This window comes from Gossypium arboreum, chromosome 1 (genome assembly GCF_025698485.1).
Source record: "Gossypium arboreum isolate Shixiya-1 chromosome 1, ASM2569848v2, whole genome shotgun sequence".
Lineage (NCBI taxonomy): Eukaryota > Viridiplantae > Streptophyta > Magnoliopsida > Malvales > Malvaceae > Gossypium > Gossypium arboreum.
The window spans coordinates 115,491,467-115,635,645 of NC_069070.1; the positions used below are offsets into that span (position 1 = coordinate 115,491,467).

At 32.5% G+C, this 144,179-nt stretch overlaps 5 protein-coding genes, 5 long non-coding RNA genes, 1 other non-coding gene and 1 pseudogene across 12 annotated transcripts; 10 read left to right on the forward strand and 2 right to left on the reverse strand.

Moving 5' to 3' along the window:
* Positions 1 to 17,247: 17,247 nt before the first annotated feature.
* LOC128288638 (uncharacterized) lies at positions 17,248 to 18,715 on the forward strand. The gene is made up of 3 exons (XR_008278782.1): positions 17,248 to 17,330; positions 17,800 to 17,886; positions 18,509 to 18,715. It is a non-coding gene; the product is annotated as an uncharacterized LOC128288638 (long non-coding RNA).
* A 5,798-nt stretch (positions 18,716 to 24,513) lies between these two features.
* Positions 24,514 to 25,982, forward strand: LOC128288567 (uncharacterized). Its single transcript, XR_008278776.1, has 3 exons — positions 24,514 to 24,596; positions 25,063 to 25,149; positions 25,776 to 25,982. It is a non-coding gene; the product is annotated as an uncharacterized LOC128288567 (long non-coding RNA).
* Positions 25,983 to 51,902: 25,920 nt separating this feature from the next.
* Positions 51,903 to 54,956, forward strand: LOC128280789 (protein STRICTOSIDINE SYNTHASE-LIKE 10-like). Its single transcript, XM_053019253.1, has 4 exons — positions 51,903 to 52,075; positions 54,118 to 54,387; positions 54,488 to 54,520; positions 54,596 to 54,956. The coding sequence occupies exons 1-4, from the start codon at positions 51,903 to 51,905 to the stop codon at positions 54,954 to 54,956; spliced, it is 837 nt and encodes a 278-aa protein (XP_052875213.1).
* LOC128282453 (small nucleolar RNA R71) lies at positions 53,234 to 53,339 on the reverse strand. The gene has a single exon (XR_008272727.1). It is a non-coding gene; the product is annotated as a small nucleolar RNA R71 (small nucleolar RNA).
* A 3,140-nt stretch (positions 54,957 to 58,096) lies between the features above and the next one.
* LOC128280791 (protein STRICTOSIDINE SYNTHASE-LIKE 10-like) lies at positions 58,097 to 58,971 on the forward strand (annotated as a pseudogene).
* A 5,379-nt stretch (positions 58,972 to 64,350) lies between these two features.
* Positions 64,351 to 64,813, forward strand: LOC128290178 (uncharacterized). Its single transcript, XM_053025350.1, has one exon. It carries the CDS (start codon positions 64,378 to 64,380, stop codon positions 64,762 to 64,764), a length of 387 nt encoding a protein of 128 aa, XP_052881310.1. The 5' UTR covers positions 64,351 to 64,377; the 3' UTR covers positions 64,765 to 64,813.
* A 22,232-nt stretch (positions 64,814 to 87,045) lies between these two features.
* On the forward strand, positions 87,046 to 87,950 carry LOC128288705 (uncharacterized). Its single transcript, XR_008278789.1, has 2 exons — positions 87,046 to 87,121; positions 87,325 to 87,950. It is a non-coding gene; the product is annotated as an uncharacterized LOC128288705 (long non-coding RNA).
* Positions 87,951 to 93,368: 5,418 nt separating this feature from the next.
* On the reverse strand, positions 93,369 to 94,559 carry LOC128288777 (uncharacterized). Its single transcript, XR_008278798.1, has 2 exons — positions 94,400 to 94,559; positions 93,369 to 93,597 (listed from the first exon to the last, which is right to left on the reverse strand). It is a non-coding gene; the product is annotated as an uncharacterized LOC128288777 (long non-coding RNA).
* Positions 94,560 to 108,475: 13,916 nt separating this feature from the next.
* LOC108480137 (transcription factor GTE4-like) lies at positions 108,476 to 112,260 on the forward strand. 2 transcript variants are annotated; one of them, XM_017783019.2, is made up of 5 exons: positions 108,476 to 110,740; positions 110,836 to 110,881; positions 111,000 to 111,113; positions 111,194 to 111,261; positions 111,995 to 112,260. In XM_017783019.2, exons 1-4 carry the CDS (start codon positions 109,085 to 109,087, stop codon positions 111,217 to 111,219), a joined length of 1,842 nt encoding a protein of 613 aa, XP_017638508.1. In that variant the 5' UTR covers positions 108,476 to 109,084; the 3' UTR covers positions 111,220 to 111,261; positions 111,995 to 112,260. The 2 variants fall into 2 exon arrangements, with proteins under 2 accessions (XP_017638508.1, XP_017638509.1); XM_017783020.2 differs by having other exon boundaries at positions 111,194 to 111,223.
* Positions 112,261 to 112,987: 727 nt separating this feature from the next.
* Positions 112,988 to 118,321, forward strand: LOC108483028 (UBP1-associated protein 2C-like). Its single transcript, XM_017786204.2, has 2 exons — positions 112,988 to 114,425; positions 116,102 to 118,321. The coding sequence occupies exon 1, from the start codon at positions 113,108 to 113,110 to the stop codon at positions 114,422 to 114,424; it is 1,317 nt and encodes a 438-aa protein (XP_017641693.1). The 5' UTR covers positions 112,988 to 113,107; the 3' UTR covers position 114,425; positions 116,102 to 118,321.
* A 1,694-nt stretch (positions 118,322 to 120,015) lies between these two features.
* On the forward strand, positions 120,016 to 123,210 carry LOC108480222 (malate dehydrogenase, mitochondrial-like). Its single transcript, XM_017783134.2, has 7 exons — positions 120,016 to 120,407; positions 120,845 to 121,018; positions 121,362 to 121,530; positions 121,796 to 121,857; positions 121,997 to 122,118; positions 122,235 to 122,352; positions 122,764 to 123,210. The coding sequence occupies exons 1-7, from the start codon at positions 120,174 to 120,176 to the stop codon at positions 122,902 to 122,904; spliced, it is 1,020 nt and encodes a 339-aa protein (XP_017638623.1). The 5' UTR covers positions 120,016 to 120,173; the 3' UTR covers positions 122,905 to 123,210.
* Positions 123,211 to 126,675: 3,465 nt separating this feature from the next.
* Positions 126,676 to 127,494, forward strand: LOC128288848 (uncharacterized). Its single transcript, XR_008278808.1, has 2 exons — positions 126,676 to 126,726; positions 127,246 to 127,494. It is a non-coding gene; the product is annotated as an uncharacterized LOC128288848 (long non-coding RNA).
* The last annotated feature ends 16,685 nt before the right edge of the window (positions 127,495 to 144,179 follow it).

A 144,179-nucleotide genomic window follows, 5' to 3' on the forward strand; every position in this document is an offset into this window, starting at 1 on the left:
ATAAATAAATAATAATATTTTAAAACATAAAATAAAATATAAAAAAATTTACCTCTCCGCCATCAGACGCGGTGGCCATTGGCCACCGCCGGCCGGACCTCGTGGCGATCCGTTGATGCAAGCCCTACACGAGCTCCTCCTCTCCCTCTCTCTTTCTCTCTTCTCCCTTTCTCCCCTTTTTTTTCTCTCCCCCTGATACAAATGAATTTTAAAAAAAAGTTGGCTTTTATAGGGGACCAAAACGCACCGTTTTGGTCCCCCCAAACCAATAAAACGACGTCGTTTCAAGGGTGGGTTGGGTCGACCCGACCCGCCCCAGCAGGATCCGCGTGTTTTTAAACGCGGAAGGGCTATTTGCGCAATCAGCCCTTCCGCTTTCTCAGGTGTTTGCAATCAGATTTTTCTTGCTTTTAATTTGGCCCCGTTATTTAGCGTTCTTTGCAATCTGGTCCTCCACACTGCTATGCGTTTTGAGGAAATGGAATTATTACGGTCCTGACCCCCCACATTTTTCTCGCGCGTTCAAATCGATCCTTTCCTTTCATTTTCTTTTTTAAATTAGCCCCATAACTTTGTTTTTGATTTAATTTTAGTCCCTTTTCGTTTTTTATTTTCAAATATCCATGTTTTTATTATTCTTCTTCTTATTATTATTATTATTAGGTATTAATAAATACCTTTTTTTAAGTCGTATAAATATATATATATTTATATTTTACTCGCTTTATTTTAATAGTTTATTAATAATATGCTTGTTTCTTTTGTATTCTAATAAAATCATCATTGTTATTATTATTAGTTTATGTTTGTATATATTTGCATTTATAGTACGTATACATATTTAATATATTTGTATATATCTAAATGATATTATTACTAGTTCTCTTTTATGAGTATATATGACTCAAATGTTTTAGCATTACATATATTTTTGTGTTCTTAATACTATACTTTATATGTATCATATATTTTAATATTTTAATATTGTATTACACATGTATATTTCATATCACTTTATGTATAAGATATATTCTCGTATACCCTTATATATTATACATATGTTTTAGCATTTTTTATGTTTTGTTATATATTAGTATACATATTTTATTATACATACCTATGTGTGCTTTTTGTTTTCGTATATCATGCCATTCATTATTATACTTTATTATATAATTAACATCCGTGTTTTATCGTACATATGTATATGCATGTGCTCTTTATTTGTATTATTTTCGTATGTCATATTATTTATTCTTATATTCATTATTTTCATTATTGTCACATATATGTTATTTGGTGTACATACATTATTATTGTTGTTAATATAAATACACTTTTATGTTCATAGTATTCCTAATATATATTATGTATGTACATTTATACTATGTGTATATATATCTAGTATGCATATATTTAGTATCATTACGTGTATGTCTACGAGGCCTTATATTTTCATCATCTCGTGTATGTTTCAAACAATATATATAATATATTTCTAATATTATCACTACCTATACGTATATATTTTATGTGTATATTCTTAATGTCATTCTACATATGTATATTCATTACGTGTTCGTATTCAATATTGTGATCATATCTAATTTTATACGTGTTGTTAGTATCTTTAAAAATTTTTACCATATTACGATGTTCGTTTCAAAAATGTTTAAATTCTTCCATTTATTTATTCTAATTTACTTCATGTTATTTCAAAATCCCGTTCATGTTTTGCTAATTGATTTCAATAATCAAGGCAATATACCGATTTAACATTAAGTCATCGAGTTCATCGCTATGTTGGGTGAATGTCGATTGACTCGTGTTAAAGCGATATACCCTTCTCAAAAACCGGAATAAACAAAAAATTTCTCGTCTTTTTAATCGGATTACAATTAAATTTTACACTAAACTCGTATTTTGAAAATTAAGACAACACGTGTTTATGAGATACCAATTTTGGGCGTCGCGAGGTGCTAATACCTTCCTCGCGTAACGACTCGAACCTAAATTTTCCTCCGATTTTAACATAGACCAAAACTCAGCCTTTTATTTATTTTAAGAGATCTATGGTGTCCGATCACACCTATAAAAAGGATCGGTGGCGACTCCCTTTTTAATAAAATTGAAAGTTGATTTTCAAACGTTTAATAAATCGCCACAATTAGTGACCCCAAAACTAAATTTTAACGTCGTTACAGTTGGCGACTCCACTGGGGACCATACTTGCGTGTCGAGTCGAATTAAACACGTTTTGTCAAAATTTTCAAATATCTTTGTTTAAAGTAAATATTTGGTCGTGATCCGAAAATCTTATTTTCAAAATTCATGCATTTGTATCGTGTTGTAAATATTTCTTCTAACTTGTTATTTGGTTGTTTTTCAGTTTTCAATTTTTATGGTTTTAATTTTAGTTTAGTTTCTTTAAGTAAAACGCAAAGGTTTATGAGTTTTTCCCCCACACACCGTGCACTTGCATTTTCGCATAACATGAGCTCTCTACCCGGGCTCCGTCCGTTTAAGTGAAAGTAAACGCTACGCCTTCGTGAGTTAACTCGTCCCTCCGCACAAGCTAGTGAATACTTTCGGGTTACGTATGACTTATGCTTTCGTGAGTTAACTTGTCCCTCCGCATAGGCATAAGTAAATGTAATCCCTCGAATTGAACTCGTGAGCCTGTGATGGGCTATGACCGAGGCTTCGTGCTAATCTTAGCAGATGATAGTACGAGCAATTCGAGTACCTGTCTAGAACCGAGACTGCATATAATGAACCATACGAGCTATCCAATTAAAGAGCCATGCCGAACCTCTGTCCGCTTATAGTCACCAAAATAAGTACACGGGGAAAATGCCTTTTGCCTTTCATTTACACTGTTTATGCAAAATAATTGGATTGGGTAGTTTAATTTGTTTTTCAAATTATATTTGTTGTGTTTACTAACCAAGTTTGTTTGTTTTTGTTTTTATTTTCATCATGCATCATAGGCATCATATTAGGAAGGTGTTGATTAAAGGTTGGTTGCCAAAAAACGGGTTTCTGATGGAGGAGTCAATTACACAAATAACCGAGAAAAATGCCGTGGTTCGGGACTGGTCTCTAAAAACTCAGAGAGACAAGGGGGATAGTCTTGTGGAAAGGTGTGCTGCCAATTTGCCCGAACAAATAACTGTGAATGTTCGCCAAAATAACCTCGAAGATTTGGTTCGAATTTAGAATTAGTGGGATTCAGACACTAGAGACATTTTCACTGAGAGGTATGGAGATATAGCTCACCTGATCACCATCTGTGTAGACGAACAGTTGATTCAAGCCATGGTTGGTTACGGGACCCACTTATCGATGTTTCACCTTCAATCAAGAAGACATGACTCCAACCATAGAGGAGTATCTTGCTTTACTCCGCATCGACAATGTACAATTCGACAAAATATATGTGAAGGAGCCTAAGCCGATGACCTTCAAGAAAAGTTAGTAAGACCGACAGACATGACCGATGCATGGGCTAAAAATAGATGAAGAAGAAGAACGAAACCATTTGCATTCCATGGTCCTCCCTACGAGATTTGACTCTGAACCATCCCGACATGCTGAAAAGGGTAAATCTATTCGCTTTGGCCATTTATGGTTTGGTCATTTTCCCAAAAGTTCTCGGACATCTCGAAGTTGCGATGAGTTGATTTCTTGAAAGGTTAAAACAAGGAATCAACCTGTCCCGACCATCCTAGCCGAGACCTTCAGGTCCCTGAGTAGTTGTCAAAGAAAAGGGGAGGGACGATTTATCGGATGCGTGCAGTTGCTCAATGTTTGGATTTTGAATCACTTCTGGAAGGTAGAGCGCACTCCGTTCCATATGTTTTCTAGAACATTCTCCCCGCTAGAAGCTTACCTTAAGAAAGAATGGCCGAAGGAAGTCACCGAGCAACATTGGGTATCAGTCTTTCAGAATCTTCGCACCGAGGATATAACATGGAGAGCACCCTGGATCCGACCTTCAGTTCTGCTATACAAATGTGGAAGCCAAGATTGGGTACCTTTACTTGGGTTATGGGGAGGAGTTGGATATGCTCCGCTATTGGTACAAAGGCAATTTTCTTGCGACAATTCCTCCCATAGCTCGGAGGATTAGCACGATTCGAGTTCACTTTCGGGGGTGAAGGATATATGAAGAGAGTCCGAGACACTGCAAAGTCTTGGAAGGAAATTCATTTCATGGAATTAGCTTTGTATGCTGATACCCTTACCCAAGATTACGACATATGGAGGAAGCAACGGGTAAATAGTCAGCAAATCTCTTCAACAAACTACACCATCCAGAATCCTTTCTCGGAGGAAACGCCGTCTGAGCTAGAAATGGCAAGACAAGAATTCGAACGAGAAAAGGCCAAGATGTCTCGGGACCTTAGTGCCCTTCAAGAAGAAAACTATCAACTGAAGATCGAAGTTCAGGTTGAAAGATCCAGGACTGAAAAAGTACAAAGAGAAGCCGAGATTGTGAGAAACGACTTAAGGGACCTTCATTTGGAAAACAAGAAATTAAGAAACACTATAAAGAATAGCGGGTTGGGCAAGTCGACAGCAGAATGGAAGGAAGAAATTAGCAATATCAAGGGAGGAATGGAGTTTTGGAAGGGAAAAGCAAAGAAAGAGGAGGAAAAGGCTACTCGCGCTGTGATAGAGTTAAGAAGGAAAAACGCCGAGTATGAAATGGTGACTGCAGAATTGGCGAATAGTCAGTCTGAACATCAAGAATTAAAAAGGAAAACACGAGATCTAGAAAATATGCTGCAATCTTGTCAACAACAATTAGATAACCTCCTGAAGGCTCTAGAAGAAAAGAGTGAAAGCGATCGATAGGGACATTCACACGTATGAAGGAACTCTCAAAGAAAAGAAATGCAACTCGGCTTCTTGATCAATGAAATTGCAGCGGCTATGCAAGTTGTTCAATTATCAGATGAAGCCGAAGTTCTCAGTTGCCAATTCCCTCCGAGCCAAAGATCGAACATATCAGAGTTTTTAGAGCAAGTAAAGAAACAAGGCAATGTGGCTAGGAAATTTGTGTAACTATTGGAAAAATGGAAACTTTGTGTAATAGACTATGTTGATAAATGAAATGCCTAAATATGGGGCTACCTTGAAATTAACACCAATTTTTTGCATTCCTTGCATAACTAACATTTTGACATTCGTGCATTCATTCATGCATTCATCCATACCATTTCATATTCCATACTCGGTCGCTGAAGATAAAATATATAATTCGCAGTTGTAATACCACGAGACTGGAACCACGTCATCAGTATAAAACGCGCCGACAAGCTAGAGTGATGGAGGCTATATTCCATGAGAAAATTAAAAGGTTGGAAAGGGCTCAAAAGGAATTACAAGAGCAACTGGCCAAATCGCAACAAGAAACGAGAGACTTAATGGTGAGATCTCGAGAGGAATCACTCGAGCAAAGAGATCAAATGGCCAAGATGATGGAGATGATGTTAGCTTTAGTTAAAGGAAAGGGACCCATGCGGAGTCCTGACATTGAGGAATCTCGATCAAGAATTCACCACGATCAGGATCCACTCTATCCCCCAGGATTCACTCCACCGCTCGCATATACAACACAAAGAGGGTATACTCAAGGGGAACCCACTGGCTTGGAATATCGACCTATGCCACCTGCTCCACCCACTAATTTGGGGCAAGGAATATTCGCGTCAAACCCAGGGGCTAGTCCTGCTGATCCACTAGTTCCGGATCTGGATGACCCAGCAGAGGTAGCCAAGTTGAAATTGGATAACCATGACGCAAAATATAGGAGTCTAGAGGAAAGACTCAAAGCGATAGAAGGCACTGAAGTCTTCTCCGCACTAGGTGCCAAAGAACTCAGTTTGGTACCCGATCTGATTTTGCCCCCGAAGTTTAAAGTGCCTGATTTTGAGAAGTATGATGGGACAAGATGTCCAAAGGCGCATCTGATCATGTTTTGCCGAAAAATGACTGGTTATGTGAACGAGGATAAACTACTCATAACTGCTTTCAAGATAGTCTAACGAATTGACTCTCGGTGGTATAATCAACTTAGTAGAGAAAAGATTCGATCCTGGAAGGACTTGGCGTCGACATTTTACGATCGATACAAGCATGTATCGGAGATGGTGCGACCGTATGTACTTGCAAATGATGGAGAAGAAGCCAGCAGAATCCTTTAGACAATATGCAAAAGATGGAGAGATATCTCACCCAAGTGGAGCCTCCATGACTAAGATTGAGATAACATCCTTTTCATCAATACTCGAAAGCACCATTCTATGACAAGTGGTGGGAAGTGCTACGAAGGATTTTTCGGATATCGTAATATCCGGTGAACTCATAGAGAATGCCGTCAAGAGCGGTAGAATGGAAGGATCGAAGGCTCAAGAAAAGCGACACCGTAAGGAAGAAAGAGCGAAGCCCACATGGTGGGAACGGGAGTCGTTACATTCCCAATTCAGTATCCTAACCAACCCCGACCTCGAAATTATCCACCCCAATTTCTATTATCCTCCTCAAACCCCTTACTACCAAGCATCACCTCCTTCCTACCTGTGTACGCCATATGAATAACCAAAGGCCCGTCACCACATTCCCACAAAACACTCTACCCACTCAAAGCCAACCCGAAATGAACCAAGACCAACAAGGCCCAATCCAGAGAGATGACAATTCACCCCTATTCTCAGATCATATGGGGAATTGTACCCAAAACTTCTGGAGAAGCAATTAATATCTCCCCATTACATGGCACCCTTTAAACCTCCATACCCGAAATGGTACGATCCAAACGCTAGTTGTGCATATCACGCAGGAAACCAGGGGCACTCTACTGAGAACTGTCTCGCTTTCAAAAGGAGAGTTCAAGGACTCATTGACGTGGGTATTCTACGATTTGATAATGTCAGTAACGCCACGTGGAACCCGTTCCCTAACCATACCGAAGGGAACGTGAGCACAGTGGGGAAAGAGGATGAATGGAAGGTCAAAAGATGTGTTTCAGAAATAAGGACGCCTCTGCAGAAAATCTGGGAGGTATTGGTTAAGAAAGGATTGCTCTGTCACTCTGATAGAATTTTTAGAGAAGAAGGTCAAAGTTTCTGCAATTTTCATGGGATTGTTGGACATGACATTCAGTCATGTGAGGACTTTAAAAGGTTACTTCAAGACCGGATGGATAATAAGGAGATCAAGGTCCTTAACAAGAGGGAAGATGCCAACGAAAGAGAAGTATGCGTCTCTGATAGCCAATCATCAGGGCCCCCTTATAGTGCTGATCAACCGTTGGTAATTTATTATGACGCGAAGGAGGAGCGGTGAAACCAAAAATGATAATTGAAGTACCATCTCCTTTCCCGTATAATGACAACAAAACAGTACCGTGGAGATATGACGTTAATATCGTTACACCGGAAGTTGAAAAGTCCAAAGCCATAATTGAAGATGTTGGGGAGGTAGGTCATTTTACTCGAAGTGGACGATGCTGTTCTAAAGAAGTTGAACCGGTAAAGAAAAGTAGCGACTCGAAGCAAAAAGGGAAAGCAGTGATGCACGAAGTCGAAGTCGAGCAAGAAATTCCACCCGAGCAAGAAACTAAAAAGCCTGTGAATGAGGAAGAAGCTCAAGAATTCTTGAAATTTATTAAGCACAGCGAGTATAGTGTGGTGGAACAATTGAGTAAGCAGCCAGCACGAATCTCGGTTCTATCTCTCTTGTTAAATTGAGCCACACCTAATGCTTTATTGAAGGTGTTAAATCAAGCTTACGTGGCCAACAACATATCTGTCGAAAAGCTTGATAGGTGGGTAAACAATCTGAATGCAGACAACTTCATCTCTTTTAGTGATGATGAGATACCGCTAAATGGCAGAGGCTCGGTGAAAGCGCTGCATATCACGACCTGCTGCAAGGGCTACATAATACCGAACGTACTCATCGATAATGGGTCAGCGTTAAATGTTATGCCATTGGCTACACTTTCCAGAATACCGATGGATTTGTCATACTTAAGGCCCTGTCATTCCATAGTAAGGGTATTCGACGGGACGAGGCGCGAAGTCATGGGAAAGATCGAAATCCCTTTAGAAGTGGGCCCTTACATTTATGATGTCGAGTTCCAAGTCATGGACATTACACCCTCTTATAACTGCCTTTTGGGAAGACCTTGGATCCATTCTGCTGGAGCAGTCCCATCATCACTCCATCAAAAGGTGAAATTTGTCATGGATGGCTGTTTGGTCACAGTCGAGGGTGAAGAAGACATTGTCGCATCTATTTCTGCTGATGCGCCATACCTGGAAGTAAGCAAGAACGCAGTGGAATGTTCCTTTCGATCCCTTGAATTCGTCAATGCCACTTTCATTACTGAAGGAAACAGAATTCCGATGCCAAAACTATCGAGAAATACCAGAATGGGTGTCAAGTTGACCGTAGGAAGGGGAGCTCGTGCGAGAAGAGGTTTAGGGAGACATTTGCAAGGAATAGTTAGGGCTTTAAAGCCAGTGCACCATAAGGCCCGATACGGTTTGGGGTTCCAGCCTGACATGCGTCAAAGAAGAAGACAGTGGAAGAAGGATCAAGAGAGAAGAATTGCAAGAACTTTGGGCCGAGAACCAGAATGGGAACCAATAGAGTACCCTCCTTTGTCAAAAACATTTACATCTGCGGGAATGATATACCCTGGACAAGATGATCCACGAAACATGCTGGGGTTGATTGAAAGGGGTTTTCAGAATGTCAGTATAAATGGCATTGACAAAGAAGCTGGTGCAAGTAAAGATGTCTCGAGGATACGCCCTTGCCCTCCTGGTTTCATGTTGAACAATTGGACTGCTAAGGAGCTTCTTGTAGTTTATAAGTCTTCAGAGTAATGCTAAACATTAACCTTCTATTGTGTCCTTAGATATAATAGAATTCTTTTGTAAGAGCTTGCATTCGCTCTTTATCATTTAAATAAATATCAATGAAGATGCATTTTGTCACGATTTTTCGCATTATCACTAATTTCATAATCATTTTCTCATTTCATAGCCTATCCTTACATTTGCCTCATTGCCATGACATAACATTTTGTTTGTTGTTTCCAATACTTGGATGTCCCCCTATAGCTTCCTTTTTCCATTCAACTTTCGGTGCTCGAGATATTGACGACATGAATAAGCCCATTCTGAATCTTGAAATTGATTTTGAGAAGGTTTGTTTGCTTAGGAGAATTTGAAGTCAAGAAAATCTTGAAGATTATGTCTCGTCTCTGAATTGTTAAGAATGGTGGAACAAGAGGATAAACAGATTCGCCTCATGAAGAATCAGGAAACAATAAATTTGGGCATCAAGAAAGGAAACAAGAAGTGAAGATTGGGACTTCTATTTCAGAAAGTACCAGGCATAGTTTGATCACTTTACTTCACGAATACAAAGATGTTTTCGCATGGTCATACCAGGACATGCCAGGGCTAGATGAAGATTTAGCGGTCCATAAGCTCCCATTAAAGCCAGAATGCAAGCCTATTCAACAAAAGCTAAGACGGATGAGGCCTGAGATGTTGTTGAAGATAAAAGAGGAAGTCAAGAAGCAATTTGACGCTGGCTTCCTACAAGCCTCCAAATATTCAGAATGGGTGGCTAACATAGTCCCGGTACCAAAGAAAGAGGGAAAGTACGAATGTGCGTGGATTACCGCGACCTGAATCGAGCAAGCCCAAAAGATAATTTTCCCTTGCCACATATTGACACGTTGGTGGACAACACAGCAAAACATTCATTGTTTTCTTTCATGGATGGATTCTCGGGGTATAATCAGATCAAGATGGCCCTAGAGGATATGGAGAAAACTACCTTCATAACAATGTGGGGAACGTTCTGCTACAAGGTGATGCCATTCGGGTTAAAGAATCTTTGGGGCAACATACCGAGGGGCTATGGTAACGTTATTCCATGACATGATGCATAAAGAAATAGAGGTCTCGTCGACGACATGATTGCTAAATCCAGGGAAGAAGAGCATGTAGTGCACCTCAAGAAGTTGTTCGAAAGGTCGAGAAAGTTTCACTAAAGCTTAATCCACCAAATGTACATTTGGGGCTACCTCGGAAAGTTGCTAGGCTTCATTGTCGGTGAAAGAGGTATCGAAGTTGACCCGATAAAATAAAAGCCATCCAAGAATTACCACCTCCAGCAGCGCAAAAGGAAGTTAGAGGATTTTAAGGGAGATTAAACTACATCGCCCGATTTATCGCTCAACTTACCAACCAATGTGACCCAATCTTTCGGCTTCTTCGAAAACATAACCCGGGAGAATGGAACGAGGAATGCCAGGTGGCCTTTGATAAGATAAAACAATATTTGTCCAGTCCTCCAGTGCTAGTACCGCCAACTCCTGGAAGACCATTGATTTTGTATTTGACTGTGTTCGAAAATTCAATGGGTTGCATACTAGGGCAACACGACTAGTCAGGAAAGAAAGAAAAAGCGATCTACTACCTCAGCAAAAAGTTCACTGAATATGAGGCAAAATATTCATCCATTAAGAAATATTGTTGCGCTCTGGTTTGGGTAGCTCGGAGACTCAGACAATATATGTTGTATCACACGACATGGCTAATTTCAAAGTTGGACCCAATAAAATACATGATGGAATCGCTGGCACTATCAGGAAGAATGGCGCGATGGCAGATCCTCCTTTCGGAATATGACATTGCCTATGTAAATCAGAAGTCGATAAAAGGGAGCGCAATTGCTGACTTCTTAGCAACTCGAACAGCGAGAGAATATGAGTCTTTAAGATTCGATTTCCCAGACGAAGACTTAATGTGTATCACAGAAATAGAATCTGAGTCATCAAAAGAGAAGTCATGGAAGATGTGCTTTGATGGTGCGTCAAATGCTCTAGGGCATGGAATTGGAGTAATCTTGGTATCACCAGATGGGAATCATTATCCGTTCACCGCAAGACTGAACTTCTTCTGTACCAATAATATCGCAGAATATGAGGCCTGTATCATGGGGCTTCGTGCAACTATCGAGCGAAACATCGAGATCCTGGAGGTGTCGGGGACTCACCCTAGTGATTTACCAAATCCGTGGAGAGTGAGAAGTGAGGACTCAAAATTGATTAAGTCTGATTTAGTGGTGGATTGATCAAAGAATTCAAAGAAATAACTTTTCATTACTTCCCACGAGAAGAGAACCAACTGGTGATGCCCCGCCACTTTGGCTTCAATGTTCAAAGCAAGTAAAGAAATGAAATAATGCCCTCAAAATGAGCATATCGAGGTCCCCGGACACCGTTGTAGCATTGAGAAAGAGGCGACGGACGACCATGGTTCCATGATATCTTAGAATATATCAAGAATCAAAGCTATCCGAACAAGCGAATGAGAACGACAAAAGAACAATCAGAAGAATGGCAGCTGGATTTGTTCTTGATGGGGATATCCTGTATAAAAGAGGAAAGGATCAAGTACTTTTGAGATGCGTAGATGATGTCGAAGCCAGAAAGATACTTGAAGATGTCCATGAAGGAATCTGTGGGACACATGCCAATGGTTTCAGTATGGCCAAAAAGATTATGAGACTCGGTTACTACTGGTTAACGATGGAAAGCGACTGTATTAGTTTTGCCAGAAAATGCCACAAATGTCAAATCTATGGCGATAAAATTCATGTAGCCCCTTCGCCCCTTCACGTCATGACTTCTCCGTGGCCTTTTTCTATGTGGGGCATGGATGTTATAGGGCCAATCTCTCAAAAAGCATCAAATGGACATCGATTCATTTTTGTGGTTATCGATTACTTCACAAAATGGATAGAAGCTGCTTCGTTTGCCAATGTGACGAGGACTGCAGTTTGCAAGTTTTTGAAAAAAGAAATCATTTCAGATAATGCCACGAATCTGAACAATAAAATAATGAAAGAAGTGTACGAGCAGTTCCAAATAAAGCATCATAATTCCTCGCCCTATCGCCCAAAGATGAACGGGGCTGTTGAAGCAGCTAACAAGAACATTAAGAGGATTACTGGGAAAATGGCTGAGACATATAAAGATTGGCACGAGAAACTTCCATTTGCTTTGTTTGCATATCGCACATCTGTCATGAAACATCTACGGAGCAACTCCTTTCTCTCTAGTCTATGGAATGGAAGTCGTCTTTGCCTATCGAGGTTGAGATCCCTCTCTGCGAGTATTGATGGAATCAAAGTTAGAAGAAGCGAGAATGGGTTCGAGCTCGATATGATCGATTGAACCTCATTGAAGAAAAACGCGTCTAAGGGCAATTTGTCACGGGCAAATGTACCAAAAGAGAATGATCGCACCCATGACAAGAAGGTACGACCAAGAGAATTCCATGAAGGAGAACTCGTCTTTGAAAGATTCTCCCAATACAAAAAGACTGCGAGGAAAATGAGCACCAAATTGGGAAGGACCATACGTTATAAAAAGGCATTCTCGGTGAGAGCTTTGATCCTTACCGAGATGGATGGGAAGGAGCTACGAATCCAGTGAACTCGGATCACGGTGAAGAAATATTATGCTTGAGATGAAAACCGAAAAGGGCATCTAAAAAAAAAAAGAGGAAAGAAAAAAGAAAAAGGGGATCAGAGCGAAAACCCGAAAAGGGTGCTTTGGTTAAACACAAAAGATTAGGATGGAAACCCGAGAGGGCGTTCTAATGAAGCAAATATTCGGCTTACAAGGCAAGGCGTTTTAAAGCTGTCGACAAACGGTGAGACTACGATGATTTGAAGCATATCCAAAGCTCGAAATCTTCTACGCAAGGAGCCGGACTCTAAAAGATTCTTGATTGAGGAACGTGAAGCGTTCATGTGTCGAATATCTAAAGCATTTGTATCCGTTGAATACGATCTCTTCCTTGTACATTTGTACTATCATTGGTTAACTTTCTTTGTTTGCCACATTTGAAATAAAGGAGTATGAGATATCCTTTTTGTCCCTACCTGACCATTTTCATGCATCTCATTATGTGTTTATTTGATGATAAATAGTGAAATGACATACTCTAAACAAAGGAAATGTTAAGCATTACCTGGATGAAAATTTGATAAGTACAAGAGCCTTAAAGCAAGGACAAAATTCAACCAGGAAAAAGGGCGTTATCTGAGAAATGTCGATTACTCATGAAGCTTGAAGACGAGTACATGGCGTAAAGAGAAAGTCAAGAGCCGAAGTAATGAATGCGGACCATCACAAGAATCGTGACGAAAAGGACATACGACAAACATGCTTAAGGAACACTGCATAATCATGTAGGCATGAAGGCATTTAAGACAAACATGTGCATATCATAATAACATCATGCATGGCATATACAGTTAATCCAATAGAGCAAAGGACGTGATGATAGTTGTATTGAATCAAAGGAAAAGACACATGAGTTCCACCAGATGAGATGTTTTGGGTACTCGAGGTATCTTTAATTCATGTTTTCAAAAATCAACTCATATTAGAAATGAGTTGAGCCTCGTGTCACACGCTAAGGTATTTTTAGTTTATGTTTCAAAAATTGACTCATATTGTGAGAGGTGAGTCAAGCCTCGAGTCACTGTTGAGGTATTTTTAATTCTGTTGTTTCAAAAATCAGCTCATATTAGAGAGGTGAGTTGAGCCTCAAGACACGTTGAGGTAATTTCAATTTACGTTCCAAAATCAACTCATATTGCGAGAGGTGAGTTGAGCCTCGGGGCATGCTGAGGTATTTTTAGTTTATGTTTAGAAAAATTGACTCATATTGCGAAAGGTGAGTTAAGCCTTTTAATTTCTTTTTCAAAAATCAACTCATATTAGAGAGATGAGTTAAGCCTTGGCTCACGTCCCAGCTGTTTTCAACTTCTGTTTTTCAAATTCTGTTCGTCAAAATCAACTCATATTGCAAGAGATGAGTTGAGCCTCGAGTCACGCTGAGGTATTTTCAATTTCTGTTTTCAATTTATGTTGTTCAAGAATCAACTCATATTACGAGAGGTGAGTTGAGCCTTTAATTTCTGTTTTTCAAAAGTCAACTCGTATTGCGAGAGGTGAGTTGAGCTTTTAATTTCTATTTTTCAAAAATTAACTCATATTGCGAAAGGTGAGTTGAGCCTCAGGTCACACCCCGAGGTATTTTCAATTTCTGTTTTCCAATTTATGTTTCAAAAATCAACTCATATTGCGAGAGGTGAGTTGAGCCTCAGGGTCACGTTGAGGTATTCTTTATTATTGTTATTTCAAAAATCAACTCATGTTGCGAGAGGATCACATGCCAAGCGAAGAATAAAGATTGGAGCTGATGAAAGACACCAGATTTGGATACCCTGAAGTGCAGTGAAGCAGGTCAAAGCTGCAAGTCTGGTCTCCCTGAAGCTGATCGAGGATATAAGATCTTGCCTTTCTGAAGTTGCAGAAGAAAAGACCATAAACCTCACTTCCCTGAAGTGTAGCGGAACATATTGAAGATATCAGATCTCATCTCTCTGAAATTGCAGAAGAGCAGATCATGACGGATCTTACATCCCTAAAGATACGAGTAGATTGAAGATACAAGTTTCTATCTCTTTGAAGTCACTGTAGAATGAACTAAAGCTACAAGATGCGAGGGACTGGAAGGAGACTATCTGAACAAGAAGAGCACCAATGAAGTCAAGACTCAGCAAGACCAAGCAAAATTGGCCTTTCATTATGTCTTTGCTCCATTCCCGTTACACGACAATGAGCAAAGAGGGGCAGCTGTAGTAAGCCAATTTTGGCCCACTAATACCAAACCCATTTTTAATTAAAACCATTACAAACCCATTTACCCCTTTTACAACCCAAACCCAATTGATCCATTTCAATACACTAAAACCCCTACCCAAACCTTAGCCCAACTACCCAAAACCCAACACTTGACCCAGGCCTAGAAGCCCAAACTCCAGACTTAGGGTTTCAGAAACCCTAGCCTACTCAGCATCCCACTTGCCTCCCCACTTGTGCCGCAACCATGAAGCAACCCCATACCCCCACTACAACAGTCCCATACCGTCTGACACCCCCACCACCAACACCGGCCACCACACCCTGCAATCAGACAAGCACGCGCAAACAATAGATTAATATTTGTAGAAGGGTTATAAAAACCCGAAGAAAAGAATGTAAATGGGTCTTTTTTTTCTTTTCTTTTTTTTTTCTATTTGTTAACAAAAAGCAAACAATTGATACTACGATTTTAACATCAAAAGGCAGAGATCCGAATACCCAAAATCAGTGAATGAACAAGTCAAAATCTAAATCAAAACCCTAAGGTGATTTTTTTCTATTTCTATTTTCGGTTTAAATCTTTTTTTACACCCATAAACATATAAATAAATAAATAATAATATTTTAAAACATAAAATAAAATATAAAAAAAATTTTTACCTCTCCACCATCGTCTGGGTGGCAGTAGCCGGCCAAGGCGGACCTCAATGACAATCCGGTGGCCGGCCCCCTACGAGCTCCTCCTCTCCCTCTCTCTTTTCTCTCTTCTCCTTTTCTCCCCTTTTTTTTTCTCTCCCCCTGATACAAATGAATTTTAAAAAAAAAAAGTTGGCTTTTATAGGGGACCAAAACGCACCGTTTTGGTCCCCCCCAAAACCAATAAAACGACTTCGTTTCAAGGGTGGGTTGGGTCGACCCGACCACCCCAAGAAGATCCGCGTGTTTTAAACGCGGAAGGGCTATTCTTGTAATCACCTTCCGCTTTCTCGTGTTTGCAATCAGATTTTTCTTGCTTTTAATTTGGCCCGTTATTTAGCGTTCTTTTGCAATCTGGTCCTTCACATTGCTATGCGTTTTGAGGAAATGGAATTATTACGGTCCTGACCCCCCACATTTTCTCGCGTTCAAATCGATCCTTTCCTTTCATTTTCTTTTTAAATTAGCCCCATAACTTTGTTTTTGATTTAATTTTAGTCCTTTTCGTTTTTATTTTCAAATATCCATGTTTTATTATTCTTATTATTATTATTATTATTAGGTATTAATAAATACCTTTTTTAAGTGCGTATAAATATATATATATTTATATTTTACTCGCTTTATTTTAATAGTTTATTAATAATATGCTTGTTTCTTTTGTATTCTAATAAAATCATCCTTGTTATTATTATTAGTTTATGTTTGTATATATTTGCATTTATAGTATGCATATACATATTTAATATATTTGTACATATCTAAATGATATTATTACTAGTTCTCTTTTTATGAGTATATATGACTCAAATGTTTTAGCATTACATATATTTTTGTGTTCTTAATACTATACTTTATATGTATCATATATTTTAATATTTTAATATTGTATTACACATGTATATTTCATATCACTTTATGTATAAGATATATTCTCGTATACCCTTATATATTATACATATGTTTTAGCATTTTTTTATGTTTTGTTATATATTAGTATACATATTTTATTATACATACCTATGTGTGCTTTTTGTTTTCATATATCATGTCATTCATTATTATACTTTATTATATAATTAACATCCGTGTTTTATCGTACATATGTATATGCATGTGCTCTTTATTTGTATTATTTTCGTATGTCATATTATTTATTCTTATATTCATTATTTTCATTATTGTCACATATATGTTATTTGGTGTACATACATTATTATTGTTGTTAATATAAATACACTTTTATGTTCATAGTATTCCTAATATATATTATGTATGTACATTTATACTATGTGTATATAGATCTAGTATGCATATATTTAGTATCATTACGTGTATGTCTCGAGGCCTTATATTTTCATCATCTCGTGTATGTTTCAAACAATATATATAATATATTTCTAATATTATCAACGTAACATTAGAAATAGGGCCTAAGCGGAACGATGGTTGCGAAACCACAAATTCAGGTAGAAAAAAAATTTTTTATTATTATTTTGAGGTTCATGGTATGATTACATGATTGTGCGAAAATTTCGTGATAAAATTCTATGCATAAAGTGCTTAAATTGAGGTTAGGGACTAAATCGAATAATTTGCAAAACTTGTATTCTAGAAGTTTTTAGTATGAAATTATTTTGGAATATTAATTAGGAGATCTTAAATGGTAATTTGACCAATTTTAAGTTCATGGACAAAATTAGGACATGGAAGGAATTTTTGAAAAGTTTAGTAAGGAGGGGCATTTTGGTCATTTGGTTATTAACATTAATAAAAAGGTAAAAGATGATAAAATTGTATCATCTTCTTCAAGTTACCAGCAGAACCTTACCTCTCTCCATAGCTGGGGTTTCTTCAACTTTCAAGCTTCATAGTAAGTGATTCCAAGCCCCGTTTTTAATGATCTTTACGTTTTTGAAGTCCCGGTAGCTCGATAAAGCTTATGCTAGCAATAATTTAAGTTAGGAATCAAATTCGGAAAAATACCCATAGGTGAAATTTGTGTATTTTGATGTTTTATGATGGAATATGAGGTTTTAAATTATGTTAGACAACTTGTGCTACTTGGTTTTAAGTGAAAACGAGTAAAAAGGCTTAATCGGTAAAAATACCTAATAGTCATAAGTACATGTTAGTGTGTGAATTTGATGTTGCCATAGAAGGGAAAAATGATCAGCATGTCATAAAACATAAGAAAATAGGATGAAGTTTAATTTATGAGCCTTGGGGCAAAAGTGCAAATATGTGAAAGTTTAGGGGCAAAAATGTAATTTTGCCAAAGTTTGAGTAAAGGGTTGTTTTGATAAATGTTGATATTAAATAAGCTAAATTTGCTATTATAGATCAAGAAGAGCGAAATTCGAGAGTAGATCGGGGAAAAGAAAAAGTAAAGGACTAAATTGTAAAGTTTAGTCACATGTTGTATCGAGGTAAGTTTACAGATAAATAAATGCAATATTCTTTTATTTTACATTATTATTGTCAATTTCAGCATTTATATATTTATGTTATGAAAATATTTAAAGTCGAATTTAAGGTGAAGTGACGGAGGAAAAGTGTTAGAAAGCCCAGTTGAACCCTAGGAATGTTAGGATATTAGGGTTGACAGACGAAATGAAATGAGCCATGTAAGCCCATATTAGAAATATGGCTTTGGAGACAGGATTGAGCCATGTAAGTCCATATTATATATGGCATTGGAGCAGAATAATTCATGTAAGTCCATGTCAAAGACATGGCATTGGCGAGATAATATTGATGAGCAGAGCGACCTAGTATCCTTAGTATTCCGAGTGGTTCAACGGGTCAGGATCTGAGTTAAATTACAGTGAATTAACAGCAAGGAAAAGTAGATTATATTTATGAAAAAGGAAAGGTCAGGTAAGAAAGAAGGTAAGGGAATAAAGAAGAAGATAGAAATTGAGAAGTAAAGAAATTTATGATGTTAGATGATATTATGCATAATTATCCATTATGTTGAATGTTGTGATTTATTTGCTTGTAAGCTTACTAAGCCTAGTGCTTAATCTCTTTATTTTCTTCTTCTTATAGTACTTATCTAGTCACTCGGGGATCGAAGGAAACGTCGGAGGCCGATCACACTATCAAAGAAATAACTCGGTATAATTAGATGTTTTGTTTTGTGTATGGCATGTATAGAAACTTAGCTACTTTTGGTATAATATGAGCAATGAATGATGTGTAAATACTTGCTAGTGATTAGCTAATAAAATAGCCGATGATATACATATTTATTAATATGTATGATTGATTGATGATTATCACATGAAAATTATGAAAATGTGAAAGTAACCTAAAAACAGATTCAAGTAACAGAAATGATGTAACTTTGAAAAATCACTAAAATTGTAGAAACATAGTTTGAAGATGAATAATATATGAAATTAAAGCTTATTATGTATATTTTCTTATGGAATAAGCAAAACAGGTAAAGGTATTATATTTTATGATATATCTGAGTTTTAGTGAAACAGGGTCAGAGTGATTTCTGGATCCCTGTTTCAACTTTGGAAATTCACCATAAATTGTAAAAACTAATTATAAGGTGTAATTTATATGGTTAGAATCCTTATTGAATCTAGTTTTATAGAAACAAACGGTTTAGTCATATGAATTTTGTACAGGAAGAAACATGGCTCGTAGTAAGAAGAGGTCAGTGTAGTTGAGTTTTGAAACAGGGAAACTTTAACTAATAAACTGTACTAATTGGCCTAGTCAAAATTCTAGAAAAAATTAGTAGATAGATATATGAGTCTAGTTTCAGGAAAAATTTACGGATCTTAATTTTGAGTTTCGAAACTCAAGATATGAATTTTAGGCGACTATGACGCAGAATGGCAGCACATTCGAAAAGCTTAAATAAATAATTTAAACCTATTTAAGTGATAGATTAAGTTTAGTAATGCCTCGTGCTCGATTCTGAAACAGTCTCGTGCTCGATAAGTCTCGTGTTACATTTATTGGTATCGAGCAGGTTTAGTCGATTCTCGGAGCAGTTAGTGTGAGAAAAGTCTAGCTATACATGCCATACTTGTATTTTGATAGTGTGACGACTCTGGCGATTTTTTTAAATATTTTGTTTTATAGTAATGGATCCGGGCGAGCGGTGATGATGATGTAGAAAGTAATGCTTTGCTTCCACGGAAGGGCGGCGCCATCGAGAATAGGCCGATAATAGTTGATCATGGAGGAGTGACTCGAAAGCTCTCTTAGAGCTTTGAATGATTTGTTTGCCGAGTTCGTTAAATGCGAATCCGGCAGTTAGACCTCCACCCCTCATGATTCTCGGGCTACCCATGTAGCTCAAGCTTCCCGATCCACAGTGCAGTGGTAAGAGAAAACCACCAGTTGATAGAATCAGAAACAAGGGCGAGAAGAGTTCGAGCAACAAAAGATGATGATGCGAGAAAGAAGCGAATTTTGGTTAGAAAATACTATCGAGTCTTTGCGAATTATCTTGTACACCGAGGAATGTATGAAATGTGTAGTATCACTTCTTAGAGACTCACCTACTATTGGTGGAAGACACTTGTATCGGTTGTACCGAAAGAGAGGTCACTTGGGATTTCTTTCGGGAGGAATTTCGTAAAAAGTACATCGATCGAGGTTTATTGACCGAGAGAGAAAGGAATTCTGGAATTGAAACAAGGCAATATGATGGTGACCGATTATGAGCGTGAATTTGTCGGCTCGATAAATATGCTCAAGAATGTGTGTCCACAGAGGCTATCCTATGTAAAAGGTTTGAGGATGGGTTAAATGATGATATCCATTGTCGGTGGGTGTCCTAGAAATAAAAGAGTTCGTTATTTTAGTTGAGAGAGCACATAAGGCGGAGGAGCTATTAAAAGGAAAGGCAAAGTTGAGACAGAGACACAAGATACAAAGAAGAGCAGATGAGCAGATCATTTGGGCTACATCCAAGAGGCCCAGAGAGTTTTCTACGGATCTAGCTTTTCGACAGGGCAATCTAGTCGAGAATAGAGTAGCATTTAAGGATCCGAAGGCTCGGACCACCTCGACTACGAGTGTAGGTAATGTCGAACGAGGTAGATCGGGTGTCTCGATGTGGTAGACTTCATTATGGTCCTTGTCGGGCGGCGAAAATGTTTGCTATAAATGTGGTGCTCGGATCATTTTGTGCGAGAATGTCCGAAGTGGCTAGCCGAGAGGTAACACAGAGTGCTAGATCCTAAATGCTCCTACTAGAGGCGGATCACCGAGGCAACCGGGAGTAGGAGCAAATGTGAGGTACCTTTAGAGATTGGTGTGAGACCGGATGTTAGAGCCCTGCAAGGACTTATGCTATTCGTGCCGCGAAGAGGCATCCTCCCGATGTGATTACGGTACATTTTCTCTACATGATATTAATGTCATTGCTCGATTGATCCGGTTCGACTCATTCTTATGTTTGTATGAAATTGATGCCTAGTATAAGTATGCCTATAGAATCTCTGAATTTGTGATTAAAGTATCGAATCCATTAGGCAAGCATGTATTAGTAGATAAAGTATGTAGAAATTGTCCTTTAATGATTAGAGGCTACTGTTTTCCGGCTGATCTCATGCTATTACCATTTGATGAGTTTGATGTGATTCTTGGTATGGATTGGTTGACTACACATGATGTGATAGTGAATTGTGGAAAGAAATTCATTGAGTTGAAGTGTGAAAATGGTGAAATTCTTCGGGTTAATTCAGAAGAGTCAGATAGTTTATTTCCCATAATTTCTGTTATGTCTGCTCAGAAATGTTTGAGAAAAGGGTATGAAGCTTATCTTGCTTTTGTGTTAAACACTAAAGATCCAAAATTGAAAATTGAATCGATTACGTGGTATGTGAGTTTCCGATGTGTTTAGGAAGAACTACGGGTTTGCCTCCTGTTAGGGAAGTTGAGTTTGGTATTGAGTTGATTCGGTACCACGCCCATTTCTATTGCTCCTTATAGAATGGCTCCATTGGAATTGAAAGAATTGAAAGCTCGATTCTGCGAGAATTAACAGATAAAGGCTTGGTAAGACCCAGTAGTTCACCATGGGGTGCACCAGTGTTATTTGTGAAAAAGAAAGACGGATCGATGAGATTATGCATAGATTATCGGCAACTTAACAAGGTAACAGTAAAGAACAAGTATCCATTGCCTAGAATTGATGATTTGTTTGATCAATTGAAGGGAGCTACTGTGTTTTCGAAGATAGATTTGAAATCCGGATACTATCAGTTGCGAGTTAAAGAGTCAGATGTCCTGAAGACTGCTTTCCGGACTAGGTATGGTCATTATGAGTTCCTTGTGATGCCATTTGGCTTGACTAATGCTCCTGCCATTTTCATGGACTTAATGAACCGAATTTTTAGACCATACTTAGATAAGTTTGTAGTTGTGTTCATTGATGATATTTTGATTTATTCTCATGATGAGACTGAGCATGCGAGCATTTGAGAACGAGTTTACAAATTCGAGAGATAATCGGTTGTATGCCAAGTTCAAGAAAAGTGAGTTACAGTTACGAAGTTGGTTTTCTTGGACATATTGTCTCGGTGAAGGTATTAAGGTTGATCTGAGTAAGATTTCAGCCATTGTTGATTGGAAGCCTCCTAGAAATGTATCGAAGTTAGAAGTTTTCTTGGTCTTCTTGGATATTATAGGCGATTTGTAGAGGATTTTCCATGATAGCTACCCGTTGACGAGGCTGCTACGGAAGGATGTTAAGTTTGAATGGATGAGAAGTGCCAACAAAGTTTTGATAAGTTAAAGGCATTGTTGACGAAGCTCCTATCTTAGTACAGTAGGAACAAGAGTAAAGAATTTGTGATTCTGATGATGCATCCTTGAATGGGCTCGGTTGTGTACTCATGCAGGAAGGAAAGGTAATTGCTTATGCCTCTAGACAATTGAAGCCACATGAGAAAAATTATCCGACACATGATTTAGAGCTAGCTGCTATTGTATTTGCATTGAAGATTTGGAGACATTATTTGTATGGTGAAAGGTGCTGGATATTTACCGATCATAAAAGCTTGAAATACTTGATGACTCAAAAAGATTTGAATTTGAGGCAAAGAAGATGGTTGGAATTGCTTAAAGATTATGAGTTAGTGATTGATTATCACCCGTAAGGCAAATGTAGTTCTTGGCGCTTTAAGCGAAACTTTTATTTACATTGCGAGCTTTGAATACCAATTTAGCCATGTCAGATGATGGTTCTATTTTAGCTGAATTTAGAGCTAAACCGGTATTTCTTGAAGAGATTTGTGAAGCTCAGAAAGATGATAATGAGTTACAAGCTAAAAGAGTTCAATGTGAGTCAGGCATAGAATCGATTTACGGATTGGTTCGATGGTTGTTTGATGTTTAGAGACGAAATTTGTGTACCAAAGAATGATGAGCTTATTCGGAAGATTTTACAGGAAGCACATAGCGTTCTTTATCTATTCATCCAGCAATACAAAAATGTATAATGATTTGAAGAAATTGTATTGGTGGGTAGGAATGAAAAGAGATATTTGAGTTTGTTTCTAGATGCTTGATTTGTCAACGGTAAAGGCCGAACATCGGTACCCTCGGGATTATTGCAACTTTGTGCTAGTTAGGAATGGAAATGGGACAGAGTTACTATGGATTTTGTGACAGGATTGCCGTTAACACTGAAAAAGAAAGATGCAATATGGGTTGTGATTGATAAGCTAACTAAGTCACTCATTTTATCCCAATCCGTATGGATTATTCACTTGACAAGTTGGCGAGTTATACATTTCGAGATAGTTAGACTACATGGAGTGCCATTATCGATCATTTCGACGGAGATCCAAGATTTACTTCACGATTCGGAAGAAGTTACAAGAGGCTTTAGGTGCGAAGTTGAGTTTTAGTCGACTTTTCACCCTCGGAATCGATGGTCGATCGAGAGAGTTATTCAAGTACTTGAAGATATGCTTAGATGTTGTGTATTAGAATTTCAAGGTAGTTGGGAAAAATACTTACCATTGGTAGAGTTTGCCTACAATAATAGTTATCATCAAGTTTGAAGATGGCACCTTATGAAGCTTTGTTTGGACGTAAATGCCGTACACCTTTATATTGGATGAGCTTAAAAAAGCCGATTCTGGGGTTGATCTAGTTAAAGCGGAAGAAAAGTGAAAGTTATCGAAATTGTTTAAAAGCGACTTGAGACGAGGCGAAGTCGTATGCGATTTAAAAGAAAAGAGATCGAATATCAAGTTGGTGACAAAGTTTTTTGAAAGTATCCCGTGGAAGAAAGTTCTCGATTTGGCAAGAAAGGCAAACTAAGTCCACGTTTTATTGGACCGTTTGAAGTGATTGAGAGAGTCGGACCATTAGCATATCGGTTAGCTTTGCCGATTGAGTTAGAGAAGATTCATAATGTATTTCATGTGTCTATGCTACGTCGTTATCGTTCAGATCCGTCACATGTGATTTCTCGACGAGAGGTTGAGATTGACCGGACATGACTTACGGTGAAGAACCGGTAAAGATTCTAGCTCGAGAGGTAAAGCAATTAAGGAACAAAAGTATTGTACTTGTGAAAGTACTATGGAATAGACATGGGGTAGATGAGGCTACATGGGAACCCGAAGAGGCTATGCGAAAACAATACCCATATCTCTTCACGGTAAGATTTTGGACGAAAATCCCAAAGGGGAGAAATGTAACATTCAAAATAGGGCCTAAGCGGACAGTGGTTGCGAAACCACAAATTCAGGTAGAAAAAAATTTTTTATTATTATTTTGAGGTTCATGGTATGATTACATGATTGTGCGAAAATTTCGTGATAAAATTCTATGCATAAAGTGCTTAAATTGAGGTTAGGGACTAAATCGAATAATTTGCAAAACTTGTATTCTAGAAGTTTTAGTATGAAATTATTTTGGAATATTAATTAGGAGATCTTAAATGGTAATTTGACCAATTTTAAGTTCATGGACAAAATTAGGACATGGAAGGAATTTTGAAAAGTTTAGTAAGGAGGGCATTTTGGTCATTTGGTTATTAACATTAATAAAAGGTAAAAGATGATAAAATTGTATCATCTTCTTCAAGTTACCAGCAGAACCTTACCTCTCTCCATAGCTGGGGTTTCTTCAACTTTCAAGCTTCATAGTAAGTGATTCCAAGCCCCATTTTAATGATCTTTACGTTTTGAAGTCCGTTAGCTCGATAAAGCTTATGCTAGCAATAATTTAAGTTAGGAATCAAATTCGGAAAAATACCCATAGGTGAAATTTGTGTATTTTGATGTTTTATGATGGAATATGAGGTTTTAAATTATGTTAGACAACTTGTGCTACTTGGTTTTAAGTGAAAACGAGTAAAAAGGCTTAATCGGTAAAAATACCTAATAGTCATAAGTACATGTTAGTGTGTGAATTTGATGTTGCCATAGAAGGGAAAAATGATCAGCATGTCATAAAACATAAGAAAATAGGATGAAGTTTAATTTATGAGCCTTGGGGCAAAAGTGCAAATATGTGAAAGTTTAGGGGCAAAAATGTAATTTTGCCAAAGTTTGAGTAAAGGGTTGTTTTGATAAATGTTGATATTAAATAAGCTAAATTTGCTATTATAGATCAAGAAGAGCGAAATTCGAGAGTAGATCGGGGAAAAGAAAAAGTAAAGGACTAAATTGTAAAGTTTAGTCACATGTTGTATCGAGGTAAGTTTACAGTAAATAAATGCAATATTCTTTTATTTTACATTATTATTGTCAATTTCCAGCATTTATATATTTATGTTATGAAAATATTTAAAGTCGAATTTAAGGTGAAGTGACAGGAGGAAAAGTGTTAGAAAGCCCATTGAACCCTAGGAATGTTAGGATATTAGGGTTGTGAGACGAAACGAAATGAGCCATGTAAGCCCATATTAGAAATATGGCTTTGGAGACAGAGATTGAGCCATGTAAGTCCATATTATATATGGCATTGGAGCAGAATAATTCATGTAAGTCCATGTCAAAGACATGGCATTGGCGAGATAATATTGATGAGCGAGGAGCGACCTAGTATCCTTAGTATTCCGAGTGGTTCAACGGGTCAGGATCTGAGTTAAATTACAGTGAATTAACAGCAAGGGAAAAGTAGATTATATTTATGAAAAAGGAAAGGTCAGGTAAGAAAGAAGGTAAGGGAATAAAGAAGAAGATAGAAATTGAGAAGTAAAGAAATTTATGATGTTAGATGATATTATGCATAATTATCCATTACGTTGAATGTTGTGATTTATTTGCTTGTAAGCTTACTAAGCCTAGTGCTTAATCTCTTTATTTTCTTCTTCTTATAGTACTTATCTAGTCACTCGGGGATCGAAGGAAACGTCGGAGGCCGATCACACTATCAAAGAAATAACTCGGTATAATTAGATGTTTTGTTTTGTGTATGGCATGTATAGAAACTTAGCTACTTTTGGTATAATATGAGCAATGAATGATGTGTAAATACTTGCTAGTGATTAGCTAATAAAATAGCCGATGATATACATATTTATTAATATGTATGATTGATTGATGATTATCACATGAAAATTATGAAAAAATGTGAAAGTAACCTAAAAACAGATTCAAGTAACAGAAATGACGTAACTTTGAAAAATCACTAAAAATTGTAGAAACATAGTTTGAAGATGAATAATATATGAAATTAAAGCTTATTATGTATATTTTCTTATGGAATAAGCAAAACAGGTAAAGGTATTATATTTTATGATATATCTGAGTTTTAGTGAAACAGGGTCAGAGTGATTTCTGGATCCCCTGTTTCAACTTTGGAAATTCACCATAAATTGTAAAAAACTAATTATAAGGTGTAATTTATATGGTTAGAATCCTTATTGAATCTAGTTTTTATAGAAACAAACGGTTTAGTCATATGAATTTTGTACAGGAAGAAACATGGCTCGTAGTAAGAAGAGGTCAGTGTAGTTGAGTTTTGAAACAGGGGAAACTTTAACTAATAAACTGTACTAATTGGCCTAGTCAAAAATTCTAGAAAAAAATTAGTAGATAGATATATGAGTCTAGTTTCAGGAAAAATTTACGGATCTTAATTTTGAGTTTCGAAACTCAAGATATGAATTTTTAGGCGACTACGACGCAGAATGGCAGCACATTCCGAAAAGCTTAAATAAATAATTTAAACCTATTTAAGTGATAGATTAAGTTTAGTAATGCCTCGTGCTCGATTCTGGAAACAGTCTCGGGTAAGGAGTGTTACAATCACTACCTATACGTATATATTTTATGTGTATATTCTTAATGTCATTCTACATATGTATATTCATTACGTGTTCGTATTCAATATTGTGATCATATCTAATTTTATACGTGTTGTTAGTATCTTTAAAAATTTTTACCATATTACGGTGTTCGTTTCAAAAATGTTTAAATTCTTCCATTTATTTATTCTAATTTACTTCATGTTATTTCAAAATCCCGTTCATGTTTTGCTAATTGATTTCAATAATCAAGGCAATATACCGATTTAACATTAAGTCATCGAGTTCATCGCTATGTTGGGTGAATGTCGATTGACTCGTGTTAAAGCGATATACCCTTCTCAAAAACCGGAATAAACCAAAAATTTCTCGTCTTTTTAATCGGATTACAATTAAATTTTACACTAAACTCGTATTTTTGAAAATTAAGACAACACGTGTTTATGAGATACCAATTTTGGGCGTCGCGAGGGTGCTAATACCTTCCTCGCGCGTAAACGAATCCCGAACCTAAATTTTCCTCTGATTTTAACATAGACCAAAACTCAGCCTTTTATTTATTTTAAGAGATCTATGGTGTCCGATCACACCTATAAAAAGGATCGGTGACGACTCCCTTTTTAATAAAATTGAAAGTTGATTTTCAAACGTTTAATAAATCGCCACAATTAGCGACCCCAAAACTAAATTTTAACGTCGCTACAGCTTCAAGGCGTGTATCAGACCACTATTTTTAAGGTTATATTCACCCCCACCTATATGTGCAAAAGCGTTTCAAGCAAATTAACCTCGAGGATACAATAAAGCCAATGACTATTTGCGTTTTGCACTGACAAGAAAAGTCCACTAAGCACTAAGCACTAAGCAATGTATAACAATAAACTCAATTTCTACAAAGGATTTTTGTAGTAATACATTATAGAATAATATAATAATATTAGAAAATGAACGGAGGAAAGAAAGAATTTCAGAATTTGTTGGTGTGATTTCCAAATGAAATCTCATTCATATTTATAGGAATTTTCATACCTCTTCATTAAGTGTCTTTTCTGAATAATAATATCTTTAAAAAAACACACATAATTATTCATTTAATATCATAACTATTCAAAATAATATTGTTTGAATAGTTAGAATTCTTTTTTTTAAAAATAAAATGATATAACTTTTGACCAATAACAAAAAAATTTAACTTTTAATTAATTACACTCATTCATTTATAGTTATTGGAACACTATAAACATTTAAAAATGTTCCGACAACCCCTCCCTTAATTTGTAATGTATTGTTTTTGGAAAGCACATGAAAACTACTTCAAAAATCTCAAGGTTGGATATGATGTTGTGATTTAAAGGATAATTCAAAAATAATATAGAAATTTGAGAATCTAAGCGCACCAAGGGCAAGTAGGGGCCTTGGCTTCCTTAAAAACAGTTAAATTTGAAGGAAACAATTTAGGTAATCTTAATCTTCCTTCTGCCATTTTTCATCAAATTAATAATGTTAAAATAGGGCCTAGAGTTAGCAGTCTTTTTTTTCTAGCTCTTCTGCAAAATGTCAACACCCCTGACATGGAACACTGCCTTTTTCCTTTTCGTCAAAACGCTAGAGCTTAGAGATTAAATCCTAATGGATATTCTTTACTTAACCTTTATGCTAAAAAAAAGTTAATCTTGGATTAGTGGGGCATTAATTTTATCTTGAAAGTCGGTAATATGCTAAAGCTGAAATAACTAAGTTTGTTGGACTTGAACTTTCTTGGACTTAAATGAAACCCCCCACAAGTGTTGGTTTAAGAATAAGTCAATGCCAGCACTTAAAATTTCATCTCCAGACCCCAAAAAAGTAAAAAGGAAAAAAAAAGATTATCTTTCCAATAAAATGGTGTGCATTTGACCAAGCATAAAATATCGTGGAAAAGATGGTAATGAAGCCTATATATACCCTATCCATGCACCACCAAGCTATGCAACTATCAACCCTGAATTTGATAACTCTCAATGGCTAGCTTCAAAGTTCTGTTCTGCCTTTCTCTGCATGTTTTGTTCTTGGTTTCGAGTTCTGGAACTCGGTTGTTTCATCCATTTTCGATCGCTGATCCGGCATTGAAAATGGAATCAAAATCACAGTATAATGCTAATACACATGATGAAGAGATAACTTATAGACACTTCGAATCCAAGCAATTTTCGGGCATAGACCAGTTAGCATTGGCAGTTGCAGATAAACAACACCCTGAAGCAGCCATTATTGAGTCCAAGCGTGCATTGATTGAAGAAGGCAGGGAAGCCATTAAAGCAAGCATAGAAAGAAATGGAGGAATTCCATACGAGACGAAACGGCGAAGTCCAGGGGGACCTGATCCTCATCATCATTAATTATCATGAATTTTGTTTCTCCTCTCCTTTACCACCGGTAATAGGAGGACCCGCAAATTCATTTAGTGGTGGCGTAGAAAATTTTGTTTGAATATATGCTAAAACAAATCATTTCCAATTTCTCGGCCTTAATTGTTTTTGGTAAGTACAGTTTTAATTTTAATGGAATAAAATTGGCTTTTCATAAGATCACCTACGTTTAGCTTATTCGAAAATGTTACTTCCTCCATTCTTATTTGAGTTATTATTATGATACATCTCAATTTCAAACATATTATCATAACCGTAAATTCATTTAATTGTGACGTGGAGAATATTTATTTCTATTTGTTAGGGTTTAAACCGTTACTCTCAAATGTTTAGTGACATCAAGTGGCAGTACACTTTCCCATTAATGCTATTTAAGGGCCTGAGTTTAATCTCTACTGAAGGCATATGCTCATGTCCTTCACACATAGTCCGATCTCGTTTTGTTGAACTCATCATTACCTCAAGCACTCGAACTCTTTAAAAAAGTTGAGTATGAAACTTCAATCGAGAACAATATTAACTTATTAAGAAGTCCATCAACTTCTGACGAATAATTTTGAAATTTTTCTCAAAAAAAAAAAATCTGCGTCCTCGTTAACAATTGATCATGTATCATAAATAGAACTTCAATAATCTACATATCCATCATTCTAAACCCATTCAAATATTCTTCTTCTTCTCCTCTTCCTCCTCCTCCTCCTTCTTTTCTTTCTTTTTTTTTCTTTTTTTTTTTATGTATATGCTTTTTAGTTGGTGGTGATCCCCATTGAAAATTATTGATAAAAAGGATAAGCCATTTTGGAGATGGTGGGACATTGGGAGATGGCCAATACACTCACAAATCAGAAATTTACAACCAATTCATTGTATATATATTTGCAATTTGAAACCATGCACTTGTTGTTAGTGTTACCACAAGCAAAATTAATAATATCCCCTTTTCTTTAATCATATGTATATTTTTGTCTGTAATGAATATACTTGATTATGGTTTAAATTAACCACAAATATTAAAAATATGTATACCACAATAAAATAAAGTACAATACAAGAACAATATTTTTTTTATGATGAAAAAACCAACGCTAATTACAAAATAGTACTCTGAATAGAAAAAAACATTCTTATTCTTGTCCAAATCCAATAACGTGTGCGTCATCGGATGAGGATAATCGAACACTTGCAAATTAGCATATCCAAACAATACTTGTTTTGCTAGACAATCTGCAACTTGATTTTGATCTCTCGGAATGTACCTCAAGCACCACCGTCTCTCTTGAAATAAAATACTTTGGATACGCCTGATTAATGTTGAATTCGCCTCAGTAGAGGTATTGTCAATTAAAGCATTGACAACTTCTAAACTATCAGATTGAATGATGACTTCATCGTAACCCCTTCGTTAAATTAACCTGAGAACCTCCAGAATGCCCCATAGTTCAGGATTAAAGATAGAATATTTTCCAAGGTGACGATTATACCCAAAAATCCAATCTCCATTAGCATTACGAACAACTCCACCAGCGCTGCATTTCCAGATGCTATTTGCACTACCCCATCCGTGTTGAGAAAAACCGGGTCATTAAAAGATTCCTCTTCAATGGTAGATTTAAAACTACCATTGATAAACCATAATTTATACATATTTTTATCCCATGCTTAGCATATTTTTGGATGAATTATCATTGGATTTGTGGAATTTGATGCTCCTAATCCTTTAATTTCATGTTTTATACTTAGGTCAGCATAAGAGAGTAAAAAGAGCGAGAATCAGGCCAAAAACGAAGAAAATGGGTCAATGTGAGAAATTGACACGGCCCGGACTTCCTTACACGGGTAGACCACACGCCCGTATCTATTCAACAGACTTGACCACGGGTTGAAGCACTTACACACGAGTGAGTCACACGGGCGTGTCCCTGTCGAGCCCAAGTCTAGTTTTATTCGGAAAAGGCCACTCTTGAGGGTTTTGAAGCATTCTAAAGCATATATAAACACCCCAGGAGGTACCTGAAAAAGACACACAAAGTAGGAGGCAAGGAATTACTCGAAGAAAGCCGATTGATCCATCTCAGAAGCCGGATTATCCTTCAAGACTAAAGATCTACCTTCAATTTCCTTCAGGAGTTTTTAGGTTTTCTTTATGTTTTGTTTATCATTATTCTTTTGAGATGTTTTCTTTTACACTTATGAACTAAATCCCCTAAATACCTAAGGGGAATGAAACCTAAGACAGATCTTGTTATTATTTTCTGAATTATATGATAAATATTTGACTTGTTCTTAATTATGAGTTATTAATTCTTGCTTTAATACTCCAGGATATTGATTCAAGTATTGATATGCTTATTCAGAGGAGCAAAAGTCCATGTCTAAGAGTAGATCTAGCATAATTAAGCGGAGTTGATTGCACCCCTAGACATAGGGTGACATAATTTTGCCAGATTAGGGTGAAACCTAATAAGGGAATCCATAGATCAAGTTAATGCAACACTAGGGGTTTTAATTAGAAAGAGATTTCAATTAATCAACCTAGGATTAGATGTTGTTAGTCTCGAGAGAGATAATAATATAACTTAGGGATTTCTACGGATCAAGTTAAGTGAATAAATCGTCTGATTCAGAGTCAAATAACAAGTGAAGTCTAGGTGGAATTTCCCTTGGGCATTGTCCAAATCAATCAGTTTTTCCCAAAAGTATTTCCCCAATTTTCTTTGTCGAAACCATTTTTTAGAGAAAAACGAGAATCGACTTTTTTAAAAACATGAATAAATCCAACAATTATGTACAACTATTCTAAGTAAAATATAACCAAGTTCTTAATCATGAATGGAGAGCAATTGATAAAGCAATTGAATAAATAATATACTACAACAATAAATGTAAAACAACCCACAAAACATGTACAAAATAAAGCGGAAATTAGCAAAAGATGTAGTATAAGACAATTTTTATAATAATTATGAATCAATGAACACATGATATACATACTATATGAGTAGATTAATGCATAAAAACTAGAAATATATAATTATTGAAATAGGTATTAAAACATTTGAATTGAATAACATGCAAAATATTTTAAACACAAATTCATTTAAAATTAACAATATACATGATAGTTTATATAAAATATAAAAGAATAATAAAATACATGATAAGAGATTTACAAAACATGCATATGTACATAGAAATAATTATTTGTAAAAAATAGCATGAGATTAATAGTATATAATAATTATGTATGCAAAAACTATATGTATAAAATGTATGAACTGAGTGATGCTTATAAATCAAGCATATGTTTTGTATGTGTAAAAGGAATTTTAAAATAAATGACGGATAAAATAATCTTACATGAAACAAATTGATTTGGACTAATGATACATATAAATAAGATGTACATAAAGATAATAAGATACGAAAGTGTACAAATTAAAATAGGGTCCTTAAAAGAAATACGTAATAATATACGCATAAATAAATTTAAAGGAACACATAGAAAACTATTTATGTGGAATAATATGAAATCAACGACGTGGACTATAGTAAAAATAATCTAATATGAGTTATTTACATATGAATAAATTTTAGAAACAATTGTATGCTCGAGATAATATGGAATTAAAATGTGAATTGTAAGATTAAATTAATTTTATCATAAATTATATATGCAATAGATTTAAAAAATAATAATAATTACGTATACAAATAGATTTTAAAAAAATTAAATAAAAATAAAAAATTATATGTATAAAATAACATAAGATTAATAATATATATAGGTGAAAACCTGATATAAATAAATACATATACAAGAATAATAATATAAGAGCGATTGTTCGATATCAATAAAATACTTAAAAGAAATAAGTTATATTTAGAGTTACAAGAATATATATCAACATATAATATATATATATATATACACGTAAAGTTCACCATCAATATAATAACAATGAATAAAATTATTTTAAATCAATATCAATTAAATTTTTAAAGCAAAGGTATATTAACATAACAAAACAATTTCGGAAGCAATTATACAAATGAAAGCAATAACAAATTAAAGTAATATTTAAAAAAAGCGATGCTAAGATAAATTAAAAAAAACAAATACTAAAATTTTGCATAAATGCGAGTAAGCATATAAACTAAACAAAACTTGGTTGAAATGAAAATATCCAAAAATAAAAATAAAAATAAAAATAAAAATAAATAAGAAATACAAATTTCTCTCTTTGTTTTTTTTGTCCACGGCTGCTTTGTTGTTTCATTAGTTTGTCGCAGGAGGAGCCAATGGAGAAGTCATTTGTGGGAGTGTACGAAGGCACAGAGGAAAACGTATGATGTGGCGAGGCTGCTCGTAAGGGTCAGTAAGAAGAGGAAAAGAAACCCTAAAGTTTCTATTCTGCAAGACTTTGGGTTATTGGGCTTATTCTATCGGCCACTACAATTTGAGTTAATGGGTTCAAATTTGGGTAAATGGACTGTTTTGGACTAATAAATTTGGACTTTTATTGTTTTTGGGTTTTATATTATTTTTATTTTTGTTTGTTTTATTTTGGTTTCGGTTTTTTATGGGCCCGGGCGAAATGGGCCTATTACAGCTGCCCCTCTTTGCTCATTATCGTGTAATGAGAATAGAGCAAAACCTTCAAATAGGGACAATTTTGCCCGGTTTTGCTGAATTTTGATTGAAACTTTAGGGAAATAGGACTGGTGGCTAAAATCTATTCCATTTCCGATACATGAAGATAAGATTCGCCATCCTCAATCTGCTCCACAACCGCGTTAGGGAAATAAGATCTTCAATCTTCAGTCTGCTTCCTTGCTACCTCAAGAAGATAAGACCACAACCGCCAACCTACTATCTTACTACCTCAGAGAGATAAGGCTTGGGACTTAAATCTGCTCCATTGCCAATACATGGAGATAAAATTTGCCATCCCCAATCTTCAATCTTCAGTCTGCTTCCTTACTACCTCAGGAAGATAAGACTTCAATCTTCAACCTGCTCTCTTTCTACCTCAGAGAGATGAGGCCTTGAGGCTTAAATCTGCTCCATTGCCGGTACATGGAGATAAGATTCGCCTTTTCCAATCTTCAATCTTCAGTCTATTTCCTTGCTACCTCAGGAAGATAAGACTTCAATCTTCAACCTGCTCTCTTACTACATCAGAGAGATAAGGCTTGGGGCTTAAATCTGCTCCATTGCCGATACATGGAGATAAGATTTGCCTTTTTCAATCTTCAATCTTCAGTCTACTTTCTTACTGCCTTAAAAAGATAAGACTATATCTTGAACTTGCTCCACTGCAACTTCAGGGAGATAAGACTAGTGACTTAAATCTGCTCCATTGCCGGTACATGGAGATAAGATTTTTCGTCTTCGATCTACTCCACTGCAACTTTAGGGATATAAGGCCTGTCACTTTAACCTGCTCTACTGCAACATCAGGGAGATAAGGTTTGTAGTCTTCGATCTATTTTCCTACAACTTCAAAGAGACAAGATCTGACTTCACCAATGTCACTACACTGTCCTCTGGGGAACATGTTCTGTAGACTTGATGTTTATGCCAAATGATTAGGATGTTGTGATTAAAATGAATCTAATGCTCCTAACTAAATATGATGTTTATGTCAAATAATTAGGATGCTATGATCTAACTGAATCAAATACTCCTAATTAGATGTGTTATGAATGAATGCAAAAATGAGAATGATCTTTTTAAATGATCTTCTTCTTTTTTCTCTTTTTTTTTTTAAAAAAAATGCTTAAGCGTTCGTTGTTCACCAGGGCACTATCACTGATTTATTATGTTGCCATCTTGTTCAGCTGATATTCTTGACAGAAAACCCAAAGAAACAATCACATTCTACTCAGCAAGCTTGCCCCGCTGTAATTCCAGAGTCCCTTACACTGTAGTCTTCTGGGACATGAAGTTTGAACCTCCTACTGCAACTTCAGGGGAATAATCATTTGATTTTTTCTATCCATCCTACTGCAACTCAGGGATATAGGATTTGCATCATCTTTAATCAATTTGATCTGTTACACCACTCCTTAGGTGTAATGAACAGATGTATATGCTTGATATCTGTATGAATATAGAATACCATTTTCCTTTTCTCAAGAATAACCCCATTACTTGCTCTTTGCCGGGATTATAACACCAATGCGACTTTCTTTTTGCTCAATCAATATCTTTGATCGAAATTCCAAAGAGATAACCTCAATCTGGGCTTAAATATTTCCAACCCTTAAGCTTGGTGAATTTTAAACAATAGTCCTGTTTCAGGCTCCTGTATTATGTAGAAACTCCCCAAAGTAATACGTGAAACTCCTTCTATGAAAGTATTATTAGTCCAAAAATCGTTATTTCAATGCAAAATGCATGAAAGAGATCATAACCATGGACAAGAAAGGAATTAATTGAAAACATAGCTCGAAACAAGCAAATGCAATCCCAGAAAGAAATTTATTGGGAAATGATCTGAGCAGGTAAGCAAGAAAAATGGGTAAAAATGGAAAGCTAGGTGCCCCAGATATCACAGCCTGAGCTTCTCTGTACCAACTTCTTGAGGACCATTCTGAGCTCAATCTGTGTTTAGGGGATCCGGAGTACTTTGTCGATGCCCCAAGACGTAACATACTTCTTTCATTGTTAATTCAGGCATAGCACGACTACTATATGCCCCATTTTGATCCACATATGAGCTGCCCTTTTTGGGTTTTCAACTCAAATCCCCTTTGGTCTCAAAGCGCCCTTTGTAGGTTTTTGCCCTAGCCACTTCTTTTTCTTTCTTTTTTCAATTTCTTTAATTGATTATTTCTTTCTTTTTTTGGATTTTTTTCTTTTTATTTCTATTTTATTTTGATTTTTTTTAAAAGTCTCAAGGCGCCCTTTGCGGGTTTTCACCTTGGCCTCTCCTATTTTAGGTAGAATACTCTTTGACTGCATTTTGAATTCTCCAATTTGGGCAAACCCTGCTGGTCAATATCAATGCTCCTCCAAAACAGGCCTTCTTTACTACATAAGGTCCCTTTTAGTTTGACATATTTCTTCCTTTGAAGTCCTTTTGTATAAGAAAGGTCTTCTTCAATTTCAAGCTCCGCTCATGGAATTCTTGAAGATAAACCTTTCTGTCATAAACCTACATCATCTGACTGTGACGGATATCCTTTAACTTTGATTGTTCATATCAGGATTGAACCCATTCTGATTCATCCAACTTTAATTCTGCCAAGACTCAAGAAAAGGAATCTTGTTTTCAAAAACTATTTCATTCTATAAATCAATGTGTTGCCTCGGTGAAGGTTTCGGTCCACGTTCGATAAACATAGAGGGTAAATAATAACTTCTTTATGCCAATCTTACAAGACTCAGTCATTTTTCACTATGACCTTTGTTCTATTATTTGCTTTTTCTTTTTCTATCTTTGAACTTTTGTTTTTCTTTTGAATGCCTTTCTCTTGCCTTTGTGATATAGTGTCCGATCTTTGAACAGATCGTAAACTTTGACATTATGCGTTGTATTTGAAAATGATCCTTTCTGACATTACTTGTCAGCAACCCTTTTTTTTTTAAAAAAATTTGATGACTATTGATCTTGTAATATTGACATATGAAGCGACCTTCACCCCCTTCGTGAAGTAATCAATAACTGCCAAGATTAATCGATGAGAATGGCCTGATAACATCCTTGCCCCATATAGAGAAAATCTGTGAAGTAATGAATGTGACTTTAACCAATGCAATCCCCTTCCATGGTGGATCAACAATACCCAAACCTCATGATTAGCGTGGCTACCATGAAACCTTTAACATATATCCCTTTGGTACTGTATAGTCATTTTGTATCATCCACAGATCTTAATATCTCAAATATATCTCGACATGATCATGTGAAAACATCTTTAAATTTCTTGAAGTAACTCAAAGACAATTCATTTTGTCCTTGTGGTGACTCAGGTTTCAATCTTTGCCCCTTGTTCACAATGTCCATTGACCCTTCGTAAAGTAGGATCTATTTTTTCATCTTGTTTTACCGTCCTTAACAAATCAGGAAATAAGTCACAATCTCTGTCATCTTCAAAGTCTTGAGATCTGCTTAAACAACCATCTCGCCCCAAAAGGGAGTCAGTTACAGCGTTGCTCATGTCATTGATATCTGGGGACCTATAGTAGGTACAGAGGCAAATTCATGGGATAGTTATTTGTATGGTATGATCGTGAATGAATGATGAAAGCATATTTTAAAAAAAAAAATAGTCCAAAGAACAAAAGAATATATAAAGAATGAAAGAATATTTATTCAAAAAGAATGCATTTTATTGAAATAAAAAAATTTTGGACACAAGCCTATTTCACAAAAGGATTCTTATTGCCCCTAGGCTTAAGGCAACAAGCGCGTTTTAAATATTACTCTAAATCAGCTCTAAAAATACAAGGATTTCTTCCACAGCCCCATTGCTTAAAACACCCCCAAGTACATAAGGGTTTGGAAACTTTTATTCCCTGGACCTCTCTTGGATATGTCATTCAGATTCTCTTTGATGATTAGTGGTTATAACCCTTGGTTGGCCTATGTTGACCAATTTGGGAAGGCATGCTCACGATGTTCACTTCATTTGCCTTGTTTCCCGAGGTTGACCTTTTGGCATTTTCTCCCATATCTATTTTTCCATTTCTTATCGCATCTTCAATCATCACACAGGACATTACTATATTTGAAAAGCTCAGAGTAGCGCTTCCCAACATATGATTAATGAATGGGGCTTCCAGAGTATTGATGAAAAGCATCGCAGTCTCGTTCTCCAAAAGAGGCGGTTGGACTTGTATTGCTACCTCTCTCCATCTTTGGGCATATTGCCTAAAGCTCTCATTTTGCTTCTTTTCCATACTTTATAGGGTAATTCTGTCGGATGCCATGTCTGTTACATGGCTATATTGCTTCATAAAAGCTTGTACTAAGTTTTCCCATGAATTGATTTTAACACGACTCAACTGATTGTACCATTTAGCTGCTGACCCGATCAGACTATCTTGGAAACAATGGATTAACAATTGATCGTTATTAACATATCCTATCATTCTTTAACAGAACATTGTGATGTGAGCTTCAGGACAACTAGTCCCATTGTACTTTTCAAACTCTGGAGTTTTAAATTTTGGCTGGAGTACTAGATCGGGAACCAAACTCAGATCCTTAGCATCAACCCCACAGCAGAAGTTAACATTCTCCTTTGCTTTCAATTTTTCCTCCAACCACCTATGCTGATCCTCAAGTTGTCTTGGCAATTCCCTCTATGCTTTTACCATTTCATCTAAATTAGGAACTTCAAGATTGGTTGGATTGCCCCCCGGATTGAAACCTGAACCTATTGGGTAATCCACCAATGTAGAGGCACCGGCCTGATATTGCTGAGTTTTAATAATAGGTACACCTTACGGATATGTCTGAACACTTTTAGGGATGAAACCCAGAGGGTAGAGAGGCTCATCATTGTCCTTCCCAGTATTGATCATGGAACTTTTCCTTTCTTCAAGCCCCTTTGTCAACAATTGAGACAACTGATTCATTATATTCCTTTGAGACTCTAGCACCTGGTCTATCATCTCCTGCCGAATCTTCGCCAGTTGTTCTTGCATCTGCATTTGTAACTGGTCTTGCATCCCTCTTTGAAGTTGTTCAAGTCTTTCTAATCTTTGGTCCATATCCTTTTGTCTTAGCACGGGTACCGTAACGACGCTTGGTTGGTAAGTTTTTATTGGTTCCCAGATTAACTGAAATGATTTCAACTAATTAGGGACCTTTTTATGAAAATCTAATGCAAATAATGCAATGATGCAATGTAATGCAAATGCATGGGATGAATGCAAAAGAAAGAGAGATGTTGATTTTTAATTTAATTCCATTAGAACAACTTTTCTAGAAAACTAATTTCTTTACATAAAATGGACTACATATACGGCCTTGCTTTCATATTCTAAACGAGGACACCGATCCCTTTTCTTCGTGAAATCCAAATCTCTCAAGCCTCCAATAAATGCCTCAACTAGCTTTTCTTTGCTTGATCCAGGCCATGACTTATTATCCTCACGACGTTGATTAGCTCCATTAAGAAAATCGAGATGCGACGGCTCTCAAACAATCTTTGTCAGCTTGAATCTTCAGGTAAAGACTTGTTTTTCTCCACAAATTGTCAGCCTTCTTCCGTCAATTCAGACAACCGTATTATAATCCACTTTATCAGGAAATTCATTTTCTTATGACAAACTGTTCTATTTAGCAATCAAATATGAATCAACACCTCCTTTCTATGATGATGTAATGCAATGCAATTATAAACAAAACAAAAACAAAACACGTTAGTACAAGTGAGATAAATATTAAATAAAGTACCTTTTCAGGTGACCACTAAATTTGGACAAGGTTCTACTTAAGGTGGATTCTCAAGGTTCACTATATGTGGCTCGCTTCTAGAGAAAGGGTACCTGAACCAGCAAATTCCTCAATTCTCACTCGTTATAGGCTCATATGAATCGAGTTCAATTCAGGGGAATACATTTCCCTATAACCATGCGGAGATGAAAATCTCACGAAATCATAGGTACGAATGTATCCCGGAAGCAATCCACTAGCCCATACGAAGGTGAAAACCTCACTAAAGCATAGTTTCTTACTCCTACTTAACAGGTATAACCATAGCGGTCATGCAATGCAATGCCATATTATTCTACAAGACTCGATCCACAATAATCACGCAAACAAATGCAATTAAAAGAATCATGATTTTCAAAACAAATTTTCAATTCTTTGACAAAAGGACAACAAATAATCAATTTTATGGCCTGACTCTCTTTGTTCAGTCCCCAATGGAGTCACCAAGCTGTCGAAACCATTTTTTTAGAGAAAAAACGAGAATCGACTTTTTTAAAAAACATGTGGAGTCGCCACCAATCTCTCGGTTTAGGTGTGATTAGGCCACTTACTAAAATGTTTTGTTCCATTAAAGACAATTTTGATTCACGTAAAATCAAAAACAAATGGGTTTGGGAGTCGGTTACGCATGAGGAAGGGTGAGCACCCTCATTACGCCCAAAAATTGGTACCAAATTGAATCGATGATATCCTTATATCAAAGATTTTAAAATCTTTCAAGGCATGATTCTTTAAAATGTGTGAATAGTTTGAGTTAACTGTTAAAATTCTCTCGTTTCAAAGATATGCAACATCATACCCAGCACGATTGGATACGATCCTTTATACCTTCAAAAATACGATTGATTTTGGAATTTCAAAAACTCGTACACTAAAATTATAAAAGGTTATCCAAATATTTAGTTCACTGAAAAAATCATACCCAGCACGATTGAGCACGATTTCTCAAATTCCCAAATATTGGATATTGCCTTATTTTAGAATTTTGAATAATAAAGAAAACTGAAAATTCGCTCAAAACATGTTTATTGGTTTTAAAATAAGTAGAACACTTAATGCATTGTATCAAAACATTTGCATAGAAAAGGATTAATGAACAGGAAATAATATGATACAATAAGCCTCAATTTAATGAATCCAACAATTATGTACAACTATTCTAAGTAAAATATAACCAAGTTCTTAATCATGAATGGAGAGCAATTGATAAAGCAGTGAATAAATAATATACTACAACAATAAATGTAAAACAACCTACAAAACATGTACAAAATAAAGCGGAAATTAGCAAAAGATGTAGTATAAGACAATTTTATAATAATTATGAATCAATGAACACATGATATACATACTATATGAGTAGATTAATCGCATAAAAACTAGAAATATATAATTATTGAAATAGGTATTAAAACATTTGAATTGAATAACATGCAAAATATTTTAAACACAAATTCATTTAAAATTAACAATATACATGATAGTTTATATAAAATATAAAAGAATAATAAAATACATGATAAGAGATTTACAAAACATGCATATGTACATAGAAATAATTATTTGTAAAAATAGCATGAGATTAATAGTATATAATAATTATGTATGCAAAAACTATATGTATAAAATGTATGAACTGAGTGATGCTTATAAATCAAGCATATGTTCTGTATGTGTAAAAGGAATTTTAAAATAAATGACGGATAAAATAATCTTACATGAAACAAATTGATTTGGACTAATGATACATATAAATAAGATGTACATAAAGATAATAAGATACGAAAGTGTACAAATTAAAATAGGGTCCTTAAAAGAAATACGTTATACGCATAAATAAATTTAAAGGAACACATAGAAAACTATTTATGTGGAATAATATGAAATCAACGACGTGGACTATAGTAAAAATAATCTAATATGAGTTATTTACATATGAATAAATTTTAGAAACAATTGTATGCTCAGATAATATGGAATTAAAATGTGAATTGTAAGATTAAATTAATTTTATCATAAATTATATATGCAATAGATTTAAAAAATAATAATAATTACGTATACAAATAGATTTTTAAAAAAATTAAATAAAAATAAAAAATTATATGTATAAAATAACATAAGATTAATAATATATATAAGGTGAAAACCGATATAAATAAATACATATACAAGAATAATAATATAAGATGTTGTTCGATATCAATAAAATACTTAAAAGAAATAAGTTATATTTAGAGTTACAAGAATATATATCAACATATAAAATATATATATATATATATATACACGTAAAGTTCACTATCAATATAATAACAATGAATAAAATTATTTTAAATCAATATCAATTAAATTTTTAAAGCAAAGGTATATTAACATAACAAAACAATTTCCAGAAGCAATTATACAAATGAAAGCAATAACAAATTAAAGTAATATTTAAAAAAACGATGCTAAGATAAATTAAAAAAAAAACAAATACTAAAATTTTGCATAAATGCGAGTAAGCATATAAACTAAACAAAACTTGGTTGAAATGAAAAATAAGATTAAGAGGTCAATTTGTAAACGAAGGAAAAAAAAAGATTAAAAAGAAACATGTACCAATGATCAAGGACCTAAGACATAAATATCTCAAGCTTCAAAACGATTGCCATTAAAAATTAAAAACGATTGGTACTCTGCTATTTTTTTTACTGAAATTAATCCCTAACCCCTCTTTTCTCCTACTTTCCACCTTGGCCGACTAATTCCCTTTTGCCTAAACACCAATCAGCTACCACAGTAGCATATTCAAGCATCAATGATTGTTTTTTAGCCTTGAGGTTCCCTCTTAGCTTCGATTTCAACGAAGCAAAAGGAAACTCATGGCATCCTCGTAAGGTAAGACTTCGCTCTCTCCTTTTTTATTTCCGAAATCAATGATGAAAGATAGAAGGAAATGAATCGCAAGAAAATTAAAAAGTATGGAGAAACTCGTATTGGAAATCACCTTTTTAATTTTTGATTGCTTTTTTTTAATATGCGTGTGTATTGCTGGGAAAAAGATTGATCCTCTTTACATTCCATTTCATTCGGTTTTATATCCAAAAAACAAAAATAAAAAATAAAAAATAAAAAATAAATAAGAAATACAAATTTCTCTGCTGTTATTTGCTGTCCATTGCCTGTTTGTTGTTTCTGTTAGTTTGCTGCAGGAGCAGCCAGCTGGAGAAGTCATTCGTGGGAGTGTACAAAGGCACAGAGGAACACGTGCGATGTGGCGAGGCTGCTCGTAAGGGCTGTAGCGCAAGAGGAAAAGAAACCCTAAAGTTTTTATTCCTGCAAGACTTTGGGTTATTGGGCTTATTACTGGGCCACTACAATTTGAGTTAATGGGTTCTGAAATTTGGGCTGTAAATGGACTGTTTTGGACTAATAAATTTGGACTTTTATTGTTTTTGGGTTTTTATATTATTTTTATTTTTTTTGTTTTATTTTGGTTTTGGTTTTTTATGGGCCCGGGCGAAGTGGGCCTATTACAGCTGCCCCTCTTTGCTCATTATCGTGTAATGAGAATAGAGCAAAACCTTCAAATAGGGCCAATTTTGTCTGGTTTTGCTGAATTTTGATTGAAACTTTAGGGAAATAGGACTGGTGGCTAAAATCTGTTCCATTGCCGATACATGAAGATAAGATTCGCCATCCTCAATCTGCTCCACAACCGCGTTAGGGAAATAAGATCTTCAATCTTCAGTCTGCTTCCTTGCTACCTCAAGAAGATAAGACCACAACCGCCAACCTACTATCTTACTACCTCAGAGAGATAAGGCTTGGGACTTAAATCTGCTCTATTGCCAATACATGGAGATAAAATTTGTCATCCCCAATCTTCAATCTTCAGTCTGTTTCCTTACTACCTCAGGAAGATATGACTTCAATCTTCAACTTGCTCTCTTTCTACCTCAGAGAGATGAGGCCTTGAGGCTTAAATCTGCTCCATTGCCGATACATGGAGATAAGATTTGCCTTTTTCAATCTTCAATCTTCAGTCTACTTTCTTACTGCCTTAGAAAGATAAGACTATATCTTGAACTTACTCCACTGCAACTTCAGGGAGATAAGGCTAGTGACTTAAATCTGCTCCATTGCCGGTACATGGAGATAAGATTTTTCGTCTTCGATCTACTCCACTGCAACTTCAGGGATATAAGGCCTGTCACTTTAACCTACTCCACTGCAACATCAGGGAGATAAGGTTTGTAGTCTTCGATCTATTCTGCTACAACTTCAAAGAGACAAGATCTGACTTCACCAATGTCACTACACTGTCCTCTGGGGAACGTGTTCTGTAGACTTGATGTTTATGCCAAATGATTAGGATGTTGTGATTAAAATGAATCTAATGCTCCTAACTAAATATGATGTTTATGTCAAATAATTAGGATGCTATGATCGAACTGAATCAAATACTCCTAATTAGATGTGTTATGAATGAATGCAAAAATGAGAATGATCTCTTTAAATGATCTTCTTCTTTTTCTCTTTTTTAAAAAAATGCTTAGCGTTCGTTGTTCACGTGGCACTATCACCGATTTATTATGTTGCCATCTTGTTCAAATGATATTCTTGACAGAAACCCAAAGAAACAATCACATTCTACTCAGCAAGCTTGCCCCTCTGTAATTCCAGAGTCCCTTACACTGTAGTCTTCTGGGACATGAAGTTTGAACCTCCTACTGCAACTTCAGGGGAATAATCATTTGATTTTTTCTATCCATCCTGCGGCAACTCAGGGATATAGGATTTGCATCATCTTTAATCAATTTGATCTGTTACACCACTCCCTAGGTGTAATGAACAGATGTATATGCTTGATATCTGTATGAATATAGAATACCATTTTCCTTTTCTCAAGAATAACCCCATTACTTGCTCTTTGCCGGGATTATAACACCAATGCGACTTTATTTTTGCTCAATCAATATCTTTGATCGAAATTCCAAAGAGATAACCTCCATCTGGGCTTAAATATTTCCAACCCTTAAGCTTGGTGAATTTTAAACAATAGTCCTGTTTCAGGCTCCTGTATTATGTAGAAACTCCCCAAAGTAATACGTGAAACTCCTTCTATGAAAGTATTATTAGTCCAAAAATCGTTATTTCAATGCAAAATGCATGAAAGAGATTATAACCATGGACAAGAAAGGAATTAATTGAGAACATAGCTCGAAACAAGCAAATGCAATCCCAGAAAGAAATTTATTGGGAAATGATCTAAGCAGGTAATCAAGAAAAATGGGTAAAAATGGAAAGCTAGGTGCCCCAGATATCACAGCTTGAGCTTCTCTGTACCAACTTCTTGAGGACCATTCTGAGCTCAATCTGTGTTTAGGGGATCCGGAGTACTTTGTCGATGCCCCAAGACGTAACATACTTCTTTCATTGTTAATTCAGGCATAGCACGACTACTATATGCCCCACTTTGATCCACATATGAGCTGCCCTTTTTGGGTTTTCAACTCAAATCCCCTTTGGTCTCAAAGCGCCCTTTGCAGGTTTTTGCCCTGGCCACTTCTTTTTCTTTCTTTTTTCAATTTCTTTAATTGATTATTTCTTTCTTTTTTGGATTTTTTCTTTTTATTTCTATTTTATTTTGATTTTTTTAAAAGTCTCAAGGCGCCTTTGCGGTTTTCACCTTGGCCTCTCTATTTTAGGTAGAATACTCTTTGACTGCATTTTGAATTCTCCAATTTGGGCAAACCTGCTGGTCAATATCAATGCTCCTCCAAAACAGGCCTTCTTTACTACATAAGGTCCCTTTTAGTTTGACATATTTCTTCCTTTGAAGTCCTTTTGTATAAGAAAGGTCTTCTTCAATTTCAAGCTCCGCTCATGGAATTCTTGAAGATAAACCTTTCTGTCATAAACCTACATCATCTGACTGTGACGGATATCCTTTAACTTTGATTGTTCATATCAGGATTGAACCCATTCTGATTCATCCAACTTTAATTCTGCCAAGACTCGAAGAAAAGGAATCTTGTTTTCAAAAACTATTTCAGTTCTATAAATCAATGTGTTGCCTCGGTGAAGGTTTCGGTCCACGTTCGATAAACATAGAGGGTAAATAATAACTTCTTTATGCCAATCTTACAAGACTCAGTCATTTTTCACTATGACCTTTGTTCTATTATTTGCTTTTTCTTTTTTCTATCTTTGAACTTTTGTTTTTCTTTTTGAATGCCTTTACTGCACTGTGATATAGTGTCTGATCTTTGAACAGACTGTAAACTTTTGACATTATGCAGTTGTATTTGAAAATGATCCTTTCTGACATTACTTGTCAGCAACCCTTTTTTTTTTAAAAAAATTTGATGACTATTGATCTTGTAATATTGACATATGAAGCGACCTTCACCCCCTTCGTGAAGTAATCAATGACTGCCAAGATTAATCGATGAGAATGGCCTGATAACATCCTTGCCCCATATAGAGAAAATCTGTGAAGTAATGAATGTGACTTTAACCAATGCAATCCCCTTCCATGGTGGATCAACAATACCCAAACCTCATGATTAGCGTGGCTACCATGAAACCTTTAACATATATCCCTTTGTAATCAGATAGTCATTTTGTATCATCCACGATCTTAATATCTCAAATATATCTCGACATGATCATGTGAAAACATCTTTAAATTTCTTGAAGTAACTCAAAGACAATTCATTTTGTCCTTGTGGTGACTCAGTTTCAATCTTGCCCTTGTTCACAATGTCCATTGACCCTTCGTAAAGTAGGATCTATTTTTTCATCTTGTTTTACCGTCCTTAACAAATCAGGAAATAAGTCACAATCTCTGTCATCTTCAAAGTCTTGAGATCTGCTTAAACAACCATCTCGCCCCAAAAGGGAGTCAGTTACAGCGTTGCTCATGTCATTGATATCTGGGGACCTATAGTAGGTACAGAGGCAAATTCATGGGATAGTTATTTGCATGGTATGATCGTGAATGAATGATGAAAGCATATTTTAAAAAAAAATAGTCCAAAGAACAAAAGAATATATAAAGAATGAAAGAATATTTATTCAAAAGAATGCATTTTATTGAAATAAAAAATTTTGGACACAAGCCTATTTCACAAAAGGATTCTTATTGCCCTAGGCTTAAGGCAACAAGCGCGTTTAAATATTACTCTAAATCAGCTCTAAAAATACAAGGATTTCTTCCACAGCCCCATTGCTTAAAACACCCCCAAGTACATAAGGGTTTGGAAACTTTTATTCCCTGGACCTCTCTTGGATATGTCATTCAGATTCTCTTTGATGATTAGTGGTTATAACCCTTGGTTGGCCTATGTTGACCAATTTGGGAAGGCATGCTCACGATGTTCACTTCATTTGCCTTGTTTCCCGAGGTTGACCTTTTGGCATTTTCTCCCATATCTATTTTTCCATTTCTTATCGCATCTTCAATCATCACACAGGACATTACTATATTTGAAAAGCTCAGAGTAGCGCTTCCCAACATATGATTAATGAATGGGGCTTCCAGAGTATTGATGAAAAGCATCGCAGTCTCGTTCTCCAAAAGAGGCGGTTGGACATGTGTTGCTACCTCTCTCCATCTTTGGGCATATTGCCTAAAGCTCTCATTTTGCTTCTTTTTCATACTTTATAGGGTAATTCTGTCGGATGCCATGTCTGTTACATGGCTATATTGCTTCATAAAAGCTTGTACTAAGTCTTTCCATGAATTGATTTTAGCACGACTCAACTGATTGTACCATTTAGCTGCTGACCCGATCAGACTATCTTGGAAGCAATGGATTAACAATTGATCGTTATTAACATATCTTATCATTCTTTAACAGAATATTGTGATGTGAGCTTCAGGACAACTAGTCCCATTGTACTTTTCAAACTCTGGAGTTTTAAATTTTGGCGGGAGTACTAGATCGGGAACCAAACTCAGATCCTTAGCATCAACCCCACAGCAGAAGTCAACATTCTCCTTTGCTTTCAATTTTTCCTCCAACCACCTATGCTGATCCTTAAGTTGTCTTGGCAATTCCCTCTATGCTTTTACCATGTCATCTAAATTAGGAACTTCAAGATTGGTTGGATTGCCCCGGATTGAAACCCGAACCTATTGGGTAATCCACCAATGTAGAGGCACCTACCGATATTGCTGAGTTTTAATAATAGGTACACCTTACGGATATGTCTGAACACTTTTAGGGGTGAAACCCGGAGGGTAGAGAGGCTCATCATTGTCCTTCCCAGTATTGATCATGGAACTTTTCCTTTCTTCAAGCCCCTTTGTCAACAATTGAGACAACTGATTCATTATATTCCTTTGAGACTCTAGCACCTGGTCTCTCATCTCCTGCCGAATCTTCGCCAGTTGTTCTTGCATCTGCATTTGTAACTGGTCTTGCATCCTTCTTTGAAGTTGTTCAAGTCTTTCTAATCTTTGGTCCATATCCTTTTGTCTTAGCACGGGTACCGTAACGACGCTTGGTTGGTAAGTTTTTATTGGTTCCCAAATTAACTGAAATGATTTCAACTAATTAGGGACCTTTTTATGAAAATCTAATGCAAATAATGCAATGATGCAATGTAATGCAAATGCATGGGATGAATGCAAAAGAAAGAGAGGTGTTGATTTTTAATTTAATTCCATTAGAACAACTTTTCTAGAAAACAAATTTCTTTACATAAAATGGACTACATATACGGCCTTGCTTTCATATTCTAAACGAGGACACCGATCCCTTTTCTTCGTGAAATCCAAATCTCTCAAGCCTCCAATAAATGCCTCCACTAACTTTTCTTTGCTTGATCCAGGCTATGACTCATTATCCTCACGACGTTGATTAGCTCCATTAAGAAAATCGAGATGCGACGGCTCTCAAACAATCTTTGTCAGCTTGAATCTTCAGGTAAAGACTTGTTTTTCTCCACAAATTGTCAGCCTTCTTCCGTCAATTCAGACAACCGTATTATAATCCACTTTATCAGGAAATTCATTTTCTTATGACAAACTGTTCTATTTAGCAATCAAATATGAATCAACACCTCCTTTCTATGATGATGTAATGCAATGCAATTATAAACAAAACAAAAACAAAACACGTTAGTACAAGTGAGATAAATATTAAATAAAGTACCTTTTCAGGTGACCACTAAATTTGGACAAGGTTCTACTTAAGGTGGATTCTCAAGGTTCACTATATGTGGCTCGCTTCTAGAGAAAGGGTACCTGAACCAGCAAATTCCTCAATTCTCACTCGTTATAGGCTCATATGAATCGAGTTCAGTTCAGGGGAATATATTTCCCTATAACCATGCGGAGATGAAAATCTCACGAAATCATAGGTACGAATGTATCCCGGAAGCAATCCACTAGCCCATACGAAGGTGAAAACCTCACGAAAGCATAGTTTCTTACTCCTACTTAATGTGTATAACCATAGCGGTCATGCAATGCAATGCCATATTATTCTACAAGACTCGATCCACAATAATCACGCAAACAAATGCAATTAAAAGAATCATGATTTTCAAAACAAATTTTCAATTCTTTGACAAAAGGACAACAAATAATCAATTTTATGGCCTGACTCTCTTTGTTCAGTCCCCAATGGAGTCACCAAGCTGTCGAAACCATTTTTTTAGAGAAAAAACGAGAATCGACTTTTTTAAAAAACATGTGGAGTCGCCACCAATCTCTCGGTTTAGGTGTGATTAGGCCACCTACTAAAATGTTTTGTTCCATTAAAGACAATTTTGATTCACGTAAAATCAAAAACAAATGGGTTCGGGAGTCGGTTACGCATGAGGAAGGGTGAGCACCCTCATTACGCCCAAAAATTGGTACCAAATTGAATCGATGATATCCTTATATCAAAGATTTTAAAATCTTTCAAGGCATGATTCTTTAAAATGTGTGAATAGTTTGAGTTAACTGTCAAAATTCTCTCGTTTCAAAGATATGCAACATCATACCCAGCACGATTGGATACGATCCTTTATACCTTCAAAAATACAATTGATTTTGGAATTTCAAAAACTCGTACACTAAAATTATAAAAGGTTATCCAAATATTTAGTTCATTGAAAAAATCATACCCAGCACGATTGAGCACGATTTCTCAAATTCTCAAATATTGGATATTGCCTTATTTTAGAATTTTTGAATAATAAAGAAAACTGAAAATTCGCTCAAAACATGTTTATTGGTTTTAAAATAAGTAGAACACTTAATGCATTGTATCAAAACATTTGCATAGAAAAGGATTAATGAACAGGAAATAATATGATACAATAAGCCTCAATTTAATAAATCCAACAATTATGTACAACTATTCTAAGTAAAATATAACCAAGTTCTTAATCATGAATGGAGAGCAATTGATAAAGCAAAGAATAAATAATATACTACAACAATAAATGTAAAACAACCTACAAAACATGTACAAAATAAAGCGGAAATTAGCAAAAGATGTAGTATAAGACAATTTTATAATAATTATGAATCAATGAACACATGATATACATACTATATGAGTAGATTAATCGCATAAAAACTAGAAATATATAATTATTGAAATAGGTATTAAAACATTTGAATTGAATAACATGCAAAATATTTTAAACACAAATTCATTTAAAATTAACAATATACATGATAGTTTATATAAAATATAAAAGAATAATAAAATACATGATAAGAGATTTACAAAACATGCATATGTACATAGAAATAATTATTTGTAAAAATAGCATGAGATTAATAGTATATAATAATTATGTATGCAAAAACTATATGTATAAAATGTATGAACTGAGTGATGCTTATAAATCAAGCATATGTTCTGTATGTGTAAAAGGAATTTTAAAATAAATGATGATAAAATAATCTTACATGAAACAAATTGATTATGAATAATGATACATATAAATAAGATGTACATAAAGATAATAAGATACGAAAGTGTATAAATTAAAATAGGGTCCTTAAAAGAAACACGTTATACACATAAATAAATTTAAAGGAACACATAGAAAACTATTTACGTGGAATAATATGAAATCAACGACGTGGACTATAGTAAAAATAATCTAATATGAGTTATTTACATATGAATAAATTTTAGAAACAATTGTATGCTCAGATAATATGGAATTAAAATGTGAATTATAAGATTAAATTAATTTTATCATAAATTATATATGCAATAGATTTAAAAAATAATAACAATTACATATGCAAATAGATTTTAAAAAAATTAAATAAAAATAAAAAAATTATATGTATAAAATAACATAAGATTAATAATATATATAAGGTGAAAACCTGATATAAATAAATACATATACAAGAATAATAATATAAGATGTTGTTCGATATCAATAAAATACTTAAAAGAAATAAGTTATATTTAGAGTTAAAAGAATATATATCAACATATAAAATATATATATATATATACACGTAAAGTTCACCATCAATATAATAACAATGTATAAAATTATTTTAAATCAATATCAATTAAAATTTTAAAGCAAAGGTATATTAACATAACAAAACAATTTCCGAAGCAATTATACAAATGAAAGCAATAACAAATTAAAGTAATATTTAAAAAACGATGCTAAGATAAATTAAAAAAAACAAATACTAAAATTTTGCATAAATGCGAGTAAGCATATAAACTAAACAAAACTTGGTTGAAATGAAAAATAAGATTAAGAGGTCAATTTGTAAACAAAGGAAAAAAAAAGATTAAAAGGAAACATGTACCAATGATCAAGGACCTAAGACATAAATATCTCAAGCTTCAAAACGATTGCCATTAAAAATTAAAAACGATTGGTACTCTGCTATTTTTTTACTGAAATTAATCCCTAACCCCCCTTTTCTCCTACTTTCCACCTTGGCCGACTAATTCCCTTTTGCCTAAACATCAATCGGCTACCACAGTAGCATATTCAAGCCTCGATGATTGTTTTTTAGCCTTGAGGTCCCCTCTTAGCTTCGATTTCAACGAAGCAAAAGGAAACTCATGGCATCCTCGTAAGGTAAGACTTCGCTCTCTCCTTTTTTATTTCCGAAATCAATGATGAAAGATAGAAGGAAATGAATCGCAAGAAAATTAAAAAGTATGGAGAAACTCGTATTGGAAATCACCTTTTTAATTTTTGATTGCTCTTTTTTAATATGCGTGTGTATTGCTGGGAAAAAGATTGATCCTCTTTACATTCCATTTCATTCAGTTTTATATCCGAAAACTAAAAATAAAAAATAAAAAATAAATAAGAAATACAAATTTCTCTGCTGTTATTTACTGTCCATGGCCTGTTTGTTGTTTCTGTTAGTCTGCTGCAGGAGGAGCCAGCTGGAGAAGTCGTTCATGGGAGTGTACGAAGGCACAGAGGAACACGTGCGATGTGGCGAGGCTGCTCATGAGGGCTGCGGCGCAAGAGGAAAAGAAACTCTAAAGTTTCTGTTCCTGCAAGACTTTGGGTTATTAGGCTTATTACTGGGCCACTACAATTTGAGTTAATGGGTTCTGAAATTTGGGCTGTAAATGGACTGTTTTGGACTAATAAATTTGGACTTTTATTGTTTTTCGGTTTTTATATTATTTTTATTTTTGTTTGTTTTATTTTGGTTTTGGTTTTTTATGGGCCCGAGCGAAATGGGCCTATTACATTCTTCCTGTGCATTCTTAGTTTAGTTAATTAATTTAGATAAAACAAACCCTTTTATTTTTTAGGCTAGATAATAAAAAGAGAGTTAATACTAGTACTTTTAGTTCCTGTGGGTTCGACATCTCGGTCTTGCTATAAACTATATTGTTGTTCGATAGGTGCACTTGCCTTCATCGTGATAATAGTTAGTTTTCAAGTACGGTCAATTATAAATTTAAAACTTATCACGATTTAACGATCATCAAGTTTTTAGCGTCGTTGCCAGGGAAATAAAATATTAGAAACACTTAATTTTTATTACTTTAGCAATTTATTTTATTGCAATTTAAATTTTATTTTGATTTTTGTTACTAAATTTTCTTTCTCCTTCTGGCAGGTTTTTATAGTTTATGACTAGAAGAAACCCATCAGGACCATTACTTTTTGATAGTGAGATAGAACACATAGCTCGCAGAAACCGAAGAGAAATTAGGCGAAGCTTACGTGACATAGAGGAAGGACAAGAGGACGATATTCAAATCACAACCGAGGAGATGGATGAAAATCAGAATAATCATCTTCCTCCTATGGTTGCTGCAGATCCAATAAATCAGAATCTTGCTCCTCGTACTATGTATGATTATGCTAAACCTACTTTAACAGGAGCCGAATCGAGTATAGTTAGACCTGCTATTACTGCAAATAATTTTGAACTGAAACCTAACACGATTCAAATGATACAACAGTTTGTTCAGTTTGATGGTTTGCAGGATGAGGATCCAAATACTCATTTTACGAATTTTCTGGAGTTTTGCGACACATTTAAGATCAATGGCGTTTCAAAGATGAAATTCGCCTTCGGTTGTTTCCCTTTTCATTGAGGAACAAAGCTAAACAGTGGTTGAACTCGTCACCACGAAGGTCAATTACTACTTGGGAACAAATGACAGAAAAATTCTTACTTAAATATTTTTCGTCGGCTAAAACGGGTAAGTTGAGGAATGATATCTCTTCTTTTGTGCAGATGGATCTAGAAACACTCTATGATGCATGGAGAGGTACAAAGATCTATTGAGAAGGTGCCCTCACCACGGGTTACCACTCTGGCTACAGGTTCAAACTTTTCACAATGGCCTGAATCCTTTGACTAGACAGATGATTGAAGCAGCTGCTAGTGGGACTATCAATAATAAGACACCTGAGGAGGCTTATGAATTTATAGAAGAGATGTCACTGAATAATTATCAGTGGCAAGTCATGAGGACAAAGCCAACGAAAGCAATCGGCGCTTTTAACGTTGATTCGGTCACCATCTCTCTAATTAGGTAGAAATTTTGAATAGAAAAATTGATGGTTTACTTGGTTCTTCACAGGTTCACCCAGTAATGCAATGCAATGCAAGTGGAGGAGGAACGAGCAATTTAGTATTTAAGTTTAATTAAAAATAGTAAAAACTTAAAATAATGGACCTAGGTTTTCAATTTTTATAATAACTTTTTATAGTATTTAATAAAAAATATATAGTATATCTAAACCAATTTTAAGAACTTAAATTACATCGAAATTCTATTATATCCTACCAAGTAATTACATATCCTATAAATATATATCCCATGTTAACTTTTTCGGACACTTTCACTTATAGTTTCCTTGAGTTTCATAGAAGCTAATTCTTTTCGGTTTATTTTCAACGTGTTGGAATTCTTTTGGCTTTTTTTAGTTATGAAAAAATATCAGCTTTTGTTTCTAATGCTTTACTTTGCATTATGTATGAAAGAATCTCACGAACGAATTCTTTATCAAGAGTTTGCTATTCCTTGGTCAATTAGATATTCATTAAATTGTATTTTATGGATGAGTTTTTTATTAGATTAGGAAAAGAGAGTTGTGTGATGGGTCTACAACTACTAACCTTGAACCATTATGTGGAAGGCCACTGGGTTTGAAATTTAACCCAGTAACTTCTGATCTCTATATCGATGATGTTTATTTTGGCCTTCTAATGATTGGACCTAATGGTGGCATAGCACAAACTCTAATTAGTTCAATTGAAGGAATCTCATTTAAGTTTATAAATGAGTTAGATATTGATAGTGGTACAGAAGTTATCTATTTTATAGATAGTAGTAGAACTTTCTACAAAAGGTATGTTTTTCTTTTGAACTATTGGAATTTTTTAATTTAATTTTTTGAATATTTATATAATTTTTAATTAAGTTTTTAATATTAATGTGTATGTATGCAGATTTTTGTCCAGATCATCTGATAGTAGCGGAAGGTAATTAAAATATGATCTACATACAAAAAAAAAAAAAGCATCTGTTATATACACAAGTTTGATGTTTCTAAACAGAGTAGCTTTGAGCAAAAATCATTCTTTTAGTTTGGTGGCGAAAATAATATGGAGAAGAATATCGAAGTTCAATCTTGAAACAAATAATTTTGAGCCCAAAGTGTTTGCTGAGCTACATAGAGTTCCTAATAATATTAAGATGAATCATAAAGGAGAATTCTGGGTAGCTTTAAATGCAGGAAGCCTTGAAGAGATCAATGATGATGTTCCGGATCCAATAGGAATTAAATACGATCAAGAAGGAAGAATTTTAAAACAACTGGACGGAAATGGTAAAGATGTATTTAGTTCTATTAGTGAGATTAACGAGGTTAACCGAACTTTATATATTGGTTCGGATACAAAACTGTTGCTATTTTAAAATTTTAAATTCTCATTTTATTAGTGATATCAATGAGGTTAACCGTATATTGATTCGGTTACAAAACTTTAGATTGTTATTTTTATTCTTGTAGCAAGGTTATAAAATCTTAGGTTGATATTTCAAAAGGTTTAACTTTTTTTTTATATTTTAGATAACTTTTATGAGAATTTTCAATTCTATTTTAAATTTTATTTTCTTGCATTGCCTCAATGATAATTAAAATCTCATGTTATAACCCCTTAAATTCGTCTCTGCTTAGAAGTTTACATTACGGCTTATTCTTTAATATGGTATAAGGAAAAAGATTTTTGAGTTAATTCTACTAAAGGTCTTTAATTATGGATCAAACAGTAAATTAATCTTAAACTTCAAAATCTAATCGAGTTTAAACTATCGATATGATCACTTCTACTTTTAAGAGAGAAAACATAATTTCCAAGGGAATCAACTACATTGGAGATAAAGTAGTTTTTCTTCGATTACCATTAATTTCACCCGACGTCTCCTTTGAAAAATGCTTTAAGTAAATAGCAAATCCTTTCTAATTTAAAACTATTAGTGACATAATTATTTCCGACGAAAGATTCAACCGAAAATACTTATTTGTAATGAAAAACACCTTGAAGCAGCCATTATTGAATCCAAGCGTGCATTGATTGAAGAAGACAGGGAAGCCATTAAAGCAAGCATTGAAAGAAATGGAGGAATTTCATACGAGACAAAACGACGAAGTCCAGGGGAACCTGATCTTCATCATCATTAATAATCATGAATTTTGTTTCTCCTCTCCTTTACCACTTTTCTTTGGCAATAATATAACCTGCAAATTCATTTAGCCGTGGCGTAGAAAATTTTGTTTGAATATAAGCTAAAACAAATCATTTCCAATTCCTCCATCTTAATTTCCTTTTTCTTTTTTGGTTAAGTAAGATCACTTATTAAAAGATGCTCAGTTTACTCGAAAATGTACTTGCTTCATCTTCATCTGAGCTATTATCATGATCCATCTCAATTTCAAACATATTATCATGAAACACAAATTCATTTAGTTGTGACGTGGAGAATATTCATTTGCACTTGTTAGGGTTTGAACCATTGCTCTCAAATGTTATTAATGATATCAAGTGGTAGTACACTTGTTTGTTAATGTCATTTAAGGGCATGAGTTTAATCTCTACTAAGAGCATATGCTTATGTCCCCTTGATAAGTTGTTGTGCACCATGCATAGTCCGATATCCAACAAAACTCTCTCGTTTTGTTGAACTTATCACCTCAAACACTCGAACTTTTCAAAAATTTAAGGACGAAACTTCAATCAACGATAATACCAACCCATTAAAAAATCTGCGTACTTCCAACCAACAATATTAAAATTTTCTAAAAAAAATATCTGCGTCCTCCTCAACAACTGAACATATATCGTAAATTCACCTTCAATAATCTATATATATATCTATCATTCTGAAGCCATTCAACCACCTGCAGTTTATTATTATTATTATTTTTTATGTATGCTTAGTCGGTGGTGATCCCCATTGAGTATTATTGATAAAAAGGATGGAGCTCTTTTTAATTTTTCTGCTCTGGCTAAGCCATTTTGGAGATGGTGGGACATTGGGAGATGGCCATTACACTCACAAATCAGAAAATTACAACCAATTCATTATATATATATATGCAATATGAAACCATACATTTGTTGTTGGTGTTAGCTAAATTGCTCAATTTCGTTTTCCACAAGCAAAATTAATATTATGCCTTCTTCTTTTATCATATGTATATTTATGTGTGATGAATATTCTTGATTATGGTTTAAAATAACCACAAATATTAAAAATATGTATACCACAATAACCATTTTAACTCTATGCCAAATAGACCAGTACTACTTCCTTAAAGTCTAATATATATCAGTAGTATGTGAAATCGAAAAGTATTTGGAATAATTTTGATTATATTATATGAAAAAAATAATGCAAATAAAATAAAGTACAATACAAGAACAGTATTTAAGTTTAAATAAAAGTGTACTAAATTTTAAAGATTGTGTGATTAAATTATTTAATTATTTTTAATAACACCAGTAATTATTTTACAGAGGAGTTATGATTAAAGTAAAAACTGAACTTAATTATTTATATTGAGATTTTTTATAGTAACAAAAAAGAAAACAGAGCAGAGGAAGAAATACAGGACACGGATCAAGGAAGCAAGAAAAAATTTACTTGCTCACAAACGTGTAGCAAAGAAGCAATCTGATATGTTTAATTTTTCAAAAGAAAAATAATACATTTATAACTAATTACATCACTTATTGCTATCTATCAGAAGCAGCCTAGTAACTTTAAAAACATTGTTTGTACACACAAACAAGCCACCTAAACTAGTCAACATTGGGACTATAAAAAGTTAACTTGCACAAAAGCTGATTACATAATCAGCACCTAAAAATAAAAGAACAATACTAACTTAGTTCATTTTGAACTAAGTAACTTAACAAAGTAACTAAACAACCTTGCTGTTACAAAGAAGCATTAAATCTTCAGCATGCACAATTGCTAGCACGTACTTCATCCAGAGATATTACAACTAAACAGCCTTGTAACATTTGTGCTGCAGCATGTTTACAAGTTGCATACACTTCATCCGGAGATATTACAGCAGCTTCATGTGCTGCATGCACTTTAACCAAAAATATCACAGCAGCATGGTAGGCCAATTTTCAACAATTTCTCCAAATAGGAGAACAGTATTTAAGTTTAATTAAAAATAGTAAAAACTTGGACTTTTTATCTTTAGACGACTAAATTTTTAAATTTTATAATAACTTTTTATCCTATTAAATAAAAATATTATATCTAAACCAACTTTAGGAACTTAATTTACATTGAAATTCTATTATACCCTATCAAATAATTACATGCCCTATAAATGTATATCCCATGTTCACTTTTTCGGACACTTTCACTTATCGTTTCCTTAAGTTTCATAGAAGTTAATTATTTTCGGTTTATTTTTAACGTGTTGGAATTCTATTGGCTTCTTTTAGTCATGAAGAAATATCAGCTTTTGTTCCTAATGCTTTACCTTGCATTAAGTGTAAAACAATCTCACTAGAGGATTCTTTATCAAAAGAATGATGTTGAAAAAACTGACGAAGGATTCTTTGATCAAAGCAGAATGTTACATCTCAAAAGATTATGAATTAGTTAACCTTGTTAAAGTTATAGGTTTTGAAAGTATCGCATTTGATTGTAAAAACGAAGGGTCATACATTAGAGTATTTGATGGCCAGATACTTAAATGGAGTGGACCAAAGCTTGGTTGGAAAGAGTTTGCTATTCCTTCATCAATTAGGTATTCATTAAATTGTATTCTTTAGGTCTTCATTAACTTATAATCATTTTGTAAAGATAGTTAACTAACAGATGGATTTCTTTATTGGATTAGGAAAAGAGAGTTGTGCGATGGGTCTACAAATCCTAACCTTGAACCAATATGTGGAGGGCTATTGGGTTTGAAATTTAACCCAGTAACTTGTGATCTCTATATCAGTGATGCTTATTTTGGTCTTCTAATGGTTGGACCTAATGGTGGCATAGCATAAACTCTTGTTAGCTCAGTTGAAGGAATCCCATTTAAATTTATAAATAGGTTAGATATTGATAGTAGTACAGGAGTTATCGATTTTACAGATAGTAGTACTACTTTTCAAAGAAGGTATGTTTTTATTTTGAATTATTGAAATTTTTTAATTTCAACTTTTTGAATATTTATATAATTTTTAATTAAGTTTTTAATATTTATGTGTAGGTATGTGGATTTTATGTCCAGATCAGCTGATAGTAGTATGCAAATTTCTTGTCCAGATTAGCTGATAGTAGCGGAAGGTTACTAAAATATGATCTACATACAAAAAACACATCCATTATATATATAGGTTTGATGTTTCCAAACAGAGTAGCTTTGAGCAAAAATCATTCTTTTCTTTTGGTGGCGGAAACAACATGAAGAAGAATATTGAAGTTTAATCTTGGAACAAATAATTTTGAGCCCAAAGTGTTTGCTAAGCTACCTAGAGTTCCTGATAATATTAAGATGAACCATAAAGGAGAATTTTGGGTAGCTTTAAATGCAGGAAGGCTTGGAGAGATCAAGGATGGTATTCTGGATCCAATAGGAATTAAGTACGATCAAGAAGGAAGAATTTTAAAATAACTGAACGGAAATAGTAAAGATGTATTTAGTTCTATTAGTGAGATTAATAAGGTTAATCGAACTTTATATATTGGTTCGGTTACAAAATTTTATGTTGCTATTTTAAAATTTTAAGTTTTCATTCTATTAGTAAAATTAGTACTTTAGGTTGCTATTTTAATTGTAGTAGTTAGGTTACAAAATCTTAGGTTGTTATTTTAAAAGTCTAATTTGCTTTTAAGTGAGTTTTATGAGAATATTTTATTTTATTTTCAATTTCCTGTATTAATAAATATAAAAGTTAATAAAAATCACATATATCATCTTTTGTTCTCGTATCATTAGTTAATTTCAACTTATACCTTTTGTATAGTAGGCATTGGATATTTAGAAACTCTAACCCTGAAATCGTATAATAGCTAGGAATCAACCACCATCATCATATCATACTGCAAGCAGGCATCAAGAAGGAACCACCAGAATTTTGAAGTTAATCCTAGAAGGAAAAACCAACACAGTTGAGATTGTGAAATTGGATACTCTAAATGTATTATCCTGAAATTTGAGCCAAAACAGATACTTTCATTTTGTGGTACAGTCAAAATTCACAAAACTGGTGTCTTTTGTTATTCTAGTCATTTATGTCGTAACTATTTTTTTGAAAAACGAGAATCGACTTAAATAGAGGAGTCGCCACCAATCCTTTTCGATGAGGTGTGATCGGGTCACCTCAAATTAATCATTTTAATAAAAGTTAAGATTTACTAAAACGATAATTTTTGGTCTACGAAAATCAGAAAATGAGTTCGGGAGTCGGTTACGCACGAGGAAGGATTAGCACCCTCGATACGCCCACAAATTGGTACCTAGTTGATTAATGAATGTCTTAGTGTCGAAAATTTGAAAACTTAAAAGAATTTAAAATACAATCCCTCTTTGTATTAATGCTAAAAATGATTGAATAAATTAAAACGGATGTTAAGGACTCTCTCATCTCGAAATAATAAAATATCACTCCCAGTAAGTTAGGACACGACATCTCGAACTTTGAGACATAGCTTGCCTTTTATTTAAAATTAGTGTATTTTAACTTCTTTTAAAAGGATATTCGGTTAGTTAGAGTGAACGAGGAAAATCGAAACCCAGTAAGTTAGGGCACTCTTCCTCGAATTTCCGAACACCGAATATTGCCTTTATTCGCGAAAAATCTTATTTCGAGGTAACAAAATGTCATACCCGGTAAGTTAGGGCACCACACTTCGTATTTCCGAAAATAAGCATATTTAAAACTCATATTATGATTTAAAAGAATATTCCGTTATTTAGATAAAATGAGAATAATAGAAACCTAGTAAGTTAGGGCACGATTTTCTCAAAATTCCAAACACGGAGTATCACTTTTTATGAAAAAATTGTTTTCTTCGGGGCAAGGTTAATATAACACAAGTTGCAATAAAATGAGATAATAAAGAATGCGCAAATAAATTCAAATTTCGATATTGACAGGCATAACAGAATAAACATAGAAGCAAATGTGAATGATAATAATAAGAGCCGAAATAAAATAAATGGAGAAGCGAATAAAAACAAAAAAGAAATAATAATTAAGCTAAAATATTTGGAATTAAAAAAGAACTAGTAATAAATAAACAATCATTATGTAAAACTAAAAATGATAGTATAGCAATGATAATATTAATAGTAATAATGCAAGTAATAAGAACTTTTAAAATTTAGAGCGATATATGAAGATATATATATATATATGTATGTGTATCTATAAATAAATAATATATAATGTGAGTGAGGGAAAAATAAAATAAGTGTATTTAAAAAGTAATAGGTAAAAAATATAGTAATAATAATGATATAAATAATAATGTTAAAATAAAATAATAAGCAAAAATAGTGAAAACAATAAGTATGATGATAAATATAATGATATATAAAAATGATACTATATATAAAAAGTATATATATATATACATGTATAATGAAGTATATGCAAATATTAATAATAAATATAATAGAGGTAAAAATTAATAATAATAATAATATGTGCATAATACGGTATAAAGAATTATGCTATAGTATTAAGAATGTATACATAGTATATATGCTAGGAACAATAATAATAGTAAAATAACTATTAATAATGTTACGTAAATAGATATAGTAATAGTATATACATAATATAGTTATTAAAAATATATACGTAAGATAATAATATATATATATAATATAGTATTAAAGATATATACATAACATATATATAAATACAATATTAAAAGGATATATATATATATACGATACACATATATATTATAAATGATGATATTAAAAGTATATAAATATTAGAAATAATAATAATGTAAAAAAATAACTATGAATAATATTACATAAATATATATACATATATTTTAAAAATGAATACATGATAATATTAAAAGTATGTACATAATATATATATATACATAACATATTAAAATATATACATAATATAAAATATATATATATATGTATATAATACTTAAAAATAGGCATAATACAATGTTAATATAGATATGCCTAATATGGAGTATAATATATATATATATATTAAAAGAATACATATGTGGCATACAAATACATTAACAAAAACAATAATATTAAAAATATTAATAATACTATATAATATATATAAGTATTAAGCAAAAATAATAATAATGGGATGCCAATAAATAAAAATATAATAATGATAACAGTAATAAAATATAATAGTATGAATAATATTAAAATTAAAATAAAATAATGAGAAAAAGTGAAAAAAGGACAAAATTGAATTAAAAATGAAGTTTTGGGGCGAATTTAAAATAAAATATAAAAAAGGGACCCAATTGAATGCGCGCAAAACATGGAGGGATCGCGGAAGCAATTATTCCTTCCCATCAGAACACAGCGCATCAGCAAGGACTAAATTGGAAATCGCGACAAATTTCGGGGCCAAATTAAAAATAAAAAAACTTGATTGCAAAAGCTTGAAAAAGCGAAAAGGCCAAATGCGCAAATTGCCCTTCCGCTCAAAAACACGCGGATCCTGGCCTGGAGCGGGTCGGATCGGGTCGATGCATGGGTAAGGGGCAAAACGACGCCGTTTTGGGCGTCTGAGACTTGCCCCAAAATGACGCCGTATCGGGGCACTATATAAACCAAATTTTTTGTTAAAAATTTCATTTTTCTTCTTCACAAAACAAAATTTTCCAAAAATTCTCTCAAAAAACTCTCTCCCTCTCAGCCCCTTTAGGATCCGGCCTAGCTCCGGTCATCGTCTGCCGCACCAGCCGGTCATCGTCTGCCGCACCGGCCACCGTACATGGTGGCTGCAAATCGCCAAAAATGTACAAAAAAAAAATTATATTTATATCTAAATATATATATATTGTTTTTGAAAGGAAAAAAAAAGAGAAAATAAGTTTATTTGTATCGTCGAAAAATGAAAATAACAATGAAAAAGAAATTTCCTTTAATACTCGCTGTTTTTTTTATTCAGATGTGTTTGAAACACTCCTTTTTGCATATACACTTTTCTGATTTTTTTGCATTCAAAAAATCCCCCCACTATTCGGTTTTGAGATGGCTTTTTATAGCCTTGTTACATGCTTTTTCCTCTCTTATTTACTGTCTTTTCCTTCTTTTTACAGGCAAGTGGCGACAGTGACCTAGGCGGTGGAGCAGGTGACGGTGGGTGGTGTCAGAAGGGGCAGTTGGCCGAACGGCTAGGGTTTTCTTTTAGGTTTCTTTTTTCTGATTTTTTTTAATGTATTGGGCTAGGGCTCTTTTGGGCTTGGGGTATTTGGGCTGTAATGAGTTTAATGGGACCGGGTAAATTTGGGTGCCCACAATTTAGTTACTATCATTTTGTGTTAAAAGAAAATCATTTAAAAAATATAAACAAAAATCTTTATAATATAATATAAGATATGTGGCATTTTATTACTGGCGAGATATCCTAGTCGGTTTTTTTTTAACTTAAAAGGACGATAAGGTTAAGTTTTAATCTGGAAAAGAAAATTTTAAAACCCAAATTTTTTAAAAAAAAAGGCATATTTTAAGGACTTAGTGATGCATTAAGCCATAATTTATTTTATCTACACTGCATTGTGCATTTATTAAATGGTTGGACTGTTAAAAGAGTTGCTCATTGTGACTTTTATTATATAGTTGGACTGTGGAGTGGAAGAGAGTTGTTTAAGTCAAAGAAGTCTCTATGTATTATACAAAAAGATGCATATTCTGAGGATAAAGGTTCGGCCATTTCATATATCTTTATACCCTTTGAATCATTTTTTACTTTCTTAGTGGAATCAATTAACATTTTCTAGTTTCCACAAACAGGCTTGAGAAGCATGTAGAGAAATTTGTTAATGAGAGAGTTGAATATCTTGAGTTAATTGACTAAAATGATGCACAAAGTGCATGGCACATATATCAGATTAGGAAATTGTAAGGATTCATTATGATACTATACTATGGAAAGACTTCAATTTGTGTCATTTTTCTTTAGATAAATTTTAGAGCAAAATAAATAATATCTCATAGTTTTGGTGCGAGTTTTATTAGCAACTAGTGACACATAATCTATTATGTTAGGGGAGAATTTTAAGGAAACAATTTAGGCAATCTTAATCTTCCTTCTGCCATTTTTCATCAAATTAATAATGTTAAAACAGGGCCTTGAGTTAGCAGCTTTTTTTTTTTCAAGCTCTTCTGATCTTGAGGAAACGAGAAAAAGGGCAACCAAAAATAAAAAAAAGAAAGAAGAAAAAGAGAGAAGAGCAAATTAGCAATGACCCTCTGTTTGGCAAGAAAGAATCAGAGAGAAAATGGAAGTCCAGACCACACTGCTTTCCAACAAATGCTGATGCAAAATGCCAACACCCCTGACATGGAACACTTCCTTTTTCCTTTTTGTCATAACGCTAGAGGTTAGAAGATTAAAAACTAAATGGATATTCTTTACTTAATCTTTATGCTAAAACAAAGTTAATCTTGGATTAGTGGGGCAATAATTTTATCTTCGAAGTCGGTAATATGCATTGGCAAAGCTGAAATAACTAAGTTTGTTGGTTAATGTTAACCAAACTTAAAATATTCTACAAAAAGATGGCTATGAAGCCTATAAATAGGCAATCACGCACCCCCCAAGCTATGCACTATCAACCCTGAATTTGATAACTCTCAATGGCGAGCTTCAAAGTTTTATTCTACCTTTCCCTACAAGTTCTGTTCTTGGTTTCGAGTTCCGGGACTCGGTTGTTTCATCCGTTTTCGACTGCTGATCCGGCATTGGAAATGGAATCAAAATCACAGTATAAGGCTAGTAGTACACTCGATGAAGTAGAGATAACTTATAGACATTCTGAATCCAAACAATTTTCAGGCACAGACCAGTTAGCATTGGCGGTTGCAGGCAAACAACACCCTAAAGCAACCATTATTGAAGCCAAGCGTCCGTTGATCGAAGAAGGCAGGGAAGCCATTAAAGCAAGCATTCAAAGAAATGCTGGAATCCCATTCGAGTCGAAACGACTTAGTCCAGGGGGACCTGACCCTCATCATCATAAATAATCATGCGTTTTGTTAGCAGCCGGTGATTTGCACCATCAGAAAAGAGAGAAAAATGTTTTGAAAATTCATTTTCCATACATTTTTTTTGGCTTCCTTCTAGTGTAGATCATTTGGTGTCTGGATGACTGTTTGTACAATTGTTCTTCATTTACTCAGCTATTGGAAATCAAAATAAGGTGACATAAATTGACCAATAATGTATCAGACATGGGACTTCAATAATCCATATGTATCCATCATTTGGCAGCAATTCAACTATCTGAAGCTTTTATTTCCTAAGCATTCTTTAGACAGTGGTGCCCCATTGAGTACGACTGATTAAAGGATAAACTTCTTTTTAATATTATTCTGGCTAAACCATTTTGGAGATGGTGGAACATTAGGATATCTCCTTTACACTCACAAATCAGCAAATTACGACCACCTTGATTTATTTTTTGGGGAATCCATCTAGCTTCACTCTGCAGCACATGCATTTGCGATTGGTGCTAGCTAGATTGTTGTTCATGTCATTTTTCACCACAAGTAAAATTAATATTATCTGTTCTTTTTTATCACATATATGCACATATATGGGATGAATAGACTTGATAACCACAAATATTAATATGATGTAAACCATATTAATGATTTTAACTGTATGTCATAAATTAGCACTCTAAATTTCAACTAATATGTGCTTGATATTGATATCAAAAAGAAATGTATGGTATTTGGATTTTTTTTTTTACTTAAAGTTGGAATTATATCAAGAATTTAACTTTACTTTGATGGATTCAAACACCACATGCTTAATAATTTAAGGAGGAATTATTTTATGGACCATTCCTACTACATCAATCATGGTTTTTTTTAATTATTTAATAACATTTCAGTAATTTTTTCAATGTCATTCACACATAATTTCGATAATTTTTTTTATTTTAAACCTTGAACCTCAAATCCGAACCCTAAACATTGTACTTCAAATTTGAACTTGAACCCCAAGTTTAGAGTTTAGGATTTGGATTCGAAGTTCGAATTTGAAGATTTAGATTCAAGATTCGAGACTAGGGATTCGAGGTTAAGGATTTAGGACTCAAGAATTCAGGGTTTTAAATTTGAGGTTCATTATAAAAATTTAATAAAATTACGTGTCAATAACATGAAAAATTTGTTAAAATATCATTAAATAATTTAAAAAAATCATGAATAATGTGATCAGAAATATCTATAATTTTTTTTTTTTTAGTTTTAGATATAGCGCGATGATATTATTAGAAAAGATAATTAAAATAATACTAGAAAAATATTAAAAGAACGACATGTATGTGTATTGCACTGTTTAAACTACAAACCCACCCATGATGGCAGATCCCATGTATATACTCTCAACAATATTTTGTAGGTCGTGTCAGCTGTCAAACAAAGAAATAAGAACTTGCTGTAATTTTTTGGCGGAGGGAGGATCATTCGTTTCTATTTGAGATTCAATTGCAACATGGTCGTCCAATGAACTCGATTTAAGAGTAAGTTTCGACTTACTTTTTGATCTTATCCGAATGTGAAAGGGGACCGCCATTGATATAAAATATAAAGGATTAACATGAATTTTAAGTAATTAAAAAAATGTAGGTTCAAACATATTTAAATACGTAAATTTTAATTATTTAATATTTATAAGATTAATATTTAATATTAATAGGATTACTCTTTTAAAATATGATTAAAATATATTGAATTTCTTGTATTCGAGATGATAATTTTAATTTTCAAACTCTGTTTATTTTTATTTTATATTATCTTATTTCCTATTTACCTATTACGAGTCACAATCATAATGAATCCAGCAAGTTAATGGAGTTGGGTATGTGGATCCTACTAAAAAGTCGGCTCAGTGAGACCGACCAGACCCAACCAAAGGCCAATAGTATTCTTTGCTTTTACGAGATTTCATCATTTGATATTACAGGGGACTCTTCAAAATGGGCAAAAACTGAGTTCCCATAATTTTAATAGAAAGAAATGATTTACTATTGAGACGGAAAAAACCTGATCAATCTCTAGCTTGGATTAAACATGGATATGCCCTTTCTCATTAATCCTTTTCGAGATTTCAAGAAAAAAATTCCAAACACATTATATTAATTTATTTGTTTAATACATGTTTTGACTTTTATATTATAATGAAATTCCCACTTTGATTTTTTTATTATTATTTTCTATCACTTTATTCCCTCAATTTTCATTTCATTCATTAAATTAGCCCATTGACAGTTGTTGGTTTTGTTTTGTTTTGTTTGATATCCCACATGGTAGAGGGGATGCATTTATGTCACCTCAACCTCTTCTATATATAATAAGTGTTTAAGCCTTTACTTTGAAATCATCCTAATCTCTTCCCTTCTTGTAAGTGTATTATTAGTTCGTAAATCTTTTGGTGATAGTGAAGTTATCAAGTGATGTTAGTGTTTCATAAATTTGATGTATTCTCTTTTTTATTTATTTTATTTGCATTTATAGGTTTTGTTATCATATTAAATTTATTTTTAATAGTAATTTTTCAAGCTAACTTACTGCGTTTGGATAGTTTCAATTTAGTATTGATGTTTTTAATTCAATTTTAGAGTTTCAGTATTGAAGCTACTTTTGTATGAGATATTGCCTGTGTCACTAACAATTGGTAAGAAGTATTAATTTTGTTATATGCTTTATGGTTATAGTATTGTCTGATCTTTCGTCTTAGGATGAAATTTTTTACTATTGGAGATTATTTGTGGCTCTTTGGTTACTGGATAAAAGTGTAGTTGTGTGAAAATGCATGTTTACGAAAAATTCTGACTAGGAAAGACATTATTTAAGAGTGTCTTTATGACAGTACATCTCTTTCTTGAGAACTTATTACACTACGCTCATATTCTAATATCTAAGTGCTTTACTATTGATGTCCACGAAATCAACTAAAAAATACGACAAAGACAATTGCACTTATCGATAAATAGTTTAGCTATGATGAGCAAAGATATGATTCCCACGAGGACTAAAAATACTAGTAATTAATGTTTTTCTATTATTTAACCGATAAATTGAACTGATTGAATTAAACTAAAATTAACTAAATTAATTAACTAAGAACTTGGCAAAAAACAAATCAGGAAAATAATCAAATAATAACCAAGAAGTGAAACAATGCCCAAGAAAGAATCCACCTAAACTGCATTTGTCATTATCAATTTAAAAACATTTTATTCACCTAATATCTTTATCCGTAGAAATCCCTCCTCTGAATTAAGCACATCAAACATAAATTAACAATTTTAAAATATTAAATCAAGAATTAAGCACACATAACTGAGAACAAGATTCAAGGATTTATTGTGTAAAACAGAAATCAAAAGACAGAATTCATCATAGGGTTCATTTACTTTAGGTATTTAGAAATTTAGTTCATAATCGCGAATAAAAACATCTCAAAGTCAATATAACCACAAGAAATAATGAAACTCATAATAAACTTCAAAGATATTAAAAGGAGATCTTCAATCTTAGTGGGAATCTGCTTCAGAGTCGGTTTCGATGGTGTTTTACGAGTTGTTTTCTTCAATATTCTCTTATGGCTCTCTCTCCTCTTCTTATATTTAGTATTTATAGGTCTTAAAATGTCTGAAAAACCTAAAAATGGCATTTTCCTCGTGTTCGGAATACAACTCGCGAAATCAACAAGGTCTGGCACATGGCCATGTGGCAGGTTGTATGGCTCACATGGTCGTGTGTCCAAGCCGTGTGGGAAATCCCAACCCATGTGGCTCTTGAAATCTGCTCTAATTGTCTGATTTTTGCTCCATTTTCGCCTTTTTTGCTCCTAAATGCTCTCGTAAGTATAGAAACATGGAATTAAAGTATTATGAGCATAAAATTCACCATTTTGCATTGATTAATCATCCAAAAACGCATTAAGAACAGAATTAAAACATGATACTTTTGACACTATCAACTATTGACTATTATTAGTTGGTGTTGAAATGGCATTGAGGTCGTCATTAAGCTCATCGCCGAGAGGATAATAATGTCAAATGCAAATTTTCCAGTGGAGTTGTTTGACAGAGTGGCAAGGCAAGCTACTAGACGCTTTGTTTCCATGCATTTTTTTTTTATTAAGGAGGGTAAAAGCTATTACATAGCAAACAATCTAGGAAAAGGTAAACCATAACATCCTCATGCAGTACATTCAAAGCAAAATCAAGAGGTTGGGACCAAGAGTAAAAGCTAATAACCATTCCTTCTGTAGCCTTTGTTAAGCAATTAGTCATCCTATCGCATTCTCAATGCTTATGTGTAATACCAATATCTCAATATCAATGCAACAAGTCTCCAATGGCATGAAGGACATACGAATTCAGTTATTGTATCATCAGAGTACCCTTAACATGATGCAGTGCTTCCAAACAAATTATTTCAAACAACACATCACAACAGCTATGGATTTTCCGAAACATTATCAATATAAAAGCTTTAAATCTCTTTAAATCTAATTCCCTTTGTACATTAAACGCCATGCATTTGTTGTCTAATTAAGACAATAATTAAAAACATTAATTATATGCAAGTAAAAATTATCAGCACATCAAATAACTCTGACTCTTACAGAAAAAATTATTATACTCAATGTCATAAAACAAAATGAAACAACAAAGTATAACAGTCAAAATTTCAAACAAAATCTCACTGTCCAGCTGTACAATTTTTCATTGTGCCTTGATGATGAACAAAGTAAATACAAGTCCTTTTCGTATCATCATTTTTTTTGTTAATGGTCCTCATTTCGAAAGTAAATTGAAGACACGGTTTCCATTTTCTCCTTAATGGATTACTTGTTTTTTTTCTAAAACAAAATATTATCTGTCTAATTGCGTAGAAGTATTCTAAAAAGAAAAACATTCTTTGCCTTGTCTGGTTCTATAAAAACTGGTACTGTCGTAGGAGAGAGTTCAAAAATTTTCTAAGTTTCATTTTTATCCAAAACTAATTTGATTAAACAATTCGCAATTTAATTTTATTCTCTAGTTATAGAAAACAAGAGTCACTATTTTTCTTGTACCAATTTTGAATTCACCTCAATGGGTTATTTAATTTATGTTATATATTTGTAGTTTTCTATCATGTTATTATTATGCTAAAAACTTTAGATAACTCACCTCAATTGATGGAACTATGTAAAGTAATACATGTCAAGATATATGGACAAAAAACCATTTTTAATGGATCATATATGCGTGCGGCTTGCAAATGGCCAAAGGAAGAAAACAACCACGAAAACATTTAAAAAGATATGTTTTCCAATTCATGCTTAAGGACAACTTAGAAATTCTCTTTCTCTCCATTGGATAAAAGAAGTCTGTGGAAAAGACAGGAATCTATTAAGTAAGGATAAAAGGTTGTATTGTCTTCTTGAGCGCCCTTTTGAGTCAATTCTGTAATAATGTTAATAGAAGATAAGCACTTGACAGCAAGAACGACAAGATTTCCGAGTAGCCACAACATAAAAACAGTGACCCCCCCTTTTGGCGGTTAATTAAAGGCAAAGAACATCAACTTTGCCACGACATTAAAGCATCATCATCTTTTTTTTTTTTGAATCCTCTCTAACGTTAATGGTGGTGAGTCAGGAAAGCAGAAAATCAGCTGTGTTTTTGGGGTTACGACAAAACCATTTCCTATAAGTTTTATCTGCTTATACGTCGATGTTCCAATATCAATGTCTTATATTGAAGAAATAACGGACTTTTTTTGGGGGAAGTGTCATTTCAATTTTGTCCCATTGCGCAGCACAGGTTTCTCCTTCAATATATATAAGCTTATTGGGTATTTGATATACACAACTTCGTTTCTCCTCGCTAAAAAGAACGTATTTCATGGCCGGTGCTGTCGTTCATCATCATTGTATCGATGCTTGTAATGAAAAACTCTGATCTCGCCGGGAGGACCGGATACTAAGCATTATTCTTAATCAGCATGTCATGACCTGACCTATGGGGTAAGATGTCATAATTTGAAATGTCCTTTTTGTATACCCACATTCCTCCTTTGACGTAGGTTCGAATCCGTATTTGCACGTCTGAAAGTGACAAAAAAGAGAGATCTATGGGTACGCATCCTCTCATTTAAACTTGTAAAAGATGAACACTAGAGCTCCAGTAAGGATGCCGATGCGAATGAGATTTAAAATTTCGAGCACTACGGTGCAAATGGTTCCCCGTACAGCATGGACAGGTTACTTGATGTCTTTAAGCTTCTTGTGATTATTTGGTGATGAAACCAGTTCGCATGGAAGTTAATCCACTCTTGCATCTGCTTGTGGTAGAGAAGGTGTTGTTCGGATCGGACATGGAAATCCATTCAAACGATTTTTTTTTAACATAGAAAACTGTTAATTCTTTTTGGATATTTCTTTTTTTCTTATTAAATAAATTAATTTAATATTTTTTAAAAAGTATGAACGATTTAACTGTAAAAATAATTAAAAGAAAATATCACACTATACAAAATTAAATATTTCTTTCCAATATGCAAAAAGAATAACTAATACTATACTAATAATTTCATAAGTATCATTATAATTCCAAAATTAAATTAAAAAACTTAGCATTAGTCTTATTTCTCAACACTAGTCATCTTAAATTGCACCCTCCGCTTTTTCATAAGCTTGTACTCATCAATGATAGAATCTATTGAAAATTCTCGAGCTCTCTCTTTTTTAATGTATGCCACCAAGTAAATTGAAAGAAAATCATCCTTCATTCTATTGCGAAGCCTTGTCTTCACAATTTTCATGGCTAAAAATGTTTGTTTGATTGTTGCATTAGACACGGGAAGAGTTACCACAAGACGAATTATTTTATCCAGAAAAGGATAAATATTTGACTTATTTGTCTTAGCTAGCACTTGATAAATGCCAAAAGTAACATGTTTTAGCCTCATTCTTGATGCGTTTTTGAATAATTATTCAATTTAAATGGTGAAATTTATGCTCCTAATTTTTTAAATTCATGTTTCTATACTTAGGAGAGCTTCTGGGAGCAAAATGAGTGAAAACTGAAAAATCAGAGTAGGTTTCAGGAGCCACACGGGATGGACATACGGCCGTGTGAGCTACACGAGTTGCAACATGACCATGTGCTAAACTATGTGAATTTCGTGAATTGCACTCCAAACACGTGGAAAAATGTAATTTTTAAATTTTTTGGGCATTCTAAGACCTATATATGAAAAAAAAATAAAAAGATAGGGGAGAGCCATCAATCAAGAAAACAACTCGGAAAACACCATTGAAGTCGAATCTAAAGTAGATTTCCATCAAGATTGAAGAATATCCTTTTGATTTCTTTGAAGTTTATTATGAGTTTCTTTATTTCTTATAATTATACTGTTTTTAAGATGTTTTTATCTATTATCATGATTTAAATACCTAGGGAGATGAACCATAGGATGTATTCTATTATTTGATTTCTATTTTTACACAATAAATACTTGGATTTTGTTCTCAATTATGTGTACTTAATTCTTGGTTTAATATTTCTAGACATTAATCCATGTTCGATGTACTTGAATCAGAGAAGGAATAGACCATGTTTAAGAGTAGATCTAGCGTAATTGAGTGGAGTTGCATGTAATCCTCGAAATAGGACGACATAAATCTATCGAATTAGAGTCAAATCTAATAGGAGGATCTATAGATTGAGTTAATATGACAATAGAGGTTTTAATTAGAAATAAATTTTGATTAATCAACCTAGAGTCAATTGCTCTTGGTCTTGAAAAGAGATATTAATTAGCATAATTTAGAAATTTCTACGGATCAAAATACTAAGTGAAGAAATTGCGTAATAAAAATTGATAGTGACAGATGAAATCTAGGTGAATTCTTTTCTGAGTATTGTTTCGCTTCTTGGCTGTTTAACCTATTATTTTTCTAATTTGTTCTTTTTTTAGTTAATTTAATTAGTTAATTTTAATTTTTAATCAATCACTCCAATTTGTCAAATAAATAATAAAAAGACAGTAATTGCTAGTACTTTTAGTCTTCATGGGAACGATATATTTACCCACCGCAATTATACTATTAAGTGATATATGCACTTGCCTTAGTCATATTTTAGTTGGTTTACGATTGCAATCAAGATTTTGGCATCGTTCGAAGACTGAAATATTAAGAAAACTTTATTTCTATTAATTTAGCTATTTTTTTTATTTTTATATGAAATAAAATTTGACTAAGGAGAGCGAATGTTATACAATATGAACACAAAATTTAAAAATACATGATAATTTATATATAAAATTCAAAAATTTGAAAATTTCAAGGAGTGCGAGTGTGGCTCCCATATTCATCCCTGTGATCGGATGTGCCCTTGTAAGTAAATCTATTACAGGCTCTTTTAGGTGATATATGGTTTTTTTTGGAATATGCTAATCGCCTGTAAATAAATTGGCAACGATGGTTAATGTTGAGCAAATCAAGCTATTGTACATATTAACAGTATTGATTTTTCGTCCACTGAATTGTTGTAGATGTGAGTTTTGATCCGATTCTCTGAGTTTCTTTTAAGAATATCTATGCTATCCTCTAATTGTGTAATTTTGTTTGGGCGATATTTATTATTAACATAATTTATTATATATATATATAAGACCAGCAATTTGGCGGCTCCAAGCTGGTGAAGATGAAGTAATTGAGTATTATCAGCAGCAAAGCAAAATCTCAGTTTCCTTTTTTATTTTTTATTTTTATTAAATTTCATCATAACATGCAAAAGGCTTTTCTTGTCAACTGTGATGCAATAGTTTATTTGGTAACAAAGAACTGAAAGTGGTTGATATTATTATAAGAATTAGCACGATTTCTTTTCGCAAGTCCTCAATGTAGTTCAATTGATTTATCGTGTAGAAATTTTTTTTAAAGTAACAGACCATGGACATAGAGTATTTCAGAAGGAAATGGAAGTGCGTATTATATGAAAAGATGTATTCGGTGGCTAAATTAGCAATCACCCTTTGTTTGGCAAGAACGAATCTGAAAGAAAATGGAAATCCAGACCACATCTGCTTTTCAACTCGAATTACCATAACCTTCATACTCACCAAATGGTCTTAACTAGGTGTTAACGGAACGGATCGGATCGAATTGGGTTCAAGTCAGATCCTTATAAAGAATCAAAATCAATTTTTTAAGTTCGTTCGAAAAATGGGCTAATTTTTTCCCGAAATTCAATCTAATTTAAGAAAGCTAAACTAGGACCCAGCCTGCCTATATTTAATTTTTTTAAGATTAATTTTTATTTAAAAAATCAATTAATTTATAAAACTAAATGCAGTAAAAAATGTTAAAATAAAAGCTTTCTAAATTCTAACATATTAAAAATACATTAAAATTATTTATATTAAAAACACTATCATAAATATAATAAATATTTTATTTATTAAATATAATTTTAAAATTTAATATTTTGGGTTGGGTTATTTAGTTGGGTAAGTTTTTTTTTTAAGTTTTAGGTAATGAATTTAATTGTTATTAGGTTAGTGATTTAATATAAATATAAATATATAATTATTATTTCACATATATAGTTAATATAATATTCTTATAACATAATATATTCAGACCGGGGTTAGGCCAAAAATTTTGCCTAAGGCCCAACTCATATAGAAAACAAGCCTTAAATTTTGTACAAGCTTATTTTCTGAGTCTTATATTTTGTCCAAACTCATTTTCAAGTAAGCCTTCAGGTCTAGGTGAGTAACTCAACTCATGAGCAAGTTTAGTCTAAACTTAACACCTCTATGATTCAAGGTTTTGTCACATTAACTCAAATCCATATCTGTAACAACAAAGTACAAGATTTCTAAGAGGAATTCTAAAAATTACTCAAAAGAACCTTAATACTAATAGATGTCAAAGTCAAAATAATATCACATTAACAACAACAAATGATTGGATAACATATTTTGCTAGTAGTTTTCAACGTTTATAAGAAAACTCAACATCCATGGGTGTTGAGTACCCTAAAATGAACCTATGCTAAGAAATAATTTTAGACGAGACTTATTTTAGTGGGAATAACTTAAATTATAATGATATTAAAATATATAGTTTTAGGTATCAATAAAATATAAATAATGTCATATTATTAATTTTTAAAGATATACAAATATTATTCTACACTCAATCACATACGAAATTATCTCTAATTTAATTTTATTTTAATTAAAATAATTAAATTTTAGGGAAAATGTTGAAACTATTTGTTAAAAAACATAAATAAATAAATAAAAATTTAAAATGCTTAAATCAATAATTAAAAATGAAAAATTGATAAAAATTCACAAGCATAAATTGAAAAAAAACTAAAATTAACCATTAAAAATATAGAAAAAACACTAGAAAAAATCAAAATTTGAAAATTATAAGCACCATGCATGGTTTTATCAAATTCTGAAATTTGATTAAAAATTAAAAAATTGAAATTGAAAAGAAAAGAAAAATTACTTGCCTAAAAATTAAAATAAATAAAAAATTACTGTAAAAAATAAAACACAATCTAAAAGCAAAGAAATAAAAGACGATTAAATTTTTTAAAAAACTAAAATAATTTAAAATTTATAAAAGAATATATTAAATATAGATGAATATATAATAAGAGTTTTACATTTTAAAAGTTAGAAAAGAATATATTAAATATCGATAATGGATAAAATATTATGTAAATCGATTTTTCATAGCTTACCAAAGTTAATCTAATAATATATATATATGATAAGATTCATCCAAAACCTCAAAATTTGTTTTCCTCAATTTTACTAATTCGACTAAAGTTATATTTAATTTTCATATATATTTTTAAAATTTTATTGTACAATTTTTTCACCCTCATCATAAATATACCATAAACTAATATATATAATTTTTTAAAATCAATTTTAGATAATTTTTGAAAAAAAAATGGAAGTGGTGATCCATGCGAAGCACTAATTAATGTAAATTAATAAGTTGAAACGAATGACTTTTTGCAAGTATAAAACAAAGGGTTGAACTGGGAGTCAAATGAAGCAAGCAAGATCCACATCATCCAAGCACATAACGACCTATTAGCATCCGTAAACTGTGACGGCGTGAGGTGGCAGTCAAGTGATTGGCCAATTGTGAGATCATATACTCCACCATCCCTTCTCTTGTTTTACCCTCCCCTTTTAATTGCCCAAACATCTCATCATCCAATTGATTGTTAAGGTGAATCCTTAAACCTTTTTCATATGCTTAAGCAATGAATTAATCATACGAGACTTGTTTGTTTCGGTAGAGCCAAGTTTGTACCCATCTGGAAGCATTAAGTTGCAAAATATTCAATAATGTAATATACATAGTTGCAGAGGAACTGTTCTACTTTGTTAATCTACCAAAATCACCGATGTTTTAAATGGTTAATCACATTAGTTGGTATCCACCATCAAATCTTTCCAAACCAATTGATGATTAGCAGCAATTTGATGATGAAAATTGGCGGCTACAAGCTGATGAAGATGAAGGAATTGACTATTATCATTAGCAAAGCCAAATTTCATTATCCTGTTCTGTATTTTTTATTATTTAATTGCACCATCAAGATTGGAACATGCACTACCCTTCTCTTGCCGACTTTGAGGCAATAATTTATAGTTTTTTTTTACTTGAATTTTTAAAAAAAAATCAATAAATTTTGCCTTATTATTTAATTCACCAATTTAATTTGTTTGCGTTAAAAAATCGATTGAGATATTCAATCAATAATAAAATATCACGTGTCTTATTTCTTAATTAATTAATCTACATGGAATTATTGGGTAGACAAATGGATATTGAAAAAACAATTTTTTATATACTAAAAACAATTAAACTCCATAAATTGCAAAATTATTGACTTTATTCTCAACATCAATCAATTTCATTTCTTATGATCCATCTTATTTACAAAAAGTTGTCAACGCTAAATATAGCAAGTTATAAGGTTAAATAGTGACGGGCAATATTGAACACTACTCGTAACACTATTTCAAGCATTTCTCGTAATTACCTCAAGATAAGAGAAGAAGAAATATTATGTGAGAAAGAGAGTAATATTAGAATATTAAGAAGATTTAATAAGAAATTTAGTTTTCATGAATATGGGGAATGTTGGGGTGAACTAGAAAAGTAATGTTGACCAGGTAAGCATCTTGTAGTAAGAGGAGTAGTTATGAACCTTGTAGACCATCCCCATGGGGGTAGTGAAGGGAGGGCTCCAATTGATAGAAAAAAACCCGCAACCCCTTGGGGTTATCCTGCAATTGGAAGAAGTAGAAAAATGAATAAATATAGTGATAATTTGATTCTTTATCGACAGAGTAAATAGGAAAGATTATTTCTTTCTTCGTCTTTACAAAAACAAATATATATATATATATATATTTAAGTAAAGAAAACGGCGCGTTCACTAAAAAAAATGGCGCGTTCACTAAAAAAAATCATTTTGTAGCAAGTCATCTATTAAAAAAAATTAAGAGGCTTAATACAAAAGCAGGAAAAGAAATAATAATAACTTGGTCCATTATACTCACAATGATCAGCTATATACTATCGCTATCCATAATGGAAAAAAATATTTACCCATTTATATAACGGATCGTATGGTAATGTTAAAGAAAATTATTAAAAATTTATAAAGAAAATAATAAAGAAAAATATGTGACATTTTATAATTGGTTAGATATTTCGGTCGATTTTATAATGTTAATAATGTTAGTTCTTAATCCGAAGAAAAAACTTTCAAAATCAAAGGGAAAAAAGCAAGATAGTTTAAGGACTAAATGATTCATTAGGCCATAATTTAAGTTGTTTAAACAGCATTGTGTATTTATTAAATGGTAGGACTGTGGAGTGGGAGAGAGTTGTTTAAGTAACAGAGCATGAATAGTTATTTGATGAAGAAAAAAGTCTGTATGTATTATACAAAAAGATGCATTGAGAGGATAAATGTTCTGCCATTTAATATATCTTTATACCATTTGAATAATTTCTTACTTTTTTAGTGGAATCAATTAGCATTCTTTAGTTTCCACAAACAGGTTTGTATGAAGGAATGTTAATTACTCGCCTGCTGTGTAAGTCAACGTCGATGAATTGAATTCCCTATATGAACTTAACATATTTGAAAGCAGGTTTACGTAGAGAAAAATTAAGAACACAATTTACGCAATCTTAATCTTCCCTCTGCCAGTTTTCATCAAATTAATAATGTTAAAACAGGGACTTATGAAATAGCAGAATTTTTTGTTTTTGTTCAAGCTCTTCTGATATTGAAGAAAAGGAAAAAAGGGCAATGGGAAAATGAAAAAGGAAAGAAGAAAAAAGAGAAGAGAGTAAATTAGCAATGACCCTTTGTTTGGTAAGAAAGAATCTAAGAGAAAATGGAAATCCAGACCACACTGCTTTCCAACAAATGCTGATGCAAAATGCCAAGCCCCATGACATGGAACACTTCATTTTTCCTTTTTGTCAAAACGCTAGAGCCTAGATGATGAAAAACTAAATGGATTAGTGGGGCATTAATATTATCTTCAAATCCGGTAATATGCTTTGGCAAAGTTGAAATAACTTTGTTGGTTAATGTTCATCTTCTTCATATACTTTAGTGTTGATTTAAGAATAAGTCAATGAGCACCTAAAATTTCATCTCTAGACCCCTCAAAAAGAAAAGAAAAGATCATTGGACTCCCACTTGACCAAACTTAAAATATTCTGGAAAAAAGATGGCTATGAAGCCTATATATACTCTATTCATGCACCCCATGCTATGCAACTATCAACCCTGAATTTGATAACTCTCAATGGCGAGCTTCAAAGTTTTATTCTACCTTTCCCTGCAAGTTTTGTTCTTGGTTTCGAGTTGCGGGACTCGGTTGTTTCATCCGTTTTCGACTGCCGATCCGGCATTGGAAATGGAATCAAAATCACAGTATAAGGCTAGTAGTACACATGATGAAGTAGAGATAACTTATAGACATTTTGAATCCAAACAATTTTCAGGCACAGACCAGTTAGCATTGGCAGTTGCTGGCAAACAACACTCTAAAGCAAACATTATTGAAGCCAAGCGTCCATTGATCGAAGAAGGCAGGGAAGCCATTAAAGCAAGCATTCAAAGAAATGGCGGAATCCCATTCGAGTCGAAACGACTTAGTCCAGGGGGACCTGACCCTCATCATCATAAATAATCATGTGTTTTGTTAGCAGCCGGTGATTTGCACCATAAAAAAAAAGAGAGAAAAATGTTAGAAATTTCATTTTCCATACATTTTCTTTTACTTGCTTCTAGTGTAGATCATTTGGTGTGTGGATGACTGTTTGTACAATTGTTCTTCAATTACTTAGCTATTGGAGATCAAAATAAGGTGACCTAATTTGACCAATAATATATCAGACTTCAATAATCTATATATCCATCATTTTGTAGCAATTCAACTATCTGAAGCTTTTATTTTCTATGGATAGACTTCTTTTTGACATTTTTCTGGCTAAACTACTTTGGAGATGGTGGGATATTCGGATATCTCCATTACACTTACAAATCAGCAAATTACGACCACCTTCGTTTCTTTATTTTGGGGATCCATCTGTCTAGCTGCACTCTGCAGCACATGCATTTGCCCTTGGTGTTAGCTAGATTTTTGCTCAAATCATTTTTCACCACAAGTAAAATTAATATTTATTGATATCAAAAAGCACTTTTCTTTATTGAAAGTTGGATACATGTCATGATTTTAAGATTCTTTTCATTGGATATAATACGATTATATTATTAGAAAAGATAATTAAAATAATACAAGATAAATACTAAAAAATGGATTGTATGTATATTGCACTGTTTAAACTACCAACCCACCTATGAAGGCAGGTCCAGTGTATATACTCCCAAGTCCCAACCATATTTTGTGGGTAAGTGTCAGCTTTCAAACGATTAAACATCAACTTTTGTTTCTATTTTAGATTCAATTTTCAACATCGTCTTCCTCGAACTCAAATTAGGAATAAGTTTTGACTTCTTTTTTGATATTATCCGAATGTGAAAGAGGACGGCATTAACATAGATTCTAATCGTCATATTGATTCATTGATATGGTTGTTATTGTAATAATTAAAATAATTTTTTAATTTAAAGATTAAAGATGAATTATGAATAGAAAATATGCTTTATATAGAAAATAGTTACACTAAAATCTTATTAAATTCAAGTCAAATAAAATTGAACTCCTAAATGAGAGATAAACTCTTTTAATCAGGAATAGAGTCAAAATTTTGTTTAGAAAGAGTCGAGATAAGATTATAAAATTTCGGGGAGCAAAACTAAAATTTTTATATTGAAAATACTTAAATTAAACTATATATCTTTTTGTTTTAGAAAGGTTAAAAAATCTAAATTGAATTTTTTTTTTTAATTTTAAAAAAGAACTATAAAGCAAATTTTCCTTTTAAGCCAAGCAAGGCCAAGATATCTGTGACCCCCTTTAGCTATGTCCCTGCTTCCAATGTTATTTTCAGTCATTAAATTTGAATTCAAACATTTAAAAAAAGTCAAATTTCTTATAGTACTCAATAGATATTAATAAATTTTTTAATGTAATACTCTTTTAACGCATTCTAACTTATAATCTTATCAATCTTATTAAAAATATATTAATAATCTTAAACTTTATACTTATTTCATATTATATTATTTCATATCTATCTAGTATGAGTCACAATCATCATGAATCCAACAAGTTAATGAAGTGGGAGGTTAAGTGGATCCTACTAAAGAAATCTGATAGAACCAAAAAAAAAAAAAGTTTAAGACCAAAATCGGCTGAATGAGACCGACCAGACCCAACCAAGGGCCAATAGTATTCTCTACTTTTTCTCACATTTCATCATTGATAATAAGGGGGACTATTCAAAACGGGCAAACAGTTGCCCTAATTTTAATTAGAAAGAAATTATTAACACTTGAGATGGAAGGGCACAAAAACCTGATTTGAATCCATCCTTTCAACATTAATCTACAATATCATAACCTTTTTCTTTTATTGATAAATAGAGGTCAAGATAGAGGGATAGTTTTCTCGCTCAAAAAATAAAGTGGGAGCCTCTCTTAAATGAAGTGTATGACGTTATTTAAATTATAAATATATTAGATAGAATCTCGAATCGAGTTATTATATGCTTTATTATAATTTAAATAATATTTTTAAAATAATTTTTAATCATTCGAATCTCATCATTTATTATAAAAAGTTTGAGAACATAATACTTGGATTTTTAATTAATTTTTAGTTTTACATGAGTAAAACATGGTGTTTTAGGTTTGGTATACCTACCAATCCACCAGCAATAAATTTTAAAGAGTTCACATTAATTTTGCTAAAAAGGTATTAGTAAAATCAATTAAAATTTAATTGCATCCTTAATCAAAAATAACATTTAATTTAATTGAGGTCTGTCAATTGAAATCATATTATATTAACAAATATTTGAAAATTTCAAAATTCTATAAATAAAAATTCTAATTTTAGGATGTTTAATTTTTTTAGAATTTATGAAAAATCAATAACAACTTACTTTTTTATTGTGAACGTGATTAAAATCTAAAAATAAAATATGTTTTCAGAACACAAATATTAAAACTATCATTGCTGGTAAAATTTAAATAAAATGATTATAAATATTTTTAAATTTTCTTTTAATCGTGATATTATCCACGACATCATTATTGAAATAACACAAAATTAAATAATGTTAAAAACTTCAAAGATAAATTTTAAGAATGTTGAATTAATACCTCAATTTAATGTGATTTTAAATAAAAACTGGATTGAAATTTCTATATAAAATAGCAAGTTTATGAATGTGAACAAAGGTATAGGTGAATCCAGATGGATATTGAACGTAAGGATAAGATGAAGACCATAAGAGGGAGGGATGATGTCATGAAAGGAATTGTAGACATTCATGTATGCATGTAACATCCTACATACGATGTCTTAATCAATAGTGGATAAGATACTCTGATGTATGTCAATTCCCAATTAATTCCTACAATTTCAATGAATTATTATAACTTTACATCAAGTAGTTGTTTTTCAGATATTATTTCCACCCATTATTATATGGATAAATTTATATATTTTATATTTTAATTATTTAATTATGAAAATTTATAATTTGATGGATTATTTGAAATCGATTAAGTCATTCCTTCGTTAAATTGCTAATAAATATTTACATGCGTCTTTTAAGTTATTATTCTATAATTATATTCGATAAGTTATATATTGTATTATTAATAAATTTTATTTTAGTCACTCAATTACGAAAAATTATAAAATGATTATTAATTAATCGATGACATGGCACATTAATTTATATTCTTAATAGTTAATATGAGAATTATTTTACTATCATGCTAAAAACATTTAAAATCTGACCTAAATTAAGAAGAATAACTTTAAAGGACAAAAGCATAATTTTAGAATATTTTTATATTTGAGTTTTTTTGTTGACATAATATCTAGAATTACTTATAGTCTATTTTCAATCCATAAATAAAAAGATAATGCACTTCAATACACTCAAATCTATGTCATCATGTATTAACAACAATACCCACACCAATCGACAGGGGCAAAACCAGGGGGCAGGCATGGGCCCCGCCCCCCCCCTAAAATGGGAAATTTTCATTTAGGCCCTTTAGATTTTTTTAAAATTTTAAATTAGTAAAAGTAAAATTACACTTTGGCCCCCCCTAAAATTATAAAAATTCAATTTAATCCTTTAAAAATTATAAATATATAGACTATAAAAAATTAAAATTTCCTTCGGCCCCCCCAAAAATTTTTTTTTTTAGCCCACCTTAATCGACCTAAGACTCAATTGACATTTTTAATACATTTTAATATTTATGTTGCTTATTAATGAGGACATTTCTTATCATTCATTTCTCATATACAGGTTTATAATAAAGGATTAAATATTCTAAATTAATAATGCAAAACCCATTAAAGAAGAAAATAACAATGTAAATGACTCATATTATGCATTGATATTTGCAAACAATATCTCAAATAGAGATAATTTGTGGAGTAAACGGTCACAGTAAATAGAAAAAAAATATTTTTTGGGGAATTTAAGGAATTTTTTATTTTTAATAATTTTATGATATTATTTTTGGACATATTCATACTTATAAGTATTATCTCCTTTGACTTAAAATCTCGTAGTTTTGTTCTACAAAATATTCTCGTATGTATGAATTTAATCATTATATGTTCTTATATTAATTTAATCATTTCCAATTTATATGACAAATTCTCAAATTTTCTTCAATCTTATAGAACTATTTTGGTGAAAGCATTTGTAATATTTTTTATTATAAGAATTATTAAATGGATTAATTTAATTTTTACCATTATAAAATTAAATAATGTCAAATTGTAATAAATTTAACATTTATGCTATGTTTGACAGGAGAATTGTTTTTCCACATGTTTTACTACATGAATTAGCAATAAACTAACTCCAATTGGTCATCTTTAGCCACTCACATGAGTTGTTGTGGCAAAGAGAAGAATTTTTTGCTTATTTTAAAGATGTCTTATTTTTTACGACTCATACTTCTAATTTTAAGTTTAAATTTGTACTAATTATCTTTTATTTTATATCTAAATATTTCAAAACATGTATATTAAATAAGTTTTTTCTCATGTTATTACACTAGTAATCAAACGAGTCATTATTATTTGAGAATGACATGATTTTTTTTCATTTGCAAAACTATTAAAATCTTTTAAAATATAACTCCATTATATGTTAAATAATATTTTAAAACAATAAATGTTAACACAGATCAAAATTAATCTTATTTAATTTTTTTAATAATATAATAATTAAATTAATTTATTTAATAATAGAGTAATTAATTTAATAAAACTTCTATAATAAAGGAATTTACTAAATATATTCACAAATATATATATATATATATATATATATGTTACTCCAATTTTTCATTCTCTTTAAAATACTTTATTCCTAAGAATCACTTTACATGTATATAGAGAGAGGCGGACCGTAATAGTGGCCATGGGTTAAGATCGCAAAATCTTTTAAAACTTTTCATTAGCCTTCGAAGTTTTTAATTAAATCCTTAATTTTTTTGAAATTGTTATTAAGCTGAATTAAAATTTTAATTAGACCACTTGAAAGTTGTTATTAAATCCTCGAATTTTTTAAATAAAAAACGTATTTCACACTTATCTCAAATGTAAATAACATAGGTTTCATAGAAGATGTAGCTAAGGGTAAGCGTATTCAAACGGTTAATTGATTGGTTAATCAAAACGAACTACTATTAATTAAATTAACTAAAATTTTTTAATTCTTTAACCGTTAATCGAATCAAAATTTTTTCAAAAAAATTAGCAGAATTGAAATATTTTGATTAATCCGGTCGGTTAACCGAATTAAACAAAATTTATATGGTTTTGCTTTTTTGGTTAAAACGAGTATAAAAAATAAATAAATAGATAATGTTCATTTGACTGAATTAACCGAATTAAAACTATATATAATTTGTATTATTAATTATTAAATTAGGTTAATTTGGTTAATTACCGATTTCAAACCGAATTAACCGATAACTAAACTTCCAAAAAATCATCAACCGATCTCTAGCCGAATTAAATCGATTCGGTCGATTAATTCAGTTTTAACCGAAATTTGAACACCCTTAGATATAGCCTTCACCTTTTTTATTAAATGATACAATAGTAATTTCAATCACTTCTTATATTAATTATTTATTTTAATCTATTTTAACCTCTTTGTTAAATGTAAAAATTCCATTTTTAACTTCTCTCAAAGGTTGAAAATTTAATCTAAGTCATCTTGATAAAAATTTAAGCTTTGGCTCTCCAAAATTCTTTGATTTTATCTCCAAAAATTTAGCTTTTTCCTTCTTGTATATTATGTGAAGTAATACGTGTTAGGATATTAGAAGTGTGGACAAAAAACTTTTTTCAATGGATCATGCATGCGTGCGGCTTACAAGTGGCCAAAGAACAAAAGAGAAACAAACAACCACGAAAACATTAAAAAAAAGTAATATTTGCCGTATTCATGCATAAGGACAACTTGAAATTCTATTCCTCTCTATTGGAGAAAAAAGTCTTTGGAAAAGACAAAACAAGATTAATGTTGTATTGTCTTCATGAGCTTTTTGACTCAATTCTGTAATAATGTTAATAGAAGATAAAGCACTTGAGAAGAAGAACGACAAGATTTCCGAGTTGCCACAACGTAAAAACAGTGACCGCCCCCTTTGGCTGTTTACCATAGGCAAAGAACATCAACTTTGATTACGACATTAAAGCATCGTCATCATATTTTTTGTATCCCTCTCTAACGCTAATGGTGGTGAGTCAGGAACGCAGAAAATCAACTGTGTTTGTGGGGTTAAGACAAACATTTCCTGTCAAATTTTATCTGATTATACGTCGATGTTCCAATATCCATGTCTTATATTGAAGATATAACGGACTTTTTTTTATGGTAAATGTCATTTCAATCTTGTCCCATTGTATACCACAGTTTCTCCTCCGATATATATAAGCTTATCGACATGTTTATTGATGTATAACTTCGTTTCTCATTGTTAAAAAAAGATCGTATATTCCATGGCTATCGTTGGTTCAAGTTCTAGGCTGGTGGTGATGCTGTCGTTCATCATCATTGTATTGATGCTTGTAATGAACACTGAAGCGAGGCCTTATGGTCATGGACCTCATGGTAACCCAACAATGGCGGAAAAGATTGATGGCATGACTATGTTGGAGAAACTTGGTTACGATTTATCGAAAATCGACTATTACAGAAGGATGCTAAGCAGTAGCCCGGAGAGAATCTCGCCCGGAGGACCGGATCCTCAGCATCACTATTAATCAGCATGTCATGACTCGACCTATTGGGTTATGTGTCATAATCCGATATTGTCCTCTTTGAATATCCAAACTTGACATACACGTATTCAAGCTCGATAGGTCATGAGACAACAGCTGATCAGAAATTGCAGAATGTTATGTTGGGAACTTAGTTCTTTGCTCCATTGGATATGAAAATGTATAACATGAAGCATAAGTTAATTAATCCTCAAGTACTTTGAGATTTTCTGTTTTTGGTAATACGTATGAGTTGTAATATGTATGCAGTTTCATTTAAATAACACAGATGTTTATTTTCACCAGATTATTATCTTTCATGAAAGTTGTGGATATTATTAGATAATTACTTATCTAACTGAAAAAGCAAAAAGTTTGGATTACGTAGGCAAATGTTATCTGATAAAAACATGTTGCTTTCATCAAATTTCTAATCGACTCCTTGGCATAATAGTACGTGTAAGTTGCTGAATTGATGCTCTTTGCGCATCAACTCTCAAAACAGCGTTTCATTCATCTGCAAATGTCTTACAATAATGCTTTTTATTGGTGATTACACCAGCTTAATGCTACCAAGTATAGCTTATTGATGCTTCTTACAGCTGTTTGCTGAACATGTCAGCTGATTCATAAAGATTCTCCATAAAAACTTGAACTCGAGTGTGAGTTTCAGATACGAGGACGTTTGTAACATAGATATATTCATTTTTTTTTTTTCCCATTTTTTTCAAAGTTTTTGGAAGGTCCCCTTACCTATACCCAGTTAGTGTAAGTCAGAAAAATGTGTTAGCTTGTCTTCAATCAAGGTATAAGATTGAGGCCTTGAGGCCTCAATGTCGGGTTCACAAACACGTCAAGGGCGTTGTCAGGGGCGAAGCTAGAAATTTTTTTTAAGGGGAACCGGATAAAATTTTAATTTTTTATAGTTTATATCTTTATAATTTGTAAAGGATTAAATTAATTTTTTATAATTTTAGGGGGGCCAAAGTAAATTTTACCTTTACTAATTTAAAATTTTTAAAAAAATTTAAGGGCCAAAATAATAATTTCACATTTTAGGGGGCTGGGGCCATGCCAAGTTAATAATCACCGGCTTCTCTTTCTCAATGTTTCTAGAGAATTCTCAAGCTTATCATCATCTATCAGTATCTAAACTTATAATTATATGATTTTATCCACAATTAGATAATGATATAACGATTCAATGTATGCCGACTTACATAAACCGTCATACAGAGCTTATAAATAGGCTGAATCCTTTCCATTTTGTAGGCTTGAGTTAGAAAAGAAACAAGTGAAATGTTTCCTTAAAGTTTTGGCATCATTGCTTTTTTGGCATTAAGTAAGCAAGTTTTGTTTTATTTTTAATTTGAGTCTGTTGCTTAAGTTATTTTATATTTGCTTCTTCAATTACTTTAATAAGTAGTATTAGAGCTAGTTAATTAATGGTACTTCACGACTATTATGAATATCAGTTAGCTTGATTATAGAAAGAATTTGTTCAAGTACCAATTAGGGATTACTCAGAAGAAGAGGTGCTGCTAGTTTTGCAGTTCAAGGTTGCAATAAATTTTTGGTCTAGGACCAAACATAATTAAGGTGGCACAAGACGTTAAGAAGTCTACATGGCAAGTTTTGGTGCACAAGTCAGCACAATTCAAAAGCTTAGATGGAGCAATTATAGCATTTGGAACCTTCAGATGAAATTTTATCTAAAAGGGAAAGAGTTGTGAAGCATAGTTGATGAAAATGAGGTTGAACCACCAACTCAAGCTAATGACATGGAAAAGTGGGAGGTTAAGGTTGCAAAGGTGATGTTCAGTCTAATCGTACAATCTTAAAATACGATGTTGAGACTCCAAATGAAGAATTGAGATATTTTGGCAGCATTGTTTGGAAAGACATATAAGGCAAAGTTAAAAACCTTGGAGAATGAGCTAATGACTTTGATTCAATGGAGAATATCGGTAAGTCAATACTTTACCAAAGCTAAGTCGATTAGTAGTGAAATTGTAGAACTAGCTCCTGATGAGATGCCTAGTGAAGCCATATTACGAAGAATTATAATTAATAGCTTAAATCCAAAGTATAATTGTAACACTCTCTATTCTAACCCTTATCCGATACCGAAATAGGGTTACAAGGCATTACCAGACAGTTCAGAACAAGAATGAGCAATCACATATTTGTTTAACATATACATCATAATTTAATTACAATGCTCCTTTAATGAGCTCTCGAGGCCCAAAATACGTATTCGGAACAAATCGGGACTTAATCAAAATCTTAGAGAATTTTTCATGAAATTTCAAAAATTTTCCTAAGTGCAGGGCTCACACGCCCTTGTGACCATAAACACACCCATGCTTTAGACCGTGTCCTACCCTGTATAACTCTCTAACTTAGGCTACACGGCCAGCCACATGCTTGTGTGCAGAGCCTGTGTGCCTAACACGGCCGAAACACACGCCCATGTCTCTGCCCGTGTGCAAATTACTGAGCATTTTGTTTTGCATTTTTAAGGAGTAGGGGACACACGGCCTAACCACACACCCATGTGTAAGCCGTATGTCTCACACGGTCCGGTCACAAGCCTTTGTGCTAGGTCGTGTCGACTCAAAATGAGCCTTATACAACAAGTTTACCAACCTTGCAAACCTTGAACAACAAGCAACTTAAAATCCAGTCTTTCAACCAATCCAAAACATGATTAAATACATCTAAAACATGTCAGATCTATCAATATAAAGATCTAACTCATGCATGTTCATAGATATCTAACATAAATAATCTAATTAATTCATTTAAATATCATTCAACCAATTCAAACTAAAACCATATAAATGGCTATATTATAAGATATATGTTTATATATATAGATCAACCAATATCATCTTATACACCATTAATATTCACATATCTAAATGACATCAAAAGACAACCACGGTATATGCCATTTTCAAAAGAGAAAACACTTCACCACGTGATTTGAGTCCGGGATTAGCTTTGGATGTTGATTCGACGATCGAACTTTACCTAACCTGCGCACGAAAACAACCGTACGCTAAGTATAAACTCACTGGTATTTCCATAATCCGGATACTTATTATTCAAAATTTTATAATGTTTATATACAAAATCATACATAATAAAAATCGTTCAATAAATAATCAATTTTATAAACTCATCGTATCTTCTATTTCAATCTCACAATTGCTATTTAATAGCATTTAATAATAAATTTCTCAATTTCAATTTCAATATCAATATCCATTTTGTATTCAATATTATTCAATATCAATCATTTGATCAATTCATTCATACATCCCTATTAACACGACTAAGACTCTGACGGATACGCGGATGCAACCCAAACACACCAGTATGGCAGTTAGTGCCTCATTGGCTATGCCGAAGTAAAACAATACGGTACTCAGTACCTCATTAGATTTATCGGAAGCAATAATAATACGACACATAGTGCCTCATCGACTCAAAGTCGAAGTATCCCTAAACACTTTCAATCCTATGGCATGCCAACTATATCCGACTTAGCCTGACATTGTTAATAGGGTATTTTAATACATAATTCAATTTCCAATCAATATACAATTTCAATCCATTCCAATTCAATACACTTTTCAATCATACACATACTTTCACAAAATAATTCAATTCAATATCAATATATCAAACTCACCTCAATTTCACTTACCATACATAATAATAAATACAACAAATAATTTTAGTTTTCGGATTATAAAAATACAAACCGTATTTCCCGAGCTAATTCTCGTTGACTTTCTCTTTTCCTTTCCTGGTCGAGGCTTCTGGATCAACGTTAGCTACGGAATTAAAACGATTAAAATTTATCAATACACTACAATTTCATATTGAACATTTCAATTTATACTCAACTCTTGCATAGTTTTCAATTTAATCACTAACTAATACTAACTTTATTTTTTTACAATTTATTCTTTATTTTTCATTCAATTTATCACTTAAAACTAAATTTAACTCTCTAATTTCACCATAAAACCCTAATTTCAAATTTCTTTCAATTTAGTCCCTACTATATAAAACTTATGATTTACTTTATAATTCAATCTTTTTCTCAATTCTAACTTGAAATTCTATCAATTCAAACCCTAATTCCTTAATTAATTCAACATAACACACATCTAAAAATCAACTAACTTTCAAAACTTCCACATAAATCTAGTAGTTTTTTGCTCTAGGATTCCAGAAACGTAAAATTTACGAGAAAATGAGTCAATTTAGCTTACCAATTTGAATTTGAACCTCCAAAACCTTAATTTCCTTCTTGTTCTTTTTCTCCTTTTTTTTTCCCCTGTTCTTTCGTTTCAATTCTGTTTGTTTGCTTCTTTTCTTTCTTTTATTTCATTTATTTAATTATATAATACAATAATATATAATATATTATAATTTAATATCATTTACTTATATTATAAGTAAATATTTAATAATTACTAATATATGTTTATTATTATTCCACATGTATTTCACTATTACCATACACTTGGCACTTACGGTTTAATTCCTAATTTAGTCCCCTGACTTTTCTCTATTCCATAATTCAACCTTTACCATGTATTCAATCTAGTCCTTACACTAAATTAACATTAATTCAAGCTAAATCACCTAGCCAAAATCTAATTAACCTCACAACTAACTTAGTGAATAGTTCTAATAAATATTACGAATCTGCTTTACAAAAACAGTGACCCGAAAATACACTTTTCTGATACCTGTAAGCTTCAGGTCGTTACAATAATGGCCTCTCATAATTGTAAGACCCCTAATTTGCCCGGGCCAATAAAATGGTTTATAAACAGTCCATCTTACAACCCAACCTCAGACACCAAATCAGCCCAAATTTTAGACCCAATTAAAAATTAAAACCCTAGCCCAAAACAATGCAGCCCAGACCCATAACAAACAAAAAACAAAACCAACCCTAGAAACCCTAATGCTAGCCACCCCTAGCCTTCTGACCAGCACCGCCCTTGTCAGCCACCTGCTCCTCCACTTGCTCCACCGCCTGCAAGAAGAAAAGACAGCAAATAATAAAAAATGATGTAAAAAGGCTATAAAAGCCATCACAAAATCTAATGTTAGGGAGTTTTTTTAGAATACAATCAAAAAAATAGATTTAAACACATAAACAAAGACCACAAAAGAATATCGAAAAAAACAGCGTGAGAAAGGTCCTTTTTCATCTCTTTTATTTTTTTTTTCTTCTCGAATCTTTTTTACATATAAATATATATATATATATATACACACACATAAAAAAGAATGTAAAAAGTAAAAAAAGGGAACTTACCTTCGATCTCGCTGAAAAAACGTGATTTCTAGCATTTCCGCAGTCGTATACGGCGGCGCCGACGTCGGCGAATTGCAGCCGACTCGACAGCCAATGGCCGAAGACCATGGACGGTGAGGGTCTGCTGCAGAGAAAAAAAGAAGCCTTTATTCTGTTTTTTGGAGAGAATGAAGGAAGAATGAAAATTTTTAAAAAAATTTTTTGTTTTTATACCCACATAAAACGACGTCGTTTTGGGCTTGAAGCTCAGACGGCAAAACGACGTCGTTTTGTCATAACCCGACCCAATCTAACCCGATCCAACCTAGGATCTGCGTGTTTTTTAAAGGAATGGCTAATTACACTTTTAGCCCTTCCGCTTTTTTTATTGTTTTAAAATCAAGTTTTTTTTGTTTTTTTAAATGTTCCCTATAATTTATTTTGGTTTTCATTTTGGTCCTCCCTTATGCTGCGCGTTTCAGAAGGGAGGGAATATTGCCCTTTTGGCCCCCAACTTCTTTCTTGCATTGCAATATGGACCTTCCCTTTTCTTTTATTTTGAATTTGCCCCAAAGTTTCGTTTTAAGTTCGATCTAATCATTTTTCATTATTTTGCTATTTTATTTTCAAATTAGTTATTTTTATTGTTATTTTCTATTATTATATTATTACTACTGTTTTTATTACTGTTATTTCTATTATCCTTATTGACATAGTATATTTATTTTTTATTTTTATTTTTTATTTTCTATTATTGTCATTTTAACATATACTATTATTATTATTAATATATTATTATTACTATTTACATGTTATTATTTCTTTTTCTTTTTATTACGGTCTTATTATTATTACTATTTTTACTATTATTATTATTATTATTATTATTATTATTATTATTATTACTATTAGTATTATTTTTATTATTTTTATTTTTATTACTATTACTACTATTATTATTATATTATTATTATTACTATTACTATCATTTTTCAAAATAGTTTTACGTAATATTTATTTATTTACTACTTGTTCTTTTGTAATTTCAAATATTTTTAACTTATTTATTATTTCCTTTTCTATTTTAGCTTATTCGTTTTCTTCATTTATTTTTGTTCTTGTCATTATCATTCACATTTATGTCTATGTTTATTCTGTTATGCTTGTCAATATCGAAATTTGAATTTATTTATGCATTCTTTATTATCTCATTTTATTACAACTTATGTTATATTAACCTTTACCCGACCCAAAATTGATTCTTTTATAAAGGCAACGTTTCGTATTTGAAAATTCGAGAAAATTGTGCCCTAACTTACTGGGTTTCTATTTTTCTCATTTAACCTAAATAACGGAACATTCTTTTAAACTGCAATACGAGTTTTGAATAAAATGCTTACTCTTTGAGATTCGAGGTGCCGTGCCTCAACTTACCGTATATAACATCTTGTTACCTCGAGAGAAGATTTTGTGTAAATAAAGGCAATATTCGGTATTTGGAAGTTCGAGAGGTCGTGCCCTAACTTACTGGGTTTCGATTTTTCTCGTTTACCCTAAATAATTGAATATCCTTTTAAAAGGGGTTGAAATACACGAATTTTAAATAAAAAGCAAGCTCACTCTCAAAAGTTCGAGATGTCGTGTCCTAACTCACTGGATGTAATATTTTATTACTTCGAGAAGAGAAGGTTTTTAACAATCAAGTTTTTTTTTTTTTACAAAAAGAGGGATCGTATTTTAAAGTTTTTCAAGTTCTTAATTTTCGACAATAAGACACTAATTAATCAACTAGGTACCAATTTTTGGGCGTTACGAGGGTGCTAATCCTTCCTTGTAAGTAACCGACTCCCGAATCTGTTTTTCTGAATTTCGCAGACCAAAATCGTTGTTTAAATAAATCAAATTGTTTATTAAACAACTATTTTTCTCCAGGTGACCCGATCACACCTCAACAAAAAGGATCGGTGGCGACTCCCAATTTTCGTTTTCTTTTCAAAATATCAAGTCGACCGCCGTTTTTTTAAAAAATAGTTTCGACAATAACAACTACAAAAGGTTGGTCTAAAGAGTCGGTGCTTATTGAGTTGGAAAGATATTTGTCATACCCCTACCTGTATTCATTGTCGGAATAGGGTACGAGGCATTACCGGAGTTTACGAATTAAATTTTTTTTTTATTCAATATAGCCCTTTTATAAATATTTAACCTTCCCTGTAATATTAAATCGAGACCAATCCACATCAACCAAATCAATTCAACATATTTTCATGATAGATTCATGCATTTATATAAGATAACGTCATCACATATCTATAACCAGGTTTGTTAACCATACTAATGGCTAACTTTACATTCATTTCACGTTAACATTTACTTTGTTAGCTTATACATGCCATTGATTTCCAAAATAAAGTTTCTTTATATACCGAAATCCTGAGGTTGACAGTGTGATGTGTCTCCGACCAAATCCGACCTCCGAGCTCTTAACACTACAAAACAAGGAAAAAGGAAACGGGGTAAGCACTTTGTGCTTAGTAAGCTCATGTAACAAGAATTATACTTACCTAATATTTTCAATACAATACAATAAACATCCATATACCCATTCAATGCATTATTACCCTAATATACACAAACTCAACATTCAAGTTAGTACAATAATTTCCATGTACCAATAATATATACTATGATTGATGAGCTCGTCAATATCAAGATTTCCATTTCCTTGTTATTTTTCCATATTTATCCCGTTGAATTTCTTGGAATTTTCGATGGATTTTCAGAGGTACACTTTTAGTGTACAATTCCGGGTCCGTCAATTCATATTCATGTGCGCACATTTTCATTTCGAGAGCACACTCATGAACCTCAACCTTGCGGCGGGATTACGGTCCAGGCTAAATCCACGCAATATAAACTCATAGAGTATTGTCGGGATTACCAGTCGTGCTAAATCCCACAACGACAATTACTCTAATGAGCTTGGATCTGAATTACAGTCGAGCTAAATTGAGACCCTAATTTGGATTACCGTCAGGCTAAATCCATTTTACACATATTCTTCGGAGGGCTATATCAGATAGGATCACCCGTCCGGCTAGATCCTTTTTACCGTCAATTCCTTTTCAGAGATCCATCGAATTTTCCTTTCATTCAAACGGGATTTCTTCCCATTTTATCAAATATATCAATGTTTCATTAATTTTCATACAATGAACATTCAAATCATATTCACATCAATAACATACAATCTCAAGCAATTTAAGAATATAATTCAAGTTACGAACTTACCTTGATACTTGTTTGTAAACAGTAAAAATCTACTAATCCTGAACTTTTTCCTTTCCTCGATCTAGCTTCGTATTTGAATCTTCTGGATCTAAATAAATAAATTTAATTATCAATTTAATACATTTCATGTTCATATGCAACATTCTCTATAATTCAACTATTATTTATAGTTCATTCAAAGATGTCTACTTGAGTCATAGTCACTAAATTATTTATAACTTGAGCTACGGAACTCCAAATTAAGATCCGTTAATTTTCCCTGAAACTAGACTCATATATGTTTTTACCATAAAATTTTCAGAATTTTTGGTTTAGCCAATCAGTACAGTTTATTCTTCAAATTCACCCCTGTTCTGTTGTCTAACAGTTCTGACCCTTCTTCACTAAAAATAAATTATCTCTTTATACAGAATTCAAATGATGTTCTCGTTTATTTCTATTAAAAATAGACTCATTAAGAATTCTATACATATAAATTTAAGTCCCTAATTATTTTCATTCAATTTTTTATAATTTTTAAAAGTCAGAACAGGGGAACCCGAATTCATTCTGACCTTGTCTCACAAAATTCATTATATCTCAAAATTTACAAATCCATTGCTTACAATATTTCTTCTATGAGAAACTAGACTCAATAAGATTTAATTCCATATTTTTTTCATCTTCTAATTCGATTCCTACAATTTTTGGTGATTTTTCAAAGTTAGTCTACTGCTGCTGTCCAAACTGTTTTAGTGCAAGCTGTTTATTACCATTTTTCCCCTAAGCTTTTAATAAATGATAATTTCGTCCCTACTCAATTAGCCTCTCAATTGAGCTGATTTTTCTCAATTAACATTTTATTCTATCACCTTAAACTAGTTTACAACCTTTAGGAATCAGAATTTCAGCAATAGACTTTAATTCCAAGCATTTTCACAATTAGGTCCTAAAAATCAATTTCCATTGAAATTGCCTAATAAAATCATCTCATAAACAAATTAAAGCTTTAATTTCATTCTATTTCATCATAAACTTACAGCACTCAACCATGGTGACTTTCAATTTCATCCATGAAATCCAAAACTAATGAATTTAATAGTAGGACCTAGTTGTAAAAGTCTTAGAAACACAAAAATTACAAGAAAAAGGCAAGGATTAACTCACTTGGTGCAAATATTATGAAATACCAGCTTAGAGAACCCTCCTATGGCATTTTTAGCTGCTGGAATTGAAGAGAAATGAAGAGAAATCTAGATATTTCCTATTTAGTCCTAGTTTTATTTAGTTAATTTTGCAATATTCCAATTTTACCCTTAATTTATCAATTTTTCTGCTGATTTCATACCCTTGCCGTCCAGCCCAAATAACTTTTGGGTCTAATTTTTAAATCCTTTCTCATTAAACTCTTAAGCTATTTAATCACTCTAGCAACTTTTACACCTATTACAATTTAGTCCTTTTCATTTAATTGACTACCCAAACATTAAAATTTCCTAACGAAATTTTAATACCACATTAATAACATTTCATAAATATTTATAAAATTATTTTCAACTCGGTTTTACGAAATAGAGGTCCCGATACCTTATTTTACCCAATTTCTTCAATAATTTCTTTTTCTAACTAATCACTAAATCGATAAAATTTTCCTATCAATATTTTCATACGATTTTTCTATCATATCAATTTTCAAGCAAAAATATTGAAATAAATTTCTCTTTAAATCGGATCTATGGTTACGAAATCATTGTTCTGATAACCTTGAATTTAGGCCATTACAATATTGGCCAATCAAGAAGATTTAGATAACCAAATGTCTAGAGTCTCAGTTAAGGACGAGGAAAAAGAAATGTTTAGGAAAAGATAGAATGCTCGAGGGCAAAGTCAACAAAGTAAGACGAGCATGGGCAAAGGGTGAGCAACCCAAGGCCAACAACAAAGATGGAAGAATAAAAGAAGAGATGAAAGTTCATAGAAATGAGAAGCTTAGTCAAAACGAGATAATCAATAGGGTAAAAATACTCCTAAGAAGCAAGGTAATTGCTACAATTGTGGTAAGTCCAAACATTTTGCTCGAGATTACATGATAAGAAAATTTTAAGGAAATGTCGCTTACTTCCATTCATGAGTGGGATTTTCAAGCCTTTTGTGTAATAATAGACGATGGTGAAGAAGAGATTGCAGTTTCATGCATTGAGGAGCCATAGATAGAACATGGCCAAACAATAATAAGAAAAAGTTCAATCAACTATCAAGATGATTGGATAGTTGACTTCGGTTGCTCTAATCACATGACCAAAGATAAAGAAAAGCTATCAAGTGCAACAAAGTACAAAGAAGGGAGAATTGTGGTTACTGTCGATGATTCCATGTTACCAATATCCCATATTGGTGACACCATGATTATCCATCGTTACATTCCACATAAGGTTAAGCTACAAAATGTGTATCTTGTACCTATGATGAAGAAGAATTTGTTATTAATATCACAACTCACGTTAGACGAAAACTACATAGTATTCAAACCCAACAATGAGAAGGTGTATCGAAATCTAAAACTAACCAATACACAATAGGAAGATAATTATAGTTTGTCTATGTAATGTTTACACAATTAGCTTATATAGACAAGACTTAAAAAAATGAAACTATTGATTTATGACACGTAAGGCTTGGTCATGTGAGCTACTTAAAGCTAAAGGTAATAATAAAGAATTCGATACTAAATGGACTACCTCAGCTTGAGGTATGAGACAATGTAGTTTGTGTTGGTTATTAGTATGGAAAGGCACATCAACTACCTTACAATGAGCCAAACATTTGAGCCAAAGTTGCATTAGAATTGGTACACTTTGACATGTTTGGACTAGTATACCGATCAGTTCTCGGTCCAATCAATTCATTGACTAATTCAGTCATATTCTAAAAACACTAGTTGTAACAGCCCGATTTTTCAATAGTGTCGAAAATAAAGGTTTTGGAACTCTATTTCCATAAGTCGAGTCCGTAAATATTAAATATTAATATTTACTATATTAACATTCACTAGTCTATTATAGAAATATATCAAAGTTTGGTCCAATAATTTTTTGAATTGATAGTTAATTAAGGTACTAAGATTAATTTGTAAAAGTCTTATCACTGTAGATTTTAAATAGCTAAAGGACTAAAATGGTAATTTAACCATTATAATTTCTTAAATGGTGGTGGAAAGGTATTAAAATCCACTATCTTGTTATTTGTAATTAACTTTTAATTAATTAAAGTTTAAATAAATAATTATGATTAATTATATTTTAATTACAAGCATATAAGTTAAAGCATAAAGATGTCACCTTTATTTTCTTCATCTTCTTCAACCTTGTCATGAGAAAGAAAAGAAAACCTAAAAAATGTTTCAAACATTCAACCCTCAAATTGGTAAGCTATACAAGTAATTTTCTTATAATTTTTATGCTTTTTAGGTCAATAGAGCTTGATTTAGTTAGCTCATGTACCAATTTGTAAAGTAGTTAAAAATTTTAAAGTTTCCATTAATGGTTTATTGAAGAAATAGGTGTTAAATTGACAGATTTTAAGCTTAGAAGTGAAAAAGGATTGAATTGTAAAGTTTAATTGTTAGTTTTGTACAAAAGTACTAAAGTGTATAAATTGCAAAACTGATGCTAAATTACTATAATAATAGATAATAGAGGGTCCTAAAAGTATGTAATTAGATCGGTTTTGAAACCGAAGCTCAAAATTGAAAGTTATTGCAATTTTAGTTTTAGGGACTAAATAGCACAAAATACAAAACTTTAGGGGCATCCAGAAAATGAAATTAAACTGGTTCATGCATATTATGGGATACTATAAAAATGTTTGGTATTGATAGATTATTTAAAATAATTGTTTAAATCAATAATTGAATCAAACCGAGAATAATCAGAGAAATTATAGAATAGTCCTTGAAGATTCAATTTGCTTGTTGTTTTGACCAGGTAAGTTTATATGGTATGATTGCATTTAAATTTTTATATATTTGAATTATGAATATGTGTATGTTTGGTTGTAATTTGAATTGTTTGCAATTTGGTACAAAATGAGAGATATGTACGAAACTGTAAAGAAATGATTATATGTGTTAAAGATGCCCGAGTGAACGTAGTAAAGGATAGGATACGATTGACATGCCAATAAGGTTATATGTGTACTTGTGCAAGATATGTGATTGTACGAGATACTTGATTCTACAGAGATCATTACAGATTTATATTGGATCCAACATTTGTTCTGGATCATCGAGTATTGTATGTCTCTAAAAAGACCCTGGTGTAGTGGAGGGATGTATTGTTGTATGATTATGCGAATAGCTGCTTATAGGCTTTGCACTTTGGTGCCCTTGTGTGTTGTAGTTAAAGTATTTACGAGCTATCTAGTGTGGTATGGTTTACCCATGTTTTTTCGAGTCTGTTTTACTAGGGTTCATCAGACCGAGTGGTTAATGAAAAATGAAAGATTGAAATGGCAGGAAATGAATTTGATATTCAAATGATAGATTATTGAATAATTAGAGTATAAAGCTTTCGATTTATATATATGATTACATTATTCTTGAATTGAATGAGATTTAAGTTTGTTATGTATTGTGACATGAAATAACATGATATGTACTTGTGATATTACATGATTGATTATATGTTAAACACACCTTGTTGATGTTGTGGATTGTCATGTCTAGCCAAATGATGTCAAGCTTAGTAGCTTATTGTATTTAATTGAAAGATAAGGTAAGTTTTTGTTTAATGCCTGTGAACTTACTATGGATTCGATATGCTTACCCCGTTGTTTTTCCCTTTCTCTATAGATTTCAACTTGTGAATCGTCCAAAAGCTCACATAATCTTGTTTTCAAATTGGTAGCTTTTCGATCGTTTTAAGTCCAGTTTTGTGGCATGTACATAGGTGTTTAATATTTGTTAACTTAAAGTGTTAGTTATAGCCTAAAAACCTTTCCAAGGTTTGATTTTGGCAATGTAATGCCTTGTTGAAATGGTATGTTTTGGTAAATGGTTTGTGATATGTATGTGGCATAGGAAATGACATATTTGGATATGGAATTGGTATTAATGAAGTTAGTATATGCTTAATTGTTGACATGTATGCATTGGGGATGGTATGATATGTCTCATGGCAAAATAGATGTTATAAGCTTATATGAATTAGGTTGTGGTCATTTGCACTTGAATGGTGTGTATTTGAAGTGTTTTGATGCATGTGTTGTAATACCCTGAAAATTTTTACAGTAAGATATTATCCTTGATATAGTAAAATAAGGAAATAAAGTGACATAAAGGGAAATTTTGAGTTATATCAATATTGAGAAGTATATTATGATATATTAATTCAAGAAAGGACTAAATTATAAAAGTGAGAAAAGTTTTGTTGCACAAGAGTAAATACTCAAAATTTTAGGGGTTAAAGTGTAAATATGAAAAAGTTAAAGGACCAATAGCGTAAATATTTTAAGAGTGGAATGATCTAGAAACTAAGGAAAATAGATGAATTAGGACCAAATTGAATAGGTGAAGAACTATGGGGGACTAAATTATAATTTTATCAAATTAAATGATGACTCAAGGATGGAATTTTAAAAGATAATAAAGGGCAAAATGGTCAATTGGAAGAGAGAGAAATCTAGAAAGTAATGATGATGTTGATGATATTTTATGATTATTTAATTAGATATATATTATTTTAATGAGATATTTTATTATTTTATTATTATTTTATTATTAATTATTTAGTATAAAAGGAAGGAAAGATGAACAATTTTCATCATCTTTCCATGCATGCAACCAACGTTAGAAGAGAAGGAAAAGAAAGAAATTTTCTTTTCTTTACAATTTGGTCCTTCCACAAAAAATTCACCATTTTCACCTAGAAATCAAAAGAATTTCCATAACTACTAAGAGAGAGAAATGTTAAGGAGACCATGGGGAGTTAGAATATCAAGTTGGATTCAAGAAATAGAAGCTGGAGGAGAGACAAAATCAAGTTAAAGATTAGTATCAATAGAACAAGGTAAGTATATCAAGATTTCAATATGTTTTTAAGTTTGTTATTATTGACAAAGCATGGAAATAATGTTATAGTAGAGTTTTCTTACATAAGGTCTTATGTTCTTGATGTGTTAGTGAAGAGAAAATAAGAGAAAGTGATGAGAAATGGTGTAGAAAAAGAAAATAAGGGTGTTATAACATGGTAATTAATATCTTGTACTAAAACAGTTTTGGACAGCAGCAGTAGTCTAACTTTGAAAAATCATCAAAAATTGTAGAAATCTAATTATAGGATGAATAAAATATGAAATTAAATCTTATTAAGTCTAGTTTCTTATAGAAGAAATTATGTAAGCAATGGAATTGTAAATCATGAGATATGATGAATTTTGTGAGACAATGTCAGAATGATTTCAGGTTCCCCTATTTTGAATTTGTAAAATCATAAAAAATTGGATAAAAAAAATTAGGGGCTTAAATTTATATTTTTAGAATCTTTAATGAGTCTATTTTAAATAGAAACAAACAGGAATATCATTCGAATTCTGTACGAGAAGATAATTAATTTTTAGTGGAGAAGGGTCAGAACTGTCAGACAGCAGAACAGGGGTAACTTTAAAGAATAAAATGTATTTATTGGCTAAACCAAAAATTCTGAAAATTTTATGGTAATAATATATATGAGTCTAGTTTCAAGGAAAATTATCAGATCTTAATTTTTATTTCTATAGCTCCAGATATAAATAATTTAGTGATTATGACACAGATGGACAACTTGAATATTCATAAAAGTAAATAATAAAAATTATGGATAATGTTACTTACAAGTGTGTTATCTACATTAAGGATGTGGAATGGAGAGGAGGAGGAGGAAAAATATGTATGAATATTCATCTAGCATGGCTAATTTGCATATTTTAGGCTCAGGGACTAAATTGAATAAAAATCAAACTTTATGGGTAATTTTGTAAAAATGTCAGAAATGATCAAATTGCATGAAATGGATTATTTTATTATTTAAATTACAAAATTTAATGAAATTATTAATTTAGTTCAAGATCGGGGAAAAATGTTTTAGGATTAAATTGAAAAGTGTTGAAATTATGAAAATTCGATATTTTATAGAATTCATGGACTTTTATCAATATATATGAGAATAATAGCTGGAAATAAGGATCAAATTGCAAGAATTTTATTTTCCTGACCCTAAGGATGAAATCGTCATTAATTAAAAGTTTAGGGGCAAAATGGTAATTTTTCCTAGAGCATTAATTAAATGCATTAGAATATGAAATGAATGAAAATGATGATCAAATTTATTTATAAAGATCCAGACGACTCAAATATGAGACTTGATCGTGGAAAAGAAAAGATATCGGATTAATGAAATTATAAACACAAACAAGCAATGAGGTAAGTTTGTGTAACTTGAATTGTATTTTAAATACTTGAAATATGTGGTTATGTGATGAAAATATGATTTGAATGTTCAATTCATGATATTTGATGAAATATTGATGATACTCGATATAAATTGAAAATAAATCTCGGTTGAATGAAAGGAAAATTTCTTTGGATCTCTGAAAAGGAATTGACGGTAAAAAGGATTTAGCCCGGACGGGTGATCCTATTCTGATATAGCCCTCCCGAAGAATACGTGTAAAATGGATTTAGCCCAGACGGGTAATCCGAATTAGTGTCTGAATTTAGCCTGGACTGGTAATTCAGATCCAAGCTCATTAGAGCAATTGTCGTTGCAGGGGATTTAGCCTGGACTGGTAATCCCGACAATACGCTATGAGTTTATATTACAGGGGATTTGGCCTAGACTGGTAATCCTACTGTAAGGATGAGGTTCGCGGGAGTGTGCTCTCTGATATGAAATGTGTAAGACCATGGTTGAAAGATACCATGGCAGCCTGGTATGAAATGTGTAAGACCATGGTTGAAAGATACCATGGCAGCCTGGTATGAAATGTGTAAGACCATGGTTGAAAGATACCATGGCAACCTGATATGAAATGTGTAAGACCATGGTTGAAAGATACTATGGCAACGTGATATGAAATGAACAAGACCATGGTTGAAAGATACCATGGCAACATGATAGAAAATGAGTAAGACCATTGTTGAAAGACACTATGGCATCATGTCAAAGATAAATAAGACCGTGGATGGGAGACGCTATGACGTCTGTTGAACAATTGATATTCAAGTAATATGTATCAGATGACGAATGGTTATATGAAATAATTATGGAGATAGATAAACGAAATAAGTATAAGTACATGGAATATAATTTATGTTAAGTTTGATATAAGCTATTACCGGAATAAATATACATAAAATATATGGAAATGATGGAGCATGAAATATTGATATAATGAAATGAATGATATATGCTTATGAAGAAATGGTAAGAGCATGATATGTTTCATGACATGTGCATATATGATTATCTTTGATATGTTGATACAAGGAAATTATGTAAGTTGAGACTATTATTAAACTCAAGTGCGATATGTTCGAGAAAATAGATATATCAATGTTGAATTTATATGAGATATGTGCAAGTATACTAACAATGTTGCTGTTTGATGCTTATACAAGTGTCAAACTGTTGATTGAATGATAATATATTTATTTATATGATGCATTGAATCGATAAGTATTTAAATTTTTTTAGTGATCTGCAAATGGTAGTAATGCTCCGAAACCCTGTTCTGGTAGTGGATACGAGTTAGGGGTGTTACATGTGTGGCTAACCATTTATGCTTAAGTTGATGAATTCTGAGATAGCATTGAAATAGGTACCAAATGACTTAAATTTTACCAAAAACAGAGTCCATGTCTTGATGAGCATTTTTTCTTGTCGCAACATCGACCGACAGTGAATCATATCAAGATGTTGAGTGATCTGGGGTCACGATGTGACAAACTATTGGTGACATCATGACATGAAGGAAGTGACGTCAAGACGTAGGCCTTGAGATTTTGAAACTTCACAATTTGGTCCTATTTCATGCTCGGGTCACTAAAAGAGCTTTTGTAAGTTCGATTAAGACTCAGATTTGATCGTATATCATAATGTAAATGTGGTTAACATATTATTGTATATTTGAATGATTATGTTACTGTATAATTGAATGTAGCTGCTCCGACAATGAATGTGGCGTCTTGTAGCTCGGACTTAGCGATCAGTTCGGGCAAGGGATGTTACATTGATTATGATTAAGCTTAATTGTTGGCTTGAAATAAAAACTACAAATCCACCATTATATTCCTTTGTATCATTGCCAACCCGAGATATGTTACTCTCTACGCCTCCTTCTTTCGTTTGACCATTTAGATCATAAAAAATAGCACCCAATGACTTGAACCTTCAAAACCCAAAATGGGTATGGATCCTCTCGTATCTTTTACTTTTTGTTTTCATCTAATATATGTTGTGTTGAGTGTTGTGGTTGGATTTTGGATTGATGATGGTGGGTGAGAATGAAGGTTGAGTTGATCGAGTTCATTCTCCGTCAACTAATTAGAACAAAATAGTGAAAATATGTTTATCATATCATAATGTCGTTAATTATTTAACAGGTCAGTGATTAAAAAATGAATTCAAATAATTTAGTGATTAAATTAAAAAGTTGACTAAAATAAAAATAAGTGAAAAGTTTAGTAAGGACTAAAGTAGTTTACCTCAATAAAATTTGTGATGTATACTTTTAACCCTAGCAGGAGTTAACCAAATATAAAATATGTTAATCTCATTTATAAGGGTGGATTTGGATGGACGGTTGGGTACGGTGTAGTGTGTTCAGTTTAGTTTTTGTCTTACGTTGCAGTATTTAATCTCATCGCCACCGTTGTTTTTACACTAACTGTAGGTAAACGCATCGCCTATCCAAACCCACCCTAAGAATGGTCCGAATTAGACTTGTCTACGGGTCAGGTTGGGTTCTCTCGAAAAGTGAAAAGGTTTAGTAAAAATATAGACTTGAAAAATAAATTTGGAAAAAAAAAGGTCCATTTAGAAAACAGACCGAGCCTCGGGTAAGTTTTTTTTGGCCCGGTCCTGGGTCGACGTAGCCCAAATTTGCAAAAAAACCCCGCTGCTTTGTTGCTATTTTCCCAATATTTTTCTACTGTTATTTTCCTACTATTTTCCCATTGTTTTGATTTCATTTCACTACTATGTTGCTACTATTTTTTTGTTATCATTTGGATATTGTATAAGTGTAACACGCCTATACCATGTTCGACTTAAGGAACCTAATATGGGAAAATTACATTTGGTGCCAAAGTAACTCTTGGCTAATTACTAATATATTAGAACATAAAAACGGACACTTGGAATATACTTAATATTTTACCTAAGTACATGCCATTCTATTCAAAATTTTAAAACATACCCTATTGTTGCTTGAAGATGTGATGAGATGAAAGCTTACAAATCTCAAAATTCAACTCTTCAAAAATTCTTGTACCTAATCTGCGCACGGAAATAAATCATACGCTGAGTATATACCTAGTGGTATTACTATAATTCAAATACTTAAGGCAAAACAATATATATATATACATTAAATCTTGCCACTATTTTAACTTTAATAAATCTTTCATGCATTTAAACTTTAATTTTAATTTAATAATATGTATTTTAAATAGCTTTTCTTCATTTTAATTTTATATATCTTCTTACTACATCAATATCCATTTCATGCATTTCATCAATAACCATTTCATAAATCATTATTTCATAAATTTCATTTCTATATCTCAATTCAATAACTTATTCTCAAGAAAATATTCATTTCAATAACAATCAGTTGTTCAATACTTTAACATAATCATTCAAGAATCATCAGTTATTTAGTAACATTAGTTTTACAATAATTATTTAAACCAACATTTTCAATAAAAATAATTATAATTAATCCATATGATTATATTCAATTTACTCAAACACTATTTCATTATTTCCTATTCATCCTATTTTCACTTCTTATTTCGATACCTCAATTTCAATTCATATTTCAATTCATAATTTTACTTTCTCTTACTTTCAATAGTTCAATCAATCAAATTCATTCGATTGTCTCATTTCATTTATTCAACTGATTTCAATATCGATAATTCGATATTTAACAATTTCATGAACCTTAAGTTCATACTTCAAATCTCAAGTCTCAATTCAATTCACAATTCAACTCATAATTTCTTTCTCATACTTTTAATAGTATAATTAATCAAATTTATTTAATTTTCTCATTTCAGTTATTCACCTTATTAACAAACCCAGACCTTGCCGAATACACGGATCCAACCAAACACACCAGAATGACACCCAGTGCCTCATCGGATAGTTTGAAGCAAAGTTAACACCCAATGTCTCATCGGCCTAGCCGAAGTAAAGTGGTACCCAGTACCTTATCGAATCTATTCGAAGTAAAATAGTGACACCCAGTGTCTCATCGGCTTAAGGTCGAAGTATCTCTGAACACTTCCAATCCTATGGCATGCCAACTATATCCGACTTAGCCTGACTAGTTAATAGGGTATTTAATTCACTTTCTCCATTTCAATCAATGTTCACATCAATTCCACTTAAATCACAATTTCTCATATATTTACCAATTCAAATACACTTTTCACTTACAAATCAATATGCAATTCAATCCCACAATCCAATTTCACTTTCATTTCAAAAATCCACTTTCAAAATCAAATACACTTTCCATTCATCAATCAAAATACAATTCAATACTAACACATATTTCTCATTCAATTCAACATCACTTTAAATCCCAAATTCTCTTTCAATTCAACAATTCAATCATAATCCAACACTAAAATTTATTTAACAACTATTTCAATTATCATTCAACACCATAACAACACTTGCCTCATAATTTACTTACCAAATACATAATTTAATTTAACATTTAATTTCAATAGCCATAAACACTTTTAAATCAATTTCATTCAAATCAATACCATTATTTCAATTAGTTTCCTAAATTTATCTACCATGCACTTTAATTAAAATATAACAATTAATAATAAATAGATTTGAATTATAGTAATACAAACTCGGATTTATTCGATTATTCCTCGATAACCTTCTTTTTTGCTTTGTGTGTCGATGCCTCGAGTTCCTTGTTAGCTACGAAAATAATAATAATTTACACTATTAATTACAACATTAATTTATAATAATAATTGAATTACTATCCAATTTATATTTTAGTTCCAATTTAGTCTTAACTAGATTAATAGATTTATCTACTTTTCTAATTTAATTCACACTCTATTTCCATTCAATTTCCTTCCATATTCTACTTAACTATCTAACGTTCATAATAAAACCATAATTTAAAAATTCTTTCAATTTAATCCCTACAAGACAAAACTTATAGCCTAATTTACAATTTAATCCTTTAATCAATTCTAACTTGAAATTCTTTCAATTAAATCCTAATTTCATAATTTTTCCAACATGAACTATGCTTATAAACCTATGAACTTTCAAAGTATCAACTTAATTTCATCAAAACCTTGTTCTAAAGCTTCTAAAACATCAAAATTAAGTAAAAGGGACTTAATTGACTTACCTATTAAAGGTTTAAACCTTCAAACCCTAGTTTTCCCCTTTTTCTTTTCTTTCCCTTTTCTTTCTTCTTGTTTTCGAATAGCTTCTGCTGTTCTTTCTTTTCTTTTTTTTTCTTTCGTTTTTCTTTTATACCTTATATATACACTTTATTTATTTACTTAACATGTATTATAATATATTTATTCTAAATATCTATTAAATATTTAATCATATATATATATATACAAATGTACACCATCAATACCATACAATTGTCATCATTTATTTTATTTTTCACACAAAATCTTATAATTTAATTATTTAATTAAAAATAATATAATTTAATCTAATTATCTATTACTTTAATATTAAGTAAATAAATTATTTTATAACAAGTGTACATATATATTTATTAACAAATATTTATATTACATTTGTAACCTTTTAATTAATTTGTCATATAAAATCTTATATAAAAATTATTTTAATAAATAAATAATAAGTATCTATTTTAATAAACAATACATGTATTACAATTGTATTATACATATTATTACACATGTATTTTATCTCCACCCTACATTTGTCATAATTCAATTTATTTGATAACAATAATAATAATAATAATAATAATAATAATAATAATAATAATAATAATAATAATAATATAACAATAACTTAATAAATATCTATTTGCTTAAATAAAAGTAATTAAATATTTTTGTTACAATTGTATACATATTATTATTACATTTGCATATTTTATCACCATCCACTTGTCAAAGTCATATTATATTTATAATATAAAAATCTAATTATTTTAAATTAATTTAATATAATTTATTACTAATATATATATTTTATAATTAAAGGCATATTTTCCATTTTGGTTCTTTTTACTTTCTATTAATCTATAATTCAACTTTTACCCTTATTTAATTTAGTTCTTTTTCCTAATTATTCTTAATTAAGCTAAATTCACTTAATTAAAACCTAATTAAACACACTACTAGACTTATAAATATTTCTAATAATTATTTACGAACCCATTTCACTAAAACAGAGGCTCGATATTGTACTTTATTGATGCCCATGAATTTTGGGTCATTACAATAAGTCTTATTTTATTGTTAATTTTGCTATTATTTTAGAGTCATTTGTTTATTAAATTGTACCTATTATAATATTATTTAAGTATAAATAATTTTTATTTATTTTAATTTGTTATGAAATATTTATTTTAATAATTTTAATATTTTTAATGAATTATATTTTTAATTTTTATAAAAATAAAATAAAAAATTTTAATACGGGAGAATTGAATTGAGTTTAAATTTTAATATTTTTATTTGAATCGAATTTAAAAAAATTTAAATCCATTTTTTTAGGCAGATCCAAACCCAAACCTATGAACCAAAACTAGAATTTTATAAAAACTCGGCCTCACCCCATCCTACCCAACCTACAAACAACTTTAGTCCAAACCAAAGTGGCATTGTCACCCTTCACTCTCGTGCCGTCTTGTTTGACCGATTTCTCTGTCTCCGTGGAGTTGTTTTTCCGGAAAAGAAAAGAGGAAAAATAATAATCCATTAGGCTCAGCCAATTGTATTAAGTTCCCATCTGACGTGGTGATACCCTAAACATTCCTCCCCTTTTTAAGTCACTCGCTCTCTCTCGCGCGTGCAATAGCTCATCTCTCAGATTCTCGCACACTCTCCTCTTCTTCAATATGAAAACAAACAAAAACCAAAAGAAACAAATCGAAGGATCCAAATAATCCCTCCAAAATTCCCTCTTTACCAAAAAATTAAAAAGGAAAAAACCCAAAACCCTCTCTCTCTCTCTCTCTCTCTTTTTACGTCTCTCAAAAACCCTAAAATTTTCATTTTTCTCCTCCCTCTCAAAAACCTTGATCTTTTCATACAACCCAAACAAAAGCCCCAACATGAAAACACCATTTCTAAGCTTTTACCTAATCTGGGTACTTTTCAATTAGGGGTTTCCCCCTTTCTTTTCCTTTGAAAATTTGATCTATTGGGTTTTCTTTTTGTTTCTCCTCTTTCTTATATGAATGGCTACAGGGAAAACTGAAGGTGAAGAATCAAAGAACAACAACAAAGTTTATACCAGGAAAACCCACAACAAGCCCAAAAATCCCTCTTTTTTCCCTCACCAATCTTCTCAGCAAACTGTACCCACCACTACTACAGATGATTATCACAACTCCTCTCAGCAGCTGCCACCCCAACACTTCGATGTCGTGGCGTCAGATGATTCATCTAGCCATAATCAGTTGCAGCGGGGTGCACAGAATGCTACCAATGGGATTGCAACTTCTGGGTATGTAAGATATGATAACCTTGTTAAGATTCACTTGAATGTTTTGTCCAAGAACGATGTTAGAGTTTTGCAGAGGAAGTTAACTAGAGAACTTGAGCAAGTTAGGGGTTTACTTAAGAAATTTGATGCTAAAGAAGGTAGGTTTAGTGGTGGTTATTCGAATTCGCGGGTCTTAGGGAATGAGGATGTTGATAGATGTGGTGGAAGTTTAGTTAGAGTGAACTCGGATGTCGGTTCTGTGGGATTGCCTAGTTCAAGGCCTTTTCATGGATTATCTGTGTCAGTGGCAGAGAATGATCGGAGTAACAATGGCAATGGTGTTGGGAATGGGAGTGAGTTTGTGGAGAAAGAAAAGAGAACCCCAAAAGCAAATCAGTATTATAAGAACTCGGACTTTGTTTTAGGGAAGGAGAAGTTGAAGCCTGTAGAGAATAAGAAGAAGATGAAACCAAATGTTGGGAAGAATAATGTGAGACAAGTGGGAGATGGGGTTGCAGCGGAGAAATTATCAAGTCGGATGTTTAAGAGTTGTAGTAATTTGTTAGGGAAGTTAATGAAGCATAAGTTTGGTTGGGTTTTTAATAAACCGGTGGATGTGAAGGGACTTGGGTTGCATGATTATTATTCAATTGTTAAGCATCCTATGGATTTGGGCACGGTGAAGAATAGGTTGAACAAGAATTGGTACAAGTCACCTAGGGAGTTTGCGGAGGATGTGAGACTAACTTTCAGTAATGCAATGCTGTATAACCCGAAAGGACAGGATGTGCATGTTATGGCAGATACATTGTCAGGGCTATTTGAAGAAAAATGGGCAGCTATAGAGTCTGAGTCTAACCTTAATAGGAGGTTCGAAAGGAGTCATGATTACAATTTGCCAACTCCCACTTCAAGGAGAATTCCAGCTCCAGCTCCAGCTTCAGCACCAATTCAATCTCATGGCCCTCCTGCTCTAGCTCATTCATCACTACCATTAGAAGCTAGGACTCTTGAGAGGTCAGAATCCATGACAATGCCTGATGACCCCACATCAAGAGATGTGGACTTGACTCCTACTGATAGGATTGGAGTACCAAAGAAATCCAAGATAAAGGATCCTGAGAAGAGGGATATGACTTATGAGGAGAAGCAGAGACTCAGTGTAGACCTTCAGAACTTGCCTTCAGAGGAACTTGATAGCATTGTCCAGATTATTAAGAGGAGGAATGTGGCACTTTTTCAGCAAGAAGATGAGATTGAGGTGGATATCGATAGTGTTGATCCAGAAACGCTTTGGGAACTAGATAGATTTGTGACCAACTATAAGAAGAGTTCGAGCAAAATCCAGAAAAATGCTGAAGTTGCTCTTCAAGCAAATACTGAAGATGACCATAATATTCAGGAGACTGTAAGATGATGGAGAAGTGACTTTTGAACCTCCAATTGTTTTGCCCATTTGGAATTTTTGTTCGCTGAAACATTTTGTTGTTATTCTTTTTGCAGAATCTGGAACCACCTGCTAATAAGGTATCAACAGTAGCTGAAACAGGTAATCACTGTGTACCTGCAAGAATTTGCTTTCCTTGGTATACGATTTACTTGTTTAGGTCTGAAGAAGATGAATTTTTCATGCACTCATTATTAAAACTGGTTGGATTGCTAAGCAGTGGAGAGGATTGTTCCTACATCACCTCCTATTCATGGAAAAAGGCAACAAAATGAAGAGAGTGGATCAAGTAGTTCAAGCAGTTCTAGCAGTGACTCTGGATCTTCATCAAGTGGTAAATATTAAAGTTTTTCTTTCATTATGCTTATATGAGTGTATATTTGCTAGATTTCTTACGCCCCTACTTTCATGCAGGTTCTGACAGTGATAGTTCATCTTGATGATGTGAGTAGTTCACCTTGTTTTTAATGGACTTAACTGAGGTAGGGCCATAAGGGTCATTATCTGTTAATGAATTCTTTCGATCCCTATTTCAAGTAGTGCAATTGTATTTTTTATTATGTTTGCATTGAATTTCATGTGAAACACATATCAAGATACAAGGTTACATAGTTTTTGATCCTTCTGATGCCTGTTTTGTTTACTTCCTTTGATGGCTGTCCTTATTATGATAGGTAAAAAAGGAACTCTAAGATGGTTTTGGTCTCATGTCCTGAAATTGGACCATAGTAGGAACATGTTCCATGCATGTTGAAGATGCTCTATAGCAATTTGAAAATTTTGATGACCAATGTTTTGCTGTTGTCATATTCTGCTCATGGATCATATATATCATTTTAAGTGCTTTCCTCTTTTACCCCCACCCTTCCCATTAGTCCATTCCTTCGGTTATAACATTTCTCAAGTCTTCGTTTCAGTTCAGATCATTGTATCTGTTGCTGAATTGCTGATTACATTTCATCCCGATTCATTTCTATCTTCCATCACATGATTGCCTATATCACCGAGACCTTAATCACAGCTATGAGAGCCCAATTCAGAGTTCATCTTTTTAATTTTTTGGATTGAATATTTTGTTTTAAACATCATGTACATGGTTCTTGAGTTCTAAGCAAAACTTAAACTGAGCGGAAATGTTGATTCATTTTAGATATGTATCATGCGGTTATCTTTGTTTCTCAACATTTGATGAGCTTCTTGTTGCTTTTTGTATAGATCATCTTATGATGGAAGGTGATTCAAGATCATTACAGAGTAGCAACCGACAACTTTAGAAAAATGTGATTCTACCATTTTAGAAGGGGGATGAATGACATTAAACACTCAATTTTGTTTTTGTACAACTGAAGTGTGCAAAGCTGCTTCTTTCAGTTAACATCATCCGAATCTCATTATCTTTGTTTTGGACAAATTGTAACATAAACATAGTTGTGGCAAGGGAAAACAAGGTTCTTTGTAGGCCGGCCAATGTTCCATGTTCATTAGCTCCTTGTCTCTATCATCTCTTCAAATCCATTTTTGCACGCCTCTACCTTTTAACAGAAATCAATGGAAGGGGATTTTTCAGATTAAACATGTTAACCCAAAATCAAGGTTTAAGAATTAAGTGTGATTTATCTGTAATGAGCACCCATATCTACCCTTCCTTTTATAACATCTATCATATTATTCTATATTTGACTGAACATTGACATTATTAATATTTTTCTATATCAAATATACACCAATTTTCAAAAAGTAAATTATTACAAATAAACTAGGTATAGTGATTATAAATAAAAGGATAAATATTAAAATTATACATGAATTATGGTTTAATGTGTAATTTTATACATGGAATTTCGATTTGATCCAATTCTTATAAATTATTATCATAATTACTTATAAAACATCATTATATATTTATATATTGGATACATAAATAATTATATTTATCTAATATAAAATTAAATTGATATATTTATTTCTTAGATATGGATGATAAATCAAAATTAAAATTTTAAATATACATTTAAATTACAATTAGAGTTTTATGTATATAATTACACATTAAATTATATAATTTTGAGATTTATCCTTGAATAAAATTTAACTAGTGTTGATTAAGTTACAAATCTCAGCCCAGAAAAAAGGGTGAGCCCAAATTCCAATACAAAAGATGAGTTGTTGGCCCAAAACTAAAGTGGCTCACACAATCAGGTCCTTATAAAAATAACACACGCGGAGTTCTTAGGCTCTATCATCTTCAAGCCTCAAGTTGAAAGACGGTCTCTCTTTTCTCTGTGAATTTTGTAGGGTTAGGGTTTTAAGGGTAAAGCATCCTCCAACATGCAATACATGGATCCAACTAAGAAACGCAAGTTAGATGAAAACGGTACTGTTTCAGCGCTGTCGGAACCTGACCCTATCACCAAACTAACCCCACAAGATGGCCGCAAACTTATTGAGCGATTCACCGTCGACCAACTCCTCGACATCCTCCAAGACGCCGTTTGTCGTCACGTCGACGTTCTTTCAGCCGTTCGATCTATTGCCGATCAAGATCCGTCTCAACGGAAGCTCTTCATACGTGGGTTGGGTTGGGATACCACAACTGATGGCCTTCGTTCACTCTTTTCGGTCTATGGAGAACTCGAAGAAGCGGTTGTTATCCTCGACAAGACTACCGGGAAATCGAAAGGGTATGGATTCGTTACGTTTAAGCACGTAGATGGTGCTTTGCTTGCTCTTAAAGAACCCAGTAAGAAAATCGACGGGAGAGTCACCGTGACACAGCTGGCGGCGGCGGGGAATTCGGCGACGAATAGTAACCCGGTGGATATTCATATGAGGAAGATTTATGTAGCCAATGTACCGTATGATATGCCGGCGGATAAGTTATTGGGCCATTTTGCTCAGTATGGGGAAATAGAAGAGGGGCCCTTGGGGTTCGATAAGCAGACGGGGAAATCAAGGGGTTTTGCTCTTTTCGTTTATAAGACAGCAGAAGGGGCTCAGGCAGCGTTAGCGGAGCCTGTAAAGAACATTGATGGGAGACAAATGAATTGTAAGCTGGCTATTGAAGGGAAAAAAGGGAAGCAAGGACAAGACGGGATGATGCAAAGTGGCGGTGGGGTTCCGGGAAACGCAGAGATGGGAATGGGAGGACATGGTGGAGGATATGGTGGGCCGGGTGGTTACGGTGGGTTTTCAGGGGGGATGCAAGGGCCGCCTGGTCCCATGGGTCATCCTCATCCCTTGAATTCATCAGGAGTTGGAGTGGGCGCTTTGAGTGGAAATGGCGGTGTTGCTGCTGGGGGTTATTCTGGACTTGGTGGGCCGTATGGTGGGTATGGTGGACCAGGTTCAACTGGCTATGGTGGACCAGGATCAGCTGGTTATGGCGGACCAGGTTCAACTGTTTATGGTGGGTTGAGTGGTGCTGGTGCAGGGGGTGGGTTGGGTGCTGCAAGTGGAGGGTCTTCATTGTATAGAATGCCGCCGAGTTCTGCTGGGATGCCAACTGGTGGTTATCCAGAGACTGCTCATTATAGCTTGTCTTCCTCGGCTGCTTTCCCTAGTCAGCTTCACCAAGGGGCTGGGACATCCCCTGCGCCAAGAGTTCCACCCGGTGCAATGTATCCCAATGGGCCACCGTTCTACTGAGGTTATTTTCCCTGATTTAGCATTCCTTAAATTCATTATACTACATGAGGTGTTACGTTTTTTTACTATCCGCCGATTGAGAGTGAGTTAATTTTGTGTTTGTGCTTGCTCATGTTCTTTGTTGTGGGTATTTGTTCCTTGTTTGTTCGTGCTTCAAAATCTGGGGTTCTTTTCCTGCTTTGTTTGGTCAGCATTCTGTTACTTGTGTGCTATATACCTGTATAGTTGTCTGCATATGGTGATTTTACTTCTTTTTGTAAAAGATACCATATATGGTCTTTTTTTTTTTTTTTTCAAAATGGTTTTTCATTTTTTGCTGGTTTTCTTTTATTTTCCTGTATCTTTTGTGAAAATTATATGCCCCTATTGTGTAGACAACTTTATTTATCTATGGTTGGTGTTTAATATCTATGCTAGAAGCCTCTGATTGAGTTCCCGCCCCTAGGAGTCGGTTGATCTCTTTTCTTTTGTGAAATTATCTACAAAATTATAGTGAACCTTTAAAATAAAGGACATAAGTGTCGTTATATATTTTTTTATTTTTTAATAATCAAGTATGCAAATGAGAAAATTAGCATTCCCATAGTTATGGATCCTTTTTCCCCTCCTGTTTATTATCATTTACTTATTTTCACCTACATAGTGAGTGTTCTAGAATTCTTTTATGGTATGGCACTAAGGTTTCCTTCTTTGTGTCTCATATTTATTTCCCTTTTGACTTGTTGTGTTGGAAGGCATATTATGATCTTGTCTAATCATGTCTAGAGAACTGTATTCAGTACGTGGGTTTTACTATTTGTTGGTATGAACTGAATGGCTTGTTGTGTTGATAAAGTACAAATCTTTTGGGTACACTTAAATTATCTTGGTTGGTTCTATTTTACTGCTACCAATTGGAGAACAGATATATATACTATTGATATTGGATGAGATATCCATCTATGTGATCAGTTTTCCAGATAGGATAGCAGTTTTCTTTCATGTTTGAGTTTGCTGTCTCCTTTCAATGTTTATGCAGTTTTTTGAGTGTCTTCCTCGGTAGTATCATTTAATATTCCAATTCTGTATGGCCCACGCTTTTTCATTTCATTTGATTGCATCTAAAGAAAAGAAGAGTGGATTTCAATCTCTATATGGTGCCTCGTATTTATTATTATTTCCAGTTTAACTTGCCTTAAATATGTCATTTTTGCATTGTAGATTATAACTTAGTTGTTCATCTTTCTCATGATTTGCATGTGGCGCCTTGCATGCCCTTTTAATGTTTGTTTCAACTGTTAACTAATCAGAGGGAATATTATCTTCATTCATTTCAAATGAAATCTAGCTTTCCATTATTTGGTATTCCAAATTTTTTTACGGAAAAGGTTTCCATCACTGTGAAGTCTTAAAGACTTTTTTAAATGTTTTTTGTGCAATTTAGATAGACAGATGTTTATATATATTCTCACTATGATTATTGCAATTGCCTTGTGTTTCTGTTTGTTCTTTCTTGTTCATTTGAAAAGGGACAAATGTCTGAGCTTATCCCTACATGTAAGTACAGCGGGTATGCATGTGTTTTTTTTTTCGGTAGTGTTACTTTAATACATTGTTTTCAATTAGTTTTTGACATTTCATTTTTTTGCTTGATGATGTGAAATGATGAATTTAGTTATAAATGGGTGTTTGATTCAGGTTTATGACAGCTTGTTGGGCGCAGATGCTTTTTGTGGTTCTGGTGATTGCCTGAATGCAGACTATATATACTCTGGCTTGATGAATGCATTAGCTGGGCTCTTACAGCCACTTCTCTTGATTTGCTCCTTTAAGATGTTTGTTTCTGAGTGCTGGTTGGCAAAACATGTGATCTAGACTAGTTTTTCTGTGTTCCGTTAGGAACTCTTGTTCCAGTGGTACCTTTTAGTTATTAGTATATTTTTTTAATAATACAAGTAGTGACAGTTTTTTGCCTATTTTTGCCAGTATCCGTGGTTGTTGCTTCATCTCCTCTACTTGGAAGTTTATTTTTTTCTTGGTTGATATCATTGTTCTTATTGATTTTCTATTAGGTACTCTGGTGTACTATACTAAAAACAGACATGCAGCTTATTTTTTGAAGTTAAATGTAGTTATTTATTTTGCTGTATAAATTAATGGGCTGTAGAGAATCTCTCTCCCAGAAAAGTGTTACTTGACTGTTATTTTGCATAAAGTCGTAACACCATTTTCTAATGTCAACTTTTGTGTTCTTGTTACACTTCTGCTGTACTTGGCTTAATTACGTGTTAAAGTTGCCAGCCAAAGATGACTTCAAGCTTATTGTGTCATCAAATTATCATATAAATGCGAGAGTTTTGGTAGTGTTGACTCTCCTCTCCACCTGATATTTGACTGATGTACTTTTTTCCTCCAAGTGGAGTATTTCTCTTCTCCTTGTTGTGTATAAAATTTGTAGAACGCCCAAATATCATGGACTTCTTGGGTGGGTTCTTGTTTCAGTTATGAACCTAATGATGTGAGAGCAAGTATTTCATTAAGCATACCAGTAAATTGTCAGTTGCTTCTTGATCTGGTGCTGCTATATGTTGAGTGTTGGTGTACTTAATCAGCAGTTTGCTTGTATAATCTGTGTAGTTTTTTCCCCTTTTTTGGACTTGCACATGGACTCTTTCTGTGTACCACTTCATTGGCAACATAAACCGAGTCCCTCTCTCCTATCTGCCGCAATGTTCTTTGTTGACATATTTCTTTTGTTCAGTGGGGTTTGGACTGTGTGATCGCTATGCATTAGAGCTAGTATCTTGATAGGTTTTGTGGATATGGCCGGTTGAAAAGCTAGCTTTTATTTTCCTTTTCTTTTAAGTATAGTTCTGTGGTTCATGAAATTTTAAGTTTACTTACTGAAACCTTAGGTCAATATCCAGTTCGAGTGGAGGTGATGTATCTGTGAAACAATTTCCTTGTGGGTTATGATTGTGCTAGCTGATTTTGATATCTGTACCGACTCAATTCTCTTGGCATGTTCCTCCAAAAGGAGGTTCTTGTTGTGAGTGCTTTTCAGTGGTTTTGAAGAAATCCTTGTATCCTATTTTTGTCGCGTAGTTGCCAAAAATGTGCCTCAAATACTATTTTGCAGACTGAATTATCTGAGTTTTTAACTTTGATTCTTCAATACCATGCTTCTTTGTTAGCTTTACGAAAATGGGATCTGTTTTACTTGATGAAAGATGAGGCTATTTGGTCTATAAGATTTAAATCAACACAACCATTCAACAAGTTTCATTGTCATCCTCTTTGGCTTTTTCCATTTGTATATCTATTTTGCTTTCAAGAAATTTTGTTTTGTCAAGGAACCAGGTGTATATCCCTCCCATTCCCCCTTCCTCCCGCCCCCCTTTTATTGATGGGTAGGTAGGGAAGTGTGTGACTGACATGTTTTTAATGGTGATGGGTGGGATTAATGCTCTTTATATTATGCTAACTGGCATTGGTACCTTCTTTCGCCCTTTGTTTTGGCCATCTGCTGTGGAACACCGAGGCATAAATAAAACCAACCTCGAAAGATGAGATGGAAGGCGTATGGTTGACTTTGCTCCACCACAGCACTCAAATGAAGCAAGATTGGACGCATTCACTAGAATGTAAAATTACCATTAGTTCCCAGGGGCGCCTGCCTATACTGACAAAATCAGCATCAGATGCCTAACCCGGAGTTATGCGGTAGTGTGCGTCTCAGGTGGTGTTAATTGGTTTCCTGACCATACATTTGTAGCCCTTATTTTCTTCTGGCCCAGCATATATTTGTAGCTTATCCCCTAGAAATTAAGTCATGAAGATTCCTTATTCCAGAGTGTTGTGCATGTATACATGGATTTTTGTACCAAAGGAAATATATACATGGATTAAAAGTAAGAATGAAGATTAACATATTTCTTTGTCAATTCCTCCTATATTTTTAAATTCCTTTGAAAATTTCATATTTGAAAATTCTAATAATATGACCCGGTGAGTAAAATTCGATTTGATTCGAAAAATTAAAAAAAAAATTAAATATTGAGTTAAATGAATAGAGTTATTTGAGTCATTTTGAATTTTTTTTGAATTGATAACTTGAATAATTTGAATATTAAACTATAATATTTTATATTTTTATCCTAAACTTTCAAGCTTTTTTATTTTTTCCTTAAACTTTTACTTCTTCTTACTTTTCTCCCAAAACTTCTTATTTTCTTTCTGTCCCAATCCCTTTATTTACCCAAAATTCATTTCTCATCAAAATTTTACTCTTTCATTTATTTTTCCTCAAAATTTTACTCTCAAAAACCCTTAAAACCTTTTATTTTTCCCCTCAAATTTTACTCCCTCTCACTTGTCCCTCAAAACTTTTACTTCTTTCCCATCCCACCCCCTATTTACCCCAAACCCATCCCACCTATTTTTTTTTAATATTTTTCCTCTAAAATTTTACTCCCCCTATTAACTTTCCCTCAAACTTTTACTCTTCAAAACTTTTTATTTTCCTCCTAAACTTTTACTTCTCACTCTTTATTCTCAAATAAAAATCAAAATTATCCAAAAAATCTCTAAACATAAATAGTAATAATTTTATTTATATCTACTATTTATATTATTAAATTAAATTTCACATTTTATATTATTTATATTATTTAATTGTTTAGCCATATTAAATATTTATATTAAAATTAAATTATTAATGATACCATAAAATATTCGTGTTAAAATTTTATATTAGTATCAATTTTACATTTATCTTTAAAATAACTTTTATTAAAAGATCAGATTTTTTACATTTAATATATTTTTAATTTCAAAATATATAGTGATAAGAATATGAAGATAATTAAAACAACTAAACAAGCAAAGAACCTAATCCGTATATAAAAGATTAATAAATAAATTATGAGGTTATGAAAGGTAATAAAAAAATTGATTACGGTGAATAAATTTTATTACGACGGGTGATAGTGGTTACAATGACCCAAAATTATTTTTTAGAATTTAATTCGAACAAATATATTCGATTTGATTCGATTCGAATTCCATCTCACTCGATTCGAGAAAATTTCAAATTAAATTATAATGATAAAATATGATTCATCAACTCGATTAACTCGAATTTTTTTTATTTGATTTGATCAAACGTTTACCTCTAAACCCAACAAAACCTTTTTCTTTGTGTTTTTCATATTTTTCATGGTACCATTGTCCATTAACTCTTTTCTATCTCAGACCTTTTCCTTTTCTACTTTTTGGATGATGTAAAAAGCTTAACAGAATCTGACATTAATGATCACCTGTTTGCTTGATTGGTATGGGGAAAGATACTAAAGATCAAAGTAGCATATTCCTCAAAATTAATTTGGTCGTTTTATATAAGAAAATGATTTAAGATATCGAATGAAGTAATAGAAATATAAAATAACACAAATATGTATGGGTTTATTTTATTTTTAAATTCTTTTTTTTTAATACTGAAAATATGTTAGGGAATCAGATAATTATAGTTTTGAAGTTTAAATAATAACCCAAAAAAAGGTTAGAAAAGTAAAAATCATTTGGTAAGCTCAAAAAAAGGGGAAGAGGGACATTTGGCAGCTACTGTAAACCAGTAAAAGAGTGAAATTTAGTTCACTTATTTTTCCCATTGCTTCACTTGTTATAAATACAAAAAACCCAGACATTTCTTCCTCCTCGAATCTCTCAACCAAGCCATTCCAACACTCTTCAGCTTGAACTCTCCGCAACAATGTTTCGATCAGTAGCTCGATCGGCCGCCGGAAAGCACCTCCTCCGCCGAGGATATGCCACTGAATCTGTTCCCGATCGGAAGGTCGCGGTTTTGGGCGCTGCCGGAGGGATTGGCCAGCCCTTGGCTCTCCTCATGAAGCTTAACCCTCTTGTTTCTCGACTGGCTCTCTATGATATCGCTAACACTCCCGGCGTTGCAGCTGATGTCAGCCACGTCAACACCAGATCTGAGGTCCATATAAAAATTACATCATCTTTTTTTTTTTTCTGTTGGATTTAGAATTTGTGTTTTATTTTATAGTTTTTATTAAATTTATTGTCAATAAAATGTGATTTATCTGTCTACATTGCGAAGGTATGAGTTGATCTAATGTTTTGTTGATGGAATTTCTGTAATGATTTAGTTGCTTGGTTCCATTCAAATTTGACTTTGATATTATGTTTTCATCTTCGCGGAAGTTTATATTAATGCATCTGATTTAATTTGAGTATTGTATATATGTCTTTTCATTTGGCTTGATCACTTGACTCTTCTTGTTTTAAAGGATTTGAGAGTTGGATTTTTTTGCTTGTTTATGCAATCTGTTTACCTTAGCATGTAGATCTCCATGTTCATTTGACTGCTTTGTTCCTTTAGCAACTTACATCCTTTTGTGCGTGTGACTTCAGGTTGCTGGATATGTTGGTGAAGATCAATTGAAGCAAGCTTTGGAGGGATGTGATGTTGTCATCATTCCTGCTGGGGTGCCAAGAAAGCCTGGTATGACTCGCGACGATCTTTTCAACATCAATGCTGGAATCGTCAAGGGTCTATGTGCTGCTATTGCCAAGTATTGCCCTAATGTGAGTTTGTATCCCTTTTTTTTTCCTTTAATTTATCTTCTTTGGAGAACTATTTTATTTGGATCCTTCATGCTTCTAAGACTTAAATTAGCTAGGTTCTGTTTCTTCTATATGACTGTTAAACTTGAACCAAAGAGGGATTGCTGTGCTAGTGATTGGATAAGCTAATATAGAATTATTTCTTATATACGATTTATACCCATTTCCTTGCTGTTTAAAATATAAGGGATAGTTTTGATAATTGAAAGATATTGCTTAGCATAAATGAATTATTTCTTTATGTTGTAAGCTTCTATAAGACTTTTCTTTCCCAACTATTTAATAAGCTGGTTTTATGGCTCAGGCACTTGTTAATATGATCAGCAACCCTGTCAATTCAACTGTTCCAATTGCTGCTGAGGTTTTCAAGAAGGCAGGGACATATGATGAGAAAAAGTTGTTTGGTGTAACTACCCTTGATGTGGTTAGGGCTAAGACTTTCTACGCTGGGAAGGCAAAAGTGAATGTTGCAGGTTTGTTGAGTTCTCTACATAAAAGGAAGTTATATATATTTCTATAAACAAAAGGAAAAAAAGGGGGTCGTTTACCACTCCTCCATTTCCTCTTTTGAGAACTTCTGTTATGAAAAATAAGCAATATTCCAAGTTGAGGGTTTCTGAAGTAAACCTTTTTTCTCCTTCATGAGAAGTCCTTTACTCATAAACATATTATAGAATCAGAAAATTTGGATTATAGAAGTAACTATCTGATTGACAAAGTTTCTTCACTTTCTTGCAGATGTCAATGTTCCAGTTGTTGGTGGCCATGCTGGAATAACCATTCTCCCACTATTTTCCCAAGTACTTCCTTGTACCCTGTATCCCTTTTATCATTGCTTTTATTTGATATCGAAATGTATCTAATGCTTGACACTGCTGTGCTCCTTTCAGTTTTTTGTTAATCATAGCCTTCGCTAAGTTTCATTTTAAATTTGTTTAGGCCACACCAAAAGCCAATTTGCCTGAAGAGGATATCAAGGCTCTAACAAAGCGAACACAAGATGGAGGCACTGAAGTTGTGGAAGCAAAGGCTGGAAAGGGATCAGCAACATTATCAATGGCGTAAGTATCAGTCTTAACTTCATCACTTTCATGTTTTGATTTCCTTGCAATTGTATGTATAGTTGTAAAATGAAAGCATATGATCTTAACCTAAGTTGTCCTGCTTCTTTGTACAGCTATGCTGGTGCAATTTTCGCTGATGCTTGCCTTAAGGGACTGAATGGTGTTCCTGATGTCGTGGAATGTTCATTTGTACAGTCAACTGTCACTGAACTTCCCTTCTTTGCTTCTAAGGTGATTTTTTTCAAAAGACCTTGACATATCTCAAGTTTTTGTCCATCCCGAGTTTGTTATTGAATGGTTCTTGTGCTCCACTTGTTAGGGAGTGTCTAATTAACTAATGAATGGTTGTAGAAGGGTTGGAAGATACTTTGTATACAGATGGATGAAAGTCTTTTAGTGCTCAGGCATCCAATTAATATTAGATTGGATAGATAATTGGTTGAAGTGCACCAAGTTCTGAGTTATGATTTTTCCCTAAACCCACCCCCACTCTAAACTTAAGCCAAACTCAGATAGCTTCTTGTCTTACACTTTACCAACCCTTTTGCAAACTAAGCCCGGTTACGATTTATTAGCTTGAATTGAAAGGGTTTCTTTTCCTCTGCCATCGCTCATTACCGTAAATTCTTTCTGTAAATGCAGGTAAGGCTTGGAAAGAATGGTGTGGAGGAAGTTATGGGGTTGGGTCCTCTCTCTGACTATGAGCAGGCAGGTTTGGAGAGCCTTAAACCAGAACTTAAAGCATCTATAGAGAAGGGAATCAAGTTTGCCAACCAGAATTAAATTTATATTATTTGAGATATTCTTCCATTAGAACAATGAAAATTTTGCAGTTACTTCGGCTGCTATTGGTGTTTTTTTTCTTGCAGCAAGCAGCATCGGCTTTGCTGTTGTTAATAGGATAGCCATACCATAAGTTTCCACTAATAATTCCCAGTGGTATGTTGCAGGAAGTGTGTGATTAAAAACCCGTTTTTGTTTAGGTGGGGGATGTTTAATTACAAACCATTTTAAAATTGTGATATTACATTTAATCTTCCACGATTATTCCGTCTTTGGTGGTGACGAAGGCTTACTCTTTATCCTAAAGCATCTTTTCTATTGCTTTTTTGAATATATAATATTTTGACAAGAGAAGGGAAATATGGCTGATCATTGCAGACAAATTATTTTTAGTTGTTCAAAGGAATGTTCAAAAATAGTAAAAATTTATATCCATCTAAATTGGTTTTAGAATGTAATTATTCCAAAAAAATTTTGGGGACCTTTAAATATTTATTTTATATTAAAACACTATTCCATATATGGGTTTTTTATAAGATCAGGTAAATTACATCATCATTTTTATTTAAAATTTTTAATTCAATAGATGGTATATAACTTTCTCTCTGCATCAATAAATTTTTTTTCACTTTTCATTTACAATTAGTTTTTTTTTCACTTTTCATTTACAATTAGTTTTTTTTCAAAAATAATTTTAGATGTCACAAATATATAAATTAAAATTTAACAATTTATCCTATTACGTTTCAATTTATTCAATTTAATGATTAATAATATAAATTATCCTATTAAAAATTAATGTAAAGTGAATTCATCTATAAATAAATAAATAAATAAATGATTCTAAAAAGTAAAATAAATATATATCTTAACAACTATGTTCTTATACTATTCACAAGGAGTTGATAGAAAAACATACATTATTTAATATCAAACTCATCACTATTATTACGAGGAGTTGATGTGATTAATAAAAAAAATTCTCGAAAATAAAATATATGCAAAATAAGACTGTCTATAAAGTGGGACAATTAAATGTACTGTCTTTTGACTTTTCTTTGGACATTGCTAGCTGTCAAATGGAATTTTGCGTTCAATGTCTTAGATTCTTACAAAAGGATAAGGACACGAACAAACCACAAAGCGTTACATGAATGTTGAAATGAGATCATCATCAGTCTACTAAACATGGATGCCTTGATTTTTAATTTTCTCTCAATTTTGAAAATCTACTTGAAAATTTTCTTAAATCTCCACGTAGTCGTTATTTTATCTTTTATCCTTTTTAGATATTGTCAAGGTTCCAAGTTTCTATCTCATTCAAATGTAGAGATTCTAGTGACAGCCTTGGTGAATTCCAAGTCTCCCACGTGTTTCTGATTTCATCAATTATGTGTGATGGATAATCATCAATTTCTATTTTTTAACAGCTTTAATGATTCTTCATCTCTATTTTTCTGGATATTTCCAGTGTCATCAGCTACTATACTTCTTCCATCAGTCCAGAGTTTGTAAGTCTGATGTTGAAGTATATAATGAGCTTTTGTTACCAAATCAATCCCTGTTTTGATCTGATAATAATTAAAATTATTATAACACTTGTCAATATTTTTTGTCAGGTATTCTTTGTTTTCTTTGACAGATGATAATTTGGAGCTTCCAATCATTCTTTGAATAATCCATATTTGATATGGCTGATAAAATCTTTCTTTTTCAGCAATACCAATAAGACTACTTATTTGTATATAGAAATAATAGTAAAAATCATCTTATTTTATTATTTCTGATAATATAGTTTTAATAATTACAGGAAAATCTTTTAGTAGATTAAAAGAAAAGTTTTGAACAACTATTTCTTTTACAAAACCCCATTCAATGCTTCTTATATCAAATGGTTCATGATCAAGCCTAAACTTTATAGTAGGAGTCTCTTCTCCTAACTCATTTGTAAAAACATATGCTTATAAAAAGTATTCAGAAAAAATTTTTTAAAATTGAGTTTGCTGATTGCAAATAACTTTATTTATTTTTGAAAAAATATCTGCTGGTAAGATTTTTCTAGCTTTATTATATAAACATATTCTAAATACTTTATTTATAAGAGGACTATTTGTTCCTTTATGAATAAAATATTGAAATATATCAAGAAGATTATTTATCTCCTCAATATTCATATATTCTATTTCAAGCTCTTCCCAATCTCTATATAAAATTGATTTTAATAATAATTCATGAGCTTCATCTTCTTTAGTTGTTTTTTCAACTAAGAATTGCGAAAGCTTTGTAAGAGCTCGTCTAAAATTTGCTCTTTGTTCTAAAATATGGGTTTTCCATATTTCATTGATGAATTTATAAATTTCACTTGGTAAACCTGGATTATAAAAATCTTTTATCTTTGGAATTTATTGTTGTTTCAACAAATTTTTTGCTCCTTTGATCATTTCAGCATAACTGGCTTGAAATGCTGAATTTGGATCTTGAGACCAAGGGTATTGACTTACTGTACTTGGTGAAGAAAATAGTTGAGATCCAACCGTTGGTCTTGCCATTGGATAGGGAATATAATATCCTTGGTTGGAATAAAATGATGTTTGTGGAGATGGCTTAATAAATCCTTGATTAGGAGTTATTGATTTCCCTTTATTGGGTTTTTTTATGGACTGTGGTCCATTCTCCAACCTGTTCTAGAGGTTTTTTACCTCTATACATAAGGTCTGCTAAGATAATCAGCAATAATATTACCAGTGCCTTTTACATATAAAACTTCAAAATTAAAACTACATAATTCATTGTACCATCTAATTCTTGTAATGAACCGAAAGTTACGGTATCGGAAATTGAGTCTTGAGTACTGTTTCCGTGAAATTTATTCATGAATATTTATTAGAAATATTTATGAATTATAGTTGAATGGTTATTTAGTGTTTAATTAAGTGAAGTAGCTTGAATTTAGTTTAAAGGATTAAATTGCATAAGGAATAAAAGTTTAATTATAGATTAAAGAAGTAAAAGGGACTAATCTAGCAATTAGACCCTAAGTGCCATGTGTGTGAATGTATGATATAACATGTGTAATAGTTGGTATATATGTGTAATAGCTATAAGATATTTTATGTTATAGCTATTACACATGTTAATTTATATTTTTATAGGTTAATAATAATATAATATAGTATAATGAATAAATAATAATGAGTAAAGAAACATAGAAAGAGTTACAGAGAGCAAACGTGAGAAAGAAAGAAGGAAAGAAAGAAAGAAAAGAAAAGGGAAATTTGAGGATTAAGGCCCTAAAGTTTAATTGGTAAGTTGTTTTAGCTCATTTTCTTATGATTTTTATGTTTATGGATGCCTAATTCAAAGTTCTACATGTATGAGGTTAAAATGAAGAAAAATAGAAAATTTTTAGATATTGATTTAGTTGAATAAATTGAGGTTTTATGGGTTAAATTGATAGGAATTGAAGTTAGAAGTGAAAATTGAGTGATTTATTAAAAGAATTCTAAGTTAGGTTTAAATAGGGATTAAGTTGAATAGAGCTCAAAATTTATGTTTTATAATGAATTTTATGAGTTAGAAATTGTTAATGAGTTGATTAAAAGAGAATATGAAGCTTAAGTTAAAGAAAAAGATTAGTAATGGAAAAAGGACGAAATTGGAATTTTTGTAAAAGTTTGATAGAAAGTGAAAATGTGTTTTATGAATTAGTATATTGATGAATTTTAATTGTATGATTGTTAGTAGCAAACGTAGCACGGATACGTCATCAAAGAAGGAAAAGAGAAAGTGAACGAAGATATCGATTAAATTCGATAAATAGTGGTTTGTATTTCTATAAACCGAGCTTAATCGTTATTGCTATATTTGATATTTATATTGTATGAAAATGTGAATGAGGTAAGTATTTTTACCATATTGAAATGAATGTGATTTTGAATACCCTATTAACAGTGTCGGGCTAGTCGGATATAGTTGACATGTCATAGGAATTGGAAGTATTGGGATATTCCGACATTGAGTCGATGAGACACTATGTGTCGACTACTGTTAAAGTTCCGGATTTGTTCCGATGAAGTACTTTGTGTACTATAATGTTAAAGTTCCGGATTTATTCCGATGAAGCCCTATGTGCTTATCCCGAGTGTGGGTTGGATCCGTATCCGCCGATGTCCGAAAGTTATGTTAATAAGGGTAAATAAAGTAAAGGTTATTAAAGTCTTGATTGATATTGAATAATAGCAATAATGTGTTTGAATTACCATGTTTTAAAGTTGATTAAGCTATTGTTTATAGAAATACCACTGAGAGTATTCTCAGCGTACGGTTTGTTTCCGTGTGCAGGCTAGGTACGAAAGTATAAGGACTCAGCATACAAGCCGATCCCCAAACTCAAATTGGTGAAGTTTCTATCTTTTTGGAAAATGGCATTGTACCTAGGATGTCTTTTGGTTATATTGAAAGTATCTAAGTTGTTAAATGATATTTTGGTATGTTTTGTAAATGTTACCAAAACCTTAAGAATGGTATGTTTTGATATGTTAGTGAAGAGTAATAAGAGGAATTGTTGGTAAATGTTGTAGAAAGAAGAAATGAAGATGTTATAAACTTAGTTATCAACATTTTATACTAAAACAGATTTGGACAGTAACAGTAGTCCAACTTTGAAAATATACCAAAAATAGTATAAAGTGAATTAGATGATGAATAAAATATGTAATTGAAGCTTAATGAATCTATTTTTATATGGAAGAAACAAAATTGGTAAAAGAGTTGTATTTTATGAGATATTTACGTTTTGGTGAAACAGGGTTAGAACAATTTCTGGATTCCCTATTCTGACTTTAGAAATTCACCATAAATTGTGTATTAAGAATTAGGACTCAAACTTTATTTTTATGGATTCCTTATTGAGTCTATTTTTAATTGAAAGAAATGGAATAGTCATTGGATTTCTGTACAGGAAGAAATTTGATTCGTAGTGCACAAGGGTCAGAGTAGCTGAACCCTGAAACAGGGGAGACTTCTTATAATAAACTGTACTAATTGGCCTGACCAAAATTCTAGAAAAAATTAGTAAGTAGATATATGAGTCTAGTTTCAGGGAAAATTTACGGAATTGGATTTCGAGTTTCGTAACTCGAGATATGATTTTTTAGCGACTGTGACGCAGATGGATAGTTTACTACGAAAACTGTTTAAGTGCTAAGATAAGTTTTGTAATGTCTCCGCTTGACTCGCAACGGTCTCGGTAGGGGGACGTTACAATATTGATTGGTATCAGAGCTACTTAGGTTTAGTCGGTTCTAGGACTAAATCGAATGTCAATGGGAATCTAGAGGTACATGCCATTATCGAGTCAAATTTGAGTTGGGATTGGATGTTGATATGTTTGTTGAATATTTTTGTTTTATAGCATTAAGAATGTCGATAAAAGCATTGAGGATACTGATCAAGAGATGTATAGTGAAGATGATGAACCGTATAATGTGAATGAATCGAGTCTGCAACTCCAAGTGTGAATCCAGAGGAAATCAACCGAATGTTGGAAGTGACAATATCAAGTCTTTAGAATAATCGCCGATGCCCTTCAAAAGCGGTAGGAACTATGCTTGCTACGTCCTCTATCCCTACTACCCAAGAGCTCCAATTAAAGAATTGAGAAAATATGGAGCTACAGAATTTTTGGTGCCAAGGAATTGATTCGACTATCGCTGAAAATTGGTTAAAGACTACAAAGAGAGTTCTCAAGCAACTTGAATGTACACCACAAGAAAGCTTAGTGTGTGTTGTCTCATTACTGCAAGAGGAAGCTTTAGTATGGTGGGAATCAGTGATTCGAATGTACTTGAGGAACAGATAAGTTGGGACTTCTTTCAAAAGAGTTTCAAAATAAGTATTTGGGAGAAATGTACATAGAAGACAAAAGACAAGAGTTCTTAACACCTGAAACAAGGTGAGATGCTTATAGTGGATTATGAACGAGAATTTCGAGATTGAGCAGATATGCCATCGAGTTTGTACCGATCGAAGCCGACCGATGTAAAAGATTTTAAGAGGATTACGTGATGAATTTAGACTACGTTGATGCCTCTTAGAATCACCGAGTTTATGGATTTAATGGAAAGAGCTAAGATGATTGAACAAATTCTTGGAAGGGATAAAAGTCCAAGTTGCTCATTCGATGAAAAACGTCCCGAATGGTTAGTTCAAGTCCGCAGCCTAAGCGGTCAAAGGAATCACGAGGTAATTGGAGATTTAGTTCTCGATCAGAAAGGAGTGATCGAGGTCGGAAAAGACAGACTCATCGTGTTCATCTGGCAAGATCCAAGTCCGCCTTGAATCTTGAAATTCCAATATGTGAGCATTGTGGAAACCGACACAAAGAGGAGTGTAGAAAATTGACTGGAGGTTGTTTCCGTTGTGGAGCTACCGATCACTTTATTAAAGATTGCCCAAAGATATCTGGAACAACACCGACAGTAGTGCAAAGATCTGAATTTGCTTCCAGAGGTCGGGGATCAGGCCGAAGTAGTTCGTTTGCTAGAGGTGGTACTAGAAGAACTAGTGAGAGTGCTACACAACAATCTGAAGCTAGAGCTCCAGCTCGAGCGTATGTTGTGAGGACTCGAGAAGAGAAAGATGCTCACGATGTGGTGACAGGTATATTCTTATTGAATTCAACACCGCTTATGCTTTAATAGACCTCGGTCATCACATTCATATGTTAATACGAAAGTAGTTGAGACAAAAAAATTAGAGTTTGAATTGTCTAAAGTTATAATAGAAGTGTCTAGTCCACTGGGACAAACTACTTTAGTGAACCATATATGTCAAAGATGTTCGTTAATGATTCAAGATAGAATATTCCTGTTGATCTGCTGATTATGCCATTTGGCGACTTTGATGTTATTTTGGGAATGGACCGTTAATGTAACATGGAGTGATTTTAGATCGTTATAAGAAGAAGTTTATTGTTCGAATGAAAGTGAAGATAGAATTGAAGTAAATGGTATTCGGACTAGTGGATCAATTCGTATTGTTTCGCCATTAAAGCTAGCAAGCTTCTTCATCGAGGTTGTAATGCTTTCTTAGCATATGTGATTAATTCGATTCGCTTGAAAGTCGATGTAGTAAAATTGATTGTATGTGAATTTTCGATGTATTCCCGAGGAATTACCGGATTACCCCCGATCGAGAGGTAGAATTTGTGATTGAAGTCTACCTGTACAGATCCCAGATCGATACCTCCGCATCGTATGGCACCTCTCGAGCTAAAGGAATTAAAAGTACAGTTGCAAGACTTATTGGACAGAGGTTTTATACGACCTAGTACATCACCATGGGGAGCTCCAATGTTATTTGTTAAGAAGAAAGATGGGTCGATGCGATTGTGCATTGATTATCGACAACTCAACAAATTGATTGTCAAGAACAAGTATCCACTTCCCGAATAGATGATTTGTTTGATCAACTGAAAGGAGCTCAGTATTTTCAAAGATTGATCTAAGGTTGGGATACTATCGTTGAAAGTAAAAGAGTGCGACATATTGAAGACGGCATTCGCATTTAGGTATGGGCATTATGAATTTTAGTGATGCCATTTGACCGACAAATGCCCTCGCCGCTTTTATGGATCTTATGAATCGGATTTTTCAACCATACTTGGATCGGTTCAGTAGTAGTTTTTATCGATGATATTTTGGTGTATTCCAAGTCGAAAAAGATCATGAGCAACATCTCCGATTGTTTTGCAAATACTACGAGAAAAGCAATTGTACGGAAAATTGAGCAAGTGTGAATTCGTTATCGGTTGTGTTTCTTGGTCATGTCGTATCGTGGATGGAATTAGAGTGGATCCAAAGAAGATTGAAGCGCTTATTCAAAGGAAAGTTCCTAAGAATGTATCGAGGTACGAAGTTTTCTCGGATTGATGGTTACTATCGAAGATTCACAACGGATTTTCAAAGATAGCCTTACCGATGACCAAGCTACTACGAAAAATATTCCATTTGTTTGGAATGAGCAATGTCGAAAAGTTTTGAAGCATTAAAACGAATGTTAACAGAGGCACCGTGTTGACTTTACCGTAATCGAAAGAGATTTTGTAGTGTACAAGTGATGCTTCATTGAGTGGATCGGGATGTGTATTGATGCGAACGGAAAGTCATTGCTTATGCTTCACGGCAACTGAAACCGCATGAACGCAACTATCCAACTCATGATTTAGAATTAGCAGCTGTAATTTTTGCCTTGAAGATTTGGAGGCACTATCTTTATGGTGAAAAGTGCTATGTTTATACGAATCATAAAAGTTTGAAGTATCTACTTTCACAAAAAGATTTGAATCTGAGACAAAGGCGTTGGATAGAGCTTCTAAAAGACTATGATTGTGTCATAGACTATCATCCGTGGAAGGCTAATGTAGTAGCCGACGACCGAGTAGAAAAGTCTGCGATTGAATTACGAGCAATGTTTGCACAACTTAGTATCATCAAGATGGAAGCCTTTTGACCTGAATTAAGAATAAAGCCGAATGTTTGATCGAATCGATCAAGATAGTTAGAAGATGATAAGTTGTTAAAGAAAAGAGAGATGATTCGAATGGTACAATGAAAATTTTAGCATTGATGGAAATGGTCGCTTAAGATTTCGAATCGACTTTGCATTCGAATAATTCGAGTTGAAAGAGTTAATTCTTCGAGAAGCTCATAATAGTCCATTTGCATTTCATCCTAGAGGTATGAAAATGTATCGTGATTTGCGTGAATTGTATTGGTGGTCGGAATGAAAAGGATATAACGAATATGTGGCAAAGTGTTTGACTTGTCAACGAGTGAAGGCAGAACATCAAGTTCCATCGGATTACTTCAACCCATCAATATTCTGAATGGAAATGGGACCGAATAACGATGGACTTTGTGACGGGATTACCGATGTCTACAAGTAAAAAGAATGCTATTTGGGTAATAGTTGATCGACTTACGAAGTCACTCATTTCTTAGCTATGAGAACCGATTGGTCGTTAAAGAAACTTGCCGAGGTTTATGTTCGGAAATCATTAGATTACATGGTATTCCAAAATCAATAATTTCGACAGAGATCCAAGGTTTACGTCAAGGTTTTGGAAGCAATTACATGAATCTTTCTAGATTTCGACTTCATTTTAGTACGACTTTTCATCCACAAACCGATGGTCAATCTGAACGGGTAATACAAATTTTAGAAGATATGCTTGAGCTGTATGATTGATTTTGAGTCTAACTGGAATATTATTTGTCATTAGCCCAATTTGTGTATAATAATAGTTTCAATCAAGTATACTGATGGCACCGTATGAGGCTTTGTATGGACGAAGATGCCGATCACCCGTATGTTGGATGAATCGAATGAGAAGAAGATGATTGGACTGAATTGGTTCAAGAAACGGAAAGTACGATTAAGAAAATTCGGAAAGATTGAAAACGCTTTTGATAGATGTAAATCGTATGCAGATTTGAAACGACGGATATTGAATACTCGATCGGGATAAAGTATTTTAAAGGTTTCACCTTAGAAGAAAATTCTAAGATTTGGTCAAAAGGAAAATTAAGTCCTCGTTTTATTGGGCCTTACGGGTTATTGAGAGAATTGGACCAAGAGCGTATCGATTGGCCTTACCTCCGAACTACGTAAAATGCACGATGTCTTCCATGTTTCTATGCTAAGAAGATATCGATCGGATCCTTCACATGTTATTACGACCGAGAATGTAGAGATTCGACCGACTTATCGTATGAAGAAGAACCGGTTGAGATTCTAGCACGAGAGGTAAAAGAATTACGTAATAAACGTATTCCTTTAGTAAAAGTGCTATGGCGAAGTCACAGTGTTGAAGAAGCTACATGGGAACCGAAGAAACGATGAGATCTCAATACCCCATCTTTTTTCGTAAATTTCGAGGACGAAATTTATTAAGGGGAGAGAATTGTAATGAACCGAAAGTTACGGTATCGGAAATTGAGTCTTGAGTATCAAGCTTTTAGTGAAATTTATTCATGAATATTTATTAGAAATATTTATGAATTATAGTTGAATGGTTATTTAGTGTTTAATTAAGTGAAGTAGCTTGAATTTAGTTTAAAGGATTAAATTGCATAAGGAATAAAAGTTTAATTATAGATTAAAGAAGTAAAAGAGACTAATCTAGCAATTAGACCCTAAGTGCCATGTGTGTGAATGTATGATATAACATGTGTAATAGTTGGTATATATGTGTAATAGCTATAAGATATTTTATGTTATAGCTATTACACATGTTAATTTATATTTTTATAGGTTAATAATAATATAATATAGTATAATGAATAAATAATAATGAGTAAAGAAACATAGAAAGAGTTACAGAGAGCAAACGTGAGAAAGAAAGAAGGAAAGAAAGAAAGAAAAGAAAAGGGAAATTTGAGGATTAAGGCCCTAAAGTTTAATTGGTAAGTTGTTTTAGCTCATTTTCTTATGATTTTTATGTTTATGGATGCCTAATTCAAAGTTCTACATGTATGAGGTTAAAATGAAGAAAATAGAAAATTTTTAGATATTGATTTAGTTGAATAAATTGAGGTTTTATGGGTTAAATTGATAGGAATTGAAGTTAGAAGTGAAAATTGAGTGATTTATTAAAAGAATTCTAAGTTAGGTTTAAATAGGGATTAAGTTGAATAGAGCTCAAAATTTATGTTTTATAATGAATTTTATGAGTTAGAAATTGTCAATGAGTTGATTAAAAGAGAATATGAAGCTTAAGTTAAAGAAAAAGATTAGTAATGGAAAAAGGACGAAATTGGAATTTTTGTAAAAGTTTGATAGAAAGTGAAAATGTGTTTTATGAATTAGTATATTGATGAATTTTAATTGTATGATTGTTAGTAGCAAACGTAGTAATCGGATACGTCATCAAAGAAGGAAAAGAGAAAGTGAACGAAGATATCGATTAAATTCGATAAATAGTGGTTTGTATTTCTATAAACCGAGCTTAATCGTTATTGCTATATTTGATATTTATATTGTATGAAAATGTGAATGAGGTAAGTATTTTACCATATTGAAATGAATGTGATTTTGAATACCCTATTAATAGTGTCGGGCTAGTCGGATATAGTTGACATGTCATAGGAATTGGAAGTATTGGGATATTCCGACATTGAGTCGATGAGACACTATGTGTCGACTACTGTTAAAGTTCCGGATTTGTTTCTATGAAGTACTTTGTGTACTATAATGTTAAAGTTCCGGATTTATTCCGATGAAGCCCTATGTGCTTATCCCGGAGTGTGGGTTGGATCCGTATATCCGCTGTTGTCCGAGTTATGTTAATAAGGGTAAATAAAGTAAAGGTTATTAAAGTATCTGATTGATATTGAATAATAGCAATAATGTGTTTGAATTACCATGTTTTAAAGTTGATTAAGCTATTGTTTATAGAAATACCACTGAGAGTATTCTCAGCAGACGGTTTGTTTCGTCTGCAGAGCTAGGTACGAAAGTATAAGGACTCAAAGATACAAGCCGATCCCCAAACTCAAATTGGTGAAGTTTCTATCTTTTGGAAAATGGCATTGTACCTAGGATGTCTTTTGGTTATATTGAAAGTATCTAAGTTGTTAAATGATATTTTGGTATGTTTTGTAAATGTTACCAAAACCTTAAGAATGGTATGTTTTGATATGTTAGTGAAGAGTAATAAGAGGAATTGTTGGTAAATGTTGTAGAAAGAAGAAATGAAGATGTTATAAACTTAGTTATCAACATTTTATACTAAAACAGATTTGGACAGTAACAGTAGTCCAACTTTGAAAATATACCAAAAATAGTATAAAGTGAATTAGATGATGAATAAAATATGTAATTGAAGCTTAATGAATCTATTTTTATATGGAAGAAACAAAATTGGTAAAAGAGTTGTATTTTATGAGATATTTACGTTTTGGTGAAACAGGGTTAGAACAATTTCTGGATTCCCTATTCTGACTTTAGAAATTCACCATAAATTGTGTATTAAGAATTAGGACTCAAACTTTATTTGTATGGATTCCTTATTGAGTCTATTTTAATTGAAAGAAATGGAATAGTCATTGGATTTCTGTACAGGAAGAAATTTGATTCGTAGTGCACAAGGGTCAGAGTAGCTGAACCCTGAAACAGGGAGACTTCTTATAATAAACTGTACTAATTGGCCTGGCCAAAAATTCTAGAAAAAAATTAGTAAGTAGATATATGAGTCTAGTTTCAGGGAAAATTTACGGAATTGGATTTCGAGTTTCGTAACTCGAGATATGATTTTTTTTAGCGACTGTGACGCAGATGGATAGTTTACTACGAAAACTGTTTAAGTGCTAAGATAAGTTTTGTAATGTCTCCTGCTTGACTCCGGCAACGGTCTCGGGTAGGGGGGACGTTACAATTCTTCTAGGTACGGTTTCTAAACTATTATTAGTAAGAAATTGTTTAACTGTAGAAATAGTAAAAAAAGATGATTTTTACTATTATTTCTATATACAAATAAGTAGTCTTATTGGTATTGATGAAAAAGAAAGATTTTATCATTTCAGCCATATCAAATATGGGTTATTCAAAGAATGATTGGAAGCCCCAAGTTATCATCTGTCAAAGAAAAAAAAGAATATTTGACAAAAAATATTGACAAGTGTTATAATAATTTTAATTATTATCAGACCCAAACAAGGATTGATTTGGTAACAGCAGCTCGTCATATACTTCAACATCAGACTTACAAACTCTGGATGATGGAAGAAGGATAGTGGCTGATGACACTGGAAATATCCAGAAAAATAAAGATGAAGAATCATTAGAGCTATTAAAAAAGATAACTGATATAGAAATTGATGATTATCCATCACACATAATTGATGAAATCAGAAACACGTGGGAGACTTGGAATTCACCAAGACTGTCACCAGAATCTCTACACTTGGATGAGATAGAAACTTGGAACCTTGACAATATCCAAGAAGGATAAAGACAAAATAACGACCACGTGGAGATTCAAGAAGACTTTCAAGGTTGGCAGTAAATTGAAAATCAAGGCATTCATGTACAAACAAAAATATGATAGGACAACTGACAATATACGTGGAAGCAACAAAAAATTTATCCTTATCAGAAACACTGTTGGGGATTGAAGAAAAAATTAAATAGAGTTTAGAAAATCTAGTATAAATAGCAATGTAAGAAGCCTAAACAGGGCATCGAAAAATAGTTTAGAAATCTTTTCTTTTACTTTGAGTATTCTCTCTTTGTAAACACTCTCTCTTTGTAAAAGTTTTATCCTTTTTTAATTTTTCATATAAGTCATCTATTTTTTGAGATAAGTTAGGAAAGAAGTTTCTTCCATAATTAACTATTCCTAAAAATTGTTGAAGTTGTTTTTGATCTTTAATTTCTTCAGGAAATTCTTTTATTTTTACTATAATATGATCTTGTAGGTTAAGACCATCAGCAGATAAATTTAATCCTAAGAATTCTATTTTTGTTTTTTCTAATTCTATTTTCTTAGGGCTCAGAATAATTCCATGTTTTATGAATTCTTGAGAGATAATATTTAAATGTTTTCTATGTTTTTCTAGTGTTTCTGAAAATATTAAAATATCATCTATATAAACTACACAAAATTTTTTATATTTATTAAATATAGAATCCATCCATCTTTGAAGATTTGAGGCGCATTACATAACCCGAATGGCATTACTCTCCATTGATAATGACCATTAGGTGCACTAAAAGCTGTTAATGGCTTAGGGCCAATTCTTCATTGCTTTTGAAAAGTACTTTTAAAAAGTGCTGTGGAGAAGTGCTTTTAAGAAGTACTTTTGAGAAGTGCTTTGAAAAAATTTAAGTGTTTGATATTGCTGTCAAAAAGTGCTTTTGAAAAGTAAAATGTCCATTTTAGACATGATATTATAAAGTAACAAATATGTATTTAAATAATGTTCAAATTAGTTAATATTATGATATTTTAGTAAATATATAAAAAATAATTTATTATAACTTATTGTTAATATTTTAATATATAATATTAATTTTAAATATTTCTAAGTAATTAATATTAATTATTTATTAAATTTAATTAGAATATATAAACTATATTTAAATATTTAAATATAATAATTAAATATTTGTAATTAGATATTGACACAATTGTATTATTTTAAAAATATTTTTATTTTTAATTAATGCTTTTAACACATTTGTAAAACTCATATTAAATAACCAAGAAAGAGAACACAAAATAATAGCATCAAACACATTTTAAGTCAAAAAGTAAGGTTAAAAAGGTAAAATAACAGCCAAAAGTGTTTTTTACCTGAAAAAGCTAAAATTTACTGCTTTTTCATCTCTAAAAAAGCTCATCCCAAAAGCTAAAAAAGTTGCCCCAATGATATGTGTTCTTCATTGCTTTTAAGAGAAAAGCACTTTTTTTAGAAAAAGTCCATCCCGAAAGCAATGGAGAACACACCCTTAGATTCATCAGTTAGCATTATTTTCTAAAATCCTGATTTACAATCAAATTTACTAAAATATACATCTTTCCTTGGTATAAAGTATCCATCAAAAATAGTATTTTGATTTAGTCTTTTATAATTAATTACCATCCTAGCTTTTTCCCCTTTTTATTTCTACATGGTTTCTTACCATAAAAACTGGACTTGAGTGTGGACTATTAGTTTTTTCTATTAATCATTTTTCTAATAATTCCTTGATTTGCATATCAAATTCATCTATATTTTGTTTAGTATAGATCATAGGTTTAATTCTAATAGTTTTATTAGGATTTTTAATTTTATTTCACAATATCTTAGACTATTTTGCCATAATTTTAATGGTTCTTCACTAAAATTATCTTCTAGAATTTTAAACAACCAATGATTTGTTTCTAGTTGTTTAGTTTATTCCTTTCTTATTGGTCTAAATCTTTTATCACATAAAAATTATGATTTACTATTAAAGGTATTTCTACGAAGTTTTTTCATTGACAATATCACTATATTTTTATCTATAGAAAACGGTAAATGATGATATATAAAATTATTTCCTAATAATATGTCTCCATGCATTTCAAGAAAACACAATATTTTAGGAATTACAAATCTTACATTATTTATGTAAATTGGTATATTTCTAGCCTTAAATTGGATTATGGTTTTTTTACCATCTATTCCTATGGCTCTAATTGGGTTTTTCATTAATTCCCATTTTTCTATAGGAATGGCGTTTTCTCTACAGCTACTTGTGGTAGCTCCAGTATCTAATAAGGCATGCAAAGAATATGTTTTATATTCTCTAAATTGAAATGTAATTTCTATATATGTATAATATTTCCTAGGTTGGAAATTTGAAAATGTAATAATATCATTTTTTACCCATTTTCATTTGTTGAATAATAGTAGTAGATTGTATTTCTTCCATTCTAGTATTTCTAGAATTTCTACTAGGTTCAGTTGGGAAAATAGGTATTTGAACTGTTTTCATACCTTTAACAGCCTAATTTTCAGTGGTATCGGGAATAGAAATTTGAGATCACTAAATCCAACGGGTGAGTTGAAAATTTAATAAATTAATACCTATGAGTCAAATGTGAATATAAAAGCATTTTTGAATTAGTGAATTTGGTGATTTAAAAGAATTAATTAGGTAAATTGGGTCCAGAATGAGGTATCGAGACCTCGACTTCATAAATCGAGCCATAAATATTTTTAGAAATATTTATGGAGTGCTGGTGAGGTCGTAATAAAATTTAGTCAGAAAATTTTGACTTTTGGGTGGTTAATTAAATAAAAAGGACTAAATTGAAAAGGGTGTAAAAGTTGCTAAAAGAATTAAATAGCTCAATTGTCAAATGAGGAAGGACTTAAAGTGCAAATAAGCCCAAAGGAGATATTTTGGGCAGCAATAGCTGAGAAAAATCAGGAAATGGGTGAAATAAGGGCAAAATTGGAAAATTGCCAAAATTGGCTAAATAAAAATGGGACTAAATTGGAATATCTAGAATTCTCTTCATTTCTCTTCATATTCATCAGCTGAAAAACAGCCATGGAGGAGAGTTCAAGCTGGTTTTCATACTCTAGCTTCATGTAAGTTTAATTCTTGCTTTCTCCGTGAAATTTTTGTGTTTTTGTGACTTTTACAACTACATCCACTTGTTGAATTCATTAGTTTTTTATTCTATGAAAGAAATTGAAAGTTTCTATGAATATGTGCTGGAAGTATATGATGATTTGGCATGGAATTAGAGCTTTAAATTGTTTATATGCTGATTTTATTGAAAGAATTGAATAGAAAGTGAATGTTTAGGACCTAATTGTAAAATAGTTTGAAGTTAGAGTTTTATATGAAAATTATGAATTTCAATAGTTATGAAATAACTTATAATTTCTATAAAAAGTATTAATTGAGAAAATTATCTTAATTAAGGGGTTAATTGAGTAAGGACTGAATTGTATGAATTGAGAAATTTGGGGTAAAATGGGAATCAACATTTTGTACTAAAACTGTTTTGGGCAGCAGCAGCAGTTCAACTTTGAAATTTCACCAAAAATTGTAGAAATTGAATTACAGGATGAATAAAATATGAAATTAAAGCTTATTGAGTCTAGTTTATTATAAAAGAAATTATGTAAGCAATGGAATTATAAATCATGAGATACAATAACTTTTGTGGGATAAGGTCAGAATGATTTCTGGTTCCCCTATTCTGACTTTGTAAAATCATAAAAAATTGGATAAAAATAATTAGGGGATTAAATTTATATGTTTAGAATCTTGAATAAGTCTATTTTCAAGAGAAACAAACTAGGATATCATTAGAACCCTGTACGAGAAGATAATTAATTTTTAGTGGAGAAGGGTCGGAACTATCAGACAGTAGAACAGGGGAGACTTCAATGAATAAACTGTATTAATTGGCCTAACTAAAAATTATGAAATTTTTATGTTAAGAAGACATATGGGTCTAGTTTCTGAGAAAATTTATGGATCTTAATTTGGAGTTCTGTATCTCAAGATGAAAATAATTTAGTAACTATGACACAGATGGACAACTTGAATATTCACATAAGTAGATAGTGAAAATTATGGATAATGTTACCTACAAGTGTGTTGTTTATACTAAGGATGTGGATGAAGAGGAGGAGGAGGAAAAATATACATATATATATGAATGACTCTTGTATAAATTGATCACATGCCCGATTATAATCGATAAGTGTTGAATTAGAAATGATATAATGATTTATTTGGAATATTTATTATGAAATTATGATTATCGTTATGATACAAAAATTGAACTTGTGAGTTTATATGGCTAAAATTTTAATGATTATTTGTTAATTTTATGAATTTCATGATGTGTTATTTCATATGTATTGATGATAAAATCGTGAATAATGTAAAAGCATGAAAATTGAATAAATGATCAAATTGAGCATTTCAATTCAGTGACAAGATGAATTGAAAGAAAAGACCATGGTTGGACCATTGCAACAAGTGATAAGTGATAGCTTCGGCTACACTTATCTAATCAAGGAAAAGTGAAAGTGATAAGTGATAGCTTCGGCTACACTTATCTGATCAATGACAAATGACAAGTGAAAAGTGGTAGCTTCAGCTACCTGATCAGTGAAAAGTGGTAGCTTATGCTACCTGAACAGTGAAAAGTGGTAGCTTCGGCTACCTGATCAGTGAAAAGTGGTAGCTTCTGCTACTTGATCAGTGAAAAGTGGTAGCTCCGGCTACCTGATCAGTGAAAAGTGATAGCTCCGGCTACCTGATCAGTGAAAAGTGGTAGCACCGGCTACCTGATCAGTGAATAGTGGTAGCTTCGGCTACAAGAGACAAGTGACAAGTGATTTCCGTATAAGACCATATCTGGGATATGGCATCGGTGTGATATATGCTACTGAATATGACCATATCTGGGATATGGCATCAGTGAGATATGTGATTCATGTAAGACCATAGCTGGAATATGGCATCGATATATGAATATGTGTAAGACCATAGCTGGGCTATGGCATCATTATGTGAAGATGTGTAGGGCCATAGTTGAACTATGGCATCGAGAAAACGAAGTACTCAATTCCATAAGACGTTCACTAATTTGACAAAGTTTGGTAAGTGTTACATGGAATTATGTGATACAAGGAAGTACGAGTTGATAAGATACGAGTATAGAACTTGGTTGATAAATGAATTCATTTGTGATTATACAATTGTTCATCTTGAATGTACTGTCCATATGTATTGATAATTCAAATGTTTTAATGAATAAAATTCCGATATGGAATAAATTGAACACGAGACAAGTAATTATGAAATTGAACTCGGAATTCATGAAAATGACGGTTATTGATATCTTGAGATATGAGACATTGATATATGAATATGGAAAATGTTTGATAAATGTGTTTATTCATGATTATAGAATTATATACCTCATGTGTACTATTTGCATAAAGATGATATTTCAAATACTTTGGTTATTTAAGCTTAAATATGAAATAGTATGAAATCAAGATAAGTTGTTATGAAAATATATTTAGATTACAGAGATATGGCTGATATATGTTGTATGATTACATAACGTGAAATTGTGTATATATATGAGAAATTTAATGAGAATTAAGCCCATACACGTTTTTTGTTATTTATATGAAGTGTACTACTGACAAGGGTGATGAAATTATAAACAGAGAGTTACATGGGTTGAAAACACGAGCGTACTACTGACAAGGGTGATGAAATTATAAACAGAGAGTTACACGGGTTGAAAACACGAGCATGTGACTCTTCAAAGTGTGAAAATTTTATAAGTGTTGCAAAAGTTTCATATGTTTACGGTTTGGTCTCGAACCACCCTGAATGTATGTTTTGGGCCCCGTAGGCCCATATAAGGGACGTTAAACATATGTATGAAAGTTTTTAATTTAGAAGAAATTTTATGGCTGATTTTTTTTCATGATTGATCATATTAAGTTCGGTAATGCCTCGTACCTTATTCTAGGCTCGGAATAAGGGTAGGGGGTGTTACAATACCTATTGGTGTTGTTGAATTTGTTCTAATATTATCTTCTTCTTCCTCTATCTGAAAATTAGAGGGTAAAACTAAATTATCATTTGTATTTGTTATAGCATTATTTTTAAAATATAGTCTATCTCCAGATGACATATATTCTTTAGTACTTACTGGTTTTGAAATACTAGCACCACTTATTCTATCAATCATCCAATCTTTTGGTATTGACAGATCTTTTAGATGTAGTAATATTTCTGTAGTAAATTTATTGGGTTCAAATAACTCAATTATTTTATTATTAATTTCTTTAATTTCTACTTCTGCCGTGTTGGTATATTCATTAATAGCAGTCCAACTTATTGCCAGATCGTCTGCTAAATCACTAATTTCAGAGTTTTTTGTCTGAATTCTTAAACATAAACACTCTTCTATTAGAGGATCTGTAATGGATATAAAATAGTTTGGTTTAACTTTAAATCCTATTACACCAGTGTGCAAATTAGACTGAATACCACCAATAGGTGCTTTTATCGGGTTTTCAAATCTTTTATCTAATAGAACTGCTATGATAGGTATATCATGTCCTTTTTTAAATAAAGCTCTAATTATTATCATAATTATACCTAAATGTATATATCTAACTTAAGGGTATTTCTTTTTAATCCTCTTAATTTTTTCTTTAGTAAATAATGGAATTTCTGTTAATCCACTTCTAGTATCCTTAGCGACTGTGTTGCTACTAATTTTTTTTATGTGTCTTTGACTCCATATTTTAAACTTAGATATTTTATATATTTCTTCTTTAGAAATATGATTTTTATTTATTTTTTCTATCATTTCATCAGAAAAGTCTTTTTCTTCTCCAATCAAATTTCCTAATTTTATATCTTGTTGTTCAGACTTAGGAATTTCTTCTAATTCATTTTTAGAACCACTTCCTACATTAAACATAAATATATATTCCTCTTCATCTGAATCAGAATCTGTTTCTGATATTAACTCATATAATATTTCTTCAGGATTTATTTCCTCTTCATAATAAATTTCTAAATTTAGTTCTTCAAGACTTTTAATCATTTTTTTTAGCACTTTTTCCTTTATTAGGACAGTTTGGTGCTATATGACCTTCTTCATCACATATAAAACATTTGCATATTTGTTTTTAGATTTTTAGAAGTTTTCTTCTAACAAATTTTTCTTTTCTTATTATTACCAGTATATCTTTTATTTCCTAGTTTCCATCTAATAAATTTATATTTTCTATTTTTCTTTCTATGTTTTTTATAAGTATTAGGACGTATTGTTTTACATCCAAATTCCCATTCATTTTCTAGAATTTTTGTACAAAGGACTATAACTTAATTTATTTTTTACTTGTTTAGCGACTTTAGTCTATAAACAATATAAAGTTATTCTTTCTTTCATAAAATTAATCATATTTCCTATAGAATCTATATTTTCTTTTGCTATGCCTGTTTCTTTACTATATTTATCTAAATAGGACGTATATTTTTTATACATATCTCGTCCCATGGTGGGGTAGTTTATGAAAATATTGGTTTTTCCAAAATTCTATATTTTCATTTTTAACTTTTGATATTCATGAAGAAAGTTTTAGAAAATTCTTCTAGATATCTAATATCGAATAATTTAATTTTTGACAAAGTATAACTGGCTATACTATCTTGATCTTTTTTATCAAAATAACCACAAAATTCTATTCTGAGAATATTTGTTAATCCTTTTAAAAGATCTTTAGGAGTACCTATTTGATTAATTAGTTGTCCTTTTTGGACTTTTCCTACTTCTGATTCTTCCCAACGTCTTAAAAATTGTAAAACATAAAATTTTAGAAGATAATTTTAGTGAAGAACCATTAAAATTATGGCAAAATAGTCCAAGATATTGTGAAATAAAATTAAAAATCCTAATAAAATTATTAGAATTAAATCTATGATCTATACTAAACAAGATATAGATGAATTTGATATACAAATCAATGAATTATTAGAAAAAGGATTAATAGAAAAAACTAATAGTCCACACTCAAGTTCAGCTTTTATGATAAGAAATCATGCAGAAATAAAAAGGGGGAAAAGTTAGGATGGTAATAATTATAAAAGACTAAACCAAAATACTATTTTTGATGGATACTTACTTTATACCAAGAAAAGATGTTTTGATTAATCAAGCTAAACAAGCAAAATATTTT

Coding starts and splice junctions, on each gene's coding strand:
- LOC108480222 (XM_017783134.2), top strand. CDS start 120,174: ATGTTTCGATCAGTAGCTCGATCGGCCGCCGGAAAGCACCTCCTCCGC. Junction 121,858..121,996: donor TTCTCCCACTATTTTCCCAA/GTACTTCCTTGT, acceptor AAATTTGTTTAG/GCCACACCAAAAGCCAATTT. Junction 122,119..122,234: donor TCAGCAACATTATCAATGGC/GTAAGTATCAGT, acceptor TTCTTTGTACAG/CTATGCTGGTGCAATTTTCG.
- LOC108480137 (XM_017783019.2), top strand. CDS start 109,085: ATGGCTACAGGGAAAACTGAAGGTGAAGAATCAAAGAACAACAACAAA. Junction 110,741..110,835: donor ACCATAATATTCAGGAGACT/GTAAGATGATGG, acceptor TTCTTTTTGCAG/AATCTGGAACCACCTGCTAA. Junction 110,882..110,999: donor ATCAACAGTAGCTGAAACAG/GTAATCACTGTG, acceptor ATTGCTAAGCAG/TGGAGAGGATTGTTCCTACA.
- LOC128280789 (XM_053019253.1), top strand. CDS start 51,903: ATGGCCTGTTTGTTGTTTCTGTTAGTCTGCTGCAGGAGGAGCCAGCTG. Junction 52,076..54,117: donor CTGTTCCTGCAAGACTTTGG/GTTATTAGGCTT, acceptor TTATTAGATTAG/GAAAAGAGAGTTGTGTGATG. Junction 54,521..54,595: donor TCATCTGATAGTAGCGGAAG/GTAATTAAAATA, acceptor GTTTCTAAACAG/AGTAGCTTTGAGCAAAAATC.
- LOC108483028 (XM_017786204.2), top strand. CDS start 113,108: ATGCAATACATGGATCCAACTAAGAAACGCAAGTTAGATGAAAACGGT.
- LOC128290178 (XM_053025350.1), top strand. CDS start 64,378: ATGGCGAGCTTCAAAGTTTTATTCTACCTTTCCCTACAAGTTCTGTTC.